This window comes from Oncorhynchus clarkii, chromosome 27 (genome assembly GCF_045791955.1).
Source record: "Oncorhynchus clarkii lewisi isolate Uvic-CL-2024 chromosome 27, UVic_Ocla_1.0, whole genome shotgun sequence".
Classification (NCBI taxonomy): Eukaryota; Metazoa; Chordata; class Actinopteri; order Salmoniformes; family Salmonidae; genus Oncorhynchus; species Oncorhynchus clarkii.
Genome location: NC_092173.1, coordinates 19,609,584 through 19,731,620, shown reverse-complemented (window position 1 = coordinate 19,731,620; position 122,037 = coordinate 19,609,584). Strand labels below are relative to the sequence as shown.

At 41.9% G+C, this 122,037-nt stretch overlaps 6 protein-coding genes and 1 pseudogene across 7 annotated transcripts; all 7 read right to left on the bottom strand.

Annotated features, from left to right (window-relative positions):
- Positions 1–9,688: 9,688 nt before the first annotated feature.
- On the bottom strand, positions 9,689–31,061 carry LOC139386204 (calcium/calmodulin-dependent protein kinase kinase 1-like). 2 transcript variants are annotated; one of them, XM_071131681.1, is made up of 18 exons: positions 31,003–31,061; positions 30,094–30,356; positions 29,808–29,855; positions 29,596–29,649; positions 29,399–29,450; positions 29,159–29,292; positions 29,031–29,067; positions 28,814–28,835; positions 28,310–28,398; positions 27,725–27,924; positions 27,461–27,514; positions 27,123–27,196; positions 26,798–26,885; positions 26,504–26,632; positions 26,004–26,107; positions 15,480–15,524; positions 10,295–10,387; positions 9,689–9,772 (listed from the first exon to the last, which is right to left on the bottom strand). In XM_071131681.1, the coding sequence occupies exons 2-17, from the start codon at positions 30,346–30,348 to the stop codon at positions 10,303–10,305; spliced, it is 1,470 nt and encodes a 489-aa protein (XP_070987782.1). In that variant the 5' UTR covers positions 30,349–30,356; positions 31,003–31,061; the 3' UTR covers positions 9,689–9,772; positions 10,295–10,302. The 2 variants fall into 2 exon arrangements, with proteins under 2 accessions (XP_070987782.1, XP_070987781.1); XM_071131680.1 differs by lacking the exon at positions 9,689–9,772 and having other exon boundaries at positions 9,801–10,387; positions 30,094–30,361.
- Positions 31,062–40,599: 9,538 nt separating this feature from the next.
- LOC139385963 (dicarboxylate carrier UCP2-like) lies at positions 40,600–44,364 on the bottom strand. Its single transcript, XM_071131278.1, has 8 exons — positions 44,272–44,364; positions 43,931–44,046; positions 43,605–43,818; positions 43,113–43,320; positions 42,752–42,955; positions 42,417–42,518; positions 42,150–42,330; positions 40,600–42,009 (listed from the first exon to the last, which is right to left on the bottom strand). Exons 3-8 carry the CDS (start codon positions 43,728–43,730, stop codon positions 41,895–41,897), a joined length of 936 nt encoding a protein of 311 aa, XP_070987379.1. The 5' UTR covers positions 43,731–43,818; positions 43,931–44,046; positions 44,272–44,364; the 3' UTR covers positions 40,600–41,894.
- Positions 44,365–44,814: 450 nt separating this feature from the next.
- LOC139385664 (C2 domain containing 3 centriole elongation regulator) lies at positions 44,815–68,171 on the bottom strand. The gene is made up of 35 exons (XM_071130912.1): positions 67,997–68,171; positions 67,221–67,490; positions 66,951–67,108; positions 66,598–66,800; positions 66,340–66,506; positions 64,593–64,725; positions 64,194–64,346; positions 63,900–64,038; positions 63,547–63,662; positions 63,222–63,425; positions 62,950–63,059; positions 62,629–62,747; positions 62,343–62,474; positions 60,428–60,671; positions 58,471–58,712; positions 57,999–58,150; positions 57,614–57,853; positions 57,271–57,458; positions 56,851–57,034; positions 56,390–56,562; positions 56,146–56,278; positions 55,695–55,869; positions 55,499–55,592; positions 55,096–55,176; positions 54,364–54,996; positions 53,819–54,157; positions 53,500–53,638; positions 52,802–52,866; positions 52,484–52,683; positions 52,149–52,282; positions 51,720–51,866; positions 51,400–51,590; positions 48,163–49,066; positions 47,896–48,004; positions 44,815–45,763 (listed from the first exon to the last, which is right to left on the bottom strand). The coding sequence occupies exons 1-35, from the start codon at positions 68,046–68,048 to the stop codon at positions 45,629–45,631; spliced, it is 6,858 nt and encodes a 2,285-aa protein (XP_070987013.1). The 5' UTR covers positions 68,049–68,171; the 3' UTR covers positions 44,815–45,628.
- Positions 68,172–78,841: 10,670 nt separating this feature from the next.
- On the bottom strand, positions 78,842–89,660 carry LOC139386255 (prolyl 4-hydroxylase subunit alpha-3-like). The gene is made up of 13 exons (XM_071131747.1): positions 89,263–89,660; positions 88,617–88,771; positions 88,239–88,468; positions 86,580–86,729; positions 86,382–86,433; positions 85,737–85,900; positions 85,230–85,406; positions 83,448–83,512; positions 82,834–82,993; positions 82,288–82,350; positions 81,891–81,959; positions 80,967–81,063; positions 78,842–80,328 (listed from the first exon to the last, which is right to left on the bottom strand). The coding sequence occupies exons 1-13, from the start codon at positions 89,451–89,453 to the stop codon at positions 80,258–80,260; spliced, it is 1,644 nt and encodes a 547-aa protein (XP_070987848.1). The 5' UTR covers positions 89,454–89,660; the 3' UTR covers positions 78,842–80,257.
- A 562-nt stretch (positions 89,661–90,222) lies between these two features.
- Positions 90,223–92,673, bottom strand: LOC139386256 (odorant receptor, family 95, subfamily A, member 1). The gene is made up of 2 exons (XM_071131748.1): positions 92,427–92,673; positions 90,223–91,320 (listed from the first exon to the last, which is right to left on the bottom strand). The coding sequence occupies exon 2, from the start codon at positions 91,275–91,277 to the stop codon at positions 90,312–90,314; it is 966 nt and encodes a 321-aa protein (XP_070987849.1). The 5' UTR covers positions 91,278–91,320; positions 92,427–92,673; the 3' UTR covers positions 90,223–90,311.
- Positions 92,674–105,587: 12,914 nt separating this feature from the next.
- Positions 105,588–106,610, bottom strand: LOC139385723 (odorant receptor 131-2-like). Its single transcript, XM_071131003.1, has one exon. The coding sequence runs from the start codon at positions 106,608–106,610 to the stop codon at positions 105,588–105,590; it is 1,023 nt and encodes a 340-aa protein (XP_070987104.1).
- A 6,823-nt stretch (positions 106,611–113,433) lies between these two features.
- On the bottom strand, positions 113,434–114,263 carry LOC139385722 (odorant receptor 131-2-like; annotated as a pseudogene).
- Positions 114,264–122,037: the final 7,774 nt, after the last annotated feature.

Genomic DNA, 122,037 nt, shown 5'->3' with positions numbered 1-122,037 from the left:
TTATTTTAATGGACAAAAAATTAGCTTTTCTTTAAAAAACAAGGACATTTCTAAGTGACCCCAAACTTTTTAAGAGTAGTGTATATAAACTTAATTCAAGACAATACATGTTTCTGTTTTCATTCATCCCTGACAAACAGCTGTGTGTATATATAGAGGAAACCTAATGGGCACCATCTGAACCATCTGAACCATGCACTGCAGTCTTTGACAAAATGAACCATGCTAGAGTACTATTTTTTTTCACTTTTTTGCGGTATTTTACCCTCTTTTTCTCCACAATTTCAATCTTGTCTCATCGCTGCATCTCCCCAACGGGCTCGGGAGGCGAAGGTCGAGTCTTGCGTCTCCCGAAACATGACCCGCCAAACCGCGCTTCTTAACACCGGCCTGCTTAACCTGGAAGCCAGCCGCACCACTGTGTCAGAGGAAACACTGTTCAACTGAAAACCGCAGTCAGCCTGCAGGCGCCCGGCCCGCCACAAGGAGTCGCTAGAACGTGAAGAGCCAAGTAAAGCCCCCCGGCTAAACCCTCCCCTAACCCGGGCGACGCTGGGCCAATTGTCCATCGCCCTATGGGACTGCTGGTTCGATACAGCCCAGGATCGAACCCGGGTCTGTAGTGACGCCTCTAGCACTGCAAAGCAGTGCCTTAGACCACTGTGCAACTCGGAAGGCCCAATGCTATCGTATTCTATTCTTACAGTGATATTACATCATTTGCCTGCTACGTCCAATGTGGAATCTGAAGCGATCCTGCATAACTTAGTCGGAATAGAGGGAGATGGTGTGCTAAATTTGGCTCAGAGTTTTTTGCTTGTTATGCAAGAGTATGTTGATGTCTAATGGACTGACTACACCGTAGCCTAGTCTCCATGGTTGGCTGTCACATTGATGTACCCAGTCTACTCAGTGTCTACTCACAGGCTGCAGGCAGAGAGTACTATTATTAGAACTGTCTGTGTACTCAGCTTCTACAGTACTACTAGCTTTTTAATAGGATGATATTTCTGGAGCTCCACTGGCATTCTCTTTTTTTTGTTGGGGGGGGGGGGTGATCATGAAAAACAAAATGCATGGTGATCTAATGCATCTACTTGTCTTCCGGCATCTTTTACATGTAGTAAATTACGAGATCCAAAGTTACGAGTACACAGGTATTATGTAAGTTCGGAGTACCAAAACAAAGTAGCTTCATAGTTCCATGTGGGATACACTTAACAACATCTTGCAGGGTGTTGAATGGGAAACCTTATTGCTTGAGATGTTTGAAACTGCTAAAAATCTGGCATTCTATCAGACAGTATTCTCAATCTAATCCAACTTCTTCAGGATTGGTTGGTCCCCTGCGGGACGGTTGAGCTAACGTAGGCTAATGCAATTAGCATGAGGTTGTAAGTAACAAGAACATGTCCCAGGACATAGACATAGAGTTGAAGTCGGAAGCTTACATACACTTAGGTTGGAGTCATTAAAACTCGTTTTTAAACCACTCCACAAATGTATTGTTAACAAACTATAGTTTTAGCAAGTTGGTTAGGACATCTACTTTGTGAATGACACAAGTAATTTTTCCAACAATTGTTTACAGACAGATTATTTAACTTATAATTCACTGTATCACAATTCAAGTGGGTCAGAAGTTTACATACACTAAGTTGACTGTGCCTTTAAACAGCTTGGAAAATCCCAGAAAATGATTTCATGGCTTTAGAAGCTTCTGATAGGCTAATTGACATCATTTGAGTCAATAGGAGGTGTACCTATGGATGTATTTCAAGTCCTACCTTCAAACTCAGTGCCTCTTTGCTTGACATCATGGGAAAATTAAAAGAAATCAGCCAAGACCTCAGAAAAGAATTGTAGGCCACCACAAGTCTGGTTCATCCTTGGAAGCAATTTCCAAATCCCTGAAGGAACCACGTTCATCTGTACAAACAATAATAAGCAAGTATAAACACCTTGAGACCACGCAGCCGTCATACCGCTCAGGAAGGAGTCGCGTTCTGTCTCCTAGAGATGAACATACTTTGGTGCGAAGGGTGCAAATTAATCCCAGAACAACAGCAAAGGACCTTGTGAAGATGCTGGAGGAAACAGGTACATAAGTATCTATTTCCACAGTAAAACAAGTCCTATAACGACATAACCTGAAAGGCCGCTCAGCAAGGAAGAAGCCACTGAACCAAACCCGCCATAAAAAAAGCCAGACTACGGTTTGGGGACACTGCACATGGGGGAAAAGATCGTACCTTTTGGAGAAATGTCCTCTGGTCTGATGAAACAGAAATATAACTATTTGGCCATAATGACCATCCTTCTGTTTGGAGGAAAAAGGGTGAGGCTTGCAAGCCGAAGAACACCATCCCAACCATGAAGCATGGGGGTGGCAGCATCATGATGTGGGGGTGCTTTGCTGCAGGAGGGACTGGTGCACTTCACATAATAGATGGCTTCATAAGGAGGAAAATTCTGTGAATATACTGAAGCAACATCTCAAGACATCAGTCAGGAAGTTAAAGCTTGGTTGCAAGGGTCTTCCAAATGGACAATGACCCCAAGCATACTTCCAAAGTTGTGGCAGAATTGCTTAAGGACAACAAAGTCAAGGTATTGGAGTGGCCATCACAAAGCCCTGACCTCAGTCCTATAGAAAATGTGTGGGCAGAACTGAAAAAGCATGTGCGAGCAAGGAGGCCTACAAACCTGACTCAGTTACACCAGCTCTGTCAAGAGGAATGGACCAAAATTCACCCAACTTATTGTGGGAAGCTTGGGGAAGGCTACCTGAAACATTTGACCCAAGTTAAACAATTTAAAGGCAATGCTACCAAATACGAATTGAGTGTATGTAAACTTCTGACCCACTGGGAATGTGATGAAAGAGATTAAAGCTGAAATAAATAATTATCTCTACTATTATTCTGACATTTCACATTCTTAAAATACAGTGATTTGGGCAGTCTTGATCAAACCTTTTGAACAGAAATGCAATGGTTCATTGGATCAGCCTAAAACCTTGCACGTACACTGCTGCTATCTAGTGGCCCAAATCTAAATCGCACCCGGGCTGGAATAATAAGTTATGGCCTTTCTCTTGCATTTCAAAGATGATGGTACAAAAAACATACAAAACAACTGTTGTTTTTTTCTTTGTATTATCTTTTACCAGATCTAATGTGTTATATTCTCCTACATTCCTTTCACATTTCCACAAACTTCAAAGTGGTTCCTTTCAAATGGTACCAAGAATATTCATATCTTTGCTTCAGGGCCTGAGCTACAGGCAGTTAGATTTGGGTATGTCATTTTAGGTAAAAACTTAAATAATGGGTCCGATCCTTAAGAAGATTTATCAAACTTCAAGATTTGATTATCTGTTTTGAGGGTTCATTTCCTCTTACTCAGATTTGTCTGGTTCATTTGGCCATGGAATATACAGTACCACTCGAAGGTTTGGACATACCTACTCATTCAAGGGTTTTTCTTTATTTTTTACTATTTTCTACATTGCCTTGATGACAGCTTTGCACACTCTTGTGTTATTTCATAGTTTTGATGTCTTCACTATTATGTCTTCTATTATCTAGAAAATAGTAAAAAACAAAGAAAAACCCTGGAATGAGTAGGTGTGTCCAAACCTTTGACTGGTACTGTATGTATTCTTCAACAAGGCAAAATAAAGACAAATAGTATGAATGACAAAATGTATTATTAATTCATATGAACATTTATAGACTTTGCTGTGTATTATTTATCAAAATAACCAGAATTTTCAGCTGAAGTTTTTTAAGAAACCTCCCATGAGTAAAACAGCATAGAGAACTCTCCTTAGCCGCCCCTCTTCACTGGAAATGTCTACTATATTGAAAATACATTTTAAAAAGCACTGTACAGTATACATATTTGAAATCAGAAGATTGAAACATGAGACTGCAGAAATAATGATTTCCAGGTAGAAACGTATCTCCCAACTCACTTTCATTCAGCATCAAGTGTACATACATGGTCATTTACATGGTCACACTTTCTTTGGATAGTCCATCCGTAGATGCTCTACAGATGATCATGCTATCTACAAACTATTTGTTGATAAGCAACTGCTTTCTAAGGTTACAGTGGGGTTGGGGTAAGGTTTAGAATAAGGGTTTGGGTAAGAGTTTGAGTTAGGGCTAGCGTAAGGGTAAGGATTAAGTTTAGGGTTAGGATAAAAGTTAAGGTTAGGGTTAGTAGATAGTTAGTTGAAATGTTACTAATAGTCTGTAAGCGCTTATCTCCAGTTGACCAATATCTACTGCAGAAGATCTGTATGCTTGACTCTTCTTGCCATGATTGGTTGTTAGCTATTAGTCGCTAGTCCCAAACATCATCCCTGTTAATTAAAAATAACATATCAGATGTCTGTCAGTTCTCCTGTCAGTTTTTCAAGAGAATAGAGAATAGAGAAAGGGTTGGAGCTACAGGACCAATGAAATATATCAAAATACAATTTTACCGAAACAGGCCATTCAATGACTTGATTGACAGTAACTATAAGAAGTGACACTAACAATGCAAGTTAAGGTATAAAATACAAGCCACTGCAGAAGATGTCAAGTATTAGCCATGAATTGCACTTGAGAACTGGTGCCTGCAAAATTACACAATGTTGGAAGCTTACTCATGGGGAGTTTACTCATGGGGAGTTTACCTCTTGCTGATGGCCATGGAGAGCCCTCCTTCCTGGACAGCTGGCATGGGCAGTGGGACCTTGACGCTGAGCACACCCTTTGGAGAGAGAGAGAGGAGATCACCTTCTCAGAGTCCACACCGGGAGAATACTGCAGCCAGGAGACAGAACAAGTTTGTATCAGAGGAGAGTACTCTCATGTGACAGAAGTTATTATTGTCAATATCAGCACCCCAAATTGCATCCTATTCCCTCTATACTGTAGTGTGCTTCTTTTGACCAAGACCTAAAGGACTCTGGTCAAAATTTGTGCTCTATATAAGGAATAGTGTGCCATTTTGGACGTATCATTGCAATCAACACCCAAGGGATGTTACTTTAGCTTTAAGGATTTATAACTATTGAAATGTTCTGCTTTGTGCTCACGTGGACTTCCTGGTGAAGTTTCATCTCTTCTCTCTTCGTGCTTTCCTATTGATATTACAGACACATTGGGGTTAGGAGTGTATCTTCGGTGTGTACAGTGTGTGTATGACTCTCTGTGCACAGATTGAGTTAAGTCTACAGTTTATGCTTTAGAGTGCACCTGGCTGTAGTATATTGTATGGGTACTGGGTTGTTATTTTGAAAGGCTTGACTCCCTCCTGAAGCTGCTCTGGGATACAATGTTTACCGACAAAGATTTGGCATTGACCCTTAACTATAAGCTGCAGTACTGTACGTGACTAATAAATGTAATATTTATCTTCGTCTACCAGTAGGTAAGCAACATTTTTATTTGTTTTGTTATACAAGAAAGATCCAAACATAAACTGAACGACGACAAGGATCATATAGAGCTGGTGGGATTTTCCATGCATCGGCAGGACAGAGAAGCTACGTCTGGTAAGACGAGGGGCGAAGGTGTGTGTCTATTTGTCAATAACAGCTGGTGCGCAATGTTTAATATTAAAGACGTCTCGAGGTATTGCTCGCCTGAGGTAGAGTACCTTATGATAAGCTGTAGACCACACTATCTACCACGAGAGTTCATCTATATTATTCGTAGCTGTCTACTTACCACCACAAACCGATGCTGGCACTAAGACCGCACTCATCCAGCTGTATAAGGCCATAAGAAAACAAGAAAATGCTCACGCAGAAGGGGCACTCCTGCAGGCAAACTTAAATCTGTTTACCTCATTTCTACCAGCATGTCACATGTGCAACCAGAGGGAAAAAAAACTCTAGACCCCCTTTACTCCACACACAGAAACGCATACAAAGCTCTCCCTCGCCCTCCATTTGGCAAATTTGACCATAATTCTATCCTCCTGATTCCTGCTTACAATCAAAAACAAATTTAGGAAGTACCAGTGACTCGCTCATTAAGGAAGTGGTCAGGTGACGCGGATGCTACGCTACAGGACTGTTGTGCTGGCACAGACTGGAATATGTTCAGGGATTCATCCAATGGCATTGAGGAGCATACCACCTAAGTCATTGGCTTCATCAATAAGTGCATTGACGACGTCGTCCCCACAGTGACCGTATGTACTGGGCTTGCCCATTAGGCAGTAGAAGTAGGGGTTGCCCATTAGGCAGTAGAAGTAGAAGCCTACATCCACAGAGGAGCCTGGGGGGCACATGTAGCCGGGCCAGTGGGAGCCTGGCCAGTGGGATCACTTGTCTGGGATCTGGGGCATCCCGAAGGACTGGTCGAAGAGCCATGAGCCGTGGTGCCAGTTGTGGAAGGGGTCAAAGTTTGGCTCCCGGAGCATAGTGAAAGGGACATGATTTAAACTATTTTCTTGGACTGTTAGGAAACAAAGACAAGATCATGTGTCCAAAGACATATATGAGATATACTGTACCCAACACCCACCCTGGGAAAAATGACAAGTATCAGGACTATGGACATTAGAGGTAATCTCCCTCTGCTGGGTGTGACATACTGAGAGCCCACATAGCACAAACCTAAATAACATACAGTACCTACTGCACAGACCTCATGGTACAAAAGCTACAACAAACACGCCCATAGGATTACACTACAAAAATCAGCGGTAGCAACAAAAGCTTGGCTTGAGCATTGCAAAAAGTCATTTTATTTCCTGTTGTTGCACTTTTTGATCATGTGAATCATGCACTCTTTGATTGAAACGTGTAATTGTGTATTTCCTGTTTTGCTATCTATTGTTGGTTCTGGTTGGTTAGTATCCACACACAGAGAGAGACAGAGCACACCCAACAGAGACAGTAAACAGCTGTGAAGATTTGTCAAGACCTTGCAAATGAAAACAGATACTTTGAGAAGACTGTCTGTGTAATCTGCAGTTATTCGCATTGAGTTTAATTTTTTTTATTAAGAATCATGAAAAGAGGAACAGTGAAAACAGTCTACCAAGGAGTATAGCCGAGAAATGAGCTCTCTGCCGCAGTGGCAGTTCTGAAAGTGATGATTTAATTTGTTGGTTTAGGACTTGATTGCATGTCAGTGACACCAGCATGATCTTTGTGTGAAAATCAACCTGGACCTTAACGTGTGTCTAGGCCAGGTTTTGCAAACCAGTCAGTTATATGAAGCTCAGAGAGAAAGAGACATGGGCAACATGACTGCTAGCATGATGGAGTCTTGAGTGACTGAGAACAGACTGACAGAGTTGGGGATGGGAAATGGAGTCTGAGAAAACCAAGCCCATGATGGTGCTGACTGGGTTGTAACAGCTGTAGTGGCTTTAGCTGGTCCGGGGGAGTCCCGCTGGGCCTTTGCATTGGCCTGGCTGGCTCAGCCTGTTGCTGTTGTGGTCTCTGGAGCACAAAGGGGAGGTGTGATCTACAATACACAGGTATGTACTTCATACGTGATTAGGGAGCTTGTTTTTTAAAATCAGTTACAAAACAACACATTTTCTGTTTCCTGTGTAGCCTATTTTATGTAAGGAATCACAACAATCAATTGTCAACTGAATTGTACCTCTATCAGTAGACCATTGTATTTTTATATATAGTGTGGAGAAACAAGCCAGTTTTATGCATTCTATTTCTAAGGTGTGGTCCGATCAAAAACAGAGCACTACTGTGCTGTTGCTTGGCAACTGTTTCCACAGTAACCTTTGCTCAGAAACATTACACTGTGGATTTCGAGGAGTGCCATGTACATCAATGGGAAAACAAACCAATCACAAAAAAGCCAACTAATGTGAAAAATGATTAAACATGGTCCAAACTGATGTGCATGTTTCAATAAATTAATGAACATGCCTTTTTTTTAATTTTGTTACAGCTCACATGGAGGCTGTGCATTTAGCAGGTACCCCTAACACCTGTGCAGTAAGTCACTCACTTCAATATAGGGAAACTTAACCCCTGGAGTGTTCATTTTAGATAAAGGGACTGTGTGTCAATCCAAATCCCCTATCATAACACATATGACTAGTATGACAGCCCCTTGAGATAAATGGCTCTATAGTACACAGCATAAACACACCTATGTTTTACCTCTTCTTGCTGAGGAGTGCATGACAGTGACGTATGGACTTCATATGTGCACCTCTTTCTTATCAAGAGTGGACACACCTTTACATGCATTGTGTGACATCAAGGTGTTCCCTGACCGTTGAAAGAAAAAAAGCATGGGACAAATGGCATGATGTTTCATTGTGGTCGTTGGCAAGTGGTATTAGATCATTCTACAGAAATACACTATAATATGTCTGAAGCAAGCCTAATGTAGCCTCTGTATGAAGAACAATGGAGAAAAAAACTGTCCAGAGGCACAAAAGATACAGTTAGACAGAAGGGTGCCATCTAGTGGTATATTTACAAAGAAACAGGGACATTGAACATAAGGCCTATGACTATATGTCTTTCAATTTTGAATAAACAAACACTGAAAATCAAAGTAGACACATACCTTAGTAGATTGCACACACCCCAAACATTTCTTCAAAACAGCATGGTTCTCAGACACAGTCTCCATCAACTTCAGGTACAAAATCTCTTACCTAAACACATCATAGGGGAGCTTTGATACTTTCGACCTGTCCCATCCTAATTAAGGTCCCAGCGGCCCATTCAGAGGGGCCCAGATTCACAAAATGTTCTTAAGAAGAAATGTCTTCTTAACTGCCATTTTCTACATAACTATAGACTTAAGAAGAAAGTTAAGCAAAGTTGCTATTCTTCAAAAAGGTTCTTGGAAATGTTCTTGAGCTATTTCTCCTGAAGCAAAAAGTTAAGAAGAAATGTAGATTCTTGAACTACAGTTATTGGAAATTCTACGATAGCTAAAATAGTTTCTGTATTGATTATTTTAGCCCAAGAACATGTTTTAGAACAGTAATCTCTAGGCAACCAATTTAGCTAGCTAGCTAGCTAGCAATGGTAATCATGTTAGCATATTTATTATTGCGATTACTGTTCTAAAACACGTTTTTGGGTTTAAAATAATCAATACTGAAACTTTCAGATTAAGTTTGTGGGTGTATTAAGAAGACATTTCTCTTAAGAAGGTTTTGTGAATCTGGGCCCAGGTTCCTACCCTGTCACAATAATACAAGTGTTATTCCAGTTGTTTTTTTACAAAAACATGTGGATGGTGTCAGAGAGCCATATTTGAATAGCCTACTGGGCTATGACATGAGGGATTATCAATATGAACAAATACGTGGCCATATTGTTGAAAATTATGTGATATACTTCAGAATTTCAAAAGCACCAATGAAAAAAGCCAAACCGAAAACAGGTATTTTGTCTTATTCAGGTGTTTACATTGTCATATTATATAACTTTCATGTCAGCTGAGATGATTCAGAATAAGCTCCACTTTTTAGCTCCTCGCGATGCAGACTTTGTGTCGACATAACTTGTTTTTCACTCTTAAATCTGTATGTTGTCCTAAAAGCTGTGGTCAGGCTATTCTGACACATGTTCCAGAAGTCCATTTGACATCTTGATGGAGTTCTAGATGTGATATCACTCACTTCAATTTGTAGAACAGTAAAAAAATATGATAATAAAGCATTTAGTCCTACTTTTTTTTTTTAAACAGCTCCAGATGAAAGATTGCTTGCACTATAGGACGTTAATAACACCTGCGTGCAAGAGTCCTGTTAGAGAGACCTATACAGGGAACAAACAAGAATGTTAATTTGCTAACTTTAATTATCGGCAACATCAACTGTATGAAAGCATGCAAAAATGACTTCTTTAGAATGGATTGTAACAACCACATTTCAGCTGAGCACATAGGTGTAATATTTGGAGAAACACAGAGCTAACAGTACAAAAGGCATTCAGACTATTAAGAGTACTATAGTACAGTCATGAATAGACAATGAAACCTATGTTAACAACATACACAAACATCATGCAGTTGGGATAAGACAAAAGTTTTTTTTTAAACTAACACATGGTTTGTACTTTTATTATATGATATGTAAGGTTTATCACAAATCTTTCTAAAAGACTGTATCGGGGTGAGCTCTTTCATTTGGATCTTTCTTCAAATAGATTACATTAATATTACATATTATGTGGAGATACAGCAAAGAGTTTTCTTTAAACAGGTCTGTCCTTTAATTTAAACAGGTCAATCAGAAAAGACAAAAAAACAAAGAAAGAATGGTGTGGGAGCAGGTTTACCAGCAGGCCTATGCAAATGTACCATCATCTTCAGTAAGGTCCTCCAACTCTCCTTCTACGCTTCCATCCAACTCTCCGACTCTGCTTGATTTCCTGCGGGCAACATATGTTTTATTCTCCCCAATGATGAAATCGGGGCAAGCGGGACAAATATGGATCGGTCTCCGTACAACTGAAATTCCACAATTTGAACACGCATATCTCCTGTCCCATTTGAGATACAGTCATTATATTTTGTACATACAGTGCCTTGCAAAAGTATTCCGACGCCTTGGATTTCATCACATTTTATTCTGTTCTGTTATTCTGTGGGATATAAAAAAAATATATTTTTAAGATGAATCTAAATACAATTACTAAAATATAGTCGTTGCACAAGTATTCAGCTCCCTGAGTCAATGCATGTTACAAACACCTTTGGAATCAATTACAGCTGTAAGCCTTCTTGAGCTTTGCTCACCTGGATTGTGCAATATTTGCCCATTATTCTTGTCAAAACTAATCATGCTCTGGCAAGATGTTGGGGATCATGGCTAAACAGAAATGTGCAAGTCTTGCCATAGATTTTCAAGCAGACTTAAGTCAAAACTGTAACTTGGCCACTCAGGGACATTCACTGTCTTCTTGGTAAGAAACTCCAGTGTAGATTTGACCTTGTGCAGTAAGTTTGCCATGAGGTAGCAGAGAGAACAGTCTATGACTATGGTGGCTGGAGTCGTTGACAGTTTTTAGGGCCTTCCTCCATTTTAGGGCCTGGTATAGAGGTCCTGGATGGCAGGAAGCTCGGCCCCAGTGATGTAGTGGGCCTTACGCACTACCCTCTGTAGTGCCTTGCGGTCGGAGGCCGAGCAGTTGCCATACCAGGCAGTGATGCAACCAGTCAGGATGCTCTCGATAGTGCAGCTGTTGAACCTTTTGAGGATCTGAGGACCCATGACAAATCTTTTCAGTCTCCAGAGGGGGAATAGGTTTTGTCGTGCCCTCTTCATGACTGTCTTGGTGTGCTTGGACCATGTTAGTTTGTTGGTGATGTGGACACCAAGGAACTTAAAGCTCTCAACCTGCTCCACTACAGCCCTGTCGATGAGAATGGAGTCACGCTCGGCCCTCCTTTTCCTGTAGTCCACAATCATCTCCTTTGTCTTGATCACGTTGAGTGAGAGGTTGTTGTCCGGGCACCACACGGCCAGGTCTCTGACCTCCTCCCTATAGGCTGGTTCGTCGTTGTCGGTGATCAGGCCTACCACTGTTGTGTCATCGGCAAACTTAATGACGGTGTTGGAGTTGTGCCTGGCCATGCATTCATGAGTGAACAGGGAGTACAGGAGGGGACTGAGCACGCTCCCTTGAGGGGCCCCAGTGTTGAGGATCAGCGTGGCGGATGTGTTGTTACCTACCCTGACCACCTGGGGGCGGCCCGTCAGGAAGTCCAGGATCCAGTTGCAGAGGGAGGTGTTAGGTCCCAGTGTCCTTAGCTTATTGACGAGCTTTGAGGGCACTATGGTGTTGAACGTTGAGTTGTAGTCAATGAAAGCATTCTCACATAGGTGTTCCTTTTGTTCAGGTGGGAAATGGCAGTGTGGAGTGAAATAGATCTGTGAATCTGTTAGGGCGGTACGCAAATTGGAGTGGGTCTAGGGTTTCTGGGATAATGGTGCTGATGTGAGCCATCACCAGCCTTTCAAAGCACTTCATGGCTACAGACGTGAGTGCTACGGGTTGGTAGTCATTTAGGCAGGTTACCTTAGTGTTCTTGGGCACAGGGACTATGGTGGTCTGTTGTTGGTATTACAGACTCGGACAGAAAGAGTTTGAAAATGTCAGTGAAGACACTTGCCAGTTGGTAGTCCGTAATAGTTTTTTAAGCCCTGCCACATCCGACGAGCGTCGGAGTGGATGTAGTACGATTCGATCTTAGTCCTGTATTGACACTTTGCGGTTCGCCGGAGGGCATAGCGGGATTTCTTATAAGCTTCCGGGTTAAAGTCCCGCTCCTTGAATGCGGCAGCTCTAGCCATTATCTCAGTGTGGATGTGTCCTGTAATCCATGGCTTCTGGTTGGGGTATGTACGTACGGTCATTGTGGGGACGATGTCATCAATGCACTTATTGATGAAGCCAATGACTGATGTGGTGTACATCTCAATGCCATAGGAAGAATCCCGGAAAATATTCCAGTCTGTGCTAGCAAAACAGTCCTGTAGCTTAGCATCTGCTTCATCTGACCACTTTTTTATTGACCGAGTCACTGGTGCTTCCTGCATACATTTTTGCTTGTAAGCAGGAATCAGAAGGACCTCTGTCCTCTTTTCCTCCGTCGTCTCTTCAAGCAAATTACGGGGATTTTGGCCTGTTCCTTGGAAAGCAGTATGCAGTTCACATCGGGCTCGTCGGACTCGCTGAAGGAAAAAAAACTTTTGCCAGTTCGTGGTGAGTAATCGCTGTTCTGATGTCCATACGTTATTTTGAATCATAAGAGACGATAGCAGCAACATTATGTACAAAAGTTTAAAAATAAGCTACATACAACGCAAAAGACTTGACATAAAAACACAATCGGTTAGGAGCAATAAAACGTCAGCCATCTTCTCCGGCGCTGTCAATCACAGTTGGTGTCCTAATGAAAGGTGAATTCCCCTCCCAGTCTCTGGTGTACAGCAAACTGAAGTAGGGTTTCCTCTAGGATTTTGCCTGTGCTTAGCTCTATCCCCTTTCTTTTTGTCCTGAAAAACTCCCCAGTATTTGCCAAGCATACCCATACCATGAGGCAGCCACCACCATGCATGAAAATAAGGAGCCAGTTACTCAGTGATGTGTTGTGTTGGATTTGCCACAAACATAAGGCATTGCAATATTACTTTAATACCTTGTTAAAACTAAGATGCAGGTTTTTATAATTTAGGTCAGTATTGTGGAGTACTACAATGTTGTTGATCCATCCTCAGTTTTAAAATCACCAATGGTCTCCTGGTAGGATCTCTGAGCAGTTTCATTCCTGTCCAAAAGCTCAGTTCAGAAGGACGACTATACCTTTGATGTGTCTGGGTGGTTTAATATATAATCCACAGCATAATTATTAACTTTACCATGCTTAAAGAGATATTCAATGTGTAATTTGTTATTGTTACCCATCTACCAATCACTGCCTTTCTTTATGAGGCTTTCAAAAAGCTCTCTGGTCTTTGTAGTTTTATCTGTGCTTGAAATGTAATACTTGACTGAGGGACCTTACAGATGTTGTATGTATGGGGGACAGAGGAAGGGTTAGTCATTAAAAAATAATGTAAACCCCTATTATTTCAAACAGAGTGAGTCCTTGTAACTTATTATGTGATTTGTTAAGCAATATTTCACTCCTGAACTAATTTAGGCTTGCCTAAAAATGGGCTGAATACTTATGCAAAGACCGTATTTTAGTTATGTAATATATACAGTATATATACTTGTCTTCCACTTTGATATTACATTACATTACTCATGCTGCCAAACATACCCTCGTAAAACTGACTATCCTACCGATCCTCGACTTCGGCGATGTCATTTACAAAATAGCCTCCAACACTCTACTCAACAAATTGGATGCAGTCTATCACAGTGCCATCCGTTTTGTCACCAAAGCTCCATATACTACCCACCACTGCGACCTGCACACTCTCGTTGGCTGGCCCTCGCTTCATACTCATCATACTCATCGCCAAACCCACTGGCTACAGGTGATTGACACAGTCTATCACACAGTCTTTCTTCTAATATCTATAAGCATTTGCTAGGTAAAGCCCCGCCTTATCTCAGTTCACTGGTCACCATAGCAGCACCCACCCATAAGCATGCGCTCCTGCAAGTATATTTTACTGGTCACCCCCAAAGCCAGTTCCTACTTTGGCTGCCTTTCCTTCCAGTTCTCTGCTGCCAATGACTGGAAAGAACTGCTAAAATCACTGAAGCTGGAGACTCATATCTCCCTCACTAACTTCAAGCACCAGCTGTGAGAGCAGCTCACAGATCATTGCACCTGTATATAGCCCATCTGTAAATAGCCCATCCAACTACCTCATAGCCCATACTGTATTTATTTAGCTCCTTTGCACCCCAGTATCTCTACTTGCACCATCATCTTCTGCACATCTATCACTCCAGTGTTTAATAGCTATATCGTAATTACCTCGCCACTATGGCCTATTTTATTGCCTTACCTACCTTACCTTACCTCATTTGCACACACTGTATATATACTTTTTCTACTCTATTATTGACTGTATGTTTGTTTATTCCATGTGTAACTCTGTGTTGATGTATGTGTCTAACTGCTTTGCTTTATCTTGGCCAGGTCGCAGTTGTAAATGAGAACTTGTTCTCAACTGGCCTACCTGGTTAAATAAAGGTGAAATCAAATAAAAGTATTTTGTGTAGATTGTTGACAAAAAATGACAATTAAATCCCTTTTAATCCCAATATCTAACATAATAAAATGTGAAGAAATCCAAGGGGTCTGAATACTTTTGCAATTTGCAAGGCATCTCCTCATGAGCAACAAGTGTTCCATAAAGACCTACCAGCTTGGCCCATTACAATTTCCAGAAACTATACTTTTTGTCCCCCAGCAAGTTTTGAACAAGCATATCGCCTGTCCCTTTTGAGCTACAGTCATTACATTTTGTACAAATTAGCATCTCCTCATGATCTTGTTTTATATCAATGCATCTCCCTATCAGGCAGTCAAGCTCATTCTCTGACATCCCGTCCATTGTGAGCTATCAAGTTTTGATTTCCAAGGGAAAAAAGACTTGATTGTTTTTTATCTTTCTCATTAATCCACGCAACAAACGTGAATAATTGGCACTCATTGGCCCAATGGGGGTGTTGCATAATTTGTGGGGGACAACATATTTACTCTTGTCATGTTACTGTGTGTTGTTAAAGGCAACTAGAAGGGGGAAGGGTTATGACAAGAAGAACACTGCATTAAATGCCATGCCTGTCAGGAACAGCATTACCCATCAAGTCCAATACACATAAACTCTCAGCAGCGATAGTGCTGAGACCATAGAATACAATCACATAGAGTAGAATGACAGTGAACAAACCCCAGAAGAAACCCTGTTAGCACAAGACTAAGGTTGCGTCCCAATTCCAAATTGTACCATATTCTCTATATAGTGTGTACTACTTTGACCAGGGCTCTTACCTCAACGAAGGATGAACCTTGGATTCCAAAATCCCCCAAGAGTCTCTGCAACAGGTAACAGATAGACAAGAACAGGACAATATCAGCAAATATGTGCTTGTTAAAGTACGTCAATACAATTTAATCATAAAGTTACATTGCATGATGGAGATAGATAAACAACGCATATCACAATATTCCAAATTACAATCATGGGAAAACAGTTTGGAAAGCAAATGGCTATTGCTGTAAACAGAAGTCAAAGACAATACTATAATCTGCCTTTTAGTTATCAAAATTCTCTACTTAATTGAGAGAACAGTATAGCCTATCTCCTTGGCCCTAGCAGAGACAACGCATTATCAATGACCCAAGCCAAGCTAATTTAATCCCTACCATTGTGTCGCTGAGCTGTCATAATGCTTCAGCAAATGTACATTATCCCAGGGGTGTTGGAAGGCACAATATAAGCAACCTAATTTATGTCCCTCGTACTGCCCTGAATGCCTCTGCTGATCCTACAGCTATTGTATGCAGTAATCATATGCCTATGAACCAGAGTTATACTGGTAGCACTGGGGTGGTGTGCCCTAGCAGGAAGTCCACTGTGTGCAGCTCACACTGCACTAACATAAATAACCCAAGCATGTCTACCTCTGCTAAGCTTCCCAGTAAAGCAAGAAAAACAATCAAGAATCCCAGAAAAGTGCTACAAATAGCCCACATTAACATGTAGTTTAAGAAATAAGGTTCATGAAATCAATAATTTGCTAGTAACAGATGACATTCATATTCTGACAATCTCTGAAACTCACTTAGATAATACTGTTGATGATACAGTGGTATCATTACATGGTTATAACAAAAATGCCAAAGGTGGAGGTGCGGCTGTTTGTATTCAGAACCACATTCCTGTAAAGTTTAGAGAGGATCTCATGTTAAGCAGGTTAATCTGCTTCACCTAAAGCCTATTCTGGTGGGAAGCTGCTATAGACCACCAAGTGTTAAGTGTTAACAGTCAGTACCTGGATAACATGTGTGAAATGCTTGATAATGTATGTGATATCAATAGAGAGGTATATTTTCTGGGTGATTTAAATATTAAATGGCTGCCCACTCAAGAGAAAGGAACTAGTGCCTGCAACCTGGTTCAGGCTATCAATCAACCTACCAGGGTAGTTACAAACAGCACAGGAATGAAATCCTCAACATGTATTGATTACATCTTTACTAATGCTGCAGAAAACTGTTTGAAAGCAGTATCCAAATCCATCGGATGTAGTGATGACAATATAATAGCCATATCTAGGAAAACCAAAGTTCCAAAGGCTGGGCCTAATATAGTGTATATGAGGTCATACAATAGGTTTTGTAGCGATTCCTATGTTGTTGATAAATAATATTTATTGGTCTGTGGTGTGTAATGAGGAGCAACCAGATGCTGCACTTGACACATTTATGAAATTGCTTATCCCAGTTACTAATAAGTATGCACCTGTCATGACGTTGGCCTGGGGGAAGGTTTATGACAGTCATAAATGCCTCTTCCCCCCCCCTTTTTCCTCTCTCTACCCTACTGATGTTACATTTGCAAACCCCTTGGTTAACATAGAGATTCTGGGAACATCAGAAGGTGGGGGGAAATTAACTATATTCTGGTAATCCGACCAATTGAACATATCATAATGAATATGATGTCAGTTCGGTTGTCATCTGAGACATTCTCATCAATGATAAGATGACAAACTCTACAGTGGAAAGTCTACACATCAGAGTTATCGGATTCACATAGAATTGTTGTTCAATTTAAATGAATATGGAATTATTCTTGATGGGATGAAATGTGATTTTAGCTTCTAAAATGTGAGATTTGGGTTTTCATAAGGTTAGGGCTCTCCTCAATCAGTTGCCCGCCCCTGTGAAGGAACATGGGCTATAAAACTTTTCTAACATGCCCTCCTCTCACTTCCTATATAAAGCCTTGACGACAATATAACCTCCTGTTCCGAGGATGTGGGGACGACGGTCCGATGTCAGAATGGTTCAGATAATAACTACAGAACGAAGCCAACATCAGCGTGAGCTTTGGTTGCGAATGGTATAAACTTTGAACTCTTATTCACTACAGAAGTGATACCTCCTAGCCGTTGAGTTAGCAACAGCCACAGCAAACGAGGGTTAGGAAGGAACAGACAGCGTATCCCGTCTATCACACAACGAAGTTACTACAACGTATCCAATTGACAACCAGAGACATTCTTTAAAGGACAAAGGACTCGGTTGGACAACACGGCCTTCCATCTACCACCAACCTACCGAAGCGCAGCTCAGAGTAAATATTTATTGCATTTTCCTTTTCCAAATGGGAGGTAATTTAGAAAGCATAAGATACTGTATTTACGATAGCACAGCTTCGCCCTTTGTTCCTCAGTCTTCCCGCTCTTTCACTCAAACCAGGCCCCTTTTCTTTTGTGTAACAAGCTGTTGTCACGTTCTGACCTTAGTTCCTTTGTTTTGTCTTTGTTTTAGTATGGTCAGGGTGTGAGTTGGGGTGGGCAGTCTATGTTTGTGTTTCTATGCTAGTTTTTGAGTTTGGCCTGGTATGGTTCTCAATCAGAGGCAGGTGTCGTTCGTTGTCTCTGATTGAGAATCATACTTAGGTAGCCTTTTTCCACCTGTGTTTCGTGGGTGATTATTTTCTGTTTTGTGGTTCATCACTAGACAGGACTGTTTCATTTGTTCGTTCTTCCTAGTTGTTATTCTGTTTAGTTTTCAGATTTGATTATATAAAAAATCATGAACACCTACCACGCTGCACCTTGGTCCTCACCTTATTCCACCGACGACAGCCGTTACAGCTGTCATATCTGTTCCGCCCGCTAGGGACATTTTCCTTGATGATGTAATTTGTAATCAAGTTATGATTTAATTATGTGTATGTGTAATTCTGTGTGAATAGTTAGGTATTTAGTAAATAAATAATTAAACCCAATTTTCTATTGCTGATTCAACTTGTTAGCCATGGTTCGTGTAGATAACCAAGAATTTACAACTTTCAGATGAGACTGAATTAAGATGACGATTAATATTGACTGCTATTGATGTAAAATATTACTAGGTCTTTAAGAGTTTATTCGGAAGATAACAACTCTATAAATATTATTTTGTGGTGCCCCGACTCTCTAGTTAATTTCATTTACATGATTAGCTCAATCAGGTAATATTAATTACAGAGAAATTATTTTATAGAATAGCATGTCATATCACTTAATCCGGCATAGCCAAAGACATGACACACCCAATAACAAAATGAATGTAAAAACGGTTATATCCCTGTGGATTGATGAGGAATTGAAAAACTGCATGGTTGAGAGGGAAGAGGCAAAATAAATGGGAAATATGTCTGGCTGTACAACCGATTGGTAAACGTACTGCAAATTGAGAAATCATGTGACTAAACTGAATTAAAAGAAGAAGAAACGACACTATGAAACAAATATAAATGACATAAAGAATGACAGTAAAAAGCTTTGGAGCACCTTAAATGACATTTTGGGCAGAAATGCAAACTCTTCTCCATCATTCATTGAATCAGATGGCTTATTCATCAGAAAACCCTTATATTGCCAAAAACTTTAATTATTTTTTTCATTGGCAAGATTAGCAAATTTAGGCATGACATGCCAGCAACAAACGCTGACACTATACATCCTAGTATATCTGACCAAATTATAAAAGTGATTGTTGTCAATCAACAATGACAAGCCACCAGGGTCTGACAACTTGGATGGAAAATTACTGAGGATAATAGCAGATGATATTTTCACATATTCAATTTAAGCCTACTAGAAAGTGTGTGCCCTCAGGACTGGAGGGAAGCAAATGTTATTCCCCTACCTATGGATAGTAAAGCCCCATTCACTGGCTCAAATAGCAGACCAATTAGCCTACTACCAACCCTTTGTAAACTTTTAGAAAAAATTGTGTTTGACCAGATACAAGGCTATTTTACAGTAAACAAATTGACAGGGTTTCAGCATGCTTACAGAGAGAACATTCAACAAGCACAGCACTTACACAAATGACTGATGATTGGCTGAGAGAAATTGATGATAAAAAGATTGGGGGCTGTTTTGTTAGACTTTAGTGCGGCTTTTGACATTATCGATCACAGTCTGTTGCTGGTAAAATGTATGTGTTATGGCTTAACACCATCTACTGTATTGTGGATAAAGAGTTATCTGTCTAACAGAAGACAGAGGGTGTACTTTCATGGAAGCCTCTCCAACAAAATCCAGGTAGAATCAGGAATTTCACAGGGCAGCTGTCTAGGCCTCTTACTTTTTTCAATCTACACTAAATCTTCAAATGAATAATGTGGTAATTGAGCAAGTTGAGGAGACTAAACTGCTTGGAGTAATCCTGGATTGTAAACTGTCATGGTCAAAACATATTGATACAACAGTAGGCTAGGATGGGGAGAGGTCTGTTCATAATAAAGTGCTTCTCTGCCTTAACAACACTATCAACAAGGCAGGTCCTACAGGCCCTAGTTTTGTCGCACCTGGATTAATGTTCAGTTGTGTGGTCAGATGCCACAAAGAGGGGACTTAGGAAAATTGCAAATGGCTCAGAACAGGGCAGCACGGCTGGCCCTTGTATGTACAAAGAGAGCTAACATGAATAATATACATGTCAATCTCTCCTGGCTCAAAGTGGAGGAGAGATTGAGTACTACATAGAGCCATGACTACAGCACATGGAGCTCTATTCCACATCAAGTAACTCATGCAGCAGTAAAATTAGATAAGAATACACCTTATGGAACAGCGGGGACTGTGAAGCAACACAAACAGGCACAGACACATGCATACAAACACACAACAACATACGTACTATACACACAGGTACATGGATTTTGGTTATAGATCTGTGGTAGTAGAGTAGAGGCCTGAGGGCACACACTTAATATATTGTGAATGTATTGCAATGTTTTAAAAATGTATAATTGCCTTCATTTTTCTGGACCCCAGGAAGAGTAGCTGCTGCCTTGGCCGGTGAGAGAGCATATTCACTCTTTATCATTGTTGGGTCAGTGCCACTTGAAAGTTTTTTTTTTTACAATAATTTTGTCCTCTGTGTTAGATGGACGTAATATTGTATTTGTGTCTCCCCTTCTCATAGGCATATTAAATGGATCAACATCGTATTTATTGATATGTTTGTCTGTGTCAGCAGAGTAGGCTACACTGTAAGTTTTGTTGAATTGAAAACATTATGCCAATATCCACAGTCATATAAAGTGTAGAATTGCATAAAAGGCAAACATTTTCCATTGCACAGAAAGGAGAAGAAACATATCTGATATAGCCTATAGCCTAGGCCTACTGTATGGCACTCAGCCAAGCATTTAACGGTCTTTTTTGCGAACAGTGACTGAGCAATATTATTCGCCTAAATTATGACTATCAAATCTGCTCATCACATTAGGAATAGTAGGCTCTTATATATAGTACTAGTCAAAAGTTTGGACACGCCTACTCATTCAAGGGTTTTTCCTTATTTAGACTATTTTCTACATTATCGAATAATAGTGAAGACATCAAAACTATGAAATAACACATATGGAATCATGTAGTAACCAAGAAAGTGTTAAACAAATCAAAATATATTTTATATTTGAGATTCTTCTTAGTAGCCACCCTTTGCCTTCATTACAGCTTTGCACACTCTTGGCATTCTCTCAACCAGCTTCATGAAGTAGTCACCTGGAATGCATTTCAATTGACAGGTGTGCCTTTAATGCATTTGAGGCAATCAGTTATGTTGTCAAAAGGTAGGGGTGGTATACAGAAGATAGCCTATTTGGTAAAATACCAAGTCCATATCATGGCAAGAACATTCCTTTAATTCATGAAGGTCAGTCAATCCGGAAAATGTCAAGAACTTTGAACGTTTCTTCAAGTGCAGTTGCAAAATCAAGCTGATGAAACTGCCTCTCATCAGGACCACCACAGGAAAGGAAGACCCAGAGTTAGCTTTGCTGCAGAGGATAAGTTCATTTGAGCCTCAGCCTCAGAAATTGCACCCCAAATAAATGCTTCACAGAGTTCAAGTAACAGACACATCTCAACATCAACTGTTCAGAGGAGACTGCGTGAATCGGGTTTTCATGGTCGAATTGCTGCAAGGAAACCACTACTAAAGGACACCAATAATAAGAAGAGACTTGCTTGGGTCAAGAAACATGAACAATGGACATTAGACATCTGATGAGTCCAAATTTGAGATTTTTTGGTTCCAACCACCGAGTCTTTGTGAGACGCAGAGTAGGTGAACGGATGATCTCTGCATGTGTGGTTCCCACCGTGAAGAATGGAGGAGGAGGTGTGAGGGTGCTTTGCTTGTGACACTGTCTTTTTGAGTGATTTGCACCTGTGCCTCGTTTCACCTGATTGTATTTAAACCCTTAAGTTCTTTGCTCTGTGTTTGTATGTTAGCACCCAGCACACTTAACCAGCATGGCTACCACAGCATTCTTTTGAGGTTGTGCATGCGATATGCCATCCCATCTTCTGGTTTGCGCTTAGTGGGACTATCATTTGTTTTTCAACAGGTCAATGACCCAACATACCTCCAGGCTGTGTAAGGGCTATTTGACCAAGAAGGAGATTGATGGAGTGCTGCATCAGATGACCTTTCCTCCACAATCACCCGACCTCAACCCAATTGAGATGGTTTGGGATGAGTTGGACTGCAGAGTGAAGGAAAAGCAGCCAACATGTGCTCAGCATTCGTGGAAACTCCTTCAAGACTGTTGGAAAAGCATTCCAGGTGAAGCTGATTGAGAAAATGCCAAGAGTGTGCAAAGCTGTCATCAAGGCAAAGGATGGCTACTTTGAAGAATCTCAAATATAAAATATATTTTTATTTGTTTAACACTTTTTTTGGTTACTACATGATTCCATATGTGTCATTTCATAGTTTTGAGGTCTTCACTACTATTCTACAATGTAGAAAATAGTCAAAATAAAAAAAAACTCTTGAATGAGTAGGTGTGTCCAAACTTTTGACTGGTTCTGTAAGTCTGCAGATGTGATGATGCATGGAATAATTTATTAAAAGGTGCATTTTTCTGGTGAAAATTAGCTTCCCCAAACTTGAAACTCACCTGTGGCATGTGTCTAACTGTCTTAGCTGTAATGCCTACTGGCCAGGTTGGTAGATTTTTGAATAGAAAGCAATAACTAAATGTACTGAATAAAACTCACATTCCTTTCAATATTTTACCCAGATCTTAGCAGAGATGCAGAGAACAAACACCTCAATAATGACCTGCAGAGAGCTGCTTAGATATGTGAAAAAATATGCTTTTTTGTACATAGAATTAAGCAAAATGATTATGGCTCTAGATTGCAGGACAAATCTGTTTCAGATGTTTAAAAAAAATACAAATTTCTCCAACTTTCGGACCACCCCCCAGCCATCCTCACATACTTTGTACCCTCTAAAATGTTTGGGGTGCCTGACGCCCCATGTGGTTATGGAACAAAGAGATCCTGTAACTCACAAATGAAGTGAATTAGTGAACTAGTTTAAAATAGGATCTCTGTGGTGTGGAAGGAGAGAGCTAACTACACAACAGCGTTACATCACTTCCAGTGCGTTACATGCAGCTTGTTGACTCGGCGCCTTCCTACAGGCAAGCCGCACATAACACCCTGGCCAAGAACTAGCTAATTAGCTACATCACTTCACAAGAAGGTATAATTAGTTGTGGCAGAGGCACCAAACAGCTCCGCACGGGTCCCAGTGCACTTACTGTACACCCAGCCTGACTTTTTGGAAAACAAACGCAGCTGGCAGCACACCATTAGCTCTGCTTTCCTCGGGGCTTTCCTCTTAGCTTTTTAGGAGGGGCCAAATGCTTCAGCTACAGATACAGGTAACTGCCAAAATAAAGGAAACACCAACACACCAAATAAAGGAAACACCAACATAAAGTCATATTAGGGCATTGGGCCACGTTGAGCTGCCAGAACAGCTTCAATGCACCTTGGCATGGATTCTACAAAGTGTCTGGAACTCTATTGGAAGGATGCGACACCGTTCTCCTACGAGAAATTCCATAATTTTGTGTTCTGTTGATGGTTGTGAAAAACACTCTCAGGCGCTGCTCCAGAATCTCCCAAAAGTGCTCAATTGGGTTCAGATCTGGTGACTGAGATGGCCATGGCATATACAGTGGGGCAAAAAAGTATTTAGTCAGCCACCAATTGTCCAAGTTCTCCCACTTAAAAAGATGAGAGAGGCCTGTAATTTTCATCATAGGTACACTTCGACTATGACAGACAAAATGTATTTATTTGCAAATTATGGTGGAAAATAAGTATTTGGTCACCTACAAACAAGCAGGATTTCTGGCTCTCACAGACCTGTAACTTCTTCTTTAAGAGGCTCCTCTGTCCTCCACTCGTTACCTGTATTAATGGCACCTGTTTGAACTTGTTATCAGTATAAAAGACACCTGTCCACAACCTCAAACAGTCACACTCCAAACTCCACTATGGCCAAGACCAAAGAGCTGTCAAAGGACATCAGAAACAAAATTGTAGACCTGCACCAGGCTGGGAAGACTGAATCTGCAATAGGTAAATAGCTTGGTTTGAAGAAATCAACTGTTGGAGCGATTATTAGGAAATGGAAGACATACAAGTCCACTGATAATCTCCCTCGATCTCTGGCTCCACGCAAGATCTCACCCCGTGGGGTCAAAATGATCACAAGAACGGTGAGCAAAAATCCCAGAACCACACGGGGGGACCTAGTGAATGACCTGCAGAGAGCTGGGACCAAAGTAACAAAGCCTACCATCAGTAACACACTACGCCGCCAGGGACTCAAATCCTGCAGTGCCAGACGTGTCCCCCTGCTTAAGCCAGTACATGTCCAGGCCCGTCTGAAGTTTGCTAGAGAGCATTTGGATGATCCAGAAGAAGATTGGGAGAATGTCATATGGTCAGATGAAACCAAAATATAACTTTTTGGTATAAACTCAACTCGTCGTGTTTGGAGGACAAAGAATTCTGAGTTGTATCCAAAGAACACCATACCTACTGTGAAGCATGGGGGTGTAAACGGGCGGCAGGGTAGCCTAGTGGTTAGAGCGTTGGACTAGTAACCGGAAGGTTGCGAGTTCAAACCCCCGAGCTGACAAGGTACAAATCTGTCGTTCTGCCCCTGAACAGGCAGTTAACCCACTGAGGCCGTCATTGAAAATAAGAATTTGTTCTTAACTGACTTGCCTGTAAAAAAAAAAAAAAAAAAAAAAAAAAAAAAACATCATGCTTTGGGGCTGTTTTCCTGCAAAGGGACCAGGACGACTGATCCGTGTAAAGGAAAGAATGAATGGGGCCATGTATCGTGAGATTTTGAGTGAAAACCTCCTTCCATCAGCAAGGGCATTGAAGATGAAACGTGGCTGGGTCTTTCAGCATGACAATGATCCCAAACACACCGCCCGGGCAACGAAGGAGGGGCTTCGTAAGAAGCATTTCAAGGTCCTGGAGTGGCCTAGCCAGTCTCCAGATCTCAACCCCATAGAAAATCTTTGGAGGGAGTTGAAAGTCCGTGTTGCCCATCAACAGCCCCAAAACATCACTGCTCTAGAGGAGATCTGCATGGAGGAATGGGCCAAAATACCAGCAACAGTGTGTGAAAACCTTGTGAAGACTTACAGAAAACGTTTGACCTCTGTCATTGCCAACAAAGGGTATATAACAAAGTATTGAGATAAACTTTTGTTATTGACCAAATACTTATTTTCCACCATAATTTGCAAATAAATTAATAAAAAAATCCTACAATGTGATTTTCTGGATTTTTTTTCTCTCATTTTGTCTGTCATAGTTGAAGTGTACCTATGCCTCTCTCATCTTTTTAAGTGGGAGAACTTGAACAATTGGTGGCTGACTAAATACTTTTTTGCCCCACTGTAGTTTACACCAGGGCTCCCCAACTGGCATCACATGGGTGGTTTTATTTGGCCCGCCAAGTTTTCTGAACAAAAACATTTTTTCAATTTTCTTCAAACACCAGGAAATCAGCTTCAAGTGATTACAATTTTGGAAATCTGTTCCCATGTATTCCCATGCATAATAAAGAGACACGATTGGATACAAATGTAAGCAAGGTTTGATATTATTATGTTTTAGTCAAATATTAGATCTGCTTGGGCTTCTTGCAGTCAATTTGCAGTCTACAAATGATTTGTAATTATGTTCCACCCCCCCCCCCCCCCCCCCCGACCATCCAATCTAGTTGATGATCCCTGGTTTACATCATTTTCATGCTCATCAAACCATCCAGTGATCACTCGTGCCCTGTGGATGGTGGAATTGTCATCCTATGTTAATTCCATTTACAGTAGCCTATATATCTAACCAACTCTGTGTATTTCTGTCACTTTGTTTTGTTTTGTTTGTTTCCTAATCCCAAAGTCGGCAGATAGAGAAACCAGATAAGGAAGATTTCTAGGGGACTTACGCAAGGAAACCTCCTGGAGCAGACATGGACCTCTCTGCCCTCCTGTTCTGACACACAAAGGGGTTACTGAAGGACCTCTTCCTCAGCATGGACTTCACCAGGATCTAATGTGGGGAGAGAGAGTGTCACAGGGCCCCCCAAATGGCACCCTATTGTCTATATAGTGCACTACATTTGACCATAGGACCTGGTCAAAAGTAGTGCACTATATTGGGAATAGGGTGTCATTTAGGACAGAGAAATACTCTATCAATTTGCCTTATGACTTAACTTTTCCCTGACCATGTGTCTTGACCTGGAAAACTCTGGGCACTCAAGTTTTTCCTGTTGTAGGTCCCAGACTTTTCCCCTTATTAAGACACAGATGTTCAGGAAAAACTCCAGTCCCTGTTTGTGATAGATGAGTAATTAAGTAAGTCTTGTCCGAGCCAGAACGGCTCATAGGGCAGGAGCCTATCTCCTGTACATCCCCTGGACAGGACACTAGTGAACTGACTCACCACAGCAGACAGACTGGGGATGAGTTTGATAGAGTTCTGGACCTCCTCCTCAGTGACCTCCACCACGGTGCAGTGCTCCTCCTCCAGGGGTAGAAGGTCAGTGCCATCCTCCGTCACCCACGGGTGCTCCTGGCAACACACAGGACAGGGAGGACAATAGTCACACAACACATGAGACAGCTCTACTGGGACAACTCTACTACTGTAACATTTCATAATTTGAAATGTCAAAGATGTCATGAAGGACTGTTTTTTTTAAAGCACCATTGAAGGTCTAGCTCTGCCCGCTTTCACCTTGATTTCAGGAATGGTGATCCTTGTATAAGGATTTTTATCCAGCATCCTTACAATAAGATCCTTCAACTCCTTGCAAACTTCCGGCCTGTGGTACCAAAGAGTGACTGAGATGAATACCCACCAAACCATCTACAGTACAGTAACTAGAGTAGTAGTGAATGGCTAAGAACAATAAAACAATACGATTACTATGTTATTATCACGTACTATTACATGCCATATTGTGAAGTTCTACCCATATTTTAGAGAGGTGCATATAGTGCAGACTAAATATTTGCACATTGCTTTTACATGGTAAATAGTGTCCCTTAGTGGAACTCACATGTCTGGGAACTCCACAGGCCTGTTCCTGATCTTATTGTGCAGGCCAATGATGTATTCATCGATGAAAGGGCACTGAGATAGGAAGATAGTGAAGAAAAAAACATTAAAATGCTGCTATAAATAAATAGATAGGCTACATGCATACACATGCTGTCTGTTTCCCACATAAAGCATTCAATTGATTTATTTTAAAAGCATTATTATGTGAGGTGCATCGGTTGATCGAACAATATTTGTAGTCGTCAGCATAATGGACACAGGAAATCAGATGAGAAACCAGCAGGCCAAAACAATCCATGGCAGAATACCGTACATTATGATAATAACAGAACCTACCTTCCCATAGACAAAGCAGTACAGGGTGATTCCCATGGCCCACACATCCAAGGCCTAACAAACATGAACATTGACCATTACTTTACAAAGAGAGCTTGCTGTATATTTTACAGTACAGTAAAATGTTGACCTTTGATACCAAGTACTTTTCTAATTATTTTTGATACCAGTCAATACAATACATTTTCATGGGGTAAATTTTATTTCTACGATATAATCAAAGATGAATTATCTAATTAGATAAATTAGCGATTAGTGTCTAACCTTGCCAGTAAAGCTCTGTTCATGGTCAGTCATCATCTCGGGGGCCATGAAGGCTGGAGTCCCTGCTGAGCTGGACAGGAGAGCATCACTCCCCTCAAACTGGTTACTGACACCAAAGTCTGCAATCTTCACATGCCCATTGTCTCCCAGCAACAGGTTGGAAGGCTTGATGTCTCTGTGGATGATCTTCTGGTAGTGCACTGGGAGGGAGGGGTACCAGGGAAGAATTACAGGAGACACTGCTTTAGCTCTTTTTTTAAATAAACTTTTATACGTCTATGAACAGCATTGGCCGAGTAATTTAGGTCTTGATATTCAGCTGTCAAAGCACCAATTGATCCTGTCTTTTCAGAACATATCTGACGAGTGACTTTTAAACCAATGTTTTGCTAAAGCGTGAGCAGGGTTAGCAGTATGCTGCAGGTCTCTGAGCAGAAGGCTTGTAGGTCCTATGTCCCAAATGGCACTCTATCCCCTTATTTAGTGCACTACTTTTGACCATGGCCCATAGGGCTCGGGTCAAAAGTAGTGCACTATATAGGGAATAGGATGCCATTTGTGACGAAATCCAGGTGAAGGACTCACAGTATTCAATCCCCAGGAGGATGTCTCTGAAGTAGAAGCGGGCTTGTCCCTCTGTGAAAGGAGTGTCTGAGGGCACCTCCATCACTGGGCTAGGGCCAAGGAAAAGCAACAGAGACAGGCAAAGGTAATCAAGCATCACCATCATAATATTCCAAAGAGTGGTCTTCCTACCACTAAAAATGCCTGAACCTTGTCATTGTTATCTTATGTCCCTTAACAATGGATACCTTATATTCACAAAATTCAGTAATTGGATGAGTTATATATAAATAACTAAATTCATCCTTTCAGTGTTATATATAATAATAATATAAGCCATTTAGCAGATGCTTTTATCCAAAGTGAATTACAGTCATGCATGCATACATTTTGCATATGGGTGGTCCCAGGAATCAAACCCACTACCCTGGTGTTACAGGTGCCATGCTCTACCAGCTGGGCTACAAAGGACCAGTGTTATAATGTAATGCAATACAGTATATTTCAGAAAGGGGTAAAACTTACCCTTTTGGCATTAACTCAAAGGCTAGAAAATAAACAAACAGAGAATGAAAGGACTAGTCAGAGCTCACATTAGTTTCTATGTAATAAACAAACTGGATAGACTGTATTATAGTCTTCAAACTATGGACCTAGTACAAGGAGATACAACAGAAAACATACATTTACCACATAACACCTTATTTCATCATTTAGTGCACTGAGATGAATGCATACTTACCCATGTGGAGATTATCTTCAGCAGGATCATCGAGAACCTACAATTGGAAAGTGTAAATCTATTAAATTAATACAACTACATGTAATAGTAGAACCTTTTAAATCTTCCACTTATGTATGTGTGTTCACCTCCACCAAATTGACAATGTTAAGGTGGTCTAGTTTCTTCAGGATGGCGATCTCCTGGTAGACTCTCTCCAGTGGCCCCAGGGGTTTGGGTGGCAGTCCCTGTTCTGTGCTGGCTCCTCGAGGAGGGGGACGCCCTATAACCAACCGCCATTATATATAGTGGTGAGCCTCACCAGTTCATGTTCATATCGGTTCTAAAGCACATACTTAAAAGGACTTAAAAGGAAAAATTTCACCTACGAGGAAATCCACACATCTTCATCAACTTCTTTTTTGAAAAAACTTTCATTGCCTATGAAAGGAAAGACATGATCAGTTTGCTCCTATGATACAAGAGCCAATCAGGCCAAAACAGAGAGTTGAGTAACTGTACATGTCTCTGCTTCCACAAAGGGGATGATAAGGAATGGAATGTGCAGAGCTGAAAAGATGCTTACATAGTATTGTTCATCATCTTCATTGTAAGCTAATCTCACCACCCCATACGAGCCCTACAATAGAAAAATAAGAAAGTCTGACAGAATCATTTTTACTTATTACACAAGAATGCTTTATGAAAAAAATGTTTTCTCTTGTCGGACAAATTCAGCATCTAGTTTTGATATCCAGTTTTGTACCAGACTGAGTATTCTAACTTTTATTTTCTTACCTTTCCAAGCTCATCCTTCAACTTGTATTGGTTGAGCTGGATACAATTCTAGGGAGAAACAAAGTGAAGGGTATTTAGTGGTGGGATATTGCACATTGACTACACATTATATAGGCTCATGCCTATTTATTTTGAGACTTCATAGATGAATCCCAAATGGCACCCTATCCCCCATATACTGTGTCCTGAATGGGCCCTTGTCAAAAGTAGTACACTATATAAGAAATAGGGTGCCATTTGGGACACAGCCCTGACATCCATTTGGGATGCAGACTTGACCTCTGACCTGGGAATCTGAAATGGACACCCGCTTGGACTCGATGGTGGGCTGTCGGGCCTCTCGCGGCTGGGTCGATCGCTCCTGCAATGATAGCTTCCTGTCTGACAATGACAGCTTCCGGCGCGCTGGTGCAGGGGGCCTTCGGTGACCGTTGGGCGGGGTCATCCGGTTGGATGCCATGCTCATGGCGGCCACCATGTCGGCCAGCTCTGCATTGTGCTCAGAGTCCAGCTCTGCCAGTCCATCAGTGTCTTCACTCATGGCTATCCCTGTCCTTGTCCCAGTCCCAGTTTAATCACAGAGAAAGGTCAGAGATGTCACAGGGGCCAGCTAATTAGATAATTAATTGTACATTTTAACCGACATTCACTAACGTTCTGTACTTGTACATCAAGCTGTTTCATGCTACAGAAACAGGATATTCTGCTGTAGAGATTCTGCCCTCAGACAAGGCTTACTTACTTAACCAACATTCAACTGTAACATCTCCCTGAAATGGGAGGCTACACTAACCTGGCTTTTCAACTTTGAATATTGAACATATTTTCCAAACGTAATTTTGTAGAATTAAGGCATGCACATTAACTAGAAATAGCTTATTATTTAACAGGGTAAATAAGAAAAAAAACGATATGTCAATTGAATGAACTGTAATTGGCTTGTACCTTTCTACATGTACAATACAAAACTAAATGACTATGACTTTTCATGGAAATAACATGTCTAAACACATCATAGATGACAACCACCTGAGCTCTGCTGCCTACCGATTCCTGTCAACACAAATAGCACTAACTGCAAATCCCTCCCAAATCCACCACTAAAACTTTCACACCTACAAAAATCAGATTTTCTGCAGCAAACATAGCAAATTACATAAAGGAAGCATTTTCATATTATGGTTGTTTTACTTACACACAGCTTGTGGATCCTACATTGCCTGTCAGTGTGGATGAGCTTCATGGTCTGTTCTGCTGATGTTTAAGAGAGAAAACCCCTTTGAGTCTCAGATCAGGACTTTCACTGCTGAGCCAAAGACTGTAGGATTACTCCAGCCTTAAGGATAAATCCTTGCCGTATTTAGCCTCATTAAGGTTATTCAGGGGGTAGCAATCAGTATTTACATTGATAAACTTCACCCCTGGGCCAGTGCAACAGGGGAAAAAGGTAAATGATTGGACATTAGGAATTAGGTGTGCGTCCCAAATGGCACCATATTCCCTATCTAGTGCATTACTTTTGACCAAACACCTATGGGCTCTGGTTAAAAGAAGTGCACTATATAGGGAAAATGGTACAATTTGGGACACATCCAATGAGTTACGGCCAGGAAACAGTTCGATCTAACGGAGACTGGAGATTGATGTTAGGAAAACCACTGGAAGTGAAGGATGACCATTGGTGGTGGAACAACCTATGCTGTCTGTGATTTCTCTATGGACAATGCTATAGACATAATGGGAGTTTGCCGAGCTGAGTGCCCAAGGAGGTTCTTAAGCTTGCTATTTACCTCAGAGCAAATTGGCTCAAGTGTTACATAAAAACCCTGGAGAAAAGTTTCCAACACTGAACATAGAATACCAATCAACCAGAAATTGTTGAAGATATTGCTTGTTTGGATAAGTTCTAATACAAAACAATACTATTGTAACAAAATATTTGAAATACAAAATAAAAGCTATTGGATAATTGCAATCAATCCAGTTTATGCCCAAATAAAATTTCAGGTATAACCTATTCCTCAATTCTTTAATTATCACCCTCACAGCCAATGCAATATTAATCATAGAGTCTACAGTAACTACAAAGGCAGATGAACTGACTTTGCTGATAACTACTTAATTGAGGGAAAATATACTTGATATGACTGTGATACGATATGTGGTTCACCCAGCTGTCACACATGATTGTGGCTAATTTTAGCTTGGTGGCTAATGCTAGCGTTAGCTAAGTGGCTAACATTAGGGGTTAGGGGTTAGGGGTTAAATTTAGGAGTTAGGTTAAAGGGTTAAGGTTAGGGGAAGTGTTGGCTAACATGCTAAGTAGTTGCAAAGTAGCTCAAAATTAATAAGTAGTTGTAAAGTTACTAATTAGCTCAAATGCTAAAGTTGTCCGTGATGAGATTCAAACACGCAACCTTTGGGTTGCTAGACGTTTGCGTTATACTCCTACCCATCCACCCCTTAAGTAACCTTTTGTCGTACTGTATGTAACCATACCAAATATAACATATCATACTAATTTGAGTGCCCCGGATTCTCATTTACTATGTCTATAAGATCAGGCTGCGAAAGACCCTTCCATTGGGAAAGTGGGATACCTAGTCAGTTGTACAACTGAATGCCTTCAACTGAAATGTGTCTTCCGCATTTAACCCAACCCCTCTGAATCAGAGAGGTGCGGGGGGCTGCCTTAATCGACATCCACGACACCCAAGGAACAGTGGGTTAACTGCCTTGATCAGGGGCAGAACGACAGATTTTTACCCTGTCAGCTCGGGGATTCGATCCAGCAACCTTTTGGTTACTGGCCCAATGCTCTAACCACTACCTGCCTCCCCATTTGTCTCACAGTGGTATGTCATTCATTCAGAGACGAATGTGGATGCATTCTCCTGTCACCACTTCTCTGATCGACACCGCCTGAGCGGTGAGGTTTGCGATAATCAGATTGAATAACTTGTTGTGACAGCAACATATCAAACTAGATTAGACATGACAAGTTCATTTCCAACAATCCCAGTCACATTTTGCAACAATTTAAGATATAGATATTTACATGTATTATTATTAGTTATCTTATCTTAACTGAAATGGTTTAGGCAATACTGTGTACAGTGTTTTTGCAGTACTGTTACACCCTGATCTGTTTCACCTGCATTTGTGATTGTCTCCACCCCACTCCAGGTGTCGCCTGTCTTCCCCATTATCCCCTGTGTATTTATACCTGTGTTCTCTGTTTGTCTGTTGCCAGTTTGTCTTGTTTGTCAAGACAAACTTTTGTCTCAGCTCCTGCTTTTCCCAGCCTCTCTTTTTCTTGCCCTCCTGGTTTTGACCCTTTTCTGTCCTGACTCTGAGCCCGACTGCCTGACCACTCTGTCTGCCCCTGCCCCTGAGCCTGCCTGCCGACCTGTACTTTTGCCCCACCTCTGGATTATTGACCTCTGCCTACCCTGAGCCTGTCTGCCGTTCAGTACCATATAGACTGACCTGTGTGAAGCTAGCCACAGTAAGGATTAGCCACAATAGTGGAATTTGCAGTTTGCCTGAAAAAATAAATGTCCCCCTTCAAAAATGATTTAAACGGATACAACTAGTGGAATCATGTCATATCTGGACTAGATAATGCTAATAAAAGGTTCGAATTTTAAACAAAAGACAAAATACAATTATTTGTAAAAATCTGACACTGTGTATGTATTAGACTTTAGAATTGCATTGAGGGCATACTTAAATGCATTGTACAGCCTTACCCCAATTTATGGACAAACGATCCATAGGTATCAGCCTACTCAATGACACCAGAAGATTACAATTCTGAAGAGTTTACACAAATATTAGCATCGTAGCACTTACAGTTGAAGTCGAACGTTTACATACACTTAGGTTGGAGTCATTAAAACTCATTTTTCAACCACTCGACTTGCCAAAACTATAGTTTTGGCAAGTCGGTTAGGACATCTACTCTGTGCATGACACAAGTAATTTTTCCAACAATTGTTTACAGACAGAATATTTCACTTATAATTCACTGTATCACAATTCCAGTGGGTCAGAAGTTTACATACACTAAATTGACTGTGCCTTTAAACAGCTTGGAAAATTCCAGTAAATTATGTCATGGTCTTAGAAGCTTCTGATAGGCTAAATGACATCATTTGAGTCAATTGGAGGTGTACCCGTGGATGTATTTCAAGGCCTAGCCTCAAACTCAGTGCCTCTTTGCTTGACACCAACAAACATGGTAGACATGGTCCAAAAATAGCACACCAAGGTTCTACAGCTGCACCATGGCAACTGACTGGTTGCATGACTGCCTGGTATGGCAACTGCTCGGACTCCGACCGCAAGGCACTACAGAGGGTAGTGCTTACGGTCCAGTATGTGCGTATGGCCCAGTACATTATCGGGGCCAAGCTTCCTGCTATCCAGGATCTTTATACCAGGCGGTGTCAGAGGAAGGCCCTAAAATTGTCAAAGACTCCAGCCACTCTAGTCATAGACTGTTCTCTCTGCTACCGTGTGGCAAGTGGTACCAGAGTGCCAAGTCTAGTCTCCTGAACATCTAATCAAATGGCTACCCAGACTATTTGCATTGCCCCCCCCCCCCCCCCCCTTTTTACACCGTTGCTACTCTCTGTTGTTATCATCTATGCATAGTCACTTTAATAACTCTACCTACATGTACATACAACCTCAACTAACCGGTGCCCCAGCACATTGACTGTACCGGTACCCCACTCTATATAGTCTCGCTATTGTTGTTTTACTGCTGCTCTTAATTACTTGTTACTTTTATTTCTTATTCTTATCCATATTTTTTAAAACTGCATTGCTGGTTGGGGGCTCGTAAGTAAGTATTTCACTGTAAGGTCTAATGGAATTTCATTTGATTTGATTTGATCAAAATCTGTCCGTTTAAGCTAGGGATACATGATCCAACTGAAGGTCCCCAGTACCAGTTGAAAAAATTGATGGAAGTATTTATGAAGACTGTTTAGTGAAGACTGTTTAGTGACAAAAAATAATGGGTTAAATACATGTAAAAAATATATATATATATCTTATACTGTATGTCTCAGATATAGGACAGACACTTCAGAACAAACTCCTTTTGATTTTTGGGAGTACTAACTGTTGTTCCATGTAATGAATCTGTTATTAAATGTGTTTTTATGGGCTAATAGCAGTTAAGGCCAAAAAAATTTCATCAAATTATTTTGGAATGTATTTTTGGAATACTTAAATACTTAAAATACTTAAAATTCAAAATGCCCGGCGTAGACAGGGCTTGAACTACAGGCTGTTCAGGCTTTGTTGCAGACCAGTCCGACCTCCCCTGATTCTACTACTCTTGGTCATGTTGAGCAATTGATTAATAAAACAGGTGTGGTAGCATGGTGATTGAACAAAAGCCTGTTCATGCTGTGGTTCTGAGAGCAGGGTTAGCCACCCCTGACAAATACTGTAGGAAAATACCTGTTAAGAAAAGTCACAAGATGTGCTTATGAATATAAACACTATATTTAAAAGAAGATCAACACAACTTCCACTTAGTTCTCTCTTTGTGATTTCAGCGAATTCCAATGGTGAGGAGCATCACGTCTCAAGGATCCAGACTTTCAACTCCTGAAAGACAAAGTTAAACCTCTGAGATTCAAGCACCATCTACAATTCATTAGATGACTTCATTCATGAAATGATTCATTCAAAATTAATGATTTCACAACAGGCATATCATAAAATGACCACTCAGCTAGATCTTTCTAAACAAATCAAATCAAATTGTATTTGTCACATGCGCCAAATACAACCTTACAATCAAATGCTTACTTACAAGCCCTTAGCCAACAATGCAGTTTCAAGAAAAATACCTAAAAAAAAGTAACAAACAATTAAAGAGCAGCAGTAAAATAACAATAGTGAGACTATATACAGGGGGTACCGGTACAGAGTTAATGTGAGGAGGCACCGGTTAGTTGAGGTAATTGAGGTAATATGTACATGTAGGTAGAGTTATTAAAGTGACTATGCCTAGATAACAGAGAGTAGCAGCAGTGTAAAGGGGGGGGGGGGGGCAATGCAAATAGTCTGGGGTAGGCATTTGGTTAGATGTTCAGGAATCTTATGTCTTGGGGGTAGAAGCTGTTTAGAAGCCTCTTGGACCTAGACTTGAAGCTCCGGTACCACTTGCCGTGCGGTGACAGAGAGAATAGTCTAGTCTGGTGTAGCCATTTGATTAGATGTTCTGGAGTCTGTTGACTGAGAAAACGTTGTCATTTAAAGCAATGACCTGGAGAATAATTACAGGGGAGACGAGATGAATGAGACAATTGGAAGCTGGGGATAATTAGGTGGCCACTAGGGCCAGATTGGGAATTTAGCCAGGACACCAGGGTTAACACCCCTAGTCTTACGATAAGTGCCATAGGATATTTAGTGACCACAGAGAGTCAGGACACCTGTTCAGCGTCCCATCCGAAAGACCCTACACAGAGAAATGTACTCAATCACTGCCCTGGGGCATTGGGATCTTTTTTTCTACAGAGAAAAGAGTGTCTCCTAATGGCCCTCCAACACCACCTGGTCTCCCATCCAGGGACTGACCTGGACACACCTGGCTTAGCTTCAGAGGCAAGCCAGCAGTGAGATGCAGGATGGTATCAACTTCAGTGAGGTAGGGACGTCCCCGGATAGCATGGACCATAAAGGAGACGGAGTGTTCTGATTGGCCCTGAAGCCTTTAGAGCAAGTCTCAAAGCCCCCCCCCCCCCTTGTAGAAATAGGCGGGGTTTATGACTTTGTGGCTGTGGTAACTAGTGACGACCCTCCCGCAATGTACCAGTAATACAAAACTCAATATCATCTCAGAAACCCGTGTGCTTCTCAAAACCTCCAGCAGAGGACGACACTTTCCGTTTTTATTTTGGAGCGTGGTCTACGTTGCTCTTCATTGGAAGGGCAAACTGCAGTTTTATGGTGAAGATAATGACACTGTCATGTCATTACGAGGTACTAGTGTGATGATCATGCGTAATTAATCACCCGATGCGCATCATGGGGACCAAATAAAGGAACATTTCCAGATAAAAAGTATGTTGCTTGGACATGATGGCATTGCGACTCAAAGTCCGTATCTGACCAATTAAGGGTTTTGAGGACTGTTGAATTGCGGAATAAATTAGGCAGATCATCAGATTCAGCCAAAATATATTTTCCCTTTATTTACTGAAAATCTTACACACTGTTTGATGTTACTCTGTATATAAAGAGTGTTTTGTTTCTTGTGTTTTAGTGATGCAACTTTTTATTCACTTTAGAATGGGTATATTTTGAGGGTCAGCAAATATTTCAATATATTTATTAGTTCCTGTAAAATATGACTGAATACAGGGTATTATTAGGGTCATTAGTGAGATATGACAACATTTTGGGGGGGAATGTCATTCGGGGGCAAAGGAGACTGTATGGTCTCCAACAGTAGATTAGCAGAGACCAGTCTCTCTCATGAGCCCGAGCTCAGCACTGGTAAGCTATGGTTAGCCAAGAAGTACCAGGAACTGGAGAAACTTACCAATATCATCCAAGCCAAACATAACCAACTTGATGAGTTTGAATGTCACATTTTTTATATTATTTTAGGGAACATTAAAGTTCCAGAATGCTTGTCATTCTGCTGGTGAGTCTCTGATCCACCTCTACGCAGACGACACCATTCTGTATACTTCTGGCCCTTCTTTGGACACTGTGTTAACAACCCTCCAGGCAAGCTTCAATGCCATACAACTCTCCTTCCGTGGCCTCCAATTGCTCTTAAATACAAGTAAAATTAAATGCATGCTCTTCAACCGATCGCTACCTGTACCTACCCGCCTGTCCAACATTACTACTCTGGATGGCTCCGATTTAGAATACGTGGACAACTACAAATACTTAGGTGTCTGGTTAGACTGTAAACTCTCCTTCCAGACCCATATCAAACATCTCCAATCCAAAGTTAAATCTAGAATTGGCTTCCTATTTCGCAACAAAGCATCCTTCACTCATGCTGCCAAACATACCCTTGTAAAACTGACCATCCTACCAATCCCCGACTTTGGCGATGTCATTTACAAAATAGCCTCCAATACCCTACTCAACAAATTGGATGCAGTCTATCACAGTGCAATCCGTTTTGTCACCAAAGCCCCATATACTACCCACCATTGCGACCTGTACGCTCTCGTTGGCTGGCCCTCGCTTCATACTCATCGCCAAACCCACTGGCTTCATGTCATCTACAAGACCCTGCTAGGTAAAGTCCCCCCTTATCTCAGCTCGCTGGTCACCATTGCATCTCCCACCTGTAGCACACGCTCCAGCAGGTATATCTCTCTGGTCACCCCCAAAACCAATTCTTTCTTTGGCCGCCTCTCCTTCCAGTTCTCTGCTGCCAATGACTGGAACGAACTACAAAAATCTCTGAAACTGGAAACACTTATCTCCCTCACTAGCTTTAAGCACCAACTGTCAGAGCAGCTCACAGATTACTGCACCTGTACATAGCCCACCTATAATTTAGCCCAAACAACTACCTCTTTCCCTACTGTATTTAATTAATTAATTTATTTTGCTCCTTTGCACCCCCATTATTTTTATTTCTACTTTGCACATTCTCCCATTGCAAATCTACCATTCCAGTGTTTTACTTGCTATATTGTATCTACTTTGCCACCATGGCCTTTTTGCCTTTACCTCCCTTATCTCACCTCATTTGCTCACATTGTATATAGACTTGTTTATACTGTATTATTGACTGTATGTTTGTTTTACTCCATGTGTAACTCTGTGTCGTTGTATGTGTCAAACTGCTTTGCTTTATCTTGGCCAGGTCGCAATTGTAAATGAGAACTTGTTCTCAACTTGCCTACCTGGTTAAATAAAGGTGAAATAAAATGTTTTTTTTAAATAAATAAAAAATTCTCTCCAACTGCTTCTGCAATTTTGTCAGTTAGTCAAAACCGTGTTTATGCCCCTTTTATTATACAAATATACTGTTGCCTTTAGTAGTTTTACTAGAGAAACATAGCCTTCACATGGTCCAGTGGCTTCTCCTGAAGAAGCTGGCCCACTCTGAAGAAGAATGTGCAGTAAGGCTGGAATAATTGTGTAACACAAATGATCAATTAAGCAATCATATTCCTATCCTCTGAGTGTAATAGTAGACAATACCAACATTTTGTGTCTTTCTATCTTAAAGGCTCTCTCACAGAAATTCACAGATGGGAGAATATCCCTAGAGCATTTTGTGGAGTCCTGTCAAAGATCTTGTAAGGTGTAAGTAAGGTCCTGTCAAAGATCATGTCCGTCTGGTTCAGGCAGAGAAAATCCAAGAGTTTATCAAGCTGGAGCGAAACCCAAAAGGCCCACTGAGAATCACAATAGTAGGGAGCCTCCATCAGTTGACTTGCCCCTGAGCCCCCCTCCTAATATCTGCCATGTTTTCTATGGTCTCACCTCTGCTATTATTCTGCCTAACGTCTAAAACTCCTTCAGCTCTGCTCCATTCCACTGCCGGATGGGTCCATATCAACCGCCCGAGTGACCACATCAACAGTGCTCAACTTGAGGCCTACAGCCTTGCCTTTTGACACTGGCCAGCCTGTAGGCCTTAGAGTGTATGGAAAGGGTCATACTCCCAGTTTGCCAGCCAGACCTGTACGTCTGCAGCGACTCAACAACATACAGCCTAGACATCATCAGCAGGACCCATCTCCACATTGACACTGTTGGATAGAAAGGGCATCAACAGTTACTCTCTGGACTATAATGAATTGATGTACTTTATGATTGTCTGTAAAATAGCACCACATAGTTGAAACAAGTCGATTAAGAAGGGTGAATAAAGACAACACCTTATGGGTTTTGTTTTATATCCAGGCTCCCCTAAAACATGTCACAGCATACTGTAGGCATCAATGCTTTCTTGGGGTAGGAAAACCCTGAACTCACTGTGCTTCAGTGCAGTAGGTCACAATGTGTACTTAAACTCTTCACCTAGCTACACTTGATGCCTCAGATCATCCTCTCTCCACAGAGACTCCTGCTAAGGTCAGCCAAGGACCACGTCTGGAACTGTCAAACTGCAAGCTTTTTCAAGCCTCTAAATCACACGTTCTCTATACTTTTTATTACATCCAAACCTAATGTTGATTCATTGTTCCTAAAATTCCTAATGAAAGCACAGTTGCCTGATTCCATTGAATGACTAACACCTGCCTACCATACTCAGTGGTTGTCATTTGTTCCCCTAGTTATGTGGATCACCAGACCAAGGATTCGCCTGGTCAGCCATAAGGTTAGCCAGACTGCCATCTTGCCTAATCAAGCTCGCTGTACTTATTAGCTGTCAGAGAGAGGCCAGTGAGTTTACAGGAGCTGATTAGTGATGCAGTGGATGTGAAGGCCATTGTTTGACAGCTTACTTCTGTTACAGCTATGTCAGCAGCCTCTATTGTCCTAAGCGACTGTAATTGGGCAATTTTCTCATCTGTCAGCTAATCATCATGCGCCTGTCAACTCCACATCTCCGTGTCTCTCCTTTATCAGTTGAAGTCAATGGGCTCCAGTTATTTTATATCAATAGGCGAGCACTATACAATTTGTAGGCCACAGATGACCCTACAAATTATCACAATTACTAAAGGAATTTGGATTTAATGACACTATCCCATTACTGAAAGGTATCTGAAAGGAACCTCTTCAATGCACAGCAATACCAAATAAGGCTATCATCTTAAATAAGGAATACATCTTCATGAGGGTGTTTTTATTTCTTTCCAAGAACAACTAGCTATGTGTATTCGAATAATGGAGTATCTGCGTCACTCTGCATTGGTATAGTATGTATTGGGTGACTCTTAGAGGGGTTTCATTGTGTACGATACATATGGGGAAGCTTTGGCTGACCTAGTTCTGTGAACATTTTCAAACTAACAAGCACCTGTGGTCTGCATTCCAAATGGAACCCTATTCCCCATGGGCCCTGATCAAAAGAAGTGCACCCCTGCTCTGTACTGGTACACCCTGTATATAGCCATGTTATTTAATTTTTACTTGTTATTCACTGTGTACTAATTCCTCGTGGCACTATTTCTATTTTTACTCTGCATCGTTGGAAAGGGACCCGTAAGTAAGCATTTTACTGTTAGTAAACAATAGGTGTAGACTAAGTATGTTACAAATAAAAGTGATTTGAATAGGTAATACGGTGTCATGTGACACACCTCTGAACACTAAGCAGAAAAAGGCAACCACAGACAGCTATTCTGAAATTCTGTTATTTTACTAATGAAAAAATATTTTACTTCTAAAATAACATAACAGGACATAATAAATAACATATTTAGGTCATCCTATATTCATAATTATTTTGGACTCTTCAAGGCTTGGTCCAAAATTGCAGCCACTGCATATCAGCAGTAATAAAATAATATCCAACAACTTCACATACAGTTGTAAAATGCAGAGTACCACCTCCTTATTTAAAAGTGAATGGTTATGACATTGCATTGCTTACTAGAATGTTGGATTATTTGTTATGAATACAAAACCACCAGGTTCATGGATATTTTGTGGTAAAGTTCTCATACGTTTCAAATAGGTATTATAAATAACACAACTTAAATAACATTTGAAGGTCACATTATGCACCTTATCGACCAGCGAGGAAGCATAATACAGTATCCCTAACCTAAACGCAGGTTAGATAAACCACTATCAGGCCATTCATTCCATTACTGAGTCACAAAGTTGTATCAATAGTCTCTGTGTGGCCCATGGTCTCGCTGTCTGGGACAAGGCATCATGGAGACACGTTGGGTCACACATCCCAGCACGTACTTTCCTGTACAGAAGTCAGACTCTGATTGTCAGTCTGTTTGTGCTATCATGCCAACTCCTTGTCACTCAAACATATCAGGGACCAGGCTAATACTTGTGTGGTTCCTCCTTTAGATGAAAATGTACTCTGCCTATACAGGCGATCATGGCTTGAACATCATAGTCAGTAGGAGAAATCCACACAGCAGTCAGTCAGGATGAGACAGGTTAGATAGGAGACTCCCAGGACTGCTGTGCTCTCATCACGTGTTTCTTGATTTGCTCATATGTGACAAACATTACGATGTTCCATGAGGCAAGACGAAGGAAAGAAGGCATGAACCTGGAGGGGAAGGAGAATCAGAATATTTAACCAAGCAGAACAATTAGCTTAATTCACTGTTCATATCTAGGAATCTTGATTCAGCCAAAGATGATTTGAAAGCAATTGGAATTTAGAAATGGCTTTTGATTACTACACACCCTTTATAGAAGGCTTTGGGTCCCTCATTTCTCATCATCGTAACAGCACAGTTAATAGCACCGTTGTATTTTCCAGCTGTAGAGTTCATGAACCGGGTCTTCACTACATCTACAGGAGACGCCACAATAGTGGTGATGAAACCAGCACTGAAGGCTGCTGTGAAATGGCAGGGCAGGTTATCTGAAAAAACAACAAATCACTTTGAAGTACTTGAAACGATTCAAATGTACCCTGTGTGGTGTAAAACAAATCACATGCCTGCTTACCAGTCATGATGTTATACTGCAGGATAAGTTCCTTGATGATGTCATAAGTCACCAGCTCCGAACAGTTCACTATGGCGTTACGAGTTATGTTTGGGCCACAACCTGAAGGAAAATTATGAATGAAACTGGTAATTACAATTACGGAATCATCTTTTTTTAAATTTATTTTTTAAATCTTTATTTAACTAGGGAAGTCCATTAAGAACAAATTCTTATTTTCAATGACGGGCTAGGAACAGTGGGTTAACTGCCTTGTCAGCTTGGCGATTCGATCTTTTATGCACGTAAAGCAAATGTTCCTAATTGGACTGAAATTCAGACTGCATTAGGCCTACCTTTCCAGAGCCCTCTGATGCCCTCAGTCCTGGCGATCGTCCTGTAGGCATCCATGGTGCCGCTATATCTCTTCACCCCCTCCGCTTCTGCTCCCCTGACTTGAGCCTGGAACCGCACTTTCACTACATCTGTTGGCTGAGCAAAGGCTACTGCCATGGCCCCGGTCGTACAGCCTGCCATCAGCCGACTCCCAATGCCTGCATCTATGAGAGCAGAGAGGAGTAGCGAGGATGAGAGATGCAGTCATAAAACACCAAGCCACATTCTTTCAGCCACATTCATGATATTCTACTTGCACTAAATCAGATAAAAATATAATTGAGAGATACAAAAAATGAAAATGTCTGTTAGGTTACATACTGTCTGTTCCCCGGGTGTAGAACTGCTTCATGGAGTCATAGAGGCCGATGCGGACCGAGGCAAAGCTCATCTGTCTCTGGAGACCTGCCACCAGGCCATTGTAGAGGCTCCTGGGCCCCTCTGTCTTCACCATGGTGTTGATGGTGCCAAACACACCTCTGTACTTCACCACCATCTTCCCTTCAGAGGACTTGGACTCGCCCTGGATCTAAGACAGACAAACACAAGTGTTTATTCATCTTTGTATTTAAAGTAATCCTAGTGACACAATTCAATCAAGACAGAATACCTTTACATAATTGTTATGTAGAACATGGCAACATTGCAATGACCATACTAACATACCACTTAAGTGTACATGTCCAATACATTGCATCGTTCTAAATAGTATACTAGTGAAGATAATGGAACAGAAACCATTACTTACTTTTTAAGCATAATCATGGTTGCAAAAATCACTTTACTGTATGTAAAGCATGTGCACCCTCTCACCTGCAGCCTAACTTTAGCTGTGTCCAAAGGGAAGGTGATCAAGTCAGCAAAACAGGCTGCAGTTCCAGCGCCAAAGAACTTAACAGCAGCTGTAGGGGCCAAGTCTGTGGGCTTCACTCCAGCCATGACTGAGATGGTGCAGATAATTTCCCAGAGTACTTAAGGTCTTACACGTACAGAAGATATAACGTAGTTTAATAGGTTTTGTCCATTCCTAGAGAGAATAGAGCAAATAGTAAGTAATCAGAATGAATCAAGGAACACAAAGATGGCTTTTTAGTCAGTATTCATTGAATGATTATTGTAAGCACCCAAATCTTACTTACTTAGACAGATGCAAGTGATGTTCAAGTTTCAGGTATTGGAAAGTTATCTTTATGAATGTAAGATCCTCTTGTCTTTTGTTGTTCCATAAAATTGCTCCAAAAAAGCATACCACCGCCTGTGAAACATACGAACATGAAACGAATATGAAAGAAAATACTTTGGCATGCCCTATAAGCATGTGTAAAATTAAAATAAGCTTTTCAAATGTGTAGTACAATTTAGGTCATATCTCAAATTCTAAATGGAAGCTCTAGATAAATGTTAAGCAGACATTAGATGGGCAAAATGGATATTGAACAAACTAGCAATACAACAAATATTGGTATAACATTAGGCTTACCTGATTGGAATGAAAAGTACTGTAATCCAAAATTTGAATTGGGAGGTTCTATTGAGGAGCACTGGCTTGAGAGAGTTAAGATTTGATTCTCACGCCCTGGGGTGGGTGTGGATTATTATAGCCTGCCCATCCCTTGTCACACATAGTTCCATGACATACATTGACCTGAAAAGTATGCGTAAGCTCGTGTCGCACATGAGATATGTTGACACATGGCTGGCTCAATGATTTGTCTAGTATGCGATGACAATGATCCCATTTTGTTATCGATTCAAACCAAATGAGTCAAGATCCCACACTTTCAACTGCATTTAGCTTTTTTTGATTAAAAAAAAATTACTCCAAAAATATATATTCAAACCATGATGAAAGTTCATATAAACTATTTCTCCCTTTTGGGAGTACAAGACAGTATGTGACATTATGTCAGTCAGCCTCAGTTCTGTTGAACCTTAAAAAAACATGCATTTAATTATATCTGCACAAAAATGCAACACTCTTTGATACATCATTTATTATGTAATTGGTGATTTTCAGTTTACAATGAACAGCCGATATGCAAGATACAGTAGTTGTCTTAAACTCAAAAGGTATTACATCCAATGAATTTCATTGCAGCAGAGAGCCAAGGCAATAAGACTTGTTGAAATAGCACAGAGCTAATTTAGACTTTATAATAATTATGTAACACTCCATAATTATATATATAAAAACACCCATGCCCCCATCCGCTGAGCCAATCCATACATGTCCCTGAGAGGCTGTGTGCCTGAGCATGTTTTCACTGTCAGAAGTTCCTACAGTCTCTGGTTTCAGGAACAGAAGCGGCTCTTGAATAGTGTGTGACTGCCTGGTGACGCAGAGAATAGAACAACATACAACTATTACATACATATCCTAACACCAGCCAATTACCATGACAGCTGCTGAAATCCTAACAAAGGTGACGTCACTTTAAGAACAAACTGTTCATCAGTTTGTTGGAAAAACAAGGACTACTGGACAAGGGGGTCAAAACTTGATACCCTTTTGACTATTAGAAAAAATGTTTTCCCCTGTGACAATAATCCTTAAAAGGCTATGGGAGTCTCCCACATCAGTGATCATGGGTGCACACCTAATAATAAATAAATAAAATATCAGTTACACTGGCAAAACCATTTAATTTATAAAAACAATAGAAAAACTACTTAAATGAAATGTACATATTCTTTACATAATTAGAAAGCACTGTCCATGAGCTGCCACTTATGTAATCAAGATGTGTGGTCATTCATAAACCTTTAGAAAACATACACCCAACTGTATATACAGCACGACACACAATATCAAATAGCATTTAGAGAAAGTGCTAATGTTAGTCTTTAAAATGAGATGCAAATATCTTTGCTATTCTCTTGGTCTCTTCTTTCTTCATGGACGACGGTGGTATATTGGGCCTGGGACGAGGAACGCGCCGACAGAGAATCCCATGTCTAAGAGAGCTCTTTTTCTGCAAAAAAGAGATTCAATCAATTGTTTAGCATAGAAACTGGCCTATTGTTCCTAGTTTGCAAGCAAACAAAATGCATCATTAGGCTTTAAATGGAGATACTGGGAGATAAAACATGTGAAAACGCAAAGATTTAAATGTCTACCATTGTGTGTTAATGAGTCAGTCCTTTCTCCATCAAATAGAACCAGCCCCACATTGGTCAAATACGTACAAATATGTGATCAATCACGATGAACTCTACTCTTAAAAGGGCTGGTCAGATGTTTGTTTTAATATTAGCACAGAGTGACTAGCTGGAACTAGTTTCCTTTAGCATTGAGTGACTTGCTGGAACCAGTTCTCTGACATGTCCTGCGAACTCTGTAGTCCCACTGCGTGATAAACAACTGCACCTCCACACCCCCTTCTTGAAACTGGATACATGCCAGTCTGACGCAGGGGCCCGGACAAGCAGGCATACCTCCCTATCACCACAGTTGCCCTTTAGTTATTTAAGTTAAGTTAAGTTATGAGCCAAACCATAATGATTATTCTCATTAGAACAACTTCTGAGCTATTAATGATAAAAGACAAGAAATGTTGATTTCTCACAAATAGTAGGCCTAAATCTCCCATAGGCAGACTGCCAAGTGTGTTACCACACAGACAGACATATCAGCCCAGTGACTGTGACCCCACAGTTAAAGGTCAACACAACGCTGAGACGGAAAGACACTCAGGGTTCTTGTTTTATGATATTTCAGTCAATGGCATGTGGAGCGCCCTGAGTTTCTCCCTCTCTCTAGAGATGAGCTTAACGGTTATTTTCTCCTTAGCTCAATAGCAATGCAACCATTTGAGAGAGATCACCCCACTGCTAAAGACTAATCCTCAGGGCAGGAAAAACAGTTCCTCTCATGATAAAAGCCCCCCACCGTAGAAGTATATTTTAAAGAAGGCGGTGGCCTCTTATACTACTAGCTGCTGCACTGGCTCAGTTCTCGCAGTCGCTAGAGTGGCTCAGTTCTCACAGTCGCTAGAGTGGCTCAGTTCTCGCAGTCGCTAGAGTGGCTCAGTTCTCGCAGTCGCTAGAGTGGCTCAGTTCTCGCAGTATCTAGAGTGGCTCAGTTCTCGCAGTCGCTAGAGTGGCTCAGTTCTCGCAGTCGCTTAGAGTGGCTCAGTTCTCGCAGTATCTAGAGTGGCTCAGTTCTCGCAGTCGCTAGAGTGGCTCAGTTCTCGCAGTCGCTAGACTGGTCTAGACTGGTGCACTCTTGGACGCCCGAGTGGCAGAGAGGTCTAAGGCACAGCATCACAGTGCTAGAGGCGTCACTACTGTCCCGGATTTGATCACGGGCTGTATCACAACCGTCCTTGATCGAGAGTCCCATAGGGCAGTGCACAATTGGTCCAGCGTCATCTGGGTTAGGGGAGGGTTTGGCTGGAGGGGCTTTAGCTGGCTCATCTCGCTCTCTCAACTTCTTGGGGCAGGCCGGGCGCCTGCAGGCTGACCTTGGTCGTCAGTTGAACGGTGTTTCCTCTGACACATTGGCGTGGCTGTCTTCCGGGTTAAGCAGCCCGGTGTTAAGAAGCGCAGTTTGGCGGGTCATGTTTTGGAGGATGCATGACTCGACCTTCGCCTCCCGAGCCTGTTGGGGAGTTCAGCAATGAGACAAGATCGAAATTGGGGAGAAAAGGGGGGGAAAATTCACACAAAAAAATAAGACTGGTGCACTCTGTGTGACTCCTATACTGGCCCCCTTTACTCGCCGACATCCAAGCTGGACGAGGAATGGCACATAGTGACCTATTAGTAGCTATGTCCTCCTTTGGCATTGGTATGACAGAATATTAGCACTGGAAGATGATGACTTGGCAACTTCAAGACTGTAGAGACAGTTTCCTTATTAGTCAGCAGCGTGCGCCTGATAGAGTGAATGACTCAATATTCTGTAACCCATGGCTTGTAATGCAACAATCAATCATTTTAGTGGAATTTGCTACTACTCTAAATGTTGATCTGTGTCTCAGTTACTCATGTCTAGACTTGCAAAAACCTGTTATAATAGCATATTCAGGCTCAACCCAGAAGCAGAAGAAAAGCAGATTGAGGCAGAGAGAGAAAGAGGGGACAGGGCTGGTACTGTACTTACTGGGTCAGAAGAGGCCAGGGGGAAGACAGGTGCTATGCGTAGCGCTCTCATAGAAGCCTCCATGTGGTGAGATGAGAGGAAGAAATTAGGGATCTCCACAGGGTCAGAGCTGGACAAAAGGCAGTTAAGGAACAAGCAAAAACCAAGCATGCAGGTCCTGTATTTATTCTTGGGTCCATGTTAAAACTGTAAAAAAAAAGCTCAGCTTCAGCTAAACAGTTAGAATAACAAAGAGGTAAGAAACCAACGTTGACAATGCAAGGATACTGTTTAGACTTCCTGTTGTCTTCTTTGTGTAGGAACATTTCTGGCTGATATGTGTCAGATGTGACAACAACATGTTCTGTGTCCTCTTCTGAGAAAGCAGCTGTGTCGTACAACAACCCGGAGGTCTCAACCTCTGACAGAACATCTCTGTCACCAGGAACCCTGCTAGCAGTCTCTCCACTACACAATAAGGACTGTTCGTGTAGAGCAGCAGTGATGGACTCCTGATGTAGTGCTGCCTCATTGTCAGAGGTTTGGAGTGTCCTCTCACCATCACTCACCGTGTCTTCCTCCTCATCTGTGTCTGGTCCCTGAGAGAATTCAGAGTTAACATGTTGCTCCCTCTCCTCTAGTCTGCTGCCTTTGGCCTCACTAGACCTCCAAGCCTGCAGGGTGTCAGTCTGCAGATCAGACCTCTCCCCCTCCTGTTGGGTGAGGCTAGGGTGGTAGGAGTAGTCCAAGGCTTGGCGCTCCTCTGGTGTCTCCAGACTCTCCAGAGAGGCTAGGTCTGGGTCTGACAGCAGGCTGGTCCAGGGGCTGGTTCTGTCTGTTAGAGATGCAAACTCATTCAGAGGCCTGGGCTCTACCACGGTCTCCTCATAATCTCCATCCTCTTCCTCCTCTCTGGGACCTCCTCCTTCATCAGCTTCAGATGCAGGGGCCTTGTCCTCCTCCTCTTCATCAGCCTGAGAATCACTGTGTTCCTGATACATACATGGTACAGGTGAAGGGACAGGAGACAAATCCTCCTGGGGGGAGCCTGATGCTTTATGGAAACATGGAGCACTCTGGGGGAATGTTTCATAGCCTTCGGGCAGGTGGTGGTCATCTGGAACAGGGGGAGTTGTTGAGCTGTTCTTGGGGCTAGAAGGTATTGTCTCCATGCGATGATGTCCCTGTAGATCTGGAGAAAGGAAAGAGATGTGTTGAGTGGCCTGACACTAATAACAGTATAATAAATTAACAAGGCAATCCCCAAGACGTAGACATGAAGTAACATATTTTGGATACCCTTTGAATAGGTATGCACCCCAAATCTCATCCTATTCCCTATATAGTGAGAGAAAAAAAAGTTCTGGGACACTGTAAAGTCCATGGAGAATAAGAACACAGCTGCCCACTGCAATGAAGATAGGAAACACTGTCACCACTGATAAATCCACTATAATTGAGAATTTTAATTAGCATTTTTTTACGGCTGGCCATGCTTTCCACCTGGCTACCCCTACCCCGGTCAACAGCACTGCACCCCCCACAACAACTCGCCCAAGCCTTCCCCATTTCTCCTTCTCCCAAATCCAGTCTGATGTTCTGAAAGAGCTTCAAAATTTGGACCCCTACAAATCAGCAGGGCTAGACAATCTGGACCCTTTCTTTCAAAAAGTATCTGCCAAAATTGTTGCCACCCCTATTACTAGCCTGTTTAACCTCTCTTTCGTGTCGTCTGAGATTCCCAAAGATTGGAAAGCAGCTGCGGTCATCCCCCTCTTCAAAGGGGGGGACACTCTTGACCCAAACTGCTACAGACCTATATCTATCCTACCCTGCCTTTCTAAGGTCTTTGAAAGCCAAGTAAACAAACAGATTACGACCATTTCAAATCTCACCATACCCTCTCTGCTATGCAATCTGGTTTCAGAGCTGGTCATGGGTGCACCTCAGCCACACTCAAGGTCCTAAACGATATCTAACCGCCATCGATAGGAAACATTACTGTGCAGCCGTATTCATTGATCTGGCCAAGGCTTTCGACTCTGTCAATCACCACATCCTCATCGGCAGACTCGACAGCCTTGGTTTCTCAAATGATTGCCTCGCCTGGTTCACCAACTACCTCTCTGATAGAGTACCTCTGGCAGTCTCTATGGGGGTGCCACAGGGTTCAATTATTGGACCGACTCTTCTCTGTATACATCAATGATGTCGCTCTTGCTGCTGGTGAGTCTCTGATCCACCTCTACGCAGACGACACCATTCTGTATACTTCTGGCCCTTCTTTGGCCACTGTGTTAACAACCCTCCAGGCAAGCTTCAATGCCATACAACTCTTCTTCCGTGGCCTCCAATTGCTCTTAAATACAAGTAAAATTAAATGCATGCTCTTCAACCGATCGCTGCCTGCACCTGCCCAACATCACTACTCTGGACGGCTCGGACTTAGAATACGTGGACAACTACAAATACCTAGGTGTCTGGTTAGACTGTAAAGTCTCCTTCCAGACTCACATCAAACATCTCCAATCCAAAGTTAAATCTAGAATTGGCTTCCTATTTCACAACAAAGCATCCTTCACTCATGCTGCCAAACATACCCTTGTAAAACTGATCATCCTACCAATCCTCGACTTCGGCGATGTCATTTACAAAATAGCCTCCAATACCCTACACAACAAATTGGATGCAGTCTATCACAGTGCCATACGTTTTGTCACCAAAGCCCCATATACTACCCACCATTGCGACCTGTACACTCTCGTTGGCTGGCCCTCGCTTCATACTCGTCGCCAAACCCACTGGCTCCATGTCATCTACAAGACCCTGCTAGGTAAAGTCACCCCTTATCTCAGCTCGTTGGTCACCATTGCATCACCCACCTGTAGCACGCGCTACAGCAGGTATATCTCTCTGGTCACCCCCAAAACCAATTCTTTCTTTGGTCGCCTCTCCTTCCAGTTCTCTGCTGCCAATGACTGGAACGAACTACAAAAATCTATGAAACTGGAAACACTTATCTTCCTCACCAGCTGTCAGAGCAGCTCACAGATTACTGCACCTGTACATAGCCCACCTATAATTTAGCCCAAACAACTACCCCTTTCCCTACTGAATTAATTTTATTTATTTTGCTCCTTTGCACCCCATTATTTTTATTTTTACTTTGCACATTCTTCCACTGCAAATCTACCATTCCAGTGTTTTACTTGCTATATTGTATTTACTTTGCCACCATGGCCTCTTTTTTGCCTTTACCTCCCTTATCTTATCTCACCTCATTTGCTCACACCATATAGACTTGTTCCTACTGTATGTTTGTTTTACTCCATGTGTAACTCTGTGCCGTTGTATGTGTCGAACTGCTTTGCTTTATCTTGGCCAGGTCGCAATTGTAAATGAGAACTTGTTCTCAACTTGCCTGCCTGGTTAAATAAAGGTGAAAAAAAAAAGTGCTATACTTTTGAACAGAGCCCTATGGGAATAGGCTGCCATTTGGGACTAATCAGGTGAAGAGCATCTCACCACTGATGAGGTTGTTAACCTCCCCAACCAGGCGGGTGGACTTGAGAAGGAGCTGGGAGGAGTCTGTGTCTGAGACCTGGTGCTCGTCCAGTCTGGAGCGCTGGCCCTGCTCACTTTGAGAGGGGAAGGTATGGGTGGACAGCTTATGGCTGAAGTACCTCTGGATGTCATCCAACTCACTTAGGTTCTTCCTAGAACAAACACAACAAGCACATTCCTTATTGAAAAGTTACTTCGGTGACACTTTCTGTGTGGGTATACAGTAAACAGTCCAGCCCCCCTGTAATTTGGGATGTAGACCTAATGTCCCAATCATTTACCGGAGTGCTGAAAACAGAACGGAGCTGGAGGGATGGGCGTCCACCGCAGCAGCACTGGTGGGGACGCCCACTCCCCCCTCCTGAAGACTCTGGTGGTACAGTCGCACCCTGTCCATGTGCTCATCATGCCGGTCACTTTCACTGGACCTGAGACATCGGGGAGGAGGAGGAGAGCAGAAAGGGGGAGGAGGAGAGCAGGAGGTGGCGACAGGGAGAGGGGGATAGCAGAAAGGGGGAAAGCAGGAGGAGAGGAGACCAGAAAGAAAAAAAAGTAACACCATTACGAATTGTTGAAGTGGTTGTCCAAAGTGAATTTAGGGTAGGTTTGTATGATACCATACACTTTATGTTGCATCTCATTGAAATGGATTACTTGCATGTTAAAGAAAGAATTGTGAGGGACAGAGCTAGAGACGAGCTCTACAGTACCTTTCTGGCAGCAGCCTGTCAGAAAGGTGGGGTGTGGAGTTGATCCTCTGCTCTGTGTAGCGGCTGACGTGGGAGGGGAAGCTGCTGTATGTGGCTGTCGTGTGGTAATAGAGGGGCAGGGTCTGGAACAAAGCCTGACAAATAAACACACCCACCACGGCTGTTAAACCCACAAAGATATACAAGTAGTACAAAACACTGATGCACTCAAATCCTTTTGTGACTGCTATGAGCCATTCTGGCTCAGACAAAGTTACTTACCTACTTACTAAATGCTAAGATGCTTTAGGAAGAACTTAATACAGACTAACAGTGAAAGCCACTGCTGTACTCACTGAGTCTTTGTTGCCGTCACACACAGCCTGTCTCTGACCCCGCAGCTCCTGGACTCCCTTAAGTGGGGAGACAGACACTTTGAGCTGGCCCTGGCACTGGCCATTGAAGTCAGTGATGTTGTACCAGCCACACACTGACTGGAAGCCTGACAGGAGAGGGGACAGGTCCACTGAGGCAAACCCAATCACCCGCTCCACATCTAACAAGACAAGACACAGGACTAATGAAGTGCATTAAACATTAAAACAACACTAACTTTATCCCCTTCAAGAATTGTTGGTTGATAGCTAGAGTATTACTACATTGCTGTACTGTACCTCCTTTGTGCCAGACTTTGAACACCAGGGACTGTTGTGGATCCAGAAGAAGTTGCTTTGACAGCCTGTGATTATCAAACAGTATATTAGTTCAGCGTGACACGGTCTGACAGAGGGCATTCTAAACTAGGCATGTTCCAATAATATCAACAGCACATTTGTTCATAATCATCCAAACAATCCTTAATAACTTTTATATCTTTGGGCCCATTAAACCTGAATATTACATAAACAGTATGTGTTGCAGGGGTTAAAACTAAAATAAATACCATGACTAGAGATATCTCCCGCCAAAAAATCCATATTGCGATAAATTGGCTGAATTGATTCGATAACGATAAATAGAACAATACATTAACATTAATGTGCACCAGTTTTTAAAATAAACCTTCATTTTATCTCCAATCTCTAGTATAGTCTACATATCGTAATGAAGGACATCAGCTAAATGCCTGCGATAAGTGATTTGTATTGTATCCCCTTTCATACCAAAAAGTAATGACCATCATGTTTTAAGGGAAAGAGGATGATTTTATAAATGTATTAAACTGAGTTTGACCAATTCCAGTCCTTTTCAATATGAAAAATTAAATAAAAAGAATCCATATGATGTAAATCTGTCTCAGTGACGGATAACTTTAACCCCTGAGTTGTCTAAACCTCTGAAGTAAGCTATAGATGGTACACAGGTAGTCTACCTGCACTCCTGCTGGTGGTCCCAGACGGGGCAGTGACTGTCTGCTATGAGAGCTGTGGTGACTGGTTCAGCAGAGTCAGTCGTGACGTAGGACACCCAACAACTGGGCAGCCCTCCACTCCGCTCAGCTAGAGGACAGCCTGCCAAGGAGACGCAACACAACCATCAGACTCATCAACAAAGTGTTAAAGGACACAATCAAAATGGATGACCCTACTGGAAGGATGTGTCACAAATGGCACCCTATTCCCTATGGGCAATGGTCAAAAGTAGTGCACTAAATAGGAAATAGGATGCAATTTGGGAGGCAATATGTGTACCTTTAAGACTGAGGTGCATAGCCCTGTCCACAGTGATGGTGACAGTGAACGTGTCCTCCATGCTGACCTCGAAGGGCTGTGAAGGCTCTACACTCACTGAGGACTTGGTCTGGTGTCTGCTGGGTGTTCCAGACTGTCTGGACACAGATGCTGTGGATGAAGGGACTCCCTGCCCTCCCTCCTTCTCCTCTCCCTGGCTGTCACAGTTCTCCTGGTCCTGGCTGTCCATTCCTCCAGGTGTGTGCGCCTCTGGGAGGGATCCAGGGGTCAGGGTGATGTGGACCCTCAGGGCAGCTCCACTCAGATCTGGGGCGGAGCGCCTGAACAGGGGGTACACACCTACACAAACAAAACACTGGTGTGTTACTGATGACCCTTATGTAACATTATATTACAACATAGCATTTACAAAGGCTAGATAGTCAACGATTAGTTTGAGGTCGTCATCGACTGTTAGTTATATCAGTACTGTGCTATTTAGTATCTTGAAAGGAGCAAATAAAATGTCTTATTTTTTTACTAAATGTATTATTAGTATTACGTACCACTGAGATTCAGCTTGTGCCTTGCCATCTTGGCCAGGGAGGAGAGGTCCACGAAGGCTGAGCCCACCAGCCGGTCCATGTCATGAGGCCTAGGTCTCCTGTCCTTCCCAAAGGCCACCCACACCTGAATCTCAAGTTTCTCCTCCCGGAGGTACCACAGCAGGGGCTGGCTGCTCCTCAGCTCCACAGTCCTGCTTCCTCTGAAGGCCACCGTGGCCAGGCCCTCTTCACCTCCACCTCCCTCCTCCACAGACAGGCCAGGGTGTCTGAGCTGGGAGCAGAAGGCCTCTCCGTCGTAGAGTTTATATCTAAAGTAGCAGTAGGTGGAGCGCTGCAGCTCGCTGTGTCCAGGCAGGAGGAGACAGTGGACAGGCAGCCAAGCTCTGGGCATGGACATGGTCAGGGACACCGTCCTTGGAGTCTCAGCCCACATATCTCCCTCATTGGGTAGCTCCTCTTCCTCCTCCTCCCTCCCCACCTCCCAGCCCAGGCCCTGGGCGGCAGTGATGACCCTCTCTCTATCTGCATGGTGTGCAAAGTTGATGGAGATGTCCAGGCCGCCCACGAATATGTGATGTCTGGGAGATGAGGTCAGGTCCTTCGGCAGAGACACTCCAAACCACCCACTGATCCCTGGGAATTTACAACACGTTAGCAGTCTGTTGGTTGGTAAAGACTGACCCACTGACCTTATAACAGCACTGACTGAGTGTATTATACAGCATACTGAACCTGTTCTTTTATGGATGAGATCAGCCAGCTGAATTCTCACTGTACCCAACAGAGTATTCTTTGATCTCGGGCTGACCATCACTGCAGTAATAAAACACACAAAATGCATAAATACATAAATCCCACTGGATCAAGTTTCCATCATTGTTACATTAGGAAGATGAGCAAACTGTGAAATTAAATTGTATAATAATATTTCCTTGTAACAATTGACGTTAAAACACAACTTGTAGGATCGAGTACTTGAGCTGCAGTGAACCCATGATTGTCAATTGGATATATTAAATGTCTGATATGGCTTTTGTTTACAATTGCACCCAATAAATACCAAATAAACAAATAAAACCATTCATGCACAGTATTCTGATTGTATGACTAAATCCCATTGCAGCTGCTTCCTCACCCATGCGACTGTCTCTATTCCAGACAGTGAAGACAGCTGTGGCCTCCTGCAGGAGCTCAGCCAGGCTGCAGGTCTCCCCAGAGCTCCTCTGGACCTGTATGAACCAATTAATTCATTAAATTCTTGTTTTATTGTCCCATAGGAAAACTTGTGACAACAACACAGGCATTCATCTACATCATGTGAGTTCCATCACCTGCAGCTCACAGGGGAACTCGGTGTGGTGGTCAAACTCTGGGCAGAAGGTCCTGGCGGCCACACGGGTACTGCGCCTCTCCCTCTCAGGCAGGAAAGAGAGATGGGCAGTAACGTACACATTCACCCCAACATCAGCATAGTACTGAAACGTTTCATCTTGCTCTGACAAAGCCCTGTGGGAGTGTATGTTTGTTAGAAACAAATTGAGTTTAAATGCACATTTATTGTAAAGCACTAGGCCGTGTTACTGTAAAACACTTTGTGACAGCCACTGACATAAAAAGGGCTTTGGTTTGATTGAACCAATTGAAATGCAGTGAATATTTATCAAAGCGTACTTGGAAAAGAGACCTAGGTCTCAATATGTCATCCCTGTTAAAATAGGTTAAATAAATAAAAAAATGCAGAACATTCCAATGATTGGAATAGAGAGTGCGAGATGGCAGTACCTTGCTGCTGCCTGTAGTCCTGCTGCCCTGTGCACCTGAACCACCATGGTCACCACCCGAGAGGCAGCCCCCCCACTCCTTACATCAGATATCAACGGACGTTGTTTGTAATGAACAAACACATCAAGCAATCCTTGGAGAGTACATACAACAAAGTTAACTGATCAAATACTGTATGTATGTAAGGAAAGTGTCTTGATTTCAGGTTTTGTAAGTACAGTACAGCATTGCCTATGCGTGTTACCTGAGGGCTGAGGTTGGTGTCCAGCAGGGCTGTCAGTCCTGGGCATCAGCGGAAGGGAGAAGACCTGGGCTTCAGTGGGCTGTTGTCTCTGCATGGTCACCATGGCGCACAGCTTGGACAGGGGCAGCATCCCTTTAGCCACCAACTGGTCCCGGACATTTGGGTAATAGTACCTGCAAAGGTGGGTCAAATAAATTCCATTAAACCACCAGTCTAAAAAAACTATGGAAGCTTGAGTGCCAATCTGTTTGTGCTATCATGTCAACTTGACACCAAACATGGCTTGACAATGACAGCAATGGAGTTGACAAGAGCACAAACAGATCAGGGACCAGGCTAAAACAACGTTGCGTCGGGTATACTGGCCTCAAGTGGTCAGGAGAGACATAACAGGTTCTGTCCCAAATGGCATTTAATTCCCTATATAGTGCACTACTTTTGACCAGGGCTCACAGACTGACCTGCACCACACTTCAAACGGGATGCCTCCTCCATTGGCCAGGCCCTGGCTGGAGAAAGAGCTGAGTAGCAGTCTCTGGACTGGGACTTCTACAGGAGCCAGCAGCACGTGACTCTCACTGTGGCCAAACACTGGGTCAGGAACACACAGGGTAGTGGTGGTACGGAACTGCCTCAGATTCACACCTAGAGAGGAGAGAAATGGACAGTACATTAGCAGAGGATAAACAGACAACAGACCTCAAACCCTCATGTCAAACGTGATAAATGTGTATTCAAGGCTAGAACAAGAAAAATATTAGTGCAGTGCTAACTGTTACAACACTGAGACAAAGGGCCCTTGTCAAATGCACTGCACCATAAAGGGTATATGGTTGGATGCAGCCAAAGACAAGAAACTTAAACATGAGCTATTTGCTTACTGCAGTTTAACAGATTTGGGTCCAGACTTTGAGCAGGAGGTTCCTCCTGAGTAGGGAAGGTGTACTGGACATAACAGTCAGCCTCCCCCCAGACTGTAGACTGTAGTGGTGTCAGCCCCTTCACTCTCTCCACTCTCACCACAAACAAGTGCTCTCTCATAGTCTCCTCGGGAGACGGCTTCACCTGAAGGATAACAAGGATAAAACTGTTACAAGGACCGCTGGAATTGAATTTACCCTGAAATCCTGGACTTGTATGAATAACATTGAGCAGCAAAATCCTGAAACAACTTGCATTAAAAACATTTTAAAGACAGAAAAAAATTAATAGCTAATTAAATTTTGTTCCTTGTGTGGTTGGTGATCCAGCAAATGGGCTGGTCTTGGGAGATGAGACACAGAGCCAAGTTCTTCATCCCTCATATGCTGCAGAGATACTATTTGGACAGATAGACCCATGGCTAGAAGCACCCGGAGGTTGCCCTTAATAATGCCTGAAAACACATCAATGACTGGCATGTAGCTGTCCACCCCTAACACTGGGTATTGAGCCTGAAGCAGAAGGTGGGAAATCTTGGGATCTCTGAAAAACAAAAGAAGAATCAATCAAACAAAAATACATTGTATTGAGTAGCTGTTTCCATAATAACAGGTGTTATATGACTCATTTATATATAGTACAAAGGTTGAGTTATAACAAGATAATGTATTTCAAACCTTTCCCTCACCTGAAGGACATGTAGAACTGGTGGAGGGGTAGTTTGACCAGCCCTAGGAGCCGATCCTGCCCTAAGCTTCCTGCTCTCTGCCAAACCTCAATCACCATCACATTGTTCCTCATCCTCTCTAGCAGCCTCGAGGTCAAAGCCACAGGAGCCACCTGAGAAACAGAGTATTTAAACTCACATCTACCAGGCAGACAGAATCACATCATAACGACACCCTATTCCTTTCATAGTTCACTACTTTTGACTAGGCTGAGGGCCCATTTGGGAGGGGTTTTCATTGCCTTTGATATGAATACCCTTAGCCAGTGGAGGCTGGTAGGAGGACGGGCTAATTGTAATGGCTGGAATGGAATCAATGGAACGGTACCAAACATATGGAAACTACGTTTGACTCCGTTCCATTTAAACCACTCCAGCCACTACAATAAGCCCTGACTGGGTATAAAATGAATCTGTTCCATCAGTTAGTTACCTGTACAAAGTTGAATGAGGGGTTTGCCTGGCCCCAGCTGATCACTGATCTGGACGTCTCATCCTGGCCAAAGAGCTTACAGTTCAAGTAGACATTAGGAGGCTGCATGGGTTTACAGCTAAAGTCCTTTCCATTAGGCACCATGAGCAAAGCATGCAGCAGAACCCCACTGTCCTCCTCCACCACCTGATGGGCCTGAGGTCTGTCATGAGATGTCTGGAGGCTGGTGAGAGGTGAGGGACCTTGGGGGGCCATAAGAAAAACATTTACAGTTGAAGTCAGAAGTTTACATACACCTTAGCCAAATACATTTAAACTCAGTTTTTCACAATTCCTGACATGTAATCCTAGTAAAAAAGCCCCGCCTTAGGTCAGTTAGGATCACAACTTTATTTTAAGAATGTGAAATGTCAGAATTGTAGAGAGAATGATTTATTTCAGCTTTTATTTCTTTCATCACATTCCCAGTGGGGCAGAAGATAACATACACTCAGTATTTGGGATCATTGCCTTTAAAATGTTTAACTTGGGTCAAATGTTTAGGGTAGCCTTCCACAACCTTCCCAAAATAAGTTGGGTGAATTTTGGCCCATTTCTCCTGACAGAGCTGGTGTAACTGAATCAGGTTTGTAGGCCTTCTTGCTCGCACACACTTTTTCAGTTCTGGCCACAAATTTTCTATGGGATTGAGGTTAGGGCTTTGTGATGGCCACTCTAATACCTTGACTTTGTTGTCCTTAAGCCATTTGCCACAACTTTGGAAGTACGCTTGGGGTCATTGTCCATTTGGAAGACCAATTTACAACTAAGCTTTAACTTCCTGACTGATGTCTTGAGATGTTTTCCTCCCTCATGATGCCATCTATTTTGTGATGTTCACCAGTCCCTCCTGCAGCAAAGCACCGCCACAACATGATGCTCCCACCCCTTTGCTTCACGGTTGGGATGGTGTTCTTCGGCTTCCAAGCCTCCCCCTTTTCCTCCAAACACAACGATGGTCATTATGGCCAAACAGTTCCATTTTTGTTTCATCAGAGCAAAGGACATTTTTCCAAAAAGTACAATCTTTGTCCCCATGTGCAGTTGCAAATGGTAGTCTGGCTTTTTTATGACGGTTTTGGAGCAGTGGCTTCTTCCTTGCTGAGCGGCCTTTCAGGTTATGTCGATATAGGACTCGTTTTACTGTGGATATAGATACTTTTGTACCCGTTTCCTCCAGCATCTTCACAAGGTCCTTTGCTGTTGTTCTGGGATTGATTTGCACTTTTCGCACCAAAGTACATTCATCTCCAGGAGACAGAACATGTTTACTTCCTGAGCGGCATGGCGGCTGCGTGGTCCCATGGTGTTTATACTTGCGTACTATTGTTTGTACAGGTGAATGCGGTACCTTCAGGCGTTTGGAAATTGCTTCCAAGGATGAACCAAACTTGGAGGGCCACAATTTTTTTTCTGAGGTCTTGGCTGATTTATTTAGATTTTCCCATGATGTCAAGCAAAGAGGCACTGAGTTTGAAGGTAGGCCTTGAAATACATCCACAGCGACGCCTCCAATTTACTCAAATGGTGTCAATTAGCCTATCAGAAGCTTCTAAAGCCATGACATCATTTTCAGGAATTTTCCAAGCTGTTTAAAGGCACAGTCAACTTAGTGTAAGTGAACATCTGACCCACTGGAATTGTGATACAGTAATTTATAAGTGAAATAATCTGTCTGTAAACAATTGCTTGAAAATGACTTGTGTCATGCACAAAGTAGATGTCCTAACTGACTTGCCAAAACTACAGTTTGTTAACAAGAAATTTCTGGAGTGGTTGAAAAACGAGTCTTAATGACTCCAACCTAAGTGTATGTAAACTTACGACTTCAACTGTATGTGATTGATTTTTGTTCCTAGTAGTCTTTTTATTGTTTACACACAAGGATGAGTTGAGCGTGTTCCCTTCCTTTACTGACCTTGAGGGGCCACAGTTATTTTTCCCGTCCTGGAATATCTATTATTAACAGTAGATAGAGGGATATCCTCCCCTCTAGTGTCGTGATGCTGAGGCCTAATGGTTGTCATGTCCACCCTTGAGGGGCTAGCTTCTCTCTGGAGACTGGTCAGGGCATGGGAGGGGGCTTTGTAACTAGCTCCAGCTGACCTTTGACCATTGGCTGATGAGAAATCTTTGTTGTCTGCAGCCAGTTCAAGTGACACCTGGAGAAACAAAGAGGGAGATTGAGATAATTGTTGTATTTATTTTTATTTAACCTTTATTTAACCAGGTAGGCCAGTTGAGAACAAGTTCTCATTTACAACTGCGACCGGGGCAAGATAAAGCAAAGCAGTGCGACACAAATAATAACACAGAGTTACACATAGAATAAACAAACAAACAGTCAATAACACAATAGGAAAAAAGTATAGTCTAAAGTGTGTGCAAATGAGGGAAGATAAGGGAGGTAAGGCAATAAATAGGCCATAGTGGAGAAATAATTACAATTGAGCAATTAAACACTGGAGTGATAGATGTGCAGAAGATGAATGTGCAAGTAGAGACACTGGGGTGCAAAGGAGCAAAATAAACAACAACAAAAAAACAGTATGGGGATGAGGTAGTTGGATGGGCTATGTACAGGTGCCGTGATCTGTGAGCTGCTCTGACAGCTGATGCTTAAAGTTAGAAAGGGAGATATAAGTCTCCAGCTTCAGTGATTTTTGCAATTCGTTCCAGTCATTGGCAGCAGAGAACTGGAAGGAAAGGCGGCAAAAGGAGGAATTGGCATTGGGGGTGACCAGTGAAATATACCTGCTGGAGCGCGTGCTATGGGTGGGTGCTGCTATGTTGACCAGTGAGCTGAGATAAGGCGGGGCTTTACCTAGCAAAGACTTAGACGACCTGGAGCCAGTGGGTTTGGCAACAAATATGAAGCGAGGGCCAACCAACGAGAGCATGCAGGTCGCAGTGGTGGGTAGTATATGTGGCTTTGGTGACAAAATGGATCGCACTGTGATAGACTGCATCCCATTTTCTGAGTAGAGTGTTGGAGGCTATTATGTAAATGACATCGCCGAAGTCAAGGATCGGTAGTATAGTCAGTTTTACTAGGGCGTGTTTGGCAGAATGAGTGAATGATGCTTTATTGCGAAATAGGAAACAAATTCTAGATTTAATTTTGGATTGGAGATGAGTCTGGAAGGAGAGTTTACAGTCTAACCAGACACCTAGGTATTTGTCGATGTCCACATATTCTAAGTCAGAACCGTCCAGAGTAGTGATGCTGGACGGGCGGGCAGGTGCTGGTAGCGATCGGTTGAAGAGCATGCATTTAGTTTTACTTGCATTTAAGAGCAGTTGGAGGCCACGGAAGGAGAGTTGTATGACATTGAAGCTCGTCTGGAGGTTAGTTAACACAGTGTCCAAAGAAGGGCCAGAAGTATACAGAATGGTATCGTCTGCGTAGAGGTGGATCAGAGAATCACCAACAGGAATAGCGACATCTTTGATGTATACAGAGAAAAAGAGTCAGCCCAAGAATTGAATCCTGTGGCACCCCCATAGAGACTGCCAAAGGTCCGGACAACAAGCCCTCCGATTTGACACACTGAACTCTATCTGAGAAGCAGTTGGTGGACCAGGCTAGGCAGTCATTTGAGAAACCAAGGCTGTTGAGTCTGCCAATAATGAGTAATAATCCAACAATACACTCAATATGTCAACAACCACCTAAATATGATAAACGTAACAAAGGCTGTGTCCCAAATAGTACCATCTGTTCTATGTAACCCTATTCCCTTTGGGCTCTGGTCAAAAGTACAGCACTATAAAGGGAATAGGGTGCCATTTGGGATGTAGACAAAATGGTGGACAGTGGCAGACAGGCTCACCTTGAGGGGGCCGATGTCCTGGCTATCACCAGTCCCCTGCAGACTCTGGACAGGCAGAATGATAGTCTGACTCAGCTGCTCCCTCTGCAGTAGACAGCGGAGGGGGAACACAGCCTTGCCAATGGCTACAGGCTGCAGAACAACACAGAACACATCCATTAAGGTGCAATATACCAACTATATACTATCTATAAATACATAACTTGGGTAAAGCAGCACAGAGGCTTGGTTACTGTACAATAAAACATAAAAGTAGATTTTTGTTGTCATACAAGTGTCCACATACTTTCTTCTGGGAGCTGTTTCTGAAGTAGATGTTAAATGTGAGTTCTGTTCCCCACCACTGCTCAATAGTTGACCCACTGAAGCGGACTGGAAACACATTGCGCTGCTGAAAGTTCACCCCTACAATGCAGAGTGAGACAGACATCTTTAACAACACCTTCATGTTATCATTCCTAATAATTCACAATACAAATTGAAATATCAAACTCTCTGACAATGCTAAAGAAATGTGTCTACAACACAAATGGTACGAAAAGTAGTGCACTATATAGGAAACAGGGTGCCATAAAGGACACAATCTTTGACAATGTTAAAGTCTTACCATCTCCTGTAACTTTACTAGAGAAAACTCGTGTCACCTCTGCTGCCAGGGCCTGACTAGGATCATGCCTGCTGGAAGCTACGGGGAACAGGTACTCCACAAAATAGGAGCTATGAAAAGAGAGAGACAGACATGAAGCAGGAGCATAATGGTAATCAAACAAAAGGGGAGACAAACATTTGAAATATTGGGCGAGTTAGTTTTGCATCCTAAAGGGAATCGAGCGATGCAAAACTAATGTGCCCATTGGCATGTTTCATTATGGTGCATACCATTTCTTAGAGGAGAGGGGTCGAGGAGGTTTCCCTTTGCCAGACATCTTCTTAGGTATGGTGGTGGTGCCGTCGGCAGGCACAGTCAGGGAGTGAATCACTACTCTGGCCAACCGGACCTCACCTAGGACAGTGAGCTGGTCCATACACAGCCCAGGAAGCATATCCCCAGTCCCTGGAGTCTGCACATTTTCTGAGTCCAGGCTGACACAGAAGGTTCATTACTGTACAATGACTTAAATTCATTTTGAAAAGTTCAATATATCTTTACAAAGTAAAGACGGAGACACTAGTAGAGACAACAGCAGAAATGAGTATAACTGACCCTCCACTTTTCTTTGGACCAGAGTGCCTCAGCTCTTTATCATCACCCCTCTTCTTGAGGTTCTTCTTTGGAGAAGGACCATCCTTGTCGTCATCACTTGGACTGCTGTTAGACATCTGAAGGACACAGAGGTAAAATAGTGACCCTAAAGGCTACAGTATTGCCAATGTAAACATATACGGTAATATTGGTAAACAGAGTGCAGGTATCCATCTTTCCATTATCCTGCTTTTTCAAACTTGCGTACCTATAACTGACAACATTTTTTATTAAGGACTAGAAAAGAGTGCAGAAACCCATTGTTTCCTTGGTAAACAGAGGACAGGTGTTGCTGACTGGTGGCTGACACTCACAGGAGCTTTGTAGAAGAGGTTCTCTAGCAGGCTCTGGTCATACTGTGGGTCATTGAGTTCACTGTCTCCATACACACTGAGGAAAGAATCAGGAGGAGAGCCCTCTCCATCCCAGATAGGGAGAGCAGATCCGTTCAAACTAACAAAAGGAGAGAGAACACGACACACAGTTACTTATAGAACTATACTGCAAAGTTACTTATACAGATACGTTTAATCAACTTGGTACCAATTACTAGGTAAAGACACAGTTTTGTTTGTTTCTTAATATGCTAAGATGGGGGTCAAGGCTACCTGCCCAGCAGCAGATCCACTGCCCTGTTCTCAGTGTCAGCAGCAGTACAGTCTGGGCTGAGGTAGTCTGGGGGACTGTGGGGAGACTGCAGGAGACTGGAGTCAGCATGCAGAATGTTCTGCAGTAGCCTCCCATGGGGAGGAATGGACGGCCTAGAGAAACAAAAACAAGACAAGTTCCCTAAGTCACGCATAAGTCAATGAGAGAGATTTTTAAAAGGACTGGAGCCATATGTATCAAGCATCTCAGAGTAGGTGCACTGATGTAGGATCAGATTCCCCCTAACCATGTAGTCTTATTTCTTATGGTTTAAAGGGCAAAACGGATCTTAAATCAGCACTCCTACGTACTCTAAAATGCTTGATACATACGCCCCCTGAACTAAGTTTAATACTAACATTGGTGGTGCTCCTATGTTGTCCTTTGGAAGAGGTAGAGGAGTGTCTTTCAGAGCCAGTTCAGAGTCCATGTCAGACTTTAAAGCTGATACCACCATGGCATTTCTAAGCTTGCTTCCACGCTCTAAAATAACTAAAACAGGAAAGGATACAGTAGGGATGTTAGCAGATGATAGACAGTTTCTCTATTGTACGCATTCAGTGCATTCAGAAAGTATTCAGACCCCTCCCTTCCCCTTTTCCACATTTGGTTACGTAACAGCCTTATAATAAAATTGTTTACATTTTTAAAAGATCCTGATCTACCTACACACAACATCCCATAATGACAAAGCAAAAACAGGTTTAGACATTTTTGCAAATGTATTAAAAACAAAAAACAGAAATAACTTATTTACATATGTATTCAGACCCTGTGCTATGAGACTCGAAAATTCAGCTCAATGGAAACGGGTGGCACACCCGTTTCCATTGATCATCCTTGAGATGTTTCTACAACTTGATTGGAGTCCACCTGTGGAAAATTCAATTGATTGGACATGATTTGGAAAGGCACACACCAGTCTATATAAGGTCCCACAGTTGACAGTACATGTCAGAGCAAAAATCAAGCCATGAGGTTGAAAGAATTGTCTGTAGAGCTCAGAGACAGGATTGTGTCGAGGCACAGATCAATCAAATACATGTATAAAGCCATTTTTACATCAGCCGATGTCACAAAGTGCTATACAGAAACCCAGCCCAAAACCCCAAACAGCAAGCAATGCAGATGTTGAAGGGTACCAAAAAAATGTATGCAGCATTGAATGTCCAAGAACACAGCGCCCTCCCATCATTCTAAAATGGAAGAAGTTTGGAATCACCAAGAATCTTCTTAGAGCTTGCCGCCTGGCCAAACTGAGCAATCGGGAGAGAAGGGCCTTGGTCAGGGAGGTGACCAAGAATCCGATGGTCTCTCTGACAGTCAGGTCAGACGGAAGTAAAAGGTACATGACAGCCTGCTTGGAATTTGCCAAAAGGCACCTAAAGGACTCTCAGACCATGAGAAACAATATTCTCTGTTCTGATGAAACCAAGATTGAACTCTTCAGACTGAATCCCAAGCATCACTTCTGAAGGAAACCTGGCATCATCCCTATGGTGAAGCGTGGTGGAAGCATCATGCTGAGGGGATGTTTTTCAGCGGCAGGGACTGGGAGACTAGTCAGGATCGAGGGAAAGATTAACGGAGCAAAGTACAGAGAGATCCTTGATGACAAACTGCGCCAGAGCACTCAGGACTACAGACTAGGGCGAAGGTTCACCTTCCAACAGAACAACGACCCTAAGCACACAGCCAAGACAACACAGGAGTGGCTTCGGGACAAGTCTCAATGTCCTTGAGTGGTCCAGCCAGAACCCGGTGTTGAACTCAATCTAACATCTCTGGAGAGAGCTGAAAATCGCTGTGCAGCGACACTCCACATCTAATCTGAAAGAGTTTGAGAGGATCTGCAGAGAAGAATGGGAGAAACTACCCAAATACAGGTGTGCCAGGCTTGTAGCATCACACCCAAGAAGACTTGAGGCTGTAATCACTACCAAAGGTGCTTCAACAAAGTAATGTGTAAAGGGTCTAAATACTTATGTAAATAAGGCTATAATGTAACAAATATGGGAAAAAGTCAAGGGGTCTGAATACTTTCCAAATGCCCTGTATATGATCCCTTTACAGTATGTACATGATGATGCTGTAGTAGGCTACAACCTGAAAGTATGTCGTTGGTGGTCTGTCCGTGAGTTGATTCCTGCACTGTGGGATTTGCCGCTCCCTGTCCATGTTGAGATCTACTTGATGTTGGCTTTTGGTTCTCAAGTGCCAAGTCAGTCTTTTTTTCCGTCTGGGCATTTTGGAAGTACAAATGGTCTTTCCCTCTGAAAATATTACAAAAGCATGAAAGCATCACTGAAATGAGAGAGAAGCTGCTTGAACAGACAGTAGATATGACATTAGTAGATTGTCTACCTTGGCGTATTGCTCCCTGACTCTTTCCCACTGTTGACAGAGAGTGGTCTGGACAAGGAGGGCACCACCAGAATGTTTGGTTGAGATGCTGGCTTCACTGTGGACCTGAATGCAGACACAGCCGTTTCGATACTCATGTCTGTGGTGGGAACTGAGCAGCTGCTGTCGTACGTTTCAGTCAGGGCCTCCAGAGCAAGCGACACCTGGAAAAAATGTTAATCAAGAACAATCTATATGTAGACTCATCCAATTCACTGATGTCTTCTAACAGAGAGCCTGGGAAAGCAAGATAAACCACAAAGCATCTATCAGAATTAAATAACACATTTTCAATTGGGTTGCAGCCTCCCTACCTGTAATTCTCCAAGCTTCTCAGACGTTGGAGACACCAGGGTGAAGAACCCACTGATGGAGTGTGACAGAGAGAGACAAGAAATCCCAGCAACCTGAGCACGAGCAATTGGCAGGTGTTCTGGCTTTGTCAGCACCTCCAGCACCAGAGAGCCCATATCTGAAATACAGACAACATATATAGGGAAAAACAACAACATCAGGAGGTCATTTGAATATTCTGACGACAGCTTGGAGCACACAATGTGGCGTACCATGCATGCAATAGTTACCTGTTAAGTAGGATGTGAACTGCTTCGGTCCACATCGGATGGGAAAGCGAGCAGTGGACTTCACAGTCTTCTGTGTCTTTTGTGACCCATCCCGTGGTCTGAAGTGGGTCCCATTGGAAGACTCTCCCCACCAGCGCAATCTGATAAAAGTTGTCGGGGAAGGCTTGGGGACTGTCCATAAAACTCTGCTTACTGTCACTCGTAGAAAGCATCGCAGCTGACCCTCAACCAGTGGAGGGAGGCTTGTGGTTGGGGACACATCACTGGGGACTGCAATTGTTTTTGTTGTCAATGTACCTTACATGATGTTACTTACAGCGTAAAATACATTTCTACTACTAACGTTAGTTATAAAAAAGTACTAGTAGTTTATTTCGTATTTTGGAGAAATTACACCCTGCTCCTACCGCGAAGAGAAATTTAGCACCCGTGAAACATATTTACTCTGGCGCGTTACAAAAGTATATGGGGCCAGTTAACGTTAATAAACAAAGTCAGTGCAGGTAACGTTCTGTTGTTGTTCGCTGGACCAGCGCTAGCTTGCAACAACAAGCTAGCTAGCAACAACAACAAACAAGCGACAGAAATTGTCTTAGCTACTAGGTCCATCAATTGAGGTTGCAAGTTTTCACTATATCCATGTCATTAGCATGCAACTAACTAGTTAGCAGCAAGCAGCTTCAAATGAGAATCTACATTTTTCACCAGTCACCACACACAGCCAGCAGCATCACGTTAGCTAGCTAATGAGATTGCCGTTGTTCGTAGCTAGCTACCTTTCCTCCTGATGCTTCCACATTTGGTAGACTTCAATTTTTTTGTCTTCATTCCTTACCAATAAATGTGATATGACAATATTAAACCTAAATTACATTATGTAAACAAGTTGTCAGTGCAAACTGTCCCTGAGCAACAACGTTCGTTAACTTTCCTCAGTCCCGCCTCTAATCCAAAAACCGCCGCTGTTATCCCGTGGTGCACTGTGGGAAGTTGTGTCAATGCAACTCCAATCTCTCATCACCAGCACCAGTCACCACCAGAGAGCAGCACTGTTCTGTACAATACTGTAACGTATCAGGTCCACCATCATCATAGATGGTTAAACTAAAATCAACGTTCACAAATCCTAGTCTTCAATCATTTGTGGGTACTGGATTTGAGGCTTTTGTTCCAAACAAGGGTGCAACACACGACTCAGCAATTCAAGATCTTGATCAGCAGTGTATACGTAAATCCAGATGTGCTAGAGCAGGTATTCCCAAACTGGGGCACGCGCAATGCCGTCGGGGGTACGCCAGATAAAAATGGGATTCATATTTTAAAATATATATAATATATATTTTAATATCTATATTTTTATATATACAGTCCATTTATATTTTTCAACTGGGCTATACATTTGGGTGAGTTTTTTCTCGCCTGAGTAGCCTCGTTTCACTGCCAAAAATAAAATGAAACCATCTAGTGTTCAGCGAAATAACAACACAATGTCAAATACAGGTAGCCTAATCAAATAATTAACATCCAATCACATTAACCGTTACTCTCTCGCTTCCAATAATGGTCCGTATGTGGCCAAACGTAGCTGCTGCTCATTCCGTTTGCTCGAAAATGGACGAATAGTTAGAAAAAGTAAGGCCCGCGTCCATAGAGACAGATACCAGCAGTACTACACTTGCACCTGTTGACGACACAAGTTGTTCTGCTTCCACGAGCACACCCAATGCTAGCATCAGTAATTCTACATTTGTTGTTAGCTTAGCTAGCATGGACACTGACAGTTGTGAATCTGATGCAGCCAAAGAGCTACTGCCGCATTGCTCAAAAAAATAAAGGGAACACTTAAACAACACAATGTAACTCCAAGTCAATCACACTTCTGTGAAATCAAACGGTCCACTTAGGAAGCAACACCGATTGACAATACATTTCACATGCTGTTGTGCAAATGGAATAGAGAACAGGTGGAAATTATAGGGAATTATAACAAGACTCCCCCAATAAAGGAGTGGTTCTGCAGGTGGTGACTAAAGACCACTTCTCAGTTCCTATGCTTCCTGGCTGATGTTTTGGTCACTTTTGAATGCTGGCGGTGCTTTCACTCTAGTGGTAGCATGAGACAGAGTCTTACAACCCACACAAGTGGCTCAGGTAGTGCAGCTCATCCAGGATGGAACATCAATGCGAGCTGTGGCAAGAAGATTTGCTGTGTCTTGTCAGCGTAGTGTCCAGAGCATGGAGGCGCTACCAGCAGACAGGCCAGTACATCAGGAGACGTGGAGGAGGCCGTAGGAGGGCAACAACCCAGCAGCAGGACCGCTACCTCCGCCTTTGTGCAAGGAGGAGCAGGAGGATCACTGCCAGAGCCCTGCAAAATGACCTCCAGCAGGCCACAAATGTGCATGTGTCTGCTCAAACGGTCAGAAACAGACTCCATGAGGGTGGTATGAGGGCCCGACGTCCACAGGTGGGGGTTGTGCTTACAGTCCAACACCGTGCAGGACGTTTGGCATTTGCCAGAGAACACCAAGATTGGCAAATTCACCCCTGGCGCCCTGTGCTCTTCACTGATGAAAGCAGGTTCACACTGAGCACACGTGACAGACGTGACAGTCTGGAGACGCCGTGGAGAACGTTCTGCTGCCTGCAACATCCTCCAGCATGACCGGTTTGGCGGTGGGTCAGTCATGGTGTGGGGTGGCATTTCTTTGGGGGGCCGCACAGCCCTCCATGTGCTCGCCAGAGGTAGCCTGACTGCCATTGGGTACCGAGATGAGATCCTCAGACCCCTTGTGAGACCATATGCTGGTGCGGTTGGCCCTGGGTTCCTCCTAATGCAAGACAATGCTAGACCTCATGTGGCTGGAGTGTGTCAGCAGTTCCTGCAAGAGGAAGGCATTGATGCTATGGACTGGCCCGCCCGTTCCCCAGACCTGAATCCAATTGAGCACATCTGGGACATCATGTCTCGCTCCATCCACCAACGCCACGTTGCACCACAGACTGTCCAGGAGTTGGCGGATGCTTTAGTCTAGGTCTGGGAGGAGATCCCTCAGGAGACCATCCGCCACCTCATCAGGAGCATGCCCAGGCGTTGTAGGGAGGTCATATAGGCACGTGGAGGCCACACACACTACTGAGCCTAATTTTGACTTGTTTACTTGTTTACATCAAAGTTGGATCAGCCTGTAGTGTGGTTTTCCACTTTAATTTTGAGTGTGATTCCAAATCCAGACCTCCATAGGTTGATAAATTTGATTTCCATTGATAATTTTTGTGTGATTTTGTTGTCAGCACATTCAACTATGTAAAGAAAAAAGTATTTAATAAAAATATTTCATTCATTCAGATCTAGGATGTGTTATTTTAGTGTTCCCTTTATTTTTTTGAGCAGTGTATATTGAGAGTAGTGCCTTTCCTCAGCCACAGTTATATGTGCAAAATGACTATCTCACAACTTGATGAAACCTTCACTCTTGCGCAGACATTTTATAACAAAACAGGCCAATTTGGAAAATAAGCAAGAATTAAGACAACTTTCGAGTAGTAAGACATGCATAATAGCAACAGATACCATTAATAAGAAGGGGCTAGAAGCGTCTTATATGGTGAACTACTGAGTGGCTAAGACAGACAAGCACAATACTATTGTGGAGGACTTAATCCTTCCTGCTGCCGTGGATATGGCCGGGACAATTCTGGGGGAAAAGGCCCAAAAAACTATACAGACAATGAAGAAGTAGGTCTTATACGCAAGTTGGTTAGTGAGTATGCCTCCCCTTTAGTCATGGTATGGAAGAACGACTGGAGTTTGAGGTTATGCACTGACTTCAGGTGGATGAATGCAAGAATGGTGAAGGACGCTCATCCCCTTCCTCATCAAGCAGACTGCCTCGCAGCCCTTGGTGGCAGTGCATTTTTCAGCACCATGGACTTGACCTCTGGATTTTATAACATTCCAGTTCATGAAGAGGACAAGAAGTACACAGCCTTTACCACACCGATGGGACTTTATGAGTACAATCGCATCCCACAAGGTCTGTGTAACAGCCCGGCCTCTTTCATGAGAATAATGTTAAGTATATTTGGGGACCTAAACTTCTCAAATCTCCTTTGTTACCTAGATGACTTGTTGGTCTTTGCACCCACCGAGGAACAGGCTCTACAGCGACTTGAAGTTGATAGCCAACAATCTCAAACTAGCACCCAAAAAATGCCACTTCCTACGAAGAACAGTGAAATTCCTCGGACATATCATTAAAGAGGGCGGTGTGTCAGTGGATCCTGAGAAGGTGGAGGCCATTGCCAAGATGAGCCAAGCTCAGCTGATGGAGGCAGACGGATGCACTCCCTCTGCTCGGAGGCTGAAATCCTTCTTGGGTTTGGTATTATATTACCAGCACTTCATTCCTGACTGTTCTGCTATAGCCAGACCTTTGTTTGCACTCATTGGGGGTCAAAAGAGAAGAGGAAGAGATGGGAAGAAGGGCAACAGTGGGATTTTCCGGAAGCTGACGCTATCGGATTGGACTGAGGAGTGTGTCGTTGCATTCCAGAAGCTGAAGGATGCTCTTTTGAATTGTGTCGTGTTAGCTCACACTGATTTCGAGAGGCCGTTCTTTTTTTTCACTGACGCTTCCTTGGATGGTCTTGGGGCTGTGCTTTGCCAAGAACCTGAAGGTATAGATAAGGCAAGGCCCATAGCATTTGCGAGCAAGACCCTGAGTAAGTCGCAGAGAAGGTATCCGGCACACAGACTTGAATTTCTAGCACTGAAATGGAGTGTGTGTGAGAAATTCAGTCACTGGCTTAATTAAGGGGCACGAGTTCACTGTCTGGACAGATGGTAACCCGTTAACGTACATCATGACAAAACCCAAGCTTGACGCTTGCGAGCAAAGATGGGTTGCCAAGCTGGCACCGTACAACTTTGATTTGAAGCGTATCCCAGGCAGATGTAGCAGTAGCAGATGCACTGAGCCGCGACCCCTTCGCAGTGACTGTCGCGCAGGGACTGATGAGGGAGTCCTACCTAGCACTTCTGTCTGAGGCTGTTGGGACGTTTAATGATGATGTCCAAGATGCCTTCCGTTCGGCTTCTTATCCCCAGGAGATAACCTCTTTGACCACTGCTGAAGTGAAGGCCATATGTCAGCTCCATATCGACTGGGAATGTTCAACGGAGATGCAAGCAATCCAGCTTGGTTCCAACACCCAATGGCTGCTTTCTCCTGGTATTGACACTTTGCCTGAACTCTCGCACAAGGAACTTCGAGATCTCCAGCTGCAAGACTCTGTGACTTCCAAGGTCATCCCTTTCGTCTTCAATAAGAAACGGCCCACCAGACGAGATCGATACAATGTTTCTTCTAAAGTGTTGTTGCTGATGAAACAGTGGGATTGCTTGATCCTAAGAGAGGGAGTTCTGTCATTAAGGAGAGTCACACAAACCGGAGAAAGTTCCAGTATGTCTTGCCAGTGGTGTTGAGACTCAAAGCGATGACTGGCATTCACGACCTTGCAGGACATCAAGGCCAAGCTAGAACTCTAGCTCAGGCCAGACAGAGATTTTTCTGGCCTGCAATGGAGAGAGACATCAAGGAGTATGTGCGCTGCTGCCAGAGATGCGTTCTAGCAAAGACTCCAGAGCCAGCGGCTAGAGCCCCGTTAGAGAGCATCAAAACTTGCTCTCCCATGGAGTTGGTGTGTTTGGATTTTTGGACAGCGGAAGACAGTAAGAAGAACTCAGTTGATGTTCTGGTGGGGACTGACCACTTCACTAAACTTGCCTATGCATGGCCATGCAGAAACCAGACAGCCAAGCAAGTAGCTCGTAAACCGTGGGATCATGTCTTCTGTGTCTATGGATTTGCATCAAGGATCCATACTGATCAGGGCGCAAATTTTGAAGGTGAGCTAATAGCAGAACTGCTTAAGCTCTCCGGTGTCCAAAAGTCAAGAACCACAGCATATCACCCAATGGGGAATGGAGAAACTGAACGCTTCAACAGGACTTTAGGTAGCATGCTCAGGAGTCTGCCCTTGAAAACCAAAGAACATTGGCCTGAACAAATCCAGTCATTAACATTTGCCTACAATGCCACTGTTCACGAGACTATGGGCTATGCTCCATTCTTTCTCATGTTTGGTAGAGTCCCTCGGCTACCAGTGGATGTTATGTTCCGCAATGTTTTGGACGACTCCAGTGTTGTGGATTGCAACAAGTATGTCGAGAATCTGATCACTGGGCTGAAGGAAGCTATGAGTGTTGCCCAAAGGCACACTGACAAGCAACAGAGACGACAAGGTCGGGAGTATGACAAGTGGGTTAAAGGCATCAGTTTGTCCATGGGGGACCGTGTCCTCATCGCCAACAAGGGTGAAAGGGGCCGCCGCAAGTTGGGTGACAAGTGGAACCCCGAGATTGTCACAGTGACTTCAGTCAATCCACAAACTCACACGTACATAATCCAATACCGTTACGGCAGAGAGAAAGTGGATCACAGGAATCTACTGCTGCAGGTGAATTTCCTGCCATTTGAAATTGATGATTCAGTGCACTTCAATGACAGTGTTGCTGCAGGGCCTTCAATCAATGTAGATGCAGGAGAGGCCACCCACTCCGGCGATGGACTGGACAGGGAAGACATGGAGGACTTTGGGGAGGAAAGTGCATCCTGGCTGGCGGAGGATTCAAGCGATTACACCGAGCTCTGAACATCGGATGGGAAGTCAGAGCCAGAAGAACCTTGTTGGCTTGAGGAAAATGACCTGGGAAGCACCTCTGAGATTCTGGAGCTGATTCCTTCAAACCCACCTCTGATCAATGATCTAAGGCCAGAGCCACTGTTAGTCACCATGGCCCCTAGCCCAGTGGCAGGTCGCAAAAGGGCGGGGAGGGTAGTTAAACCAGTCAAGAGACTAATAGAGTCAATCCACCAGAAGGTGTAAGTTTAACATAGTACAGAGAGATGATTTAGTACATAATTACTTTTTTTAAGGCTAAGAAGGTAGGTATAGTGTAAGAGGCACTGTGCATCTAGGGGCAGTTGAAGGCCTGACCAACTTTCACTTGCCCTGAACCCTATGGGTAGCTTTGAGCTGAATTCAGAATTAAGCCTTGAGCTTGGTAGGTTATTTTGTTGTTTTACAAGGTTGGTGAAATTCAGGAGGGGTGAATGTAACAGTTGTTAAAGTACTATGTGAATTTCACCAGGTTCATATATTAATATGTCGTGTTGATTTGTTATTATGCATGCCTGGATCCTGGGAGAAGGGGAGTGTGTACTTACGTTTTGCCCTGCGTGCTCGTGCTAAAATCATTTTGATGCACTGAGAGAGGTAGGCACGCTTTTTCTGTCTTCAGAAAAGTTTGATTATTTTAAGTACAAAGTCATACACACAGTGTTTTGTTCATGAATAATGATGTATATTTAGAGGTTACTCATAAGTGGATGGTATTGTTAAGATGCACTTGTATTGTACTTTTTAGGATGATATCAACATTCTGAATTCAACATGTTGTTAATAGCTAGCTAAGGTATTAGCAAGTTATTGTATGTGTGAACGATGGCTAGCTCCTCGAATGATCCCAGTCCCTCCTATTGTGCATCTGTTGTAGAAAGAGGTGACGATTCTCAGAACATATGTGCTCTACAAATGTTTTATTTCCTTTTGGATGCAGGTATGTGGTTTTATCTATGTAAAATATGTTATGTATAATAAGGTGAGAGTGTATTAATTTTTGTATTCAAAAATAATTTTGATGCACTGAGAGAGAAAGAGGCGACGATTCTCAGAACATATGTGCTCTACAAATGTTTTATTTCCTTTTGGATGCAGATGCAGGATGCAGAGAGTGAGTTCTGCTTGATTAAAACTACCTGATCTCCAAAGTCCACGTCTATAGTCTTAATCAACCACACACAACGCAGAGTTACAGCGGTGCAGTATAGCACCGGTTACACCTTCATCGAACAACACTGTTTCACGACACATCAGTGACATGGCAAGAGATGTTTGAAACAATTACTGCTTCGCATACAAGCCAGTGAATTCTATGCGTTACGGTTGGATAAGTCAACAGACGTGGCGGGCCTGGCACAGCTCCTGGTATATGTCTGTTATGTTTATGGGGCGTCAATTAAGGAAGACATCCTCTTCTGCATACCACTGGAAACCAGGACTACAGTACTGGACAGCTTTGTGACATCAAGTGGACTTAGGTGGTCAAGATGTGTTGGTATCTGTACTGATGGCGGAAAAGCCATGACAGGGAGACATAGTGAAGTGGTAACGTGTGTGCAAGTGTAACAGTATAACTTTAGTCCGTCCCCTCGCCCCTACCCGGGCTCGAACCAGGGACCCTCTGCACACATCAACAACAGTCACCCACGAAGCATCATTACCCATCGCTCCACAAAAGCCGCAGCCCTTGCAGAGCAAGGGGAACCACTACTTCAAGGTCTCAAATTGAGCGACATCACCGATTGAAATGCTATTAGCGTGCACCACCGCTAACCATTTCACATCAGTTACACTCACCCCCCTTTTGACCTCCTCCTTTTCCGCAGCAACCAGTGATCCGGGTCAACAAGATCAATGTAACAGTATAACTTTAGTTCGTCCCCTCCCCGGGCTCAAACCAGGGACCCTCTGCACACTTCAACAACAGTCACCCACGAAGCATCGTTACCCATTGCTCCACAAAAGCCGCGGCCCTTACAGAGCAAGGGGAACCACTACTTCAAGGTCTCAAAGCGAGCGACTTCACCGATTGAAACGCTATTAGCGCGCACCACCGCTAACTAGCTAGCCATTTCACATCGGTTACACAAGCAGTTGCTCCCGACGCCAATTGAGTACACTGCAGCATCCACCGAGAGGCTCTTACTGCCAAGGGAATGCCTGATAGCTTGAAAGACGTTTTGGACTCTACAGTAAAAATGGTTAACTTTGTTAAAGCAAGGCCTTGTGTATTTTCTGCACTATGCAGTGATATGGGCAGCGACCATGTAATGCCTTTACAAGGGGCAAAGTATTGACATGTTTTTTTTTTTTGCTTGCATGATGACAAGTTTCTCACACGACTGGCCGATCTGGGTGATGTTTTTTCTCGCCTGAATGATCTGAATCTAGGATTACAGGGACTCTTCGTAACTATGTTCAATGTGCGGGACAAAATTGAGGCTATGATTAAGAAGTTGGAGCTCTTCTCTGTCTGCATTAACAAGGACAACACACAGGTCTTTCCATCATTGTATGATTTTTTTGTGTGCAAATGAATTTAAGCTTACAATGTTAAATATGATATAGCGAAGCACATGAGTGAGTTGGGTGCGCAATTACGAAGGTACTTTCCCGAAACCGATGACACAAACAACTGGATTCGTTATCCCTTTCATGCCCTGCCTCCAGTCCACTTACCGATGTCTGAACAAGAGAGCCTCATCAAAATTGCAACAAGCAGTTCTGTGAAAATTTTATTTACTCAAAAGCCACTGCCAGATTTCTGGATTGGGCTGCAGTCAGAGTATCCTGCCTTTGCAAATCGTGCTGTTAAGACACTGATGGCCTTTGCAACCACGTACCTATGTGAAAGTGGATTCTCGGCTCTCACTAGCAGGAACACTAAATACAGGCACAGACTGTGTGTGGACAATGATTTAAGACTGGGACTCTCCAATACAACCCAACATTGCAGTTATGTGCATCCTTTCAAGCACACCCTTCTCATTAACATGTGGGGAGTTATTCACCATTTTTGATGAACAAATAAGGTTTTATATGTAATATGGCTAAATAAAGAGCAAAATGATTGATTATTATTATATTATTATTTGTGCCCTGGTTCTATAAGAGCTCTTTGTCACTTCCCACGAGCCGGGTTGTGACAAAAATGTCTCATTTAGTGTGTGTGTGGCAGGCTTACAATGATGGCAAAAAACAACATTTGAGAGTTCGCTGACCCTTGGGGTTATAGGGGGTACGCAGCTGGAGGTTGAATGTTTGAAGGGTTACGGGACTATAAAAAGTTTGGGAACCACTGTTAGAGCGTTCAAATTTAAATCTGGACCATGAAGCCAGTTCCGCCTTTTTTCATGCTTTTTCAGGGACTGATTTGTACACAGTAGTCTACTGATACAGTTCTGATGCCATCATGGCATCAAAGATCCACATTGTAATACCCCATTTACTCTAGTTTATTTTCACTTGATCTACCAGACATTGGTTGCAACATATACAATTTCACTTATTTACAATACAGTGTGTTCTTCTGGTCATTGTAGGTTGGTGATCTACTGTAAGTTTCCTCTCCTGATACAAGTCACGTGCCTCAAATGTTTGGACAGTGAGGAAGAAACTCTTCTTCTTCATCTTCTTTTTCTTCTATGGTATTATGCCAGTCTGCAATAAAACTAGGAAGAAACTCTGAAGTGCCTAGCAACTAGGACCACAGAAGCCATGTGTGTTGTTGTGATGGTAGCAACACTGTGTCAATGGCGGATAGGAATTCCCACAGAGCAAAGTAAAGGCCTGTTCCCTGTGAACTGAGGAAATTGCAAGTTTCACTGTTTCACAGCAGTCTTGTGTCGAAGAAAGCCACCACTTTTAGAAGAAACATTTATCTGCCACTTCACTACAGTTCTAATAGTTTACATTTATGCAACAAATTGGTGCTGTAGCATAGCATTTCCCATGTTGTCTGTTACATGGTAGGCTAAGACACTATGCAGTGATCATATTCTATGACAATATTTCAGTCACCAAAATTGAGTAAAGCATCATCGGTGTTTCTGCAAAGTAAGCCTGCTCCACAACTTCATCAGTAGGGTCGGGCAGGTATATTTTTAAATGTTTTATGCCAGATGGAGTATGATGGCATTTAGTCGCATTACAATTATAATTACCTCCAGCTGCCCACTTCAATCCTATTTACAATTTCTTTGTCCCACATCAAATCAACCCCTCCCAACTGTGAAATTCTGCATCGACTTAATATTAAGACCCCTTCTCCTTTCCAACTGCGGTCTGGGATTCCAAATGTAGTATTAGTTCACCCAGTACCAGATGTCTCAGAGGGAACAGAGGGAATATTAGACAGCTACATGGACTCAGATTGTTCACTGATTGTTCACTGATTTCCATATGACATGCTTGGGCCAGTCAGGAATGAACGCAGTGTACGAGAGGAGAAATTCAATTTCCTCAATGTGCAACGTCAACTATAAATAGTCTTTATAGCGTAAAAGTAAAATTAGTTTTTACTACTAGCTAAAAAAATAGGTACTAGCTCAGGTCAACATGCATGAGTTGGATCTGCAATATGAGGCATGTGCCTGGACAAAAGGCAGTCTGGCTGTAAAAAGTTGTTTATTTCCTATTTTGGAGAAATTACACCCTGCTCCTACCGAGAAGAGAAATTCAGCACCCGTGAAACATATTTACAGACTCTACACTGATTTCCATATGACATGCTTGGGCCAGTCAGGAATGAACGCAGTATACAAGAGGAGAAATTCAATTTCCTCAATGTGCAACGTCAACTATAAATAGTCTGCTGAATGTAAAAGAGTAAATATGCTTTTGTTTAAAGTGCTTAGTAATGAGGCAGACATAACTTTAACAAAAATATGTATTTATTTTAAAACCATATAAAGATTGAGAATTCCAGAGAATACTCTTTCTTGGTTGGAGAAACTCCAAAGGCACAACCTCCATCCTCCATGCATTTTATCAAGTATGGGCCTCCTGTCAATCCACTCCAGGGGGAACAATCAAGGTCTACTGTTAAGGAATGCAGATGGGAGCATGTAGCATTCCTGTAGTCTATGGCCCCTGTGTTTGTATCAGTGTGTGTGTGTCTAAAGGGGAGGAGTGGGGGTTGAGCACTGGAGGGAATACTTCCTTACATCTCAGCAGGCAGAGATATGGTCCCTGTTGAACCCCTCTCCCTTCCTCAACACTCCCTGTCACTCAAAAGGCAGCAGCACTGACAGAAAAGCCCCTTGGAGCCTACAGCTCCTATAGTAAGTACATTTCACTCCTCACCCTCATAGACTAGGTGTGAAAGCTAGCATGCACTCTCTGACCTACATACAGACAAATCTTTTGTCTGGTTGGTAGGCAGCTAGACACCCAGGATTTGAGGTCAGAGACTCGGTACTAAAGCAGATGCATTCCCACTTTCCAATCATCTGGTTTACAGACCATGACTAATGCATGATGCCACTGAATGGGAGTTAGAAGACTAAACAGGTTTGACTCATATCCATTCCATTAGCTACAAGGAGATGAGCAATAGAGAACACACCAAATGTCATCAAGCCCCTCAGTGGGAGAGACGACGACCTCATCTCCTTTGATTTCCTGAACTGACTGAGCATGAATGGGAAATAGTTACAATAACCCTTTTCCTCTGAATAACAGCACTGCTCTTAACTACATTCTTAAGGTGTGAGATGGTTCCAGAAATATTATTCTAAAACTAAATATTCTGATAAAGATCAGTGCTGTGCTAATGAGATCAGTCCGTGTGAAGAGTATCCTGACAGATTCAGTGCATCACTTTTCAAAAGGATGCATTATACGTTTTTTCCCCCCAAACAAACTGACACCGGAGGCAAACAGCCTAGCAGAGTTAACTGAAACCAGCCCAGTGTGTGAGGGTAGAGGCCTCTCTCTCTCTGCTCCAGCAGGGACTGACTGGGGAGTTGGAGCAAGAGGCCGCTCTGCCTTTGGGGCTGATTGCCAAATGCCCCCTCCACACCCACCACCCCCTTCCCAAAACCAACTCAGCCCCCCTGCCATTCCAGCCCCCTCCAGCAGTGTCTGTGCTCCTTATTCCCTTGGGCCTGAAGCTCCAATCACAGATGCAGGCTGCTCCTTGGTTGCCTTCCCCTCCCCCAGCCGCTAGCGCTCTCTCATGCCCTCTCTCATTCCCTCCCTCTCTCGCTCTGCCTGCGTGGTGCGCGCGGCTCCATTGTGGAGACTGGCTCTTGTACTCCAAGCGGTCCCAGCAGCTGCTTTCTCTCTTCTCACTCCTCAGGATTGGGGCTACAGCGTCTCTGGAACTCCTGGCCATACTCATGGATCCATTTGTTAGCCACTGGAACAGGGCATGGACAACAGAGAGTGTGTGTTAGTGGTGTATGTCACACAGTAGTCAAACAAACATAAAATATAATATACAGGTCTGTAAAAAGGAGTCGTTAAATACTCACTGATCCCCTAAAAGTGTTGACAAACATTTGTATATTCAAATGGGTCCCTTGTATATAGAGCCATCAACAATGACAAATGGGGCCCGATTTCCTTGTTATAATCTTAGTTCAAATACATAAACATACAGTAAAAAGGTATATACTGTACTCGCTCCTGTAAATGTCTCTTAGATGCAGCCTCTCACAGTAATGACTAATACCCCTCTCTGTGTGTTCCCTTTAGCCTTGTCACTGACTGTGGGATCCAGGATGGAGTTAAATTACGTGGAATGGAGGCCCACATGTTTCGCATCCCAGAGCAGTGCTCAGTACCTGACCTCCTCTCTATATCATCCCTAACTATCTGTCTAATGCAGTGCAGATGTGTCCCCGGGCTCCTGCTGTGACTTCAGTATGACAGACAGGGGCTACTGGAATAGACGTAGGGTTCTTAGCTTTCCACATCTGACACTGCTCACTGTGCCTGTATGCTTTTCTATAGGAACTATGTGGTGTCCCCGGTTGTCTCATTAAAGTATCTTACCCCATTTGTCCCCAACAAGGACAGGGCAGCCAGCATGCAGAGTGTCCCCATCTCCTTGACCGTTCCGATGGAGGTTCCACCAGAAAAGGGCAGCATTCTGGAACACGAGAGACAGTGGAAATGTTTCACTAAAAAACATAGGAAAGAAACATTTTAAATCGTGCCTGTATTTTGTGTGGGCCACTATCATGCCTGGATTTTGTGTGGGCCACTATCATGCCTGGAATTTGTTTGGTCTTCTCCTCTACTTGACTATCCTAAGACATTATTCCTGCATAAAAAATATATTTTGAATACTTGTAAGTTAAAATCCCACGTGCATAGCTGTGCTCCAAGTACAACATCTTTGACATGGATATGGGGCAGGAAGTGAAACCTTAATAAAATCCAGGTTGAGAGGTTAAAGGTCCTGTGTCTTTTCAACAGCAGCTCATTTATTAAACCAAACACTACACTGTTGTGCATCCCAAATGGCATCAGATTCCCTATATAATGTACTACTTTTGACCAGGGCCCTGATCAAAAGTAGTACACTATAAAGGGAATCGGGTGCCATTTGGCTCCTCTTTTCTCAACAGGCCTACTGTCATAAGAACAGTACTACTCAACAGTACTACTCAAAACATCTTAAGAAATGATGTGACCTTTCTGAGGAAGGAATTTCTTATTATTCTTGATGCCATTTTAACAGAGTGAAGGCTTATGAGCGTACGTGTTCTGGCTTGAAGCAATTTCGATGGGTAAACAGAAGAAGATTAAGTATATGTCCCAAATAGCACCCTATTCCCTATATAGTGCATTACTTTTGACAAACAGCCTGGTAAAAAAAAAAAAAAAAAAGAGTAGTGCACTATGTAAGAAATAGGGTGCCATTTGGGACACATCCTAAGTTTAGCCAGCAGCTGACGTGTGCAGTTCATTTACCTCCAGAACAGGAACGCTGAAGTTAGCATGGATGAAGGCTGTGGACCCACCTGCGTCCACAGAGCTGAGCTGTGGAGGATGACAACATTCTCACTGAGTTGTGTCTAGTCTAGCCACTGTGTGCACATGTCATAAAAAAGCCACCCGTGCCAGAATACGGAGTGTGGAGTTTGTCCAAAACTCACAAGCAGACAGTCTTTTCCATACTGCCTTAACTGGAAGTTTGACATTGGACTAAAATATCATTGCAATTTTCAATAAGATAATACTGAATTCTTATGCTGATAAATGCAATCTAGCATACACTATCTCCAAAGATGCTTTTACTGGATTTCCACAAATGAGACAATCATGCACATATAATAAGATAACAAGATAAAACAAATGATTAACTTACGTATATCATGAAGGTTGCCACTCGATTCCCAGTGTTGAGCCTAAAAAGGGGGCTTGATGCTGACTGGTTATATGTAGGAAATAGTCATCATTAATATATCATGTCCTTCCTTACTTTACCGCCATAGACTATGGCTATGTCTCAAATGGTACCCTATTCCCCTATATAGAGCACTAATTTTGACCCGAGAACTATGGGCCCTGGTCAAAAGTAGTGTACTAGGGCAGTGGTTCCCAAACTGTGGGGCGCGCTCAGCAGGGGGGGCGGGTAACACTCCCTCAAATAAGTTGTAATAGTAGAATGCACAAGGTGCAATTTCGAAATTGGGTAGTGCATCATCAGTTTTCCTCTTGTCTTGTCAGTGTGTTTGAGTGAAAAAGTTTAGGAACCCTTGTACTAGCGAATAGGATGATGTTTGGGACACTACCCATCACTCAACACTAACACACAAAATGAGGGTACACTATTGCATCAAGTGTTGATTAATGTAGTAAATGTTGGGTTTATTCAAGATCTACTGTTCTAAATATAGAGAAACCCACTCACCGTTGCATGGTCAAAATGAGGTTCATAGTGTCCTCCAATCCCATAGTTTACCACTTGGAGGTACTCTGCATAAGGAGGCTGCACATTGAGACTTGTGAGCAAGGTGATTCTCTGGTCCAGCCTCCCAATGATAGGGTGGGCTGTCTCCTTTAACCATGCACTGAAAAACAAACCACAAACTCTCATAATACAGATCATGTTACTGTCTTGGTTTGAGCTCAACCAGATGCTCTTCTGACAGGTGACGTCATTCCTACGTGATGTGCAGTCCTAAACCGATCAGTGCAGATACTCGTCTTGCTACCTGACGTAAGACAACGACCTACACTTCCTCTTCCACTGACACTGTAGGTTCCAGAGGTGTTCAGCCAATTTCCATTCAAAGGTTAAAGTTTGTCCCACATTTAACTATCATACATTACATATAGCTAATAGGCCTGCAAATCCTGTGTGCACCATAAAATTAGCCCAAACATTTTATAGTGTTATACAGTATATTCACTGATTGTTGTTCGGGTGCATTGTTCTGCTTGGTGCTTTATTACTGCTGTAAGTGTTATGAGGAGGAACAGTAAACTGTACATTTAATAGTGACATGTTTCTGATAGTAGTACCTCTTGCTGATGCGATACTCTGCAGTAGCCTGTTCCTCTCCAGATGCCACCACAGATCTCCTTAACTTATGGCAAAAAAATAAAGAAAACTGTCAATACTCAATTTTATACAGCAGTAACATTTTAAGATCAAACTGCAGGGATCTGTCTGACAAGAGAGACATTAATGATGTGAGGATAGAGAACAGAACGTCCAAAAGAGCTCAGTAAATAAACATCATTTTTTGAATATGTTAAAACTGGCAACCGCAGTAATTTTCCAATGAAGCCATGCCTGACGAAAATTCTTGACTGGCATTTCTATCTACGCTCTCTCTAAATACTTTGGACTAGACAGCTAATACTAAACCATTGGAGCCAAGCATGAACACACAAATGCCATGCTCAGACAATGATGTATGTGCCTATGTGCTCAGGGCAAGGAGTGCTGCATGTGCTCCAGGCTCCAAATGACTAATACTCCAGATGTGACTCCCAAATGGCAGCCTATTCCCTATATAGTGCACTACTTTTGTAGTGCACTATATAGGGAATAAGGTGCTATTTGAGATGCAGGCCAGGCCTGGTTTTAATCACCCCACCAGAGTGCCATCAAATGTTGACATAATAATGAAATAAGTAGAGGGATTTCCATTTGAAGAAGGGGTGGAAAACCTGTTGAACAGTGCCAAAACCTCACACAATCTAGGAGATCATTTGGGTTACAGCATCTCGCCAGAAAAACTGAGTTAGCATAAACACAATTAGGACGATAGATCTTTCTATGCTGCTGGCACAGGACAGACACAGTATTATTTTCCATTTGCTATTGAGATGAGAAGTCAGTTTTTACCCATAGCCCTCAACAATTTGGACCGTCTGAGGCACTCCGCCAAGGATCGGAAGTAATGTATCCTTTATTACTTTAACCTTTGCTTAATAGTTGGAACAATATCAACTATTCCTCCAATGGGTTTTTGAGAGATCCCTAAACCTCTCACTATTGTTCAACTTTTCCTAGATTGGGATCCGTACAAAGTAAAGTCAATTCAGTCAGACGTTCTTCTTGCAAACCAGCTTGATGGACATATTTGCGCTCTTTTTGGCATGTATGATCAGATTGTAAATATTTGTTAATATTCTCAAAATTGCAACCAGGTCACAGAACTGAGACTGAGATCACAAACATGCAAGAATAGAAAGATTACTATATGATAAAAATCCTATCATAGCCTGCCAATGTAATCTAAGGTGTAACTATTACTCGGGTGAAAAACTAGCACCTCAGTTCAGTGGCAGTCTAAGCGGCCAGACCACAAGGAAAAAAAGATGGCCGATGGGAAATTTCCAGAAATAACCGCTATCCCAGCAGAGCCAAAAGGAACACTGTTCGGTGTGTAGAGTCACTCTCCTGCACAATCTTTACTGGAGTCATAAAATAGGCCATTGACATGTAATACATTTAATAATCCTTCAGATGTGCAAAAACGAATTATGACACAGGGGGTCTCTTTTATCAGTTATGTGATTTAAAAGACATTCCTCATTTTCAATTGACTTGGAATGTGGTAATCTCAATCAATGTTATGACAATGACATCTGAGGCCATATGTATCAAGAGTCTCAGAGTTGGATGACTGATTTAGGATCAGTTTTGCCTTATAGATCACAATCAACAAGACTGGATCGGGAGGACTGGATCTTAGATCAGCATTTCTTATCCGAGGCGTTTGATACATACTGCACATGATAGGCCTTTTCTGAGTAAAAGGGTTGATACCATGGCAGTAGATAGACACTCACCCCTGTCTGGGCGAGTTCCCTGATGCTCTCTGCCTCTGAGTCAGTGATGAAGCTGTGGTAGAGGACCACGTAAGGCTGCAGGCTCAGCACCTCACGTCTGATTGGCTGCAGTAGCAACCCAGGACTGTCATTGTTAAAATAGTCACAGAAGAGCCGGGGGTTTTCATAATGCGTTGGCTGTGAGGAGAGAATGGCATCTGAAGTCCATTATTGGAGCCGAAACATGGAAAGAAAGCGGCAGTATTTTCTTTTCATCCTCAAAACTTGTATTTTAAAACTCTTTTCTCTCTCTGTGAGCTCCAGACTGTAGCCAAGTCTCTGCACATTATTTGAAAACCACAACTGTTTTCCTCATATGGTGGCTCATATGGTGTCATACATTTAAAAGGACAGTATAATTTCTGTTGCTGTTTGGAGCATTTCTAAAAGTTAGCAAATGTATCACTCAATTGCTACCCCATATAGCCGGGTGGGTGGACAAGATTATAATATCATAGATGAGTATACCTGAGTGCCCTGTGTCCGACATAGTCTCTCATAGGTATTCCTTGTCCGTAGATAGGTGGTGTTGGGCCTCTTCAACCCAGTGTCAGTGCTCAGTAAGGGTGGACTGTCAACTAGCAGTCGCTCATACTTCTGTACATTCTTTAAAACTCTCCCGTTCATGGGATCTTCAGGAAGGGAATCATGTAAATACCATCAATGTGATACCATGAGTTTGGAGAAACAAATCACAGCGTGCAGTTGGTCAAATATGAACAAGCAAGCATGTTTCCTGGTCATTTTACAGGAAATGTATTTACTTTTATTAAAAGAGGCCTGAATTGTTAGGTCCAGTCCCAGGTCTGCATTATGCACAGTAAGTATACAGTACTTCAGGGCTCAGCTACCATATGGGGAAGTAGGCTGACATACAAAGCAGGCTGCCTCTATATAGTGTGGGAGAGTAGTGGGATGTTTTTATATGGAGTGGGGCAGTCCCACTCATTTCGTATTTTTAGGTTTATTGGACAGAATAAAGAGAAAGGAAGGAGTAGTGGATCGGAGTAAAACCCATGCTCGCATAGTATGTGGGATCCAGAGACAGCTGTTTAGACCGCTGGACCACCCCAGGCCACAGTATAGTGGAATGTTTTAATTGAACAGGCTTACCATGGTTCAACAACTCCTGAGAGAGACTCAGTGCATAGGAAATGTTTCCTGTCTGAAACAAAACAATAAAGTTAAATTTGGTCAACAAAATGCTAAAAGAATCACATCTTCTCTAATTTTTTACATTTTTAAACCAATAGGTCCATCTATTTTGAAAAGAGTCGGAATAACTTGTATTTCTATGTGAAAAATAGACACCTTGAAGTGAGAAAAGGCCAGGTGATCCAAAGCATCTTCCAGAGTTCCCTCATTCTCTGGACTCCATTCCCCCCCCGCCCCTCGGAACAGACGCACTGACTCCTCCAGCCACTGCACTGAGTGGTAGTAGTCCTCCAGCTCATATGCAACCTGCAATACAACAACAGGATGTTAGCATTAGAAAACAGAAAGATTTTATAATGACAAATTGAGACACATTATTTTCCTGAACTTGGAAATGTTTATCTGTAATCAAAACTTCTGTTGGAAGGAAAGAGTAAACACCATTTAAAGCATTGTAAATATCATTCTCTCGCATCTAGAGCTGAAGAGAAGAGAGCCACGTAAAGTACATGTAGCACTATGATTGTTGATGGTGGCTGCGGCTTTGTACGCGCCCCGGAAATGTGAGAAATAAAGCTAACCCTTAGCTTACCCTGCTGGTTTTAACGACTGGGCTTTAGCTAACATAAAAGCGCAGTTGTAGAACTGTTACTGTATGCTGACTCACAACACCCCAAACGGAGCATCTGTTTACACATGATCACAGTCAGATAATCTTGGTGTTAACAAAAGTGAAGCAAACGCCCATACTCCACATTCTTATACTTCCATAAACAGAAGTTATGATTTTCCACACTGTCTCTCCCACACAGTGCCCCTTGTGCACTGCCACTGTACATAAACAATAGGATCCATTGTGAAGTGACTCATCATGAGGAAGACTTTTCCGTGTCCCAAATATTACCCTATTCTCTTTATTTGCACTACTCTTGACCAGGACATATAGAAATCTGGTCAAATGTAGTGCAGTAAATAGGGAATAGGCTGCCATATTGGATGCACATCGTGCACCCTTTTCAAATTTGTCTGAGAGAGCACTCCGGTCTTGTCATTCTATATGAACCCCCCTGACACACAGGAAGAGGACTTTACTCCATCTCTAACCACAGAGTATGACAGGCTCAGAACAAAACTGTGTTTTATGGTCTTCTGCTAATGCTAATTAGGGAAGCCAGATCTCACAGCACCATCTGCCCAGCAGGCTAGCACTCCTCCTGTTACATGCTCTCCTCCTCTCCATGACTCCAACAGCACATCTCCAGTTGACACTTTACAGAGTGCAATGTGAGCAGAGATGACCTTTTGGTCACATCCCATAGTGAGCGGATGCCAAAAGGAAATGAAGTAAAATGAACCCATAAAGCCTACGTCCCTTTTCTCCACCCTTTTCCAGAAGTGTGTACTTGCACAATACCCATCATGGATTTAAAAACATGGTATAGGATGAACTTTAATGTCCCCAACAGGAAAATGGTCTTGAACACACAATACTGCTGTATACCAAAGACACTGTACATGATACAATAACATAATACATACATTGTACATTACCCTTATCATACACACTTCTCATATAGCCACATACTGTACATAATACATATAGAACATTCCCTTATTCAGTCAGTGGAGTACTATTGCCGTTCAGGTATGATGGACATGGGAATGAATGAACGCTTATACCAGTTCATTTTACAAGTGGGAGAGATTCCATCATTGTTAGATCCACACGAGCCAGTGTGCAAGTGCACACTTCAGGAGAAGAGTGGAGAATCAGGCACCGCCAGTGATTAAATGGGTGAGTTATTGGTGGCTTACCTTCCCAACCAGGAAGCAATCATCCCCAGAAAGAGTAACAGATACTGTGGGACTGTAGATGTCAATGGGGTTGCCGTCAGTGATCCTCTGGAAGTGACCTCTCACAAGTCCCCCAACTTGAAGGGCATACACATCCTGCAGCCTCATCAGTCCCTTGGCAGCCCCCTGAAGGTCCTCCAGTTTGGGCAAGCTGCCCTCCTTCTCCACCTCCTCGTAACCAGACCTGAAGTCTGAAACACAACAAGGGGGAATGAGTGGGAGTGAGGTAATGATAGGACACAAGAAGCGGGGGATAGAGTTTTGACAAACTTAGGTCCCAGGTGATGTCAGTTGTAAGGACCAGATGTGTTTTTAAAGAGAGTCGTAAAGGGAAACAACCTTGGGTGTTCTCTTGTGCTTCATCACTGTAGATCAGATTCAGCCACTCGGACTGCAAGCGCTTGATAAGAGTGAACGCCACCAAGGGGTTTGCCATAGCAGCTGATGGTCCACTGTACACCTCACTGTGCAAGTCTGACACCTTTGCATAAAACCTGCAGAAAGAGTCTACAAGTATTATACGTTTAGAGAGAATATATCCCCTTAAGGTGATATCATGATAGGGGAGACAACCATGCAATGATATATGCATGAGGCTTTCCATGGACATTCTTCTCCTAAACTAGTATAGAACTCATCTTGAGTTTATGATAGGCTTTAGAACGAACTTAACATTAGTAAATTAGTCATTATAAATGTTAAGTTTCTTATAAAGTTACCTACACGGATGGAGGCGATTCATCAATGGCATATGTTCCACAAGGAATACAACGCCTTAAGTAAGACGGTAACAGTAGCCTATCATGAAATTGTATGTAATATAATAAAGGACACATAGCCCAAACTTAGAAACAATTATTTATCTCAATTTGTTCTCCGTCTCCCTCTAAAACCACCCACTCCGAAGCCTTAATAATTAAGCCTACAATATAAGTGGTAGTCTACCAAGCGTGCATCATGACAACATTCCCTGTCTGTTACTCACCTTTTTATGTCTTCAAGTCTCTCCGATTCGTGTTCGATGTAAGTTTCTAAATGATCAATAAGTTGTCTTTCAACATTGATGGCTTGTTTTACGTTCAATAATGACGTATACATCTCACCAAAAGATAACGGCATCAAAATTACACGGATTACAACACAGGCTGAGTAAATGGATTTGAAATAATATAGCATTTTGCGCGCGTATGATCCCCTCGATTATGTTTAAAATGTTGCCTATGCTTGTGCTAGATTTTTTTGTAAATTCTAATCTACAATGGTTCTTGCTGTCAATGTATAAAGTGTAGCGCAGTTTCTTGTTTGAAACCACTCAAACCTGTCCTACGGGAAAGCTGCGCTCCGTCCTGCTGTTCTGTGTAAATCTCTGCAATGTTCTTTCTCAACAGCGCGCGCCGGTCACACCTAAGACATCAGCTTTCACCACTTCACATGATCTGTCATCCGGAGGAATAGTTCAACAATACCTATCTCATATATGAAGTTGCATGATTAATGAACAATCATATTACATTAGGTAGTTTAGGAAAACTGTATTTGCTTAAATGTATTGCAACAGTTTGCACGTTGGAATTGTGATGCATGAATGTGCCTGACTTCCACTTATATAATTGTCTCGTTAAATTGCTTTATAATAACTCTGAATATCAAATAATCTAACCCTTATTGCTTTAGCTATCAATGTTTTAATTTCGCCAAAGGAACTGGACGTCTTCCTGTGGGCGCACATTGATCCAGTGCGGTGACCCAAGTTGGACCACTTGATAAATATGGAATTATAGTGACATCTAGCGTAGCGTATATCTCAAAGTATTTTAAAGCAATCTTTTATATTCCAAACAAGCCTCTGTGTTTGAAGAAAAATGCACAGTTTTGTTAGATAGTAACCAACAAATCTAAGTTTTTAAAAGACACCAGCTTAATAATGACATAATGGCTGTCATCCAGCCAAGGTTATACACTTTTAATGAACTAACATATACAGGCTACTAGTCTGTACATTGATTTGACAAGTGGCTCCGCTTCAGGACCAGTTCATTTGACCCTGGGCTTGGTGGCCAGGGCTCTGGGGCTGATCCTGTGTCTGTGTGAGCAGCACAAGACAGCTCTCCTCATGTAGCCCTTTAGGGACTCATCTCTCAGGCCGTAGATGAGCGGGCTGAGGAAGCGTGGCAGTAGGATGAAGCAGAAGTAGTTGAAGAAGGAGATGTGCTCTTGCAGCCAGCCGGCCTGCATACTGATGCGGCTCTCTGTGACCGGGTGGGTGAAGGCGATCATGCACAGCAGCAACTGAAAACCGTGGAGCAGCACTGTGTGCATGGCCTTGCCCACCGACGCCCGGTCCTGACGCATCTTCCTGGTCTCCAGCAGGATCCTCATGTAGGTGAACATGATGATGGCTGCCACCACAGCGAAGAACAGACCGTTGAGCGACACCTTGAACAGTGTCTGGACGGGGGATGCGTTGAGGACCACGGTTTTGCAGAGCACCGGGGTGGAGAGGACGTTCATGCCAGGCTGAGGCTCTCCCAGAGAGAAGTCCACAATGGGCAGGATGCAGCTGACCAGCCACAGGCTCAGGATGATGATCCAGATACGGTCAGCGCGCCAGGCAGCCGGGCGCTGCAGAGGGTAGAAGATGGCCACATAGCGCTCCAGAGACATAGCTGCCAGGATCAGAGGAGTGTTCTGGAAGGTGGAGGTGGAGAAGAAGAGTAGAGGTGCACAGTAGACGATGGCAAACTTCACATTGCCCATGACGAAGAGGAAGAGGAGGACAGAGGAGAGGAGCTGGAGAGTGTCGTTGATCAGCATGTAGGCAAACAGGATGTAGCGGGAGTTGTCCAGGAAATGTCTGTGGGAGGCGAACGTGTGCAGCATGACCACGATGCAGTAGAGGAAGATGCAGAAGAAGGGGATCACCACACACACCTTGATTATCACAGATAGGCTCTTCTGTGAGTTGGTGGCATTGCCTGGAAGGTCGGTCAGATTCTGCATTTTTCAATGTAGCCTGCTTGAGGAATGGTCGATGTCTGCAAATCTGAAATGTTGTGGAAAACAAAGACTTGATATGCACACAGAAACATTTATGACAATATACATGATCCCAAAGATGAATGAGATACCATGAACTAACCTCAACTTGTCCTCTGATGGAGAAAGTAAAGGTTTGGGAGGGATGGATTGTGGATTTTTATACATTTTTCTCCATAACATCACCATGATACAAAACATCTCTGGGAAGAGGCATTTCCTTATTCTAAATGTTTTGACAGTGTCTTGATTTCTCAAGGGATAAATTAATTTCATTCCATTCTCAATGTGCATTATGTTCATAATTATTGCTCAAGTTCCTCAACAGGGAAAAGGTCTAATAGGTGCTTAACTTTTACTTAGGGAACTCTTCAAAATACCTAATTAGAACAACTAATTAGAAGTAATGATAGTATGGTCTGACGATTTGAGCCATTATGTGGACCATACAAGAATCAAACCTACAACACTTGCAAGCACCTTGTCCAACCATTAGCTATTAGAGCCATCTTTACTCAGATTAACTGATAAAAAAAAACAGCTTTCACAATAGTGCAAAATCATATATGCCATTTTGTCACTTTAAAATGGTGATCACATTTGATGAACTATGGGCTCTATTTAATCCACACCAGTTTAAATTTTCCTGGATAAGTCAAGCACATTATCTCTGTGCAGGGACAAAAGGATGTCTGAATTCACATGCAGACCAGTTTCTTTTTACTTGAATTTGGAAAATGGTTACATTTTGAAACAGCCCTATGTTTTGAAATTAAGACTCAACAGGAGGCCTGCTATTTATGAAATGTAACTTAGACCAGTCAATGTTTCTTCAAATGTGTTTATTTACCTCAGTACTGTTATGCCAGTATTCGTAATACAGTATAAAATATTGGAGCGATCCTTGCTTTATGAGTATGTTACAATTCACACCAAGTGGGTTAACCCTATTGGTGCAATGCATCGGGTGTTTGCCTTTCACACCAGCCACCCGGGTTCTCCTCCCTGTCCCGTCATTCACTAAATTGGTGTCAGAAGTGGGATGGCGGCTGTGAGGCCAAAGGAACGCACAGATGTGTAAGGGCGCTGAGTAGTCAAAGCACGGGGACGTACCTTTCCGTTCTGCGGGGCCGTGTAGCGATCCTCTCTATATGAGCCACATTACAATTCCCACCAAGTGGATTTACCCTATTGGTGCGATGTGTAGGGTGTTTACTTTTCACGCCAGTGACTCGGTTTTGCTACTCTGGTCCACCGTTCGCTACAATTATTTATAAAACCTTGTTCTATTTTTAAATGCTGTTCTATCAACCTTTGGTGAAATGCATGCAGACCAGGGCAAAGAGTAAAAGGCATGTCTGTCTATCAGCGTTTGTTATTCTTTTCAGAGAGAATGGTGAAACCGCAAACATTGGCATAAGTTGTTTGTGAGGGGACTGCATTTGATGAACAGGGAGGCCTGTTTACTGTGTTGCCGGATGGATATCTCCAGAGTACAGTTAGAGAGAGAGCGTGTCCCCTGTTCCCTGATTAGTAATTAACAGACTGGTTGATTATTAACGGAGTCGAGCCTAATTGTGCAACGTTATGTTTTCTTTTATTTGGCAAACAAGATGACTCTGTTGAGACCAGCACACCAGGGCTTGGTCTGCTCTTGACGTAAGTCATGCGTCAGTAGTGAAGACAGCTGGGGCCAGGTCCAAACAGTGTATTCTCCCTGGGACCCAAACAAACCTGATGTTCATTGGACTCCTGTACTGTAAACGCCAGCTCAGCATGCCCCCAAAATGAAAACTACATGTATTGTTCCAGTCAAACTATCATAAAAAAATGGGCACTAACATCAACTTCTGAAACAGAGATAGTGTTTAAAACATTATAGATTTAATAGATTTAGTTTCTGTTCGTCCTGTCTCCCTATAGTGCTGTCTTAGGCATCTCACAGTACGAACACATCTGCAGTCCTCATGCTTCCTTGCAGCATGCCTAAGGCACATTCACGCAGATGAGCAGGTACCCTGGGCATCTTTCTTTGTTTTTTTCAGTCAGTAAAAAGGCCTCTTAGTGTCCTAAGTTTTCATAACTGTGACATTAATTGCCTACCGTCTGTAAACTGTTAGTGTCTTAACCACCGTTCCACAGGTGCATGTTCATTAATTGTTTGTGGTTCATTGAACAAGCATGGAAAACAGTGTTTAAACACTTTACAATGAAGATCTGTGAAGTTATTTGGATTTTTACCAATTATCTTTGAAAGACAGTGTAACGGCTTTCTTCGGTAGAAGGAAAGTCGGACCAAAATGCGGCGTGTAGATTGCAATCCATGTTTATTTAAACAGAAGCAACACGAATCTAAATACAACACTACAAAACAATAAACGTAACGAAAACCGAAACAGCCTAAGACAGACAGACAGACAGACAGACAGACAGACAGACAGACAGACAGACAGACAGACAGACAGACAGACAGACAGACAGACAGACAGACAGACAGACAGACAGACAGACAGACAGACAGACAGACAGACAGACAGACAGACAGACAGACAGACAGACAGACAGACAGACAGACAGACAGACAGACAGACAGACAGACAGACAGACAGACAGACAGACAGACAGACAGACAGACAGACAGACAGACAGACAGACAGACAGACAGACAGACAGACAGACAGACAGACAGACAGACAGACAGACAGACCAAGGACATCAAGACATTAAGGACAATCACCCACGAAACACTCAAAGAATATGGCTGCCTAAATATGGTTCCCAATCAGAGACAACGATAAGCACCTGCCTCTAATTGAGAACCAATTCAGACAGCCATAGACTTACCTAGAAAACCCCACTAAGCCACAATCCCGATACGTACGAAAATCCCAAGACAAAACACCCCACATAAAAAAAAAACATGCCACACCCTGGCCTGACCAAATAAATGAAGATAAACACAAAATACTTCGACCAGGGCGTGACAGACAGGGTCCTGAAAAGGGCCGTTTCTTTTTTTTAATGCGTTTAGTAGTTTGTCAGTACCAACATTGACCATCATAAAACACACATCTTTTTACTACTACATAAAGAACGTCAGCAGAATCTGAAATAAATGTGAGAAGGTGGTCTTACTGTAATCCTTTAATAACAATAACAGTAACTATTGTAAAATAACTATAACCTATTATGGTATCAATATGTTTGTCTCTAAAAGGTTCATTGATGTCAAACACAACCCTTGCCCAGTCTCTGTCCCTAGCTAGGACAACATAGTGCCAAACCTTTATAGTACAAATCAACCCTGGCCCGAGTTCTCCAGCGATGTGTGTTGAAGTTAAGTCATCTAGCAACTATTGTGTTGACAAACAAGAGCTATGGTGACAGATTTTTCTGGTAGTTGTAAACAGTCTTATATCAAGTGTCATGAGGGATAAAGACTGCTTTTGTCAGAGCAAATTTTGTCATATTGTCTAGAATACAAAGACGGATGGACTGTAATATGATGTTTATTAAAATAATTTTATGGTATCTATTGTATTCTGAAAGGCATCTCACCTTCACCTGTCTTATGATCATTTCACAGTAGTATTGCTTGAACGACACACGATTTCTGTGTGAATCAACAGGATTTAGAATCGGTTTGTCTCCCTGTTAACCTGTAGCAAGTGTAGTTCTAGACTGTTGATTTTACCTTTCTCCATCAGCAGAGGGCCCAGTGTCATGACAATTTAGATGTAGTGTCTACTACTACACAGGTGTGTGCTTGAATTACTAATGACCTAGGTGTATCTACTGGCAAAAAAAAAACACATGTCAAATTTGCAGTTTAACATGTGAAAATTGTATTTTCACATGTGAAATAGCTGTTTTCACACGTTGAACATACATTTTACACATGGAACCATATTACATTTTTCACATGTATTACATTTAGAGTTCACATGTTAAACACCACCTTTTCACATGTGAGGAGAATAACATGTTTTCACCTCACATGTGAATTGCAGTTTATGCAGTGAAAATCGGATACGCAATTTCACATGTGAAAAACATTCATGTGAACATCACATTTGCTGTTTCATATGTGAAAATGTGATTGTTTTTCACTGCGAATAAGATTTTGACATGTTATTGTTTTTTTTATATATGTGAACTTGTAGTAAAAGTAAATATCAAATTTGAAGTATCACATGTAAGAAAACTCCAACTGTGAAAATCTCAGTCTGGAACATGTGGGGATGATATAATGTTATTCTTCTGTGACGACCTTCCTACTCTCTGCCGAATTCTTTCTCTTTGCTTTTATTTTTATTACTCTTTGTATTCACTTAGCAACTTACTTTATCCATTTTTGTTGCATTGTTGAGAGATTAACTGGAAAGTAAGCGTTTTATTGCACTGTGTACTCCATGTATATCATATGTACTCCATGTACATTATGTCTATATCACAAATAAACCATCTGGAACTTAGAAGGGAAGGGGGAGGGCAGCCAGAAAAGGGGGGGGGGGGGGGGAAGCTTTGTGGTTAGATTATGAAAACTATTGAAATGTAGAGGCCCTTAAATTTTGTGTCCTCAAATGTTATGTAATCTAAATCTCAAATATTAGCTGGTAGGACTGATGAAATGAATCCTAGAGGTTTTATAACTTATTCTATTCCACAGTTTGTTTGGGGGGGGCTGTCTCTTTATGTTCATATAGCCTAGAGGGTATGTAGCTTTTTATCTGTCATGTTTGGAGTTGTGTTGCTCTGTAATGCGAACACTTACATTTTTCTTTACATTTCAAATGCAAGAAAATGCAAGAAAATACTCATCCAGAGGCGGCGCTCCTAGTGGCCGGGAACTTTAATGCACTTTAATTTCATCAGTTCTACCAGCTAAGTCTACTTTACCTAATTTCTACCAGCATGTTACATGTGCAACCAGAGGGGGGAAAAAACTCAAGACCACCTTTACTCCACACACAGAAATGTGTTCAAAGCTCTCCCTCGCCCTCCATTTGGCAAATCTGACCATAATTATATCCTCCTGATTCCTACTTACAAGCAAAAACTAAAGCAGGAAGTACCAGTGACTTGCTCAACACGGAAGTTGTCAGATGACGCAGATGCTTAGCTACAAGACTGTTTTGCTAGCACAGACTGGAATATGTTCCGGGATTCATCCGATGGCATTGAGGAGTACACCACATCAATCACCAGCTTCATCAATAAGTGCATCGATGGCGTTGTCCCCACAGTGACAGTACGTACAGTACATACCCCAACCAGAAGCCATGGATTACAGGCAACATCTGCACTGAGCTAAAGACTAGAGCTGCCGCTTTCAAGGAGCGGGACTCGAACCCGGACGCTTATAAGAAATTCCGCTATGCCCTCCAACGAACCATCAAACAGCAAAATTTTAATACAGGACTAAGATTGAATCATACTACACCAGCTCTGGCGCTCGTCGGATGTATTATGGACTACAAAGGAAAACCCAGCTGCGAGCTGCCCAGTGACGCAAGCCTACCAGATGGCTAAATGCCTTTTATGTTTGCTTTAAGGCAAGCAACACTGAAGAATGCATGAGAGCACCCGCTGTTCCGGACGACTGTGTGATCACGCTCTCCGTAGCCGATGTGAGTAAGACCTTTAAACAGGTCAACATTCACAAGGCCGCGGGGCCAGACGGATTACCAGGATTTGTACTCAGATCTTGCGCAGACCAACTGGCAAGTGTTTTCGCTGACATTTTCAACCTCTCCCTGACCGAGTCTATAAAACATACATGTTTCAAGCAGACCACCATAGTCTGTGTGCCCAAGAATGCCAAAGTAACCTGTCCTAATTGACTACTGCCCCGTAGCAATGAAGTGCTCACATCAACACATCACACTGCCCTTTCCCACATGCGAGAATGCTGTTCATTGACTACAACTCAGCGTTCAAAAACATAGTGCCCACAAAGCTTGTCACTAAGCTAAGGACCCTGTGGCTAAACACCTCCCTCTACAACTGGATCCTGGACTTCCTGACAGGCCACACCCAAATGGTAAGGGTAGGCAACAACACATCTGCCACGCTGATCCTTAACACTAGGGCCCATCAGGGGTGTGTACTTAGTCCTCTCCTGTACTCCCTGTTCACCCACGACTGCGTGGCCAAGCACAACTCCAACACCATCATTAAGTTAGCTGACGACACAACAGTGGTAGGCCTGATCACTCCCGAGTGGTGCAGTTGTCTAAGGCACTGCATCATAGTGCTAGAGGCATCACTACAGACCCTGGTTCGAACCTGGGCTGTAATTACAACCGGCCGTGATCGGGAGTACCACAGGGCGGCACTCAATTGGCCCAGTATCATCTGTGTTAGGGGAGGCCAGGGTAGGCTGTCATTGTAAATAAGAATTTTTCTTAAATGACTTGACTAGTTAAATAAAGATTCAATACATCTTAAAACCTCTAGTGACTCCCCATCCCGCACGAGGGAGCGTAATCATCGACTGACACTAATTAGCATAACGCAACGGACATAAATATTCCTAGAAAATATTCCTATTCATGAAAATCACAAGTGAAATATATTGAGACACAGTTTAGCCTTTTGTTAATCACCCTGTCATCTCAGATTTTCAAAATATGCTTTACAGCCAAAGCTAGACAAGCATTTGTGTAAGTTTATCAATAGCCTAGCATAGCATTTTGTCCAGCTAGCAGCAGGTAACTTGGTCACGGAAATCAGAAAAGCAATCAAATTAAATAATTTACCTTTGATGAGCTTCGGATGTTTTCACTCACGAGACTCCCAGTTAGATAGCCAATGTTCCTTTTTTCCAAAAATATTATTTTTGTAGGCGAAATAGCTCCGTTTGTTCTTCACCTTTGGCTGAGAAATCGCCCGGAAATTGCAGTCACGAAAACTCCGAAAAATATTCAAAATTAGCTCCATAATATCGACAGAAACATGGCAAACGTTGTTTATAATCAATCCTAAAGGTGTTTTTCAAATATCTATTCGATAATATATCCACAGGGACAATTTGTTTTTCAGTAGGACTGATTGGAATAATGGCTACCTCTGTATTTTACACGAGAATCACTCTGGGAGCATCAGGTGACCACTTGCGCAATGTAGCCGCTTACAAGTATTCTTCAACATAAATGCGTAAAACTACGTCACAATGCTGTAGACACCTTTGGGAATACGGAGAAAAAGTCATCTGTAATCTAGCTCATTCACTGCTCAATAGGGACGCATTGGAACGCAGCGCTTTCAAAACATGAGGCACTTCCGGATTGGATTTTTCTCAGGCTTTCGCCTGCAACATCAGTTCTGTTATACTCACAGACAATATTTTTACAGTTTTGGAAACTTTAGAGTGTTTTCTATCCTAAGCTGTCAATTATATGCATATTCTAGCATCTTGTCCTGACAAAATATCCCGTTTTCTACGGGAAAGGGTTAGCTAACATGCTAAGTAGTAAGTAGTTGCAAATTAGCTAAAGTTGTCCATGGTGAGATTTGAACACGCGACTTTTGGGTTGTTAGACGTTCGTGTTATACACCCTACTGTTTGAATAAATGTGGTTATTAGGCCTAGTGACGGTTGATACTGATAGCAGCTAATATTTAGCATGATAGAAATAGGAAAGAGAGAATGTTGGGGTAACTTATACTTATTTGAGAGTGCCTATCCCTGCAATTTAAAGGGCTGTTCAATAAAAATGTTGCTTAATGGCACTGCATTTCATAAACTTTACTGTATGAAAGTTGATATGTTTCAGTTTGCTGCCACTGGTTTCACATTTGTCTCCAGCAATTATAAGGTAAAATAGATCTAAAACAAGTGTAATTTGTACTTATAATTTCCTTTTCCAATCGGATTACTCATCTCAAACTATTATCAATAGCTCTTATAAAATTGTAAATTACAGTGCATGGAGAATGGTGTTATTTCTATCCGAAAAAAAATGAAGTAGATGCTTTTCCCACTTTATTCATGGTTTCCTTGCGCGTAAAGGTGGTGGAATTATTAGGGAATTAAGTCAAGGTCAGAATATTGCGTATCAGACACACTTGGCCACACCTTAATTTATTCAATCTCTATCCCAAACTAATAGCAGGTCAGAATACACATATAGAGAAACGTGCATAAAAACTGAATTACATTCCATTTAAGCGTGTTTACATTGGGTCAGAATTGGGCCCAAAGTGATTTAATTCCTCTGTGACCAAGAGAAATTGGTCTTGTTTAAATTCTATGAAATTGTTTAGTACTTCTTTCCTGTTGAGAGTTCTAAATCCTGCTGAGAATATCTCAGCGAGATGAAACTACAACAGTTGGATTCGCTAAACGGTTGCCTTTCATATGCCATCTCCCAGGATGGTGTCCATCACTCAGAGGGAGAGCAAGTCGATTATTTGTCTGGAGAGTCCAGAAAATATGACACGTCATTCCCTATACAAATGTGAGATCTGAACCATGACACTTTAAGTCAGCTCCACTGAGAGAGTGGTAGTGGAGAGCTGACAAAAGGGTCTTTCTGACACTATAATTCACTGAACACTTTGTACACCAGAATGTCAGTCGGAAACAGTCCAGAACTGCTCAAAGTCGGCCATAAAGGAGACTTAACATCTAAGAATTAAAAGACACGCTTTAAAATGGCATAATGGCTGTCATCCAGCCAGGGTTTTACTCTTTTGATATATTTTAATTGATTAACATACACAATGTTGAAGTTGTGCATTAGGTAGCTTATCTAGGCTACTAGTCTGTACAGACTCAAATAAAGTAATTGATTTGACCAGTGGCTCTGCTTGAGGAACAATTAATTTGACCTTGGGCTTGGTGGTCGGGGCTTTAGGGCTGATCATGACCCTGTGTCTGTGTGAGCAGTGCAGGACAGCTCCCCTCATTTAGCCCCTCCGACATCAAGTGGGGATGTCAGCCATAAGGATCAGATGTGTTTTTAAAGAGAGTCGTAAACACCTTGGGTGTTCTCTTGTGCTTCATCACTGTAGACTAGAAGCCTCAATTCGTCGGGGCATGGACAAGGTGTCAAAAACGTTCCACAGGGATGCTGGCCCATGTTGACTCTAATGCTTCCCACAGTTGTGTCAAGTTGGCTGGATGTCCTTTGGGTGGTGAACCATTCTTGATACACACAGGAAACTGCTGAGCATGAAAAACCCAGCAGTGTTTCAGCACTTGACACAAACCGGTGTGCCTGGCACTTAAATCTTTTGTCTTGCCTATTCACCCTCTGAATGGCACACAGACACAAGTCATGTCTCAATTGTCTCAAGGCTTAAAAATCCTTCTTTAACCTGTCTCCTCCTCTTCATCTACACTGATTGAAGTGGATTTAACAAGTGACATCAATAAGGGATCATAGCTTTCACCTGGATTCACATGGTCAGTCTATGTCATGGAATATTTTGTACACTTGGTGTACACTGAAGTTGCTTACCAAAATGACATTGAATGTTCCAGAGGGGCCTAGTTACAGTTTTGACATACATCGTCTTGAACAAATATGGCAAGACTTTAAAATGGCTGTCTAGTAATGATCAACAACCAACTTGAAAGAGCTTGAAGAATTCTGAAAAGAATAATGTGCAAATATTGTACAATCCAGGTGTGCAAAGCTCTTAGACTTACTCAGGAAGACTCACAGCTGTAATCACTGCCAAAGGTGATTCTAACATGTATTGAGTCAGGGGTGTGAATACTTATGTAAATTAGATATTTTCATTTGGATTTGGAAAATGGTTACCTATGTTTTGAAAGGGCCCTACACATGTTTAGGTTCCACCTCCGAAGAATGACGAAGGCTACTTAAAGATATCACGAATTGGGTGTGGGAATTTCCACGTGGAGTTGATAGTTTAGTTTAGTTTATTAATTTGACCATTTTAAAAAACAAGCACACATAAAACTTAAAAGTCATACATGCATATGAATAAAACCATTGAGTATAACACATAATATTGGCTGGGACTTATTTCCATTGTGGTCCTCTTGAGACAAGATGGCTAGACAAGATCAAACACAGTATGGCAGTGATAAACATCAACAAATAGGGCACTAACCTTAGCTAGGGCTCCTGAGTGGTGCCGCGGTCTAAGGCACTGCCTCTCATTGCCAAAGGTGTCCTTGCAGTCCCTGGTTTGAATCCAGGCTGCATTGCATCTGGCTGTGATTGGGCAGTGCACAATTGGCCCAGTGTTGTCTGGGTTTGGCAGGGATAGGCCATCATAGTAAATAAGAATTTGTTCTTAACTGACTTGCCTGGTTATAAAAATGATCTAACTAGCGAATGTTATCTGTTGTTAAAGGTTTTTTAATTACACCTTATTCAAAAGATTAGCCAGCTGGATCTCTGGCTGGTTCTGGAGCTTGATTTGTCATAAGCATTGATTTAGGGAAAACTTTGCAACAGATGGAAGCAAAAGTTTTAATGGTCAAAATCAGGGGCACTACTTTTACTAAGGACAGAGGGGACATGTCCCCCACATTCTGAAATGTTATAATTGCCCCACCCAGTTTTATAATTGGAATGTGACACAAAACGAGGTAACGGTGTACTTTAGGACCTTGCGGACGCCTACGAGCAGTTGGGTAGGCTGTGTTTATCTGACAGATAAAAAATATATAATAATAATAAAGTATGCCCCCCCCACTTCTAAAAACAAAGTTGCGCCCCTGGTCAAAACCATTAATCTTGGAGCAACAGGTTTGCTAAATGTTATCATATCACACAATTATACCATTTATAAAATGGTAATTAAAAAACTGGGTGGTTCGAGCCCTGAATGCTGTTTGGCTGACAGATGAGGTATATCAGAATGTATACCACGGGTATGACAAAACAGTCATTTATACTGCTCTAATTACATTGGTAATCAGTTTATAGTAGCAATAAGGCACCTCGAGGGTTTGTGTTATATGGACAATATACCATGGCTAAGCGCTGTATCCAGGCACTCTGCGTTGCGTCATGCTTAAGAACAGCCCTTAGCCGTGGTGTATTGGCCATAAACCCTACCCCCTCATGCCTTATTGCTTAATAAATGTTGTATACAAACTAACTGAGAAGATAGTATCACTGCTCTTTAATAAGCTTCACGTATCGGCCTTGAGGCCTTTGTCAGAGCTTTTGTGAGTTTTAGACTAGCTAAAAAATAAGGGAAAATTGACAAATTATCCAATAGATTATGATAATAACCCCCCCCCCCCCAGCCCCAAAAAAGTGGAGGTGAAAAACATACGTTTGCACCCCCTATTTTAATTTACTCAGGTGGCCAACTGGACATAAGGCTGTTTGGCTCATCCCAGTCGCGAAGAGGAATAACTGTTTCTAATTGATTGACAAAGTCATGCTGGTATAGTATGTTGTACAATTAAAATAAAACCCAGCCCATGAAACAAAATGTTGGCTGAAAATTAATTGTATGTCATATCGCATTCACATGGATTTGCATGATGTGGGCAGTTCTGATTTGTCACTTCATGGCCAAATATACAGTTGAAGTCGGAAGTTTACGTACACTTAGGTTGGAGTCATTAAAACCGTTTTTTCAACCACTCCACAAATTTCTTGTTAGGAAACTATTGTTTGGTCAAGTCAGTTAGGACATCACCTTTGTGCATGACACAAGTCATTTTTATTTCAGATTATTTCACTTATAATTCACTGTATCACAATTCCAGTGGGTCAGAAGTTTACATACATTAAGTTGACTGTGCCTTTAAACAGCTTGGAAAATTCCAGAAAATTATGTCATGGCTTTAGAAGCTTCTGATAGGCTAATTGACATAATTTTAGTTCATTGTAGGTGTACCTGTGAATGTATTTCAAGGCCTACCTTCAAACTCAGTGCCTCTTTGCTTGACATCATGGGAAAATCAAAATAAATCAGCCAAGACCTCAGAAAAATAATTGTAGACCTCCACAAACCTGGTTCATCCTTGGAAGCAATTACCAAAAGCCTGAAGGTACCACATTCACATGTACAAACAATAGTACGCAAGTGTGAACCCCATTGGACCACACAGCCGTCATACCGCTCAGGAAGTAGATGTGTTCTGTCTCCTAGAGATGAACGCATTTTGGTGCGAAAAGTGCAAATCAATCCCAGAACAACAGCAAAGGACCTTGTGAAGGTGCTGGAGGAAACAGGTACAAACGTATCTGTATCCACAGTAAAACAAGTTCTATGTCAACATAACCTGAAAGACCGCTCAGCAAGGAAGAAGCCAGTGCTCCTAAACCTCCATAAAAAAAAGCCAGACTACGGTTTGCAACTGCACATGGGGACAAAGATTATACTTTTTGGAGAAAAAAGGTCTGGTCTGATGAAACAAAAATAGAACTGTTTGGCCATTATGAACATAATTATGTTTCGAGGAAAAAGGGGGAGGCTTTCAAGATGAAGAACACCATCCCAACCGTAAAGCACGGGGGTGGCAGCATCATGTTGTGGGGGTGCTTTGCTGCAGGAGGGACTGGTGCACTTAACAAAATAGATGGCTTCATGAGGGAGAAAAATTATGTGGTTATATTGAAGCAACATCTCAAGATATCAGACAACCAAGTTAAAGCTTGGTCACAAATGGGTCTTCCAAATGGACAATGACCTTAACTTCCAAAGTTGTAGCAAAATGGCTTAAGGACAACAAAGTCAAGGTATTGGAATGGCCATCACAACGCCCTGACCACAATCCTATAGAATTTTTTTGGCAGAACTGAAAAAGCATGTGCGAGCAAGGAGGCCGACAAACCTGACTCAGTTACACCAGCTCTGTCAAGAGGAATGGGCCAAAGTTCACCCAACTTATTGTGGGAAGCTTGGGGAAGGCTACCCAAAACTTTTGACCCAAGTTAAACAATTTAAAGGCAATGCTACCAAATACTAATTGAGTATATGTAAACGTCTGACCCATTGGGAATGTGATGAAAGAAATAAAAGCTGAAATAAATAATTCTCTCTACTCTTATTCTGACATTTCACAATCTTAAAATAAAGTGGTGATCCTAACTGACCTAAAACAGTGATATTTTACTCTGATTAAATGTCAGGGATTCTGAAAAACTAAGTTTAAATGTATTTGGTTAAGGTGTATGTAAACTTCCGACTTCAACTGTATCATACTTTGACTAAAATGATGACTTAAATCGATGTGCAACATCATGGGTAAGCTCTGGCCATCTTCTTTCATCTCGAAAACTGGATTTCTACTGATGTGGGTGTTTAAAACTGAACAGGAGGCCTGTTATTTATGAATTTGAATAAATATTTCTTCAAATGTGTTTATTGTCCTCAGTACTGTGATGTCAGAATTTGTAATAAAGTATCAACTAGATGTTTAAAACCCTGTTCTATTTTTAGACAGTGTTCTATCAACCTTGGGTGAAATGCATGCAGACCAGGGCTGTCCGTCTACCAGCGTTGTTTTTGTTTTCAGAGAGAATGATGAAACCGTAAAGGAAACATAGTTTGGGGTTGTTTGTGAGGGGACTTGCATGGACTGCATTTGATGAACAGGGAGGCGTGTTTACTGTGTTGCCAGATGGATATCTCCAGAGTACAGTTAGAGAGAGAGCGTGTCCCCTGTTCCCTGATTAGTAATTAACAGATTGGTTTATTATTAACGGAGTCGAGCCTAATTGTGCAACCTTATGTTTTCTTTTGTTTGGCAAACAAGATGACTCTGTTGAGAGCAGCACACCAGGGCTTGGTCTGCTCTTGACAGTAGTCATGCATCAGTAATGAAGATAGCTGGAGCTAAGTTCAAACTGTGTCTTCTCCCTGGGTCTCAATCATGAAAAAATGGCCACTAACATCAACTTCAGAAAAAACATATATGGTTTGAAACATTATTCATTTTATTGACATTTTACAGTTTATATTTTAGAGAATTAAAGAACATTGACAAATGTAGTACAGAAATGACTGAAGTGTAATAGAAATGTCTAACTGTCACTCAGCAAAGGGGCGTCAAATAGAGGTGTCAAATCCCATTTCTGTTACTGCAGAGATCAGGACGGCCAAAAATCAGTGAAAAAAAACGAAATTAACACAAAGTTACTTTGATTTTACACGTGTGAAATCAATCTGCAGGCCGTAAATGTTTGACACCCTTAAAATAACATAAGATAACCATAACAAAACTGGGTCATAAACACCTGAAATATATGATTCCTTTTGATCCTCTCATTTACATCCTTTTATTTGCAGATGACAGAAAATGTATTCAATAAACCAAATTCAGTATTACACATGGCCCGCATTTACCTTACAAGTGTGCATGGGAGTTTTTTTTCCCTTTACATCATTAGACTTGTCCTTATTAAATATAAATACTTTTTTAGAATATCCAAACAGGGCATAATATTTCATAACCACCACAAAATCCTTATCCCTTAATCCATACACAAGTGGAATCAGACATCGAGGGGCAAGAATAAAAATAATATAGTCAATATACCTAACCTCAATAAACACATTCAAATTGATCTTCATTATAGCCGATTCTATCATAGGACACCAGAACTGAATCAAACTAAGGAGTAACTGGAAGCCGTGGAGAATAACTGTCCTCAGGCCCTTATTGGTGGACTTCCTACTGTCTGATGAGGCAGCTCGGGCAGCCACCATGATCTTCACATAGGTGAAAGCTATGACTACAGACATGACCAGGAAGTAGAACTGACACAGAGCCGAGCTGAGGTGGCCCTGCCAGGAGAACACAATCATCTGCTCGAAACTGCAGACTAGAACAGAGGTGTAGAAGCTCAGAGGTACAGCCGAGAAGAGGATGGAGATCACAATTATCCATTTAACAGAGCTGAGAGCCTGGATGAGTAGGATGCAGCGCATGGCCCTCACCGGGGTGGAGAGTTCACTGTGGTGCAGGGGCATGCAGATTGCTATATAGCGCTCCAGGCTCATGGCTGTCAGTGTCAGCGGTGTGGCAATGGTCAGAGTTTCTGTGATCACAATCAGAAATATACATAGCCCACCTGGCATTGGTACCCTGGAGTAGCTCATCAGCAGTAATACATCAGTCAGAGCCAGAAACACACTGTCACAAATCAGCGAGTGAGCAAAGAATATGTATCGTGTGTTGGTGAAGAAGGCCTCTTTTTTAAAGAAGGTCACTATCATGAGGGAGTTGACGCAGAGGAAGATGCCAATAAACACTTGGACTATCACCACTTTGTCATTCAGAGGTCTATGGTATTGCACAGTCGGTAGAACAAGACTGCCCTCACTGCCCTGGCTTGTATTCGGCATTGTATTTCCTGTTTAGAAAGAGGATAAAAATGTAAACAATGTCAATAACAATGTAACCATGTCAGGAAAGTTGTCAACACAAACATTAAAAAAAGCCATATAGTAATTTGTCAGTACCAACATTGACCATCATAAGACACAAATCTTTTTACTAGAACTTAAAGAACGTCAGCAGAATCTAAATAAACGTGAGAAGGTGGTTTTACTGTAATCCTTTAATAACAATTACTCAGCAATAACTATTGTAAAATAACTATAACCTATTATGGTATCAATATGTTTGTCTCCAAAAGGTTCATTGATGTCGAACACGATCCTTTCCCAGTCTCCTCCTCCTGTTTCTAGCTAGGACAACAGCACTGAGTGCCAAACCTTTATTGTAAAAATCCACACTGGCCCGAGTTCTCCAGGGATGTGGGTTGAAGTTAAGTCATCTAGCAACTATTGTGTTGATAAACAAGAGCTATGGTAACAGATTTTTCTGGTAGTTGTAAACAGTCATATATCAAGTGTCATGAAGGATAAAGACTGCTTTTGTCAGAGAAAATGTTGTCATGTTGTCTGGAATACAAAAACAAAATCTAAGATGGACTGTAATATGATGTTTATTAAAATAATTATATGCTATTCACTGTGTTTTAAAGGCAGTTCACCTTCAACTGTTTTATGATTATTTTACACACAGTATTGCTTGATTGTGTCACACTCGTGATTAAAGACAGACCATGATTGAAGTTCCACATCTTTATTACGGTGAAACTTTAAACAAAACCGTGAAAGTAATGGTGCACATGCAGAAACACAAAACAATATCCCACAAACACAGGTGGGAAAAATGGCTACCTAAATATGATCCCCAATTAGAGGCAACGATTACCAGCTGCCTCTAATTGGGAACCATTCAAAACACCAAAATAGAAATATTGAGCTAGAACACCCCCTGGTCACGCTCTGACCTACTACACCATAGAGAACCAAGGGCTCTCTATGGTCAGGGCGTGAGAGATTGACACATGATAGCTGTGTGAACCAACAGGATCTGTGGCAAGTGTAGTTAATCTGTTAATCTGTGTCAAGTGTAGTTCCTGACTGTACAATGACAAAGTAGATGTAGTGTGTACTACTCAGGTGTGTGCTTGAATTACTAATGACCTACTCTAGGTGCATCTACAGGCACACAGCATCCATGATCAACATAAATTCCAGTATTGACATACACATGTGCAACCCTTACAAAAAAATATATGACAAATGTGCAGTTTCACATGTGAAAATTGTATTTTCACATGTGAAATAGCTGTTTTCACATTGTGATCTTAAATTTCACACGGAAACCATACTTTCACATGTAATATATTGAGTCCACATGTTAACACCACATTTTCACGTGAGGAGAATAACATATTTTCACCTCACATGTGAATTTCTACATCCATTTTTGGAAGCATAAATTAATGATATGTACCCATTGATTTTTAAGAATATAACGTATAAAAGCCTCATGAGCTTAGTTCAACTGTTGTACCCCATCAAAACCCAAGATATAAGCTTGTTTTACGCCAAAGTAAATGTAGACAACCACTGTATAGCCTAAAACATTGTAAAACAAAAATGTTTTAATCAAGGATGATCAGTCCTTGCATCCATATTGTAGTCTATGGATTTGAAAGCATTTCTCCAGCCCCATCTCTCAGCTTTTTACTGAAACTGTTGTAGGAAAAACACTTTGTTAATGTTTAAATGAAGGGTTGCTGCTTTAAACACCTTTAATGGAGTAATAGTGTTATTATATGGTGCAATCCTTCAGTGAATGAGTTACTTTTGTGCCATTAATATAAAGCAACATTTCTGAAGTCAAGAATAACATTCTTAATATTGCTAACAAGAATAGTTCAATTTAAAACAAAACATAAACCTGATTGCAAGGAAATCATTTTTTAAATGTGAGAATAAATGAATGAATTTTTTTTAACGCAATTAAATAAAACGTGTCCCTCTTTCCTGCAGTTTTCCCTATCTTTGGTTATGTTACCCTGGCCTTTGCTTTTGCTGCCTTTTTCTCAGTTGCAGGTCTTGGCACATTCATTCCAGCCACATAACAACCTGCATCCATCCCACTGCTGGTTTTCCTCTGAAGCTAAGCAGGGTCAGTTCTGGACAGTCCCTGGATGGGATAGCAGATGTAGCTGGACATGGAGAAAAATAAAAATGTCAAATATCCATATCTATATATCTATATTTATATATAATCTAACATTTTCCCTGATGTGATTATATATATTTTTGATATTGATACTTTTTAATATATATATACAGTGCCTTGCGAAAGTATTCGGCCCCCTTGAACTTTGCGACCTTTTGCCACATTTCAGGCTTCAAACATAAAGATATAAAACTGTATTTTTTTGTGAAGAATCAACAACAAGTGGGACACAATCATGAAGTGGAACGACATTTATTGGATATTTCAAACTTTTTTAACAAATCAAAAACTGAAAAATTGGGCGTGCAAAATTATTCAGACCCTTTACTTTCAGTGCAGCAAACTCTTTCCAGAAGTTCAGGGAGGATCTCTGAATGATCCAATGTTGACCTAAATGACTAATGATGATAAATACAATCCACCTGTGTGTAATCAAGTCTCCGTATAAAAGCACCTGCACTGTGATAGTCTCAGAGGTCCGTTAAAAGCGCAGAGAGCATCATGAAGAACAAGGAACACACCAGGCAGGTCCGAGATACTGTTGTGAAGATGTTTAAAGCCGGATTTGGATACAAAAAGATTTCCCAAGCTTTAAACATCCCAAGGAGCACTGTGCAAGCGATAATATTGAAATGGAAGGAGTATCAGACCACTGCAAATCTACCAAGACCTGGCCGTCCCTCTAAACTTTCAGCTCAATCAAGGAGAAGACTGATCAGAGATGCAGCCAAGAGGCCCATGATCACTCTGGATGAACTGCAGAGATCTACAACTGAGGTGAGAGACTCTGTCCATAGGACAACAATCAGTCGTATATTGCACAAATCTGGCCTTTATGGAAGAGTGGCAAGAAGAAAGCCATTTCTTAAAGATATCCATAAAAAGTGTTGTTTAAAGTTTGCCACAAGTCACCTGGGAGACACACCAAACATGTGGAAGAAGGTGCTCTGGTCAGATGAAACCAAAAGTGAACTTTTTGGCAACAATGCAAAACGTTATGTTTGGCGTAAAAGCAACACAGCTCATCACCCTGAACACACCATCCCCACTGTCAAACATGGTGGTGGCAGCATCATGGTTTGGGCCTGCTTTTCTTCAGCAGGGACAGGGAAGATGGTTAAAATTGATGGGAAGATGGATGGAGCCAAATACAGGACCATTCTGGAAGAAAACCTGATGGAGTCTGCAAAAGACCTGAGACTGGGACGGAGATTTGTCTTCCAACAAGACAATGATCTAAAACATAAAGCAAAATCTACAATGGAATGGTTCAAAAATAAACATATCCAGGTGTTAGAATGGCCAAGTCAAAGTCCAGACCTGAATCCAATCGAGAATCTGTGGAAAGAACTGAAAACTGCTGTTCACAAATGCTCTCCATCCAACCTCACTGAGCTCGAGCTGTTTTGCAAGGAGGAATGGGAAAAAATGTCAGTCTCTCGATGTGCAAAACTGATAGAGACATACCCCAAGCGACTTACAGCTGTAATCGCAGCAAAAGGTGGCGCTACAAACTATTAACTTAAGGGGGCTGAATAATTTTGCACGCCCAATTTTTCAGTTTTTGATTTGTTAAAAAAGTTTGAAATATCCAATAAATGTCGTTCCACTTCATGATTGTGTCCCACTTGTTGTTGATTCTTCACAAAAAAATACAGTTTTATATCTTTATGTTTGAAGCCTGAAATGTGGCAAAAGGTTGCAAAGTTCAAGGGGGCCAAATACTTTCGCAAGGCACTGTATATATATATATATATATATATATATAATCACATCAGGGAAAAATTTGACTATTACAAAAATTAACATATGCTTTTTGGTGAAGAACCATATCTGAAAAATGTTGGGCCTGCCTTGTTAATCAATAAAAAAGTGTCAATATCAAAAATGAACACACCTCAAATGATTAAAGAATGAGGAAATTATATGCTTCGTAACATTGTAGTACAATAGACATGAAAACATTCCAATAACAGTTACACCACTGGTTCAAGTTTGTGTGATACTCTTCACTTATTACACAGTTGTGCCGCATTGGGCCACTAACTGGGAAGCAGGTTAATAAAGACATGTTAGTGTAACCCCTTCCACTGTAGAGGCCTGTTGGGGTTACTGGCCTAAAGATCAAATCAAGTGCACTTTATCAGACGCCACTACAGTAAATCATTGATTTCCTTGCTCGTTTTCTTTATGAGGACCTGGGCTGCTTTATTATTCTCCTGATCAATTTCAATCTTTGAAATTACATACGTGGTTTATGTTATGACATTTTGTTTCTGAAATTAGAAGACAATGCACATAATGATTGATGCTGTAGGCCTAAACACATACACAAGCACATGTAACAGAGTTGTGCAAATATACCAAGACATTAACACAGTACATGTCTGAGGTCTTGGCAAAGAAAAGTGCATTTCAATACCACAAGATCACGTGATAATGATAAATAATACCAACACCCTGTTACATGCTGTAGTAAACCATGTTTTATATATCTAAATATGAAACAGTAAAGCCACTATTTGTGAGTGCATGATGCAATTTAAAGTTATTTCTCTGTAATCAGCAATTTAAATATCAACACATTTTGGGAAATTATCTTATTCAACCCACAAAGTGCATAATATCTCAATGCAAAAAAAAAAAAATTCATCCCTTAGGCCATAGACAAGTGGCTTTTATTTTGGTCCCGTGATGTCTATGTAATCAAAGTACCTCACATCAATAAATAATCTCAACTGAATCTGCAAGACAGCAGCCTCTATTAATAATATATCTGACTCCAAATGTCAACTAATCATGATCTTCAGTTTAGAATGCAATTAGATTAATCAGCTGTTTGCTAGGGATGGGGAAAACGTGTGACACCACTATGGCTCCCGAGGACGAGAGTTGCCCATCCCTGCCCTAGACCCACTCCAATTTGCATACCACCCCATCAGATGCATAGACGACACAATCTCAATTGCACTCTACACCGCCCTCATCCACCTAGATAAGAGGAACACCTATGTGAGAATGCTGTTCATTGACTACAGCTCAGCGTTCAACACAAGAGTCTCCGCCAAGCTCGTCACCAAGCTTGGGACCCTGGGACTGAACATCTCCCTCTGCAACTGGATCCTGGACTTCCTGACGGGCTGACCCCATGTGGTGAGGGTAGGCAACATCACCTCTGCCACACTGACCCTCAACACAGGGGCGTGTGCTTAGTCCTCTCCTGTACGCACTACTCCAACACCATCATCAAGTATGCTGATGACAGGACGGTGGTAGGCCTGATCACTGGCGGGGGGACAGCAAGAAACAAGCAACAAAGTGAAAACAGGTTAGATTTTTTTTTTGCAAATGTATTATTACAAATAAAAAACTGAAATACCTTATTTAGATACGTATTCAGACCCTTTGCAATGAGACTCGAAATTGAGCTCATGTGCCTCCTGTTTCCATTGATCAACCTTGAGATGTTTCTACAACTTGTTTGGAGTCCACCTGTGGTAAATTCAATTGATTGGACATGATTTGGAAAGGCACACACCTGTGGGTACCACAGTCGACAGTGCATGTCAGAGCAAAAACCAAGCCATGAGGTCGATGGAATTGACCGTAGAGCTCCAAGACAGGATTGTGTCGAGGCACAGATCTGGGTAAGGGTAGCAAAACATTTCTGTAGCATTGAAGGTCCCCAAGAACACAGTGGCCTCCATCATTCTTAAGGTGTGATTTATAGTTAATGAGAAAAGTGCTAACTATAGCTATTATTCTATCAAATGTTTTATAGTCATTCTCAATATACATTAAATGTATAGGTTATTCAAACATGCTGTTATGTTTCTTGCTGTGGAAGACAACCCAGTGAGTAAGAGAACCCCAAGAGTTTGTCACAATAATTGCTGAGTGAATTTGAGAATCAGCAGAGTTGAGAATCAGCTCATACTTTGTTACTGTACTCTTTCAAGTCGTTCTATAGCTCCTCACTGCAGGTTTTCACAGGTCTGTTTAGATGTATCTACTGGCACACAGCAGTCATGTAATTTTAATGGCTGTTGGAAGGAGAGGACCAAGGTGCAGCGTGGTATGTGTCCATAATTATTTAATGAACACTGAAATAACAAAGAGAATGACCGAAACAGTTCTGGCTGGTGCAGACACACAACAGAAAACAACTACCCACAAATCATAGTGGGAAAACAGGCTACCTAAGTATGGTTCTCAATCAGAGACAACGATAAACAGCTGCCTCTGATTGGGAACCATACCAGGCCAAACACAGAAATACAAAAACATAGAACAACACATATAATGCCCACCCCAACTCACGCCCTGACCAAACTAAAATAGAGACATAAAAAAGGAACTAAGGTCAGGACGTGACAAGTCAAGATTTATGTTATTGATACAGTTAATCTAATACATTCCCAGAATCATTTTTTTTTGTTGCAACTTTGAGGTCATTTCAATACCGCAAAATCATGTGATAAATAATAGCAATACCAATGGCCTTGCCTGTTAAGCAAGTTTTATGTTTTCATATGACCAGCAATTCAGTTATAAACAAGTATTGGGGAAATGTTCTTATTCAACCCAAAAAATACAATGCAAGGAAAAACGTTTAATCTCTTATGCCATAGACAAGTGGACTCGCTGGGCCAGAATAAAAACAATGTAATCAAAGAATCTCACATTATTGTACAATTTCAAATGAATTGACAGGATGGGAGCCTCCATGAACAGGCACCACAGCTGGATAAGACACAGGAACAACTGGATAGTGTGGAGAATCACCATTTTATGAAGATTTTACTGTTTGATGATGCATCTTTGGCCACTGCAATTATTCTAACATGAGTGAACACAATGGTGATGGATATGACCAGAAAGTAGAACTGACCTATAACTGATCTTAGGTGTCTCTGCCACTTGTGTGAAATAAACATATCTGCTGAACACAGCTTATAGTGTAGAAGTCCAGAGGGGTTGAGGCAAAGAAGATGGAGACAATTATGATGGGCTGCATGGCGCTGATACTGTGGATTAAGAAGATGCAGTGAATGGCTCTGTGTACAGAGCTCTCCATGGCGCAGAGGCATGCAGATGGAAACATAGCTCTCCAGGCTCATGGCTGTCAGTGTTAGCGAGGTGGCAAAGGTCAACTCACTCAGCAACACACAGAAGATAACACACACAGCAGCTGGAATGGTGACTCTAAAGTAAGTCAGGAGGAGCAAGTTGTTAGTCATGATTAGGTACAGACAGTTAGACAGCAGTGTGTGAGCAAAGAAAACGTAACGTGTGTTTGAGCGAAAGGTGTCCTTTTTGAAGAAGGTGAGCAGGCAGATGATGTAAATGAAGATTGCATTCATCGGCTGGACTATTACGATCCTGTCAATAACCTGTTGCAGAGAGGAGCTGCTACCACCATCTGCAGCTGTTGTATTGTTGTCAGCCATATCACACAATGAAATAGCCAATAACAAGAAGTTATGTACAGTAGGCCTATGTACAGTAATTGCATTTCATAAACATGTTACAAAGGATGACATTGAAACTTTCTTGCAATAGATACCATATTTAAATCTATTTAAAAGCTTAGATACAATCAAAAACCTTTGTTCCAGTAGAAGAAAAGCATAAGCACATTTCCAATCAGGATATAGGTTCAAATATGGCAGGTTTCCTTAGAAAGGAAACATATCGTAGCAGCAGCACAGTACAAAGTGATATTCTCTCAGTCTCCTCTTGAGCCCTCAGGCAAAGGTCAACTGAGTGCTCTGCATTTTTCAAAGGAATGTTGTCATGAATCTTCAGATACACCTCATTCCTATGTTTAGACTAACCATAGAGGGAAAGGGAAGGGAAAGGGGGATACCTAGTCAGTTGTACAACTGAATGCCTTCAACTGAAATGTGTCTTCCGCATTTAACCCAACCCCTTTGAATCAGAGAGGTGCAGGGGTCTGCCTTAATCGACATCCACGTCTTTGGCGCCCGGGGAACAGGGGCAGAATGACAGATGTTTACCTTGTCAGCTTGGGGACTGGATCCAGCAACCTTTCGGTTCCTGGCCCAACACTCTAACCACTAGGCTACCTGCCCCTCCATAGTTACATATAACTATGTAATGCACAGTAATCTCATAGGATTATAACATTTCAAAATGTTTTCAGGATACATGGCATTCACTAGGAGTAACACACAGATTACAGTAAATATTCTGTACATTTTCCATCAAATATAGTGATATTTCTGACTGAGATGTGTAAATAGGCCTACATGTGAGTGTGAGCATTGTTTGTTGTGTAGCAGTACGAGTGCAGTTGTATTGTAGATAGTAGTGATCATAGTGATAGTAGTGATGCGTGCAGTCCCCGCAATTATATCCACAGGTCAGGCCGGTTTAGGGTCATGAAATATTGTGTGGATGAAGGGCAGGTGGCTGGCTTGTTGAATAAAGAGAAAGCAATGCATTAAAATTCCATAAATGTATCATTCTTGCGCGATTCATATCTATAGGCTACATTGAGGCATTTCTTTCATTATTTTTTATCTGGTATTAGTGTGTAGCCTAAATCAAAACTTTAGGCCCTAACTGTAGGTAAGCTACAAATACACGCCAACTGCCAAATGCTTTTGGGATCTTGGCCAGAAAAAGTTAACGTTGATCCACTGATGCAAAAATCACAATGTCGGAGTTTAATTCAATCAGAGAAAATATGAGTGTCACGGCTTTCTTCCTGTGAAGGAGAGGCGGACCAAAACGCAGCGTGGTTATAGTTCATGGTTATTTAATAAGAAAACTCAAACATGAACAAACTACAAAACAATAAACGTGAAAACCGTAACAGTCCTAACTGGTGCATAAAACACAAAGACAGGAAACAATCACCCACAAAATACCCAAAGAATATGGCTGCCTAAATATGGTCCCCAATCAGAGACAACGATAAGCACCTGCTTCTGATTGAGAACCACTCTAGGCAACCATAGACTTACCTATGCAAACTAAACTGAACACAACCCCATTAATCTAATAAAACCCCTAGACAAGACGAAACACAATAAATCACCCATAGTAGCCTGAAATCTGGACACTGACTGTAAGTCTATAACCGCTCACATAGCCTAATATAACGTTAACTCCTGCAGAATTAAGCATTTCTTGCAGTAATATGACCAAATGTAAATTTGGACTCGGAACCAGGGTGGAGAAATATTTGTTCTTTTTTTTAGCATCTTGAGAGAATGAATGCACGGTTAGTGACATCTGTAAAAGGTGCTATCTTTATCAGCATCATAAAAGCTGACAGTATTTCAACCACATAAAATATGCAGACAAGCTGAACTGAAATATTATCAGAAACATGTTGAGTCGTTTTAACAGGTTTTCATTTCCTTAAAACCGGTCAAACTGATGTCATTTGGAGTTATTTCATTTTCTCGCCAGTCCCTAAATGTCTTTGCTGCATGAGAGATGAAAAATAACTTTACTCATGTCAACTAGATTAAAGCCTTAATTCTATCGATTCATAACATTATTCTGGTGAGCAAGAGTTTATTTAGTATTTTAGGGCAACAAGTAATGACAGAAGACAAGCTGCATAAATATAATTATAGACAGAGAGGAAGAGGCAAAGTGGGAGGCTTTACTCGTTGTTTGTTGTATGAGAGTGCCGATTTTGGTTAACAAAAATATGTGGACTGATATAGACTGAGTATACCAAACATTAGGAACAACTTCCTAATATTGAGTTTGCACCCGTTTTACCACATATAGCTGGGCAGTTGCGGATGGGTTATTAAAAATTGCGGGCGGGTGCGGCTGAACAAACAGCTGACCCGGGCATCACTAGTAGATAGCCCTTTGAGGTTCTTATTCCTCAGACACATACAAACACAGAGGCAAGTTCTCTTCACTCACATGCAGCATGTTCTGGATTTATGGTGCCAGTGGGAGAAAAAGTACCCAATTGTCATACTTGAGTAAAAGTAAATATACCTTATTAAAAACTGACCTATTAGTAAAAGTGAATGTCACCCAGTAAAAAATGTTGTGGAAATTCAGTACTGAGAGAGACTTTGACATTTCTTCAAACAATCATCATTATTTAATATTGATTCATTATTGCAATAATAAGGCTGGTCGAACCCACACCCTTGAGTGTTGGACCAAGAAACCTAATCTTTATACAAATGCAGAGTACTATATAAAGCTGACACTAAAAATGCTTAGTCGTGATTGGTTCCACCCATCCCATGCAGATTGAGGCATCATAAGTCACTCTGGGTTCATCCTGTCATTATCTGCACGGGGTTGTTGTGTTAACCCCACCCTGGATAAGTTTGCCAGACGCAAGGATGATTTTGAGACAATGAGGGATTGTTCTTCTCCTAAGCTATCCCTAGTAAAACACATTCTTGTCAATGTAATGCAGTCTTTAACTCATTTGTCAGCTCAAGCCATCCCTGGCGACCATACGCCCAGATTAGCTGCAGGGAACTAGAGAGGAGACCATAAAAACACAGACACTAGTAGGACAGAAATGTCTTACTATTAGTTTAATTAATTGTTAACCATTAATATGAAATAAATCAGGTAAATATGTCATTTTCCTAAAAGTATTTGGTTTTAAATATACTTAAGTATCAAAAGTAAAAGTATAAATCATTTCAAATTCCTTATATTAAATCAATCCAGACAGCACCATTTTCTTGTTTTTTAAATTTTATGGATAGCCAGTGGACACACCCCAACATTCAGAAATAATTTACAAATGAAGAATTTGTGTTTAGTGAGTCCGCCAGATCAGATGCAATAGGGATGACCAGGGATTTTCTCTTGATAAGGGCGTGAATAGGACAATTCTCCTGTCCTGCTAAGCATTCAAAATATAACAAGTACTTTTGGGTATCAGGGAAAATGTATGGAGTATAAAGTACATTATTTCCTTTAGGAATGTAGTGGAGTAATAGTAAAACATAAATAGTAAAGTAAAGTACAGATACCGAAAAAAACAACTTAGGTAGTATTTTTTAAGTATTTTTACTTAAATACTTTACACCACTGCATGGTGCAAACTATCATGCTATGTAATAGTCAAACATAGGAAAATAAACACTACATGCTGAATGCTACTCAAACTTTGTTTTGTTTCTTGCTGTGAGGCCTACTCCCCTTTTGAATGGAGTGCTATATGACAGCCTTGAGGGAATGCTATTTGGAGGTGTATGATGTCATTCTCAGGAACTGAACCTGCACAGTTTGTTGAGGTCAAAACAAGTATAGCTGTGTGATGACCTGCAGTACAGATTCAAAAGGCAGAGGTCTCTTGACTTGTGATCCCCAGAAAAACTGTTTCAATTGTACACAACAGAAGTCACCAAACCTAGTCCTAGATAGCAACAGGGTGTGCATGTTTTTTTCTAACCCAGCAATAAAACACATTAGGCTGGTCATATAGCTTTGATCATGGGTTGATTATTTGTTTTGGTCTTTGGCTGCTGCAACACAATGTCTGTACCATGCTGCTCTGCGGGACCAAGTTTGGTGACCACTACTATGCATATGCTGTAGAGGATCATTTCTAATACACAACTAGAAGGCTTCCCATCCATCTACCTATCAGCCAGCTGAGAAGGTTACCGTCAAAACTACAGTACCAGTCAAAAGTTTGGACACACCTACTCATTCAAGAGTTTCTTTATTTTTCCTATTTTTTACGTTGTAGAATAATAGTGAAGACATCAAAACTATGAAATATCACATATATATGTAGTAACCAAAAAAGTGTTAAACAAATGTTTGAGATTCTTCAAAGTAGCTATCCTTTGCTTTAATGACAGCTTTGTACACTATTGGCATTCTCTCAACCAGCTTCACGAGGAAGGCTTTTCCAACAGTCTTGAAGGAGTTCCCACATATGCTGAGCACTTGTTGGCTGCTCTTCACTCTGCGGTCCAACTCATCCCAAACCATCTCAATTGGGTTGAGGTTGGGTGATCGTGGAGGCCAGGTCATCTGATGCAGCATTCCATCCTTTCCTTGGTCAATTAGCCCTTACACAGCATGGAGGTGTGTTTTGAGTCATAGTCCCGGTTGAAAAACAAATGATAGTTCCACTAAGCACAAACCAGATGGGATTGCGTATCGCTGCACAATACTGTGGTAGCCATGCTAGTTAAGTGCACATTGAATTTTAAATAAATCCCCAACCTTGTCACAAGCAAAGCATCCCCACACCATCACACCCCCTCCTCCATGCTTCACGGTTGGAATCACACATGCGGAGATCATCTGTTCACCTACTCTGTGTCTCACAAAGACAAGGCGGTTGGAACCAAAAATCTCAAATTTGGACTCATCAGACCAAAGGACAGATTTCCACCTGTCTAATGTCCAATGCTCGTGTTTCTTGGCACAATAAATTATCTTCTTATTATTGGTGTTTAGTAAGGTTTCTTTGCAGCAATTCGACCATGAAGGCCAGATTCATGCAGTCTCCACTGAACAGTTGATTTTGAGATATGTCTGTTACTTGAACCTTTCCTGTGGCGGTCCTCATGAGAGCCAGTTTCATCATCGCGCTTGATGGTTTTTGCGACTGCACTTGAAGAAACTTTCAAAGTTTTTGAAATGTTCCTTATTGACTGACCTTCATGTCTTAAAGTAATGATGGACTGTCATTTCTCTTTGCTTATTTGAGCTGTTCTTGCCATAATATGGACTTGGTCTTTTACCAAATAGGGCTATGTTCTGTATACCACCCCTACCAAATCAGGATGATCCACACTTCTTCAAAAACATGTATACCAATTTATTGAACTTACAGGCAACAAATGATCTAATCATTATGGTAGGAGACTATAACACAGTGTTAAGTACCTCAATGGACAGTAAAGGTAATCACTCTACAAACTATCATCACCGTGCCCTTAAGGAAATCACAAATATTACGGACACATTAGAAATAGTGGATATTTGGAGACTAAAATACCCCGACCTAGTGAGAAATACATGGAGGAGATTTAATCAAGCTAGTCGTCTTGACTACTTTCTTGTCTCTTTCTCTCTTGCATCAAAGGTTTAAAAAGCTTTAATAGGAGACAGAATGCGATCGGATCATCATCTAATTGGCCTTTACATAACTCCCATAGATTTTCCACGTGGACGGGGATATTGGATATTTTATCAAAGTTTATTGGGGGACAACTTATTTTTAACTAAAATTATTTATAATTGAAACTTTCCAGTATAATATAGGTTCAGCAAATCCCCTTATCGTTTGGGATACCTTTAAATGTACCTTCAGGGGTCATTCAATTCAATATTCATCAATAATAAAAAAGCCATTTCTGGCTAAAGAGACCAGACTAACAAGGGAAATCCATGAACTAATAGTACAGGTAGATAGCAATAAAAACAATACTACAGAGATACAAAATAAGTTAGAGGAAAAACAAAAAGAACCCGAGGAACTTATTCAAGAATGATCTAATGTAATCTGTTATAAAAAATAAAGCAAACTGGATGGAATATGGAGAAAAATGCACAAAATTGTTCCTGACTCTCCAATACAGGAACAAAAAGTATTTGCAGAAACTCGTTACTGAAGACGGAGTCATCTATGATTCTACGAATTATATTTTAAAAGAGGAAGCTAATTATTTTAGGCAGATGTTCTCTTCTCCATCTCATTCTTTCCCACTGAATGAAGATTACGGTAAGGAATTCTTTCCAAATAATATAAAAAACTGAAAATTAACAAATGTACAGAAAGATCAGTGTGAAGGCCAAATTACAGAGGAAGAGCTTTTTGAGGCTATTAAATCCTTTCAGTCTGGAAAAACCCCAGGGCTTGATGGCATACCGGTATTTTTTGATATACTAAAAGCTCCATTGTTAGATTGTTTTAACTACTCCTATAGAAATGGTAGTCTGTCAGGTACTCAGGTCTGATTTTTCTATTATTAAAACAAGACCCAGATGACAAATATAAAGACCCAGTCTATCTAAAAAACTGGAGGCCCCTCACACTTCAATGTTGTAATGCAAAAATACTAGCAAAATGCATAGCACTCAGAATTAAAAGGGTTTTACCAGGTATTGTTCATCCTGATCAGATAGGTTTTTTACATGGACGATACATTGGAGATAAAATACAACAACTACTAGAAATAATAGAACATCATGAAACATATAAGAAGCCAGGAATGGTATTTATAGCGGATTTTGGAAAGGCATTTGATACCGTAAGACTGGAATTTATTTATAAATGCTTGGATTTTTTCCATTTCGGTAATTCTCTTATAAAATGGGTAAAAATAACGTATAGCAACCCCAGGTGTAAAATAATAAATAACAGCTACTTCTTAGAGAGTTTTGAATTGTCAAGAGGACTATAAGAACATCCAATTGTCAAAGGTATATGAAATACAAATGGTATAGAGATAAATAGTCCTATAATTCCTATAATAACTACAACCTAAAACTTCTTACCTGGGAATATTGAAGACTCATGTTAAAAGGAACCATCAGCTTTCATATGTTCTCATGTTCTGAGCAAGGAACTTAAACGTTAGCTTTTTTACATGGCACATATTGCACTTTTACTTTCTTCTCCAACACTTTGTTTTTGCATTATTTAAAACAAATTGAACATGTTTCATTCTGTATTTGAGGCTAAATTGATTTTATTGATGTATTATATTAAGTTAAAATAAAAGTGTTAATTCACTATTGTTGTAATTGTCATTATTACAAATAAATACATAAAAATAAAAGAAAACGGCCGATTAATCGGTATCGGCTTTTTTTGGTCCTCCAATAATCGTTATCGGTGTTGAAAAATCATAATCGGTCGACCTCTAGTTTGTACACATGCATATACACACACTTCCATTCAAATAAACACATGCACGAACGCACACATACATGTAATAGTGCCAGACATGCACACAAACATATACAGTTGGCATTGATGTTATGATTTTAGTTGTCCTTGATGTCCTTTGTTTTAAATGTATTATTTTGTTTTATTATTTTTTTGCATTGTTGTTTGCTGTTTTCTTCTGTCTTTTCCTTTTTTCTCTTTAGTTCATTCTCTTGGTTGTTGGGGGGGGGGGGGTTCTCGGGGGTGGGGAATGGAATTCATTGTATTTTTATTTTTATTCCTGGGGGGGGGGGGGGGGGAGACTGTTGGAGGGGTCTCTAATGGTTGAGGGACAGCTA

Bases quoted from the DNA above. Each gene is read 5' to 3' on its own strand.
- LOC139386204 (XM_071131681.1), bottom strand. From the start codon at position 30,348: ATGAGTGAAGACACTGATGGACTGGCAGAGCTGGACTCTGAGCACAAT. The intron at 26,108-26,503 runs GTGAGTCAGTTC...TCCCCACATTAG, and splicing joins TCCCCAGTCTGTCTGCTGTG to ATCCTGGTGAAGTCCATGCT. The intron at 15,525-26,003 runs GTAAGTCCCCTA...TACCTGTTGCAG, and splicing joins GCTCCAGGAGGTTTCCTTGC to AGACTCTTGGGGGATTTTGG.
- LOC139385963 (XM_071131278.1), bottom strand. From the start codon at position 43,730: ATGGCTGGAGTGAAGCCCACAGACTTGGCCCCTACAGCTGCTGTTAAG. The intron at 43,321-43,604 runs GTGAGAGGGTGC...TGTCTGTCTTAG, and splicing joins CAGCTAAAGTTAGGCTGCAG to ATCCAGGGCGAGTCCAAGTC. The intron at 42,331-42,416 runs GTAAGCAGGCAT...TTGTTTTTTCAG, and splicing joins GCAGTATAACATCATGACTG to ATAACCTGCCCTGCCATTTC.
- LOC139385664 (XM_071130912.1), bottom strand. From the start codon at position 68,048: ATGAAGACAAAAAAATTGAAGTCTACCAAATGTGGAAGCATCAGGAGG. The intron at 54,997-55,095 runs GTTCAGTATGCT...GTAAATTCCCAG, and splicing joins TCTCATCCATAAAAGAACAG to GGATCAGTGGGTGGTTTGGA. The intron at 52,867-53,499 runs GTAGACTACCTG...TGATAATCACAG, and splicing joins GACCACCAGCAGGAGTGCAG to GCTGTCAAAGCAACTTCTTC.
- LOC139386255 (XM_071131747.1), bottom strand. From the start codon at position 89,453: ATGCTATATTATTTCAAATCCATTTACTCAGCCTGTGTTGTAATCCGT. The intron at 82,994-83,447 runs GTACTACTATCA...TTTGTTTTTCAG, and splicing joins GAGTATCGCATCAGCAAGAG to TGCATGGTTAAAGGAGACAG. The intron at 80,329-80,966 runs GTAAGATACTTT...GCCCTGTTCCAG, and splicing joins CCTTGTTGGGGACAAATGGG to TGGCTAACAAATGGATCCAT.
- LOC139386256 (XM_071131748.1), bottom strand. From the start codon at position 91,277: ATGCAGAATCTGACCGACCTTCCAGGCAATGCCACCAACTCACAGAAG.
- LOC139385723 (XM_071131003.1), bottom strand. From the start codon at position 106,610: ATGCCGAATACAAGCCAGGGCAGTGAGGGCAGTCTTGTTCTACCGACT.